Source organism: Giraffa tippelskirchi, chromosome 5 (assembly GCF_054371585.1).
Source record: "Giraffa tippelskirchi isolate mGirTip1 chromosome 5, T2T-mGirTip1v1.2.pri, whole genome shotgun sequence".
Classification (NCBI taxonomy): domain Eukaryota; kingdom Metazoa; phylum Chordata; class Mammalia; order Artiodactyla; family Giraffidae; genus Giraffa; species Giraffa tippelskirchi.
In genome coordinates, this window is record NC_137279.1 from 173660066 (window position 1) to 173803293 (window position 143228).

At 46.0% G+C, this 143228-nt stretch overlaps 3 protein-coding genes and 2 pseudogenes across 16 annotated transcripts; 4 read left to right on the plus strand and 1 right to left on the minus strand.

The window, feature by feature from the left end:
• Positions 1–1114: 1114 nt before the first annotated feature.
• On the plus strand, positions 1115–21051 carry LOC145505297 (taurochenodeoxycholic 6 alpha-hydroxylase-like; annotated as a pseudogene).
• Positions 21052–21824: 773 nt separating this feature from the next.
• On the plus strand, positions 21825–35977 carry LOC145507906 (taurochenodeoxycholic 6 alpha-hydroxylase-like). Of its 3 annotated transcripts, none has more exons than XM_081495401.1 (12): positions 21825–22079; positions 24658–24799; positions 25430–25474; positions 25910–26037; positions 28158–28282; positions 28630–28784; positions 29234–29340; positions 29425–29615; positions 29712–29845; positions 31830–31894; positions 32039–32115; positions 34975–35977. In XM_081495401.1, the coding sequence occupies exons 1-12, from the start codon at positions 21885–21887 to the stop codon at positions 35168–35170; spliced, it is 1560 nt and encodes a 519-aa protein (XP_081351527.1). In that variant the 5' UTR covers positions 21825–21884; the 3' UTR covers positions 35171–35977. The 3 variants fall into 3 exon arrangements, with proteins under 3 accessions (XP_081351527.1, XP_081351528.1, XP_081351530.1); XM_081495402.1 differs by having other exon boundaries at positions 28726–28784; XM_081495404.1 differs by lacking the exons at positions 28630–28784; positions 29425–29615 and having other exon boundaries at positions 29234–29361; positions 29681–29845.
• A 23521-nt stretch (positions 35978–59498) lies between these two features.
• LOC145504544 (taurochenodeoxycholic 6 alpha-hydroxylase-like) lies at positions 59499–77709 on the plus strand. Of its 3 annotated transcripts, none has more exons than XM_081485610.1 (13): positions 59499–59764; positions 62288–62429; positions 63016–63060; positions 63514–63641; positions 64838–64962; positions 65329–65483; positions 65930–66036; positions 66121–66311; positions 66409–66542; positions 73886–73950; positions 74076–74152; positions 76469–76641; positions 77491–77709. In XM_081485610.1, exons 1-13 carry the CDS (start codon positions 59570–59572, stop codon positions 77499–77501), a joined length of 1548 nt encoding a protein of 515 aa, XP_081341736.1. In that variant the 5' UTR covers positions 59499–59569; the 3' UTR covers positions 77502–77709. The 3 variants fall into 3 exon arrangements, with proteins under 3 accessions (XP_081341736.1, XP_081341737.1, XP_081341738.1); XM_081485611.1 differs by having other exon boundaries at positions 59527–59764; positions 65425–65483; XM_081485612.1 differs by lacking the exons at positions 65329–65483; positions 66121–66311; positions 76469–76641; positions 77491–77709 and having other exon boundaries at positions 59527–59764; positions 65930–66057; positions 66378–66542; positions 74076–74156.
• Positions 77710–85248: 7539 nt separating this feature from the next.
• Positions 85249–85849, plus strand: LOC145504746 (nascent polypeptide-associated complex subunit alpha pseudogene; annotated as a pseudogene).
• Positions 85850–87871: 2022 nt separating this feature from the next.
• CYP4B1 (cytochrome P450 family 4 subfamily B member 1) lies at positions 87872–119780 on the minus strand. 10 transcript variants are annotated; one of them, XM_081488488.1, is made up of 13 exons: positions 119229–119780; positions 108986–109252; positions 95591–95732; positions 95361–95405; positions 94665–94792; positions 93711–93835; positions 93279–93430; positions 93018–93124; positions 91569–91759; positions 89684–89817; positions 88840–88904; positions 88657–88739; positions 87872–88260 (listed from the first exon to the last, which is right to left on the minus strand). In XM_081488488.1, exons 2-13 carry the CDS (start codon positions 109058–109060, stop codon positions 88077–88079), a joined length of 1431 nt encoding a protein of 476 aa, XP_081344614.1. In that variant the 5' UTR covers positions 109061–109252; positions 119229–119780; the 3' UTR covers positions 87872–88076. The 10 variants fall into 10 exon arrangements, 9 of the variants coding, with proteins under 9 accessions (XP_081344614.1, XP_081344620.1, XP_081344617.1 ...); XM_081488494.1 differs by lacking the exon at positions 108986–109252 and adding an exon at positions 116363–116498 and having other exon boundaries at positions 119229–119420; XM_081488491.1 differs by lacking the exon at positions 108986–109252 and having other exon boundaries at positions 119229–119769.
• Between the last annotated feature and the right edge of the window lie 23448 nt (positions 119781–143228).

Consider the following 143228-nt stretch of genomic DNA (forward strand, 5'->3'; position numbering starts at 1 on the left):
GGGCTGCATCTGGGACCCCAGAGTCTTCATCTCTGGCTGGAAACCACTGTTCTGGGACAGATGCAGTGATCAAGGAGAGGAAGGCTCACCTGCAGAACGAGGGACAGCTAGAGAAGGAGAAGACCAGGAGGAACTTGGACTTCCTGGACATCCTCCCCTTTGCCAGAGTGAGTGTAGGCAGGAGAGGTCTGAGCTTTTGGGCCGAAGCACACAGGAAGGGCATAGGTGCACTCTGGCCTTGCCTCCACAGATGGAGAATGGGAGCAGCTTGTCTTACGAAAACCCGTGGAAGTTTCAGTTGCCTTGGACAAATGAAAATGGTTCATGTGGTCAAGCAGGATACTTCAAGGCTATTTATACTAGAGAATTAAACGTGATTCTGTACAATATCACACTGTTAAATAAGACACCACAGGGATATGTTATTCAAGGAAGCTTTTTTTTTAATATTTATGTTTGCTAGTTTTTTTTAACCTTTTGTATTTTTAACATCAAAGAAAGGTAGTCGCTCAGTAGTCTCCAACTCTTTGCCATGCTATGGACTGTAACGTGCCAAGGTCCTCTGTCTGTGGATTTCTGCAGGCAAGAATACTGGAATGGGTAGCCATACCTTTCTCCAGGGGACCTTCCTGACCAAGGATCAACCTGGGTCTCCTGCATTACACGCAGATTCTTTACCCTCTGACCCACTAGCCCAATTTTTATTGGAGTACACTCAATAATCAGTGTGTGATAGTTTCAGGTGAACACTGAAGGGACTCAGTCATCAGGAAGCTTTTAAAAATATTTACTTTTCTGTTTTATTTCAAACTGTCTAAAGATTTCAAAAATGTAAGCATGTGATAGTTTCCATTATCCCAAAACAACCCAAACTCCAAGATCAAGTTATAAGTATTATCTTTTCTTTATAATACTTATATTTTGGAACAAAAGAGAGATTGGTTTAAGAAAACAAAAATAAAAAACAGTAGCAAATCAAGGGGCCCAGGTCTGAGTTCTGTGTTCACTTTCACCCTCCCCCAGGTGGGCGGGGAGATCCTCCCAGATCAGTCTGGGTGCTCAGGGGAGGTCAGCCACAGTCAGGGACAGTCAGTGACCCAGAAGCCATTGCACCATGAGTGTCTCTGCACTGAGCCCATCCAGAGCTCTGGACAGTGTCTCTGGGCTCCTACAGGTGATCTCTCTGCTCGGCCTGGTTCTGCTTCTGCTCAAGGCACCACAGCTCTACCTACACAGACAGTGGCTGCTCAAAGCCCTTCATCACTTCCCGTCTCCTCCTTCCCACTGGCTCTATGGACACAAGCGGGAGGTAGGATGGAGCTGGATGGGGGAGTGGGAAGGTCGGGAGGGCTGGAGATCTAGAGCATGGTCACACTCAGCAAGTTCATACCTGGCCCTGTGCTTGCCTGAGAGCACAGATGTGCTCAGTGTGATGGATCAGCCCTGTGGGTTCACTGTGTGTGGAGACAACAGACAGGAATCTAAGAAGGTGTCAAGTCACAGGAAAAGAGGCTTACTGGCTGGGTTGGGTTATGACAGGTGTGGGGACAAACCAGCTTGGTTCATTCAGACTAAGAGATTTTTTAGTCCCGTAAGGTCAGTGCCAGAAACCCACACCAGAGGCCACACAAAGGAGCGAAGATCCCTTGATGGGGCCAGGTGAGGAGAACTGCCTGTTTGGTGTCCTCTCTCTGGACGATGAGCTCTTGGAACTGAGCCTGTAATCCCCCTCACCCTCAGCACCCAAAACGGAGCCTGCACAGAGCGATGTCAGTCCTCTGTGTGAAGGGACAGACAGGAGGGAAGGGAGCAGCTTGCAGGCTGGGAGGGGCAGCACCTGCCCACCCAGCAGGGCACCACTGCCCCGGGGGGGCGCGGGAGCTCAGAGCAAAGTCAGGGCCACATGGAAATGGCTCACCGAGGGTCTGTGGCTTAAACAAGGTTAGGAGGTAATCACAGATTGAACGGATCTGAGGCCTCTCTTTCTCTGCAGCACGATTAGGGCAGAGTGGAGCCAAAGACAAGAACTAGAAGCAGCCCAAGCCCCATGCGGGCTGGCCCAGTACCTCTCTTCTCTCTCCTTCCTACTCTCCTGCACCCCAGGTTACTCAAGGTCCTCCCCCCAGCCTGTGCATTCCAGCCTCTGAGACTCAGCTCCCGTGTGCCCTCTGCCCGGAATGATCTCATCCCTCATATGAGTGTCTCACAAGCTCCAGGCCCAAATCATTTTCATCGTGGGTCTCCCAGGAGAGGAGAGGACACTCTTTTTCCCTTGGATGTCCTTCCCACATGTCAGTGCTAACTAGATACAGCTATTTCTCTCTGCAAGATCATATCTATGAGCTTCTTCTGGGAAATCTTGCCTCTGGTTTACCTTTCTATCCTGAAAGCATCTTGGTAAATTATGAGTCAAAGAAAGAGCAAGTGCAAGAAGGCTTTTCTAACATCCAGCTCTGGGTTGGGCCCCCTTCCCTAAAGCTTCCCCATAGCCTACGGCTTCTGTCCATCACACTTTCATGATGCCCTTCTCTTATGGCCACTTGATCTCTCAGTCTATTTCACTAACCTGCAGGCTCCAAACAGACAAGCATCTAGAGCCGCATCCTAGTTTAGTGCCTTCCACCTGTGTCTGGCACAGAGTTACTGCTCAGTACACACAAGCTCAGTGAAGGAACATGACGCAGGGTAGACAAATTGCCTCAGAGCTGGTGAGTCTTGATACTAGAAGGATGCAGGCAGAGATGAGATACCAAAGAGCAGAGGGTTGCTCTGAGTTACACAGAAGCCATTGAAGTAAAGACGATGTGACTAAATGCAACATGCCTGGGATCAACTGGTGAGAAGAAATCCAGAGGTAACAAAGCAAACTGAGTCTCCAATGTTGAGGAGAGGCAGTTGCTCTGTGGTAAAGATGACGGGCCACCTGGTAGAGGGAAGAACATGAGCAAAGACCTGGAAGATGAGCAGGTAGATCCAGGGCAAGGAGTGCTGGCAGCAGCATCTTGGAGGCAGAGCAATGGGTCCTGTGGAATCGCCAGCCTGTCAGGGCAAGAAGAGAGAGGGTAAAGTCAGAAAGGAAAGGCCTTTGTGGTCCACACGTAGGAGTTTGCAAAGATTCCACTACAAGACGGGAAGTGCACAAACATTTCTGACAATTAGTCAATGAAACTGAGATTAAAAATCCACATATCAAAATCTTATTTCAATACCATTCTCATATGTGTACTTGCAGAATCTGTCCTAAAACTATGCACACACTCAACATGGAAAATAATATTACACACACAATGTAATATTTAATTTTTTTCACTTAGACATACACACTGCAAACGTTCTTTCATTCTAAGATACATTAACATGTATTCTGAGATAGCATCAAACATATATATGATTAGGATGGCAAAATGAAATTAATATATAAGTTCAACTCTTAAAATATCTATCTCTTCTCTAAATAAGCCAAATAATATGAAAAAACTGCTTACTTTCTCCAGGGGATCTTCCCAACCAGGCATCAACCCAGGTCTCCATTTTGTAGGCATGTTCCTTAACACCTAAGCCACATGGGAAGCCCAACAAGTGATACAAATGTTCATAAATTGCTCAAGGAATTATGTCACTGTGTGCAAATTATTTCCAAATGTTTCACAAGCTATGTAGTTATCTTTGATGTAAGATTCTGTAGGCAGTTTGTAGTGTTGACCCATAACTCTACTTGACATGGGACAGAATCTGATCTTAGGACAATGGTGGACAGCCTGCAAAGTTGGATGAGATTCCAGGTCAGAAGAAATAGTTCTAAACTCTTAGTTCTGCTGATGGATCCAGAGTGATCACCTGACACCCTTCCAGGCCTTCACCTCCACTCCTGCTCCGGAACTAAAAGAAAGAAGTCGTTGACTTGTCTTTCCCCTGGTGACAGTTCCAAGAGGAGTGTGAGCTGCCACACCTACTGAAAAGGGTAGAGAAATACCCGAGAGCCTGTGTTCGCTGGCTGTGGGGCACAAGGGCCCTTGTTGTGGTCTACGACTCTGACTGCATGAAGGTGATCCTGGGGAGATCAGATGAGAGGGCAACCCTCAGCTGGAGGCAATCTTCCATTTGAGTACATGCCCCTGGGTGTAAAATTTCATAAGACACTGGGACGTCAGACGCCAAGGCCTGAATTCCTCCAAACACCCCCCAATTCCAAGCCAGATAAGGACAACATTATTTATTACTAATAAATGCTTTACTCCTGGTGGGGCTGGTTTCTCTTTTACGTCTTTTTTCTTCTTACAAACAAATTGAGATGATCCCACACCTGGAGCCAGTTCCCTGTCCACACTGGCCTAGGTTGGGCACCTTTCACTGTTGCCTGCCCTGGGTCATGAGATAGCCAGACCACCACCGATTGTAGAAAAACCACAGATTCTGTCTCATTCTATGGCACTGAACAGAGTTTATGTTTCAGGGCAATTCACCACCTTAGTCCTGTGTGTGTTCTGCTCTGCAACACTGAGTCTACTTTCCTGGGACCATGGTGACAACCAGGACAGAGACAGTCAGGGAAGGGAGGCAAGTGTTGGTGGTTTCAGACTGACTGCCATCTGACAAGCACCAGGAAGGGAAGGGAGCCCACGGTCTAGACCTCAGCTGCTCTAGAGGCTGTCTGCAGAGTTGGGTCCCATCCATCTTCCCTCCTTACTTTTCAGACCCAAAGGCTCACGTTAACTACAGATACCTGAAGCCGTGGATTGGTAAGTACATTTAAATACAAGTGCCGACCACCCACCCGTTAGGTTCACCAAGAGCGGTCTCTTTGGGTAAATGGAGAACAACAGGAGCCAGGCACCCTCATCTCTGAATCAAACCTCATTTTTCTAATAATACCATCAGCCTTTGGAAAGTATAAGCATTCTGTAAACATTGAAGAGACAGCTTTTTTTTAAATCTTTTTTTAAAAATTTATTTATTTATCTATTTTTTTACTTTACAATATTGTATTGGTTTTGCCATACTTTGACATGAAGCCACCATGGGTGTACATGTGTTCCCCTTCCAGTACCTGCTTCCCACCTCCCTCCCCATCCCATCCCTCTGGGTCATCCTGGTGAACCAACCCCTAGCACCCGGTATCATGCATCGAACCTGGGCTGGCGATTCGTTTCACATATGATAATTTACGTGCTTCAATGCTATTCTCCCATATCATCCCGCCTTCGCCTTTCCCACAGAGTCCAAAATACTGTTCTATACATCTGTGTCTCTTTTGTTGTCTCGCATACAGGGTTATCTTTACTGATTTACTAAATTCCATATATATGCGTTAGTGTACTGTATTGGTGTTTTCTTTCTGGCTTACTTCACTATGTATAATAGGCTCCAGTTTCATCCATCTCATTAGAACTGATTCGAGTTTTCTTTTTAATGGCTGAGTAATATCCATTGTGTATATGTACCACAGCTTCCTTATCCATCCGTCTGCTGATGGACATCTAGGTTGCTTCCATGTCCTGGCTATTATAAACAGTGCTGTGATGAACATTGGGGTACACATGGCAGAGACAGCTTTAAAACCTTTACCACTTTTACTGCCAGCATTGTGCAGAGTACAGAAAAGGCCACTGTGCTTTCTCACTATCACTTCTGTATCTAATTGCAGGCAGAAAGAGGTGATATAGATTTGTTCTTGTTCAATCCCTCAGTCGTGTCCGACTCTTCGTCACCCTATGGACTGTAGCACGCCAGGCTTCCTTATCCTTCACCATCTCGTGGAGCTTGTTCAAACTCATGTCCAATGAGTCAGTAATACCATCCAACCATCTGGTCCTCTGTCTAGCCCTTCTCATCCTGCCTTCAATCTTTCCCAGCATCAAGGTCTTTGTTAATGAATCAGCACTTCCCATCAGGAACCCAAAGTATTGGAGCTTCAGCTTTAGCATCAATCCTTCCAATGAATATTCAGGACTGATTTTCTTCAGGATTCACTTCCTTTAGTATTCACTAGTTTGAACTCTTTGCAGTCCAAGGGACTCTCAAGACTCTACTCCAACACAACAGTTCAAAAGCATCAATTCTTCAACGCTCAGCTGTCTTCATGGTCCAGCTCTCACGTCCATACATGACTACTAGAAACACCATAGCTTTTGTGGTACATATACACAATGGAATATTACTCAGCCATTAAAAAGAATACATTTGAATCAGTTCTAATGAGATGGATCAAACTGGAGCCCATTATACAGAGTGAAGTAAGCCAGAAAGAAAAAACCAATACAGTATGCTGCTGCTGCTGCTGCTAAGTCGCTTCAGTCGTGTCCGACTCTGTGCGACCCCATAGACAGCAGCCCACCAGGCTCCGCCGTCCCTGGGATTCTCCAGGCAACAATACTGGAGTGGGTTGCCATTTCCTTCTCCAGTGCACGAAAGGGAAAAGTGAAAGTGAAGTCACTCAGTCGTGTCTGACTCTTAGCGACCGCATGGACTGTAGCCTACCAGGCTCCTCCATCCATGGGATTTTCCAGGCAAGAGTACTGGAGTGGGGTGTCATTGCCTTCTCCGCCAATACAGTATACTAATGCATATATATGGAATTTGAAAGATGGTAACAATAACCCTATATGTGAGACAGAATAAGAGACACAGATGCATAGAACCGTCTTATGGACTCTGAGGGAGAAGGTGAGGGTGGAACGTTCTGAGAGAATAGCATTCAAGCATGTATATTATCGTATGTGAAACAGAACACCATTCCAGGTTCGATGCATGAAACAAATGCTCAGGGCTGGGGCAGTGGGATGACCCAGAGGGATGGGATAGGGAGGGAGGTGGGAGGGGGGATCAGGATGGGGAACACATGTCAACCCATGGCTGATTCATGTCAATGTATGCAAAAACCACTACAATATTGTAATGTAATTAGCCCCCAACTAAAATAAATATATTTATTTAAAAAAAAGAAGAAGAAAAACCATAGCTTTAACTTTACATACCCTTGTTGGTAAAGTAATGTCTTTACTTTTTCACATGTTGTCTAGGCTTCTCATGGGTTTTCTTCCCAGGAGTAAGCATCTTTTAATTTCATGGCTGCACTCAGCATCTTCACTGATTTTGGAGCCCAAAAAATAAAGTTTGTCCCTGTTTCTGTTGTTTCTTTACATAATTGCCATGAAGTAATGGGACCGGATGCCATGATCTTAGTTTTTTGAATGTTGAGTTTTAAGCCAGCTTCAACAGGGGTGATACATATTGTCCCAGGTAAAATAAACAGAATTGTTCTGTGCCTTCCAGTGCATGGGGAAAGCAAGCAAATATTTAGGCTTGAAAGACTTTTCCTGGAACTTGCCGTCTTCATATGAGTGTAGAAGTAAACAAGATATGATAACTTGCATCAGCATCAAACCCAGCTTTCTCAAATACAGAGAACAAGAAGTGCCTGTGACCTCCCCACAGCAGCAATCACTTCAAGCTGCTGACTTGAGGATTGACTACATTCCCTCTTCCACCTTTCTGTTGCCTATAACCTGAACCAGGAAGCATCCTGAAATTAAAATATTAACTTCCTTCTTAAAATATGGCACTAAAAACTGACCCTAGTCTCTTGAAGATTATGATTTGACTAGTCCAAAGTTACACTTCCTCCCTCTTTCATTCATTTATCAAATCAGTAAGTATTACTTGAGGATCATCAGTAGGTACTGTCTTCTGGTCCAGGTTATGGAGATTATAAGGACATAGAATGCTAGTGACAACTTTCAAGGAGTCCTTGGTTGGGTTAGGTGGGTACCAAATGAATGGAAAAAATGTTTACTGGTTATGAAATATTAACTACAGCTGACATAATTTTTTTAAAGAATTTAACTCATGCTCTACAGTTGAATAACCTCACTTTGTAACAAGCTCATTGAAAATTCTCAATAAACATCATTTTCAGTGATTGCTACATCTAACCACAGGTTTGCCCAACACTTTCTCACAAAGGCAGCCCTGAGTAGTGAGGCTGCATTTATACCAGTACTTGGAGTTGATAACCTGAAAGACTCTCCTGCTACTTGGATCACTGGAAAACACATCAAACATGAAACACCCTTGGAAAATTAGGCTGCATTCATGTATGGACAGTGGCTCAACCCACTCATTATCTTTTTATGCTCATGGTTAACAGCAAAGTGTCTGGAGCCAGACTGCCTGGGTTTGAATCCTGGTTCTACCTCTTAGCAACAGAGTGACCCTGGGGGGAAACTAGCCTCTTAGTGCATTCATTTTCTTGCCTTGACTATGGGGATTATTTTAATCTGTCTTGTAGGATCCTTGTGGGATAAAACATATAGTGTTCTTTGCTTAGTTCCTTTAATGTAGGAGGTGATCACTAATGTTAGCTATTACCAAGCATTTTGAGCCCAGCTATATAGAAGAAGCCAAGGACTGAGGGAGGGAAAGGGTAACAACCAGAATTCAAATCCAGCTTCTCCCACTTCAAAGTCTTTCCCTCACTGCCCCTATGCTGTGGGAGAAAAGCTAGTGCTGAGCCAAGTGAGGGAAAGAGTCAGGGTCCAAGAGTCCTTGTGTGGGGGCACAGAGGGGGATGGAAGGCAGCCCAAGAACAAGGTGAAAGTGGAGAGGAATGAGTGTAAGCGGTTACATGCCCTGGAGTTTGGACAGAGCTCAGGATTTAGGGGACAAAGAAAAGAACTCTGGCCTCACGGGTTGTGTATTAAATCCTCTGTCATGAGGATGGGTAAAGGAGGAGGGTCTTGGGAGTAAGGGGTTAAATAGTTCAAAGGGCACGTCTGTAGGAAATGGGGCCCCTTTGGGAAAGCTTCCAAAAATCCTTCCTGAAATGAATGGTGTTTTACTTTCCGTGTTACGGGCCTTGAATATGACCTTGAAGGAGATATTCATGGGAAAAGTGAGAGGCGTTGCTGAGTTGAAGATGATGTCCTCACCTCTCGCTTTTTCATGTATGACATCCATGGATTTGCCAATACTTGGAAAATTTTCCTAGTGTTTGCCAACTGATGTTCTCCCATCCATCCTCCAGACCTCTTTATTTTTTAATTTTCTCCTTCCCTAGGTGGCCCAAGCCTACTCTTCATGCCTTCAGTACATCCTTTACCATATATTATTGAACTAATTCATTTTTTCTGTCCAAGGCACTAAACCGTGAACTCAAAAGATATTAATTTTTGAGTGAATGAATGACTATGAATGAATGAATACCTGTGTGAGGTATTCAGAGAAAGAATTACCATCCTACCTTTATTAGTTTCACAGGAGAACTGTAGCAATTTACCAGAAACTTGGTGACTTAAAACAATATAAATTTATTGTGCTATAATTCTTGGGGTCATAGTATGAAATCAATATCACTGGACCAAAATCAAGATATTGGCAGGTCCATGCACTCCTTGAAATCTCTAGCGTGAATTCAGTCCCTTCACTGCCCCACCAGCTGCTCCTAATGTACCAATTGTAGGCATATTTTGAATTTGAAGCTCATCCTGACCTTAGGATGGAGTACAGAGCTAACTTGTTTTTGGTAGAATAAACCATATCCTTAATTTTATATTAATTACTGGATGTGGTATGTGTAGAGGAATTCCATGTGTTAATATTAAGGCAAGCAATAGAACTGAGTAATGATAAATATTAATACAGAGGAAGCTCATGAGTATAATGATTCTTTAATAATGTTACAACTTTGGCAATTAGTATAGGTATTCCATCGAAGACAATAAACTCGATTTTTTCTGGAGGTATGTAACCCTAAAACTTTTTGCACCATTAATATTAGGACTGCTACGGCTCATTAAATAGGAATAGCTAGTCACAGGGCTTCCCAGGTGGTACAGTGGTAAAGAATCCGACCAGCAGTGTAGGAGACCGCAGGAGACAGGTTTGATCCGTGCGTCAGGAAGATCCCTGGAGGAGGAAATGGCAACCCACTCCAGAATTCTTGCCTGGAAAATCCCATGGACAGAGGAACCTGGAGGGCTATAGTCCACGGGGGGTCGCAAAGAGTTGGTCACGACCGAGCGACAGGCATCCTTGAGCATGCAGGCAACTAATAATAAGTCATTACTAATGAACATATTGTTAAGAATTGCCCATCGGAAGAGAAAGGTTTAAGTGTTATACAATTATCAGGCTTTCCTACCTTAACACACCCATTTTGGAGTAGAGGTAATGTTTATTGTTTTGATTAAGATTACCTCCCCTATTTAATATAAAATCTTTCAGAAGATTGGCCTTATTTCTGTTGTCCTTTTTAAAATACAGAAGCCTGTCAGGAATGGTATGTCTGTTAGTGCTATATTTCCAATATTTAGCAAAGAACACTTCATGGGAAATGGATGGGGAAACAGTGGAAACAAGTGTCAGACTTTATTTTGGGGGGCTCCAAAATCACTTCAGATGGTGACTGCAGCCATGAAATTAAAAGACGCTTACTCCTTGAAAGTAAAGTGATGACCAACCTAGTGAAAGTGAACGTGAAGTCGCTCAGTCGTGTCCGACTCTTAGCGACCCCATGGAATGCAGCCTACCAGGCCCGTCCGTCCATGGGATTTTCCAGGCAAGAGTACTGGAGTGGGTTGTCATTGATAGCATGTTAAAAAGCAGAGACATTACTTTGCCAACAAAGGTCCGTCTAGTCCAGTCTATGGTTTTTCCAGTAGTCATGTATGGATGTGAGAGTTGGACTATGAAAAAAGCTGAGCCCCGAAGAATTGATGCTTTTCAGCTGTGGTGTTGGAGAAGAGTCTTGAGAGTCCCTTGAACTGCAAGGAGATCCAACCAGTCCATCCTAAAGGAGATCAGTCCTGGGTGTTCATTGGAAGTACTGATGTTGAAACTGAAACTCCAATACTTTGGCCACCTGATGTGAAGAGTTGACTCACTGGAAAAGACCCTGATGCTGGGAAGGATTGGCGGCAGGAGGAGAAGGGGATGACAGAGGATGAGATGGCTGGATAACATCACTGACTCGATGGACATGGGTTTGGGTAAACTCGGGGAGTTGGTGATGGACAGGGAGTCCTGGCGTGCTGCAATTCATGGGGTCGCAGAGATTCGGACATGACTGAGCGACTGAACTGAACTGAACTGAACTGATAGGCACAGTTTTAAATGATTGTCCTATCTTTTGCAGATCTTGCTCATCATTTAAATTACGAATAATGAATACAAAGCATAAGTCTAACCCACTGGAGTGGGTCTCCATTTCCTCTTCAGGGGATCTTCTCGACCCATGCATCGAGCCAGAATCTCCTGCATCTCCTACACCTCAGGAATTATTTATTTTATAACTGACAGTTGGAACGTTTTGACTCAACCCATTTTGTCTAAGCCCCATCTCCCATCTCTGGCAACCTCCAATTTTTTCTGTGTAAGTCCAGTAGTTTTATTGCATTTTGGATTAGACATTTAAGTGAGATGATATCTTTCTTGGTCTGACTTATTTTAGTTAGCATAATGCCCTCAAGTTTCATTCATGTTGTCACAAATAGCCAGATATCCTTCCTCTTTTATGTCTGAATTACATCCCATATATACATATATGCTCGGTCACTTCAGTCATGTTTTACTCCTTGAGGCCCAACAGACCACAGATATGCAGATGACACCACCCTTATGGCACAAAGTGAAGAGGAACTAAAAAGCTTCTTGATGAAAGTGAGAGAGGAGAGTGAAAAAGTTGGCTTAAAGCTCAACATTCAGAAAACTAAGATCACTTCATCTGGTCCCATCACTTCATGGCAAATAGATGGGGAAACAGTGGAAACAGTGTCAGACTTTATTTTGGGGGGCTCTAAAATCACTTCAGATGGTGATTGCAGCCATGAAATTAAAAGACACTTACTCATTGGAAGGAAAGTTTTGATCAACCTACATAGCCTGTTAAAAAGCAGAGACATTATTTTGGCAAAAAATGTCCGACTAGTCAAGGCTATGGTTTTTCCAGTAGTCATGTATGGATGTGAGAATTGGACTGTGAAGAAAGCTGAGCGCTGAAGAATTGATGCTTTTGAGCTGTGGTGTTGGAGAAGACTCTTGAGAGTCCCTTGGACTACAAGGAAATCCAACCAGTCCATCCGAAAGGAGATTAGCCTTGGGTGTTCATTGGAAGGACTGATGTTGGAGCTGAAACTCCAATACTTTGGCCACCTCTTGCGAAGAGTTGACTCATTGAAAAAGACCCTAATGCTGGGAAGGATTGGGAGCAGGAGGAGAAGGGGACGACAGAGGATGAGATGGCTGGATGGCATCACTGACTCAATGGACATGAGTTGGGGTAATCTCCGGAGTTGGTGATGGACAGGTAGGCCTTGCATGCTGCGATTCATGGGGTTGCAAAGAGTCGGACACGACTGATTGACTGAACTGAACTGACCCTGTAGACTGTAGCCTACCAGGCTCCTCTGTCCATGGGGATTCTCCAGGCAAGAATACTGGAGTGGATTGCTATGCCCTCCTCCAGGGGATCATCCCAACTCAGGGGTTGAACGCATGTCTTCTGTGGCCTCTGCATTGCAAGCAGATTTTTTACTGCTGAAACACTGGGGAAGCCTCTCTCTCTCTCTCTGTGTATATATATATATATATATATATATACATGTTTTATCCATTTATAAATATTTTGTTTATTCATTCCTCCATCAATTAACACTTAGATTGTTTCTGGTTTTTTTGGCTGGTATAAATATACTATTTTCCACAGTGGTTTCACCAAGTTACATTGCCACACATAGTGCACTAGTGTTCCCTTTTCTCAATATCCTTGCTAACACATTTCTTGTCTTTTTGGTAATAAGCATTTTAACAGTTGTGAGGTGATCGTTCACTGCGGTTTAACTTGCATTTCCCTGATGATTATTGATACTGCGCACCTTTTCATGTGTCTGTTGGCCATCTATATGTTTTCTTTTAGAACATGCCTATCCAGATCCTTACCCATTTCTAATCAGATATATAATTCTGCTATTAATTTTATGAATTCTTTATCCATTTTGTAGACCAACCCTTTATCAGTTATATGAATTGCAAATATTTTCTCCCATGTGGAAGGTTGACTCTTCATTTTGTGGATCACTTTCTTTGTTGTGCAGAATCTTTTCAGTACGACTTACATGTTATATCCAACTTGGCTATATTGCTTTTGTTGTCAAATCCAAAAAATCATTGCCAAGGCTGATGTCAAGGAGGTTATCACCTATGTTTTCTTCTAAGGAGTTTTAGCATCTTTTGAGCTTATATTCAAGACTCTAATCTATTTTCAATTAAGTGTAAGATAGTGGTTCAGCATCACTGTTTTGCATTGTACTATCCAGTTATCCCAACATCACTTATTAAAGAGATTGTCTTTTCCCCACCGTATATTCTTGACTCCTTTGTCATGAATTAACCAACCACATATGTGTGGGATTATTTCTCGGATCTCTGTTCTATGTCAATGATCTATGTGTCCGTTTTTATGACAATACTGTATTGTTTTGATCACTACAGCTTTGTAGTATAGGCTGAAGTCCGGGAGCATGATTCCTCCAGATTTGTTCGTTTTCTCAAGATTGCTTTGGGTATGTGGGGACTTTCATGCTTCCAACTTTTAAATTATTGTTGAATTCAGTTTGTTAATATTTTTTTGAAGATGCTTGTATCTATGTCCATCAGATATTGGCCTGAAAGTTTCTTTTCTTGAGATATCGTTATTTGGTTTTGTTGCCAGGGTAATACTGACCTCATATAAAGGGTTTGGAGGTGTTCTCACCTAGTCTATTTTGAGAAGAGTTTGAAAAGGATTGGTATGAATTATTTTCAAAGGTTTGGTAAAACTCACAGGTGAAGCTGTCTGGTCCTAGACAAATTTTTATTGAAGGTTTATTGAAGGTTTTTGATTACTGAGTCAGTCTCCTTAGTAGTAATCAGTAAGTTTAGATTTTCTCTTTTCTTCATGTTTCAGACTTGGTAGGTTGAATGATTTTAGAAATTTATCTATTTCTTCTAGGTCATCAAATTTGGTGGCATGTAATTGTTCATTGTATTCTCTTATGTACCTTGTATTTCTGTGATATCACTTGTAACTTCTTTTTTCTTTTTTCCTTGGTAAGTCTAGCTAAAGCTTTCTCAGAAGAAAGCAACAAGTTTTAAAATATCATTTTTTTGTTTAAGAACAGATTGCAACAAACAGTGTATTAAAGGCTCTCAAGCAGAGTGTAAAATCGTTAATTAAATAATGATTTTCTATCATAGTATAAAAGGGAATTCCTAAAACTACTCCTGTTACAAGTGTAATACTTCAGTGAAGTAGGACTGAAACTGGTGTTGGATCCTCTATGGATGATGGAAAGTGAGCGGTGTAGTCCAAGTTGAGCACATTTTCTGGTTGCAGCTCAAAGTATGCCTATTAGTAGGAAAACACCATAATTAAGATCAAGGATACAACTTCATTGAAATTCTCAAGTATTTGAATGGAGAGGTAATTATATATTGATGTTGCAAAACCAATCATTCCAAGGCGATTATAGGTCATGCTTCCCTGATGGCTCAGACAATGAAGAAGGTACCTGCAGTGCAGGAGACCCAGGTTGGAGCCATGGGTCAGGAAGATCATCTGGTGGAGGGCATAGAAACCCACTCCAGTATTCTTGGCTGGAAAATTCTATGGACAGAGAGGCCTAGTGGACTACAGTCCGTGGGGTCACGAAGACCCAGAAAAGCCTTGAGTGACTAACCAGTCATTGCAATGTGATTATAAAAATGTGCTTAATGGGTTGTTAATTAACCTCAGTCACAACCAGGAGGTAGTTAGGAGGGGGAAAGACAGGGGACTGGGAGGGCAGGAATGGCTCAGGTTCTTAGAGCATGGTTATGGTCAGCAAGCCCACAGGACAAAGTCTTGTGTAACAGTCACATGGTTCCCAGGGGAAAGCCAGCTAACCTCTCAGGTCTTGGCCCCTCACCCTGTCTGTGGAGCTCACTCCTCACAGGCCCTGGGCTAGTGTCCTCGGGTCTGTCAGACACCCCTTCCTCAGGGAGATCTCCGACTGTCCTGGCAGCCTGGCCCTTTGAGGACAACAGCTCTTCCTTCCTGAGTCTCCCCGCTCCCCAGGGTGAGCACCTTCAGCTGTTCTCACAGGCTTCCAGATGCTTCCTTGCCCTTCCTCTGTTGGGAGCCGTTCTGGAACTACTGCCGGGTGACAAAGTCACGGCACCAATCAAGAAGAAACTGCAAAGCGTTTCTCTCCAGGATCGGAACCTTTGCTCCTTCCTGTTTCTATGCTTCTCTTGTAGCTAGCTGTGTTTCTTTCTCTCTGTTGGGAGCCGTTCTGGATCTATTGCCAGATGACAAAGTCACGGCACCAATCAAGAAGAAACTGCAAAGCGGTTTCTCTCCAGGATCGGAACCTTCCCTCCTTCCTGTTTCTATGCTTTTGTTGTGGCTAACTCTATTTCATTCTTTGATGGCTGGAGTTGTAGGGGCTTCCATGATAAGATCATGAGAGTTCAATAAAAAGAAATATGATCCCTTGCCCCAGAGAAATATTCCAAAAATGATTAAACCCACTGAGGCCCCTGACTGGTGGGTCCCTAACATTCAGCCAGGGAATAAGGTCATGATCATTTGGAAAACAAGCCCTAAGCCTATTGTGACCTGGCCTCATGAGGAAATTGTTATTGGTGACTGGAAAACTTGGGTCATGTATCAGGGAAAGCTACAGAAACTAAGCCAATTGCCTTTTCCCCTCAAAATCTAAGCACAAACAGAAAAGATATATATAAATTGTATTGTAAATAGTATCTAGGTAAACTTCAAAAGATTTCCCCTTGCCAGAAATAGTCTTGTGGTATGTGGGTAGATGGTAAACAAGCCACCACTGACAATGGCTGTACTATGAAAAACTTTGCCCTTAGCCATCACTATAGTTTTTAGTCATTGAAGCAAGACGCTGTACTCACTGTAGTAGCAGGCTGTACAAAATAAGCAGATGGAATAATATGATTTATAGATTATGTTTCAGTAATATAAAAATAGGTTTTGGGGGAAACATGTAACCAAAATGTGACAATAGACTAAGAAAAAACTTTTAACACATGTTAGAATCAGGGGATGTTGATCTAAATGGAAAAATATTGTAACAGTCATTACATAGAAGATCTAATGCTATATAAATAGAGACTAAAGCAATAAAGAGTGTGGTCTTTAGGCCATCAAAAAAAAAAAACTCTGTCTCTTTTCCTTTCGCCAACGCCGTTCATCCCTTGGGGACCCCTGGACCAGCTGGAGCGGGACTCCGGCATTCCTCACTCCCACCCTCCATGCTTGGACCTGAGTTTGCCTGAGAGGACAGACATTAGTCTGATGGATGAGCCCTGTGGGTCCACTGAGTGTGGAGTCAACAGACAGGAATCTAAGATGGCGTCATGTCACAGGAAAAGAGGCTCACCTGCTGCGTGGGGAGTTAGGTCAGGTAGAGCGGGCCAACTGGCTTGATTTTGTGGAATGCAGGACTTTGCTTAAAACTGACATTCCCAGACAGACTGATCAGCTTCAAGCATGGCCTCTAAGCAAAGGGTGCTGATATTTGACTCGTGCTCCTTAAATTGGGTCTGGTTTTCTCTGGGCATTCTTCCCTCATACACTGTGCTGTGAGTTTCCTGGGGCAGAGGCGTCATTCCCTTCCTGTACCCCTGTGCTCTGCACAGAAACTGACCTGGAGGGATGCTCAGTCCAGGTGTGTGGAGAGAGAGAGGAAGAGAGAAATGAGGTGCTTGCAGGCTGGGGAAGCACAGCATCTACCCACTGAATGAGCCAGCACTCAGCCCCGTGGCAGGGCGGGGCTGGGGGGTAAAGGACGTGTGGGCACACTCTGGGGCCAGTCTTTTTGCAAGAGGAGGAGTCTCAGTCATTATCAGCAGAGTGGACCTAAGATGGGGACTGTTAGAATCTGCCACAGAGAGACAGCCAAAGCCCAGTTTGTTCACGGAAGTTGTTGTAGTAGATTTCCAGATTACTTAGATTTTAAGAAACTGTGGGGGTTTCTGGGTTGCAAATAGCACTTTTCTGAGCTAAGCGTTGACACATGGAACCATTAAAACACTTGCACTGATCTTCCCATTTCACTGATGGCTGTTACATAATATATAGACTCTGTAAGTAGATTTTTTTTTTCTCATGCCAATTGTATTACTCATGGTGCTTCCATAATGGCTTGGGTGGTAAAGAATCTACCTGCAATGCAGGAGACCTGGGTCTGATCCGGGAAACGGGAAGATCCCCTGGAGAAGGGTACAGCTACCACTCCATTATACTTGGGAGTATATTGGAGAATTGCAATACTTAGGAGTATTCCAGGGACAGAGGAGCTTGGCAAGTTGCAGTCCACGAAATCAGACAAAGTGTAGGACATGACTGAACAACTAACGCACAAACACACACGGTGCCAATCCTCTCCCAATTTCTGCTGGTCTAATATAACAACTCCAACCAAATATTTCTAGCTGTTACAATGCAGAATTTTTTTCAATACCTGTGTTACTGGCACAGTTAGGAATTAGAATGCCAACTTAATTGGGTAGAACAAAGGACATGCCCAGGAAGAAGGATTTGCAGGCATCTGGCTTTCTTAGGCACCAAGCAATCAGAAAAGACATCCAGGTCCTCTGGGCCAACCAGAGGAGATCCAAGAAAGCTAGGTAACATAGCTAGAGTGGTTAAGAGGCTCCTAAAGGTCAGTCCCTACACTGGGTCAGAAGAACAAGCAGACCAAATGGCGGTCATGACTCTGGAGCACAGAGCAGCCCTCATAATGCATTCAAGCAGAACATCGTTCAGTTCAGGGCAGGATTGTCAGCCCTCCCTAGAATAGAGCTCCATGATGGCAGGGATTCTGTTGCTCACTGCAGAATATCTTGCTCCTAGGATGGCAATTGATCCAAAGTCCTCAACATATAGATATCAAATAAATGAATAACTGAGCTCATCTACCCACCTACTCTTTCATGTACTTGACATCCACCGTGGTGGAATCATTACAGGATATCTGCTCAGCTCACTTGCTCCGAGATCTCTTCCCTCACAGAGGGTGGGCCTTTGGAAGGCCTATTCACCCCAGCCACAGTTGATTGTAACAGGTGGACACCTTGGCCATGATATTAGAATCAGTGTCTTGGAATAGGACTCAACAGGGCCCCTCAGGCTTCAGTGTGGCAGAATGGAGAAACCTTCTCCACCACCCAGACCCAGCTGTGCAAGGACAGGGACTGTGTCTGTTGATTCATGACTGTATTACCAACTCCTACCAACTCCTCTGTTCAAGGTAGAGCCTCCTTAGACACTTGCAGAGGGATGACAGCATGAATGTACAAAGAGAAAGAATGGGAGATGCAGTCGTGGCAGCCCTCCAGTCCCTGGTTCTCCCCTATCACACCCTGGCTGTCCCTGCCCTTGGGCTCTGTGAGATGGCCCTGAGCCCCAGCTTTATTTTTGTGCTTCCTTCTTTCTTACATTAGGTCTGATTCTATCTGATACTTTTAAACAGAATTTTGTTAAAATGTTTAATATTTGTTTAAATTAAAATGCACTCATCACTCCTACATGTACTCACCTTCTTAATGAACTTATTGCTTCTTTGAAAAGTGAGGCTTAATCCCCATGAATATGCTCTACACTCGTTCTAAAAACAGGGATGATATTTATGAAAGGCAAGCCTGTCAACATGATGCCGAGCATTTAGAACATTGAATGGAAATGTGATAAGAGAGGCATCCAGGGAGTCTTGGGAATCCTGGGAAGGGACACCTTGGGGTCAGCAGGTTTGGGTTGAAATGCAGTTCACCTGGGTATATATCCTTTCCATGGGTTTCCTCATTCTTCAATGAAACAAGATCAAGTAATAATCCCCCCCCATACAGGATTGCCTTAAGCGTTCCATAAGTCTATGAAGATGTTTTGTACTCCATGGAGTGAATCCCTGAACATTTGTCAGGCTTTCACTGTGTACAAAGTTCTAATGGTAGTTCTGAGTGAGAAACAAACATGGAAACTAAATCAGATCTTAGGCCAAGTTCTGGAGAGATATTAGAAACTGGATCAGAGTCTGGCTCAGCAGTTCTAGTCTGTGACCTCTGTGGATACAGTCCAAACCATCTCGCCATGCCTGTGCAAACATTCAGGCTTGCCTCAAGCACTTGACCTTAAAACAGAGTTGCTTCCATTTTTGATTTTTTGCTCTTGTTATAGTTCCAAAGGAACAGAAACAGCTACAACTGCTGAAAAGGATTCTGGGAGAGCAAGGTTAGCCCAGTGATCTCTGATCCTGAAAACATGAAGGTGGTCCTGAGAAGGACAGGTGAAATGAAACCCACAAGACAGCAGGAGCAAATCTTCCCTCTTGGGTACATGTGCCTGGGTCTGGGAAATTCTGACAGAGACTGGCCCTTAAGCATCAGTACGTGACTCTCTACCAGCCATCCTTGAAGCCTGAGAGAGTTAGGGATGGGAGGCAAGTTCACGGGGGGTGAGACAGATTGATAGTGGAGAGTCATCAGGAAGGGAAGGCAGCTCCTAGTATTATTATTATTAAAAGTAATCATGATAGTAGCAACAACCCTCGGAAGTATTTTCTTAGATCTAAAGAATAAGAGATAACAAGCACTCCTAATAACATAAACTCTTCTTGTTAAGTGCCACATGTCTCCCCCAATCGCCACAAATAGACAAAGCCTGCATGTAGCAACGAAGACCCAGCACAACCAAACATACTGAAATAAATAAATAGGTTTTTAATTAAAAAATAGCCCTATAAGCTGCCCAATATTATTCTTCATATAGTAGAAAGGAGGAGATTGTTTCATGACCTATCACTATGGATAAAACTTGTGAGATGTTTTGCTTTTCTTACTTTTTTCTGAACAATGAATAATTAATAACAACTATCATAGGATAGAGATTATTAAATGTTTTCCGAGTGTGATTATATCTCAAATATAAATGAATTTCTATAACTGATTTTAAAAAACTTTTATTGCCCTGTCGTTGATTTCCCCTGGACCGCACTGTTAGGTGTACAGCACAGGGATTCAGATTCCGTTCCCTTATAGCTTACTACAAAATACTGAGCATAGTTGCTCATTTTCTGCCATGAATAATTTTTCCTCCCACTCTTTTTCAACCTTTATCTCTAATTGTCACATCTCAAAGGCATAGCCATTTTGGAAATTCACATTTTGGAAATATAATGGCCTTCTTGCATTTTCCTGTCACATACTTCCTTCTGACAATCTTGGTTCCTCTTATGTAGTCCTCAGTCACCCCTCTGATCCAGTCTCCCTGACCCCCCTACACACCCGTCTGTGGTCCAGGGAATGCTTTTCTCCTGTTGGAGGGGCAGATGTGGTTCCAGTACGGGTGAATCCTGACCCCAGCCTTCCTCCATGACATCTTGAAGCCCTGTGTCAGGCACATGACCAACTCTGTCCAACTGATGGTGGTGAGTCCACCTCTCTCTCATCTGCACATACTCACACCAAGCTCAATCCACAGTTCACTCTCAAGTAGATATATCCGTCAAACACCCATCAGACACAGCCCCCTAGAACAATGCGCTCAATCCCAGAGACACGCACATTACGCACTAGAGTGCACAAACACATTGTCACGTGCTGAAACTCCCTTCTACAGCCAACCCTGTTCCCTCTTGCAGACACATGGACACATTATTACCCATCTTATGGGACACACACCTCAACACACATGTGCTACTGCCATATAGAGATAAGAATTGGGAGCTATGGTGGGGCTGCATCTGGGACCCCAGAGTCTTCATCTCTGGCTTGGAACCACTGTTCCGGGACAGATGCAGTGATCAAGGAGAGGAAGGCTCACCTGCAGAACGAGGGACAGCTAGAGAAAGAGAAGACCAGGAGGAACTAGGACTTCCTGGATATCTTCCTCTTTGCCAGAGTGAGTGTGGGATGGAGAGGCCTGAGCCTTTGGGCCGAAGCACACAGGAAGGGCATAGCTGCACTCTGGCCTTGCCTCCACAGCTGGAGAATGGGAGCAGCTTATCTTAGGAGAACCCGTGAAAGTTTCAGTTGCCTTGGACAAATGAAAATGTTTCATGTGGTCAAGCAGGGTACTTCAAGGCTATTTATACTAGAGAATTAAACCTGATTCTGTACAATATCACACTGTTAGATAAGATACCACAGGGATGTTATTCAAGGAAGCTTTTTGTAATATGTATGTTTGCTAGTTTTTTTAACCTTTTGTATTTTTTTACTGAAAAGAAAGTTAGTCGCTCAGTAGGCTCCAACTGTTTGCCATGCTATGGACTGTAATGTGCCAAGGTCCTCTGTCTGTGGATTTCTGCAGGTAAGAATACTGGAATGGGTAGCCGTTCCTTTCTCCAGGGGATCTTCCTGACCAAGGATCAACCTGGGTCTCCTGCATTGCACGCAGATTCTTTACCCTTGAGCCACCAGCCCAATTTTTATTGGAGTACACTCAGTAATCAATGTGTGATAGTTTCAGGTGAACACTGAAGGGACTCAGTCATCAGGAAACTTTTAAAAATATTTACTTTTCTGTTTTATTTCAAACTGTTAAAAGTTTCAAAAAATGTAAGCATGTAATAGTTTGCAGTATCCTAGAACAACCCAGATTCCCAGATCAATTTATAAATAGTATCTTCTCTTCATAATACTTACATTCTGTAACAAGAGAGAGATTGGTTTAAGAAAAGCAAAAACAAAAAAGAACAGCAAGTCTGGTGCCCCAGATCTGAGCTCTACGTTCACCTTCACCCTCCCCCAGGTGGGCGGGGAGATCCTCCCAGATCAGGCTGGGAGCTCAGGGAAAGTCAGCCACAGTCAGGGACAGTCAGTGCTCCAGAAGCCACTGCACCATGAGTGTCTCTGCACTGAGCCCGTCCAGAGTCCTGGGCAGTGTCTCTGGGCTCCTGCAGGTGGTCTCCCTGCTCGGCCTGGTTCTGCTTCTGCTCAAAGTGGCACAGCTCTACCTGCACAGACAGTGGCTGCTCAAAGCCCTTCATCACTTCCCGTCTCCTCCTTCCCACTGGCTCTATGGACACAAGCGGGAGGTAGGATGGAGCTGGATGGGGGAGTGGGAAGGTCGGGAGGGCTGGAGATCTAGAGCATGGTCACACTCAGCAAGTTCATACCTGGCCCTGTACTTGCCTAAGAGCACTGATGTCCAGTCTGATGGATCAGCCCTGTAGGTTCACTGTGTGTGGAGACAACAGAATGGAATCTAAGAAGGTGTCAAGTCACAGGTAAAGAGGCTTACTTGCTGGGTTGGGTTATGTCAGGTGTGGAGACAAACCAGCTTGGTTCATTCAGACTAAGGAATTCTCTAGTCCCGTAAGGTCAGTGCCGGAAACCCACACCAGAGGCCACAGACTGGAGCGAAGATTCCATGATGGGGCCAGGTGAGGAGAACTGCCTGTTTGGTGTCCTCTCTCTGGACTATGAGCTCTTGGAACTGAGCCTGTAATCCTCCTCACCCTCAGCACGCAAAACAGAGCGGTGTCAGTCCTCTGTGTGGAGGGACAGGCGGGAGGGAAGGGAGCTGCTTGTAGGCTGGGAGGGGCAGCACCTGCCCACCCAGCAGGGCACCACTGCCCCGGGGGCGCGGGAGCTCACAGCAAAGTCAGGGCCACATGGAAATGGCTCACTAAGGGTCTGCGGCTTAAAGAAGTTTGGGAGACAATCGCAGGTTGCAGAGAGCTGAGGTCTCCGTTTCTCAGCAGTGCAATTAGAGCAGAGTGGAGACAAGGACAAGAACTAGAAGCAGCCCAAGCCCCATGCGGGCTGGCCCAGTACCTCTCTCCCCTCTCCTTCCTAATCTCCTGCACCCCAGGTTACTCAAGGTCGTCCCCCCCTGCCTGTGCATTCCAGCCTCTGGGACTCAGCTCCCATGTGCCCTCTCCCCGGAATGATCTCATCCCTCATATGAGTGTCTCACAAGCCCCAGGCCCACGTCATTTTCATCGTGGGTCTCCCAGGAGAGGAGAGGGCACTCTTTTTTCCTTAGATGTCCTTCCCACATGTCAGTGCTAACTAGATGCAGCTATTTCTCTCTGCAAGATCATAGCTATGAGCTTCTTCTGGGAAATCTTGTCTTTGGTTCTTCTTTCTATCCTGAAAGCATCTTGGTAAATTATGAGTCAAAGAAAGAGCAAGTACAGGAAGACTTTCTTAACAACCACGTCTGAGTTAGGCCCCCTTCCCCATAGCTTCCCCATAGACTTTGTCTTCTGTCCATCACACTTTCATGACGCCCTTCTATTATGGCCACTTGATCTCTCAGTCTATTTCCCTAGCCCTCAAGCTCCAAACAGCAAGCATCTAGAGCCACAACCTAATTTAGTGCCTTCAATCTGTGTCTGGCACAGAGTTACTGTTCAGTAAACACAAGCTCAGTGAAGGAACGTGACCCAGAGTAGCCAAATTCCCTCAGAACTGGGGAGTCTTGATGGTAGAAAGATGCAGGCAGAGATGAGATACCAAAGTACACAGGGTTGCTCTGAGTTACACAGAAGCCATTGAAGTAAAGATGATGTGAATAAATGCAACATGCCTGGGATCAACTGCTGACAAGAAATCCAGAGATAACAAAACAAACTGAGTCTCCAAAGTTGAGGAGAGGCAGTTGCTCTGTGGTAAAGATGATGGGCAACCAGGGAAGAACATGAGCAAAGACCTGGAAGATGAGCAGGTGGACCTAGTGCAAGGAACGCTGGCAGCCGCATCCTGGGTGCAGACTAATGGGTCCTGTGAATCAATAGCCTGTCAGGGTAAGAAGAAAGAGGGTAAAGTCAGAAAGGAAAGGCCTTTGTGGTCCACACTCAGGAGTGTGCAAAGATTCCACTACAAGACGGGAAGTGCCCCAAATTTCTGATAATTAGTCAATGAAACTGAGATTAAAAATCCACATATCAAAATCTTCTTTCAATATCATTCTCATATGTGTACATGCAGAATCTGCCCTGCAACTGTGCACACACTCATTATGGAAATAATATTACACACACAGTGCAATATTTAATTTTTTTCACTTAGCCATACATATTCCAAACATTCTTTCATACTCAGATACATTAACATCTATGATGGGGTAGCATCAAACATATATATGATCAGGATGGCAAATGAAACTAATATATAAATTCAATTCTTAAAATATCTATCTCTTCTCTAAATAAGCCAAATAATATGAAAAAACTGCTTACTTTCTCCAGGGGATATTCCCAACCAGGCATTGACTCAGTCTCCCACTTTGTAGGCATGTTCCTTAACACCTGAGCCACCAGGGAAGCCCACCAAGTGATACAAATGATCATAAATTGCTCAAGCAATTATGTTACTGTGTGCAAATTATTAACAAAAGTTTCATAAGCCATGTAGTTATCTTTGATGTAAGATTCTGTAGGCAGTTTGTAGTGTTGGCCCATAACCCTACTTGAGAGGGGACAGAATCGGATCTTAGAACATCCTGCAAGGTTAGATGAGATTCCAGGTCAGAAGAAATAGTTCTAAACTCTTAGTTCTGCTGATGGATCCAGAGTGATCACCTGACACCCTTCCAGGCCTTCACCTCCACTCCTGCTCCGAAACTAAAAGAAAGAAGTCATTGACTTGTGTTTCCCTTGGTGACAGTTCCAAGAGGAGGGTGAGCTGCCACACCTACTGAAAAGGGTAGAGAAATACCCGAGAGCCTGTGTTCGCTGGCTGTGGGGCACAAGGGCCCTTGTTCTGGTCTACGACCCTGACTACATGAAGGTGATCCTGGGGAGATCAGGTGAGAGGGAAACCCTCACCCAGAGACAATGTTCCATTTGAGTACATGCCCCTGGGTGTGAAATTTCATAAGACACTGGGACATCAGACGCCAAGGCCTGAATTCCTCCAAACACCCCCCAACTCCAAGCAAGATAAGGACAACATTATTTATTACTAATAAATGCTTTACTCCTGGTGGGGCTGGTTTCTCTTTTACGTCTTTTTTCTTCTTACAAACAAAGTGAGATGATCCCAGACCTGGAGCCAGTTCCCTGTCCACACTGGCCTAGGTTGGGCACCTTTCACTGTTGCCTGCCCTGGGTCATGAGATGGCCAGACCACCACCGATTGTAGAAAAATCACAGATTCTGTCTCATTCTATGGCACTGAACAGAGTTTATGTTTCAGGGCAATTCACCACCTTAGTCCCGTGGGTGTTCTGCTCTGCAACACTGAGTCTACTTTCCTGGGACCATGGTGACAACCAGGACAGAGACAGTCAGGGACGGGAGGCAAGTGTTGGTGGCTTCAGACTGACTGCCATCTGACAAGCACCAGGAAGGGAAGGGAGCCCACGGTCTAGACCTCAGCTGCTCTAGAGGCTGTCTGCAGAGTTGGGTCCCATCCATCTTCCCTCCTTACTTTTCAGACCCAAAGGCTCAAATTATCTACAGATACCTGAAGCCCTGGATTGGTAAGTACATTTAAATACAAGTGCCAACCACCCACCCGTTAGGTTCACCAAGAGCAGTCTCTTTGGGTAAATGGAGAACAACAGGAGCCAGGCACCCTCGTCTCTGAATCAAACTTCATTTTTCTAATAATACCATCAGCCTTTTTCATGGTGTTGTAGCCCTCTGAAGCCTAGCTGCTTCTTCATCACTTCTCAGTCTTTTCTTATGTTCCCTGACCTTTCGATAAGTTCTTTTATCACCTGCCCTCCTACACTTTTTCGACCTCATTGCTATCATAATCACATGCTATGGACAAACGTATTGGAAATTCACATCCCTGAAGTGTACTGGCCTCGCCGACCCTGGCCCATGATGAGACTTCTCCTGACACCCTTGGTTCCTCCCAAGATGGCCCTGGTCTCTGCGATGCCCACATATAGCCATCTGTGGTTCAGGGACAGGTTTGCTGCTATTGGAGGGGCAGACGTGGTTTGAGCACCGGCGGATGCTAACCCCAGCCTTCCACTACGACATCCTGAAGCCCTACGTGGGAATCATGGCCGACTCTGTCCGAGTGATGCTTGTGAGTCCATCCCTTGTCACCATATTCACTAGAATCCAGCACAGTTGACATGGCCCACTATCAGACACTCATGTCTCTCAGACATCCATTGAACAGAGCCACCCAGAATGATGCACTCTAGACTTAGTACAAGACAGTACTCATTAAAACTAGGTGGGACAGAGGAACATCTAGGCACCAGCTTGGATCCATAATTTTCTCCTCACCAAGAGAAATCAGGGCCATGGTGTATTCAGGGTCGACTTTTCTCCCGTCTCCATGTTTGAACGCAGGGGAATAGAGCAAGGAGGTCAGCTCAAAGTGGCCCTGGCCGGCCTGGACAATGGCAGCTTCAGTGGCAGAGAGGACATCCCAGGATGTCAGGCAGGTGCGCTCTGGCCTAGGTTTCATGGCTTCTGCATGTCACTGAGCCATACATAGGAGGAAATGAGGCCAGGTCTACACTCACAGAGCTGGGCCTTCACAAACATCACCTCTGATCCAGACCAGGTAGCACCTGTTCTTAGCTAACATTAGATGAATGAGAGCAATTGAGTAGCTCATGCCCCTTCTAGGAGCCCCATTAGAGAACTTTAGCTTTTCCTTGCCTTGAAATATTTGCTTCCAGGTGCTGGATACCATCTGTCCAGATCTGACCTCAGGACACAAAAGTTCTCCCTTTGTCTCTTGAGAAACTATGCTTTCTGCTCTGCCAAAGGTGGTTATTATCATAGTTCAGTTCAGTTCAGTTCAGTCGCTCAGTTGTGTCTGACTCTTTGCGACCCCACGAACCGCAGCACGCCAGGCCTTCCTGTCCATCACAAACTCCCAGAGTTTGCCCAACCTCATGTCCATAGAGTCGGTGATGTCATCTACCCGTCTCATCCTAGTTGTCTCCTTCTCATCCTGCCTTCAATCTTTCCCAACATCAGGGTCTTTTCAAATGAGTCAGCTCTTCTCATCAGGTAGCCAAAATATTGGAATTTCAGCTTCAACATCAGTCCTTCCAATGAACACCCAGGACTGATCTCCTTTAGGATAGACTGGTTGGATCTCCTTGCAGTCCAAGGGACTCTCAAGAGTCTTCTCCAACACCACAGTTGAAAAGCATCAATTCTTCGGCACTCAGCTTTCATTATAGTCCAACTCTCTCATCGATACATAATTATTGGAAAAGCCATAGCCTTAGCCAGACGGAACTTTGTTGACAAAGTAATGTCTCTGCTTTTTAATATGCTGTCTAGGTTGGTCATAACTTTCCTTCCAAAGAGTAAGCGTCTTTTAATTTCATGGTTGCAGTCACCATCTGCAGTGATTTTGGAGCCCAGAAAAATACAGTCAGCCACTGTTTCCACTGTTTCTCTATTTGCCATGAAGTGATAGGACCAGATGCCATCATCTTAGTTTTCTGAATGTTGAGCTTTAAGCCAACTTTTCACTTTCCTCTTTCACTTTCATCAAGAGGCTCTTTAGTTCTTCATTTTCTGCCATAAGGGTGGTGTCATCTGCATATCTGAATTTATTGATATTTTCCCGGCAATCTTGATTTCAGCTTGTGCTTCATCCAGCCCAGCGTTTCTCATGATGTACTCTGCATATAAGCTAAATAAGCAGGGTGACAATATACAGCCTTGACATACCTCTTTTCCTATTTGGAACCAGTGTGTTGTTCCATGTCCATTTCTAGCTGTTGCTTCCTGTCCTGCATACAGGTTTCTCAAGAGGCAGGTCAGGTGGTCTGGTATTCCCATCTCTTTCAGAATTTTCTACAGTTTATTGTGATCCACACAGTCAAAGGCTTCAGCATAGTCAATAAAGCAGAAATAGATGTTTTTCTGCAACTCTCTTGCTTTTTCGATGATGCAGCAAATGTTGGGTTATCATAACTTATTATCATAAGTTATCCAAATATTCAGGACTAATTAGGATATTAGAAGAGAATGTAACTGCATATATAAGGAAGATTCAGAAAAACAGGCATCACATTACCATGTAGGTTACAGCCATAAGTTGCTAAAATATGTCTACTTAGATCATGAGGAAATCTCATATGAAGATGTAGAGACAGAGAGAAAGCCTGGCCTTGGCAGCACAGGTCTTCTAGGGGAGCAGAGCAGGGTCAGTGCCTCCTCCCTCCACAGGACAAGTGGGAGAAGCTCGTCAGCCAGGACTCACATCTGGAGATCTTTGGACATGTCTCCTTGATGACCCTGGACACCATCATGAAGTGTGCCTTCAGCCACCAGGGCAGCATCCAGATGGACAGGTCAGTGACAGCTTTCAAGGGCAGGGACCTGTTTTCATCAGCTGGGAAGGACTTACCTGAGAGGCAGTAAGGGCAGTGTGGATGCTTATCAGCACAAAAAGTAACATTCTACAGAGAGACATGGATCACGGTAAATTCCACCCAGACCACCCTTGACTCTGTCAGAAGTCCCTGACTCCTGCACAGGGAGAAGCTTGGCCTCTCAGGACACTTGTAAAGGACTCCAGGGGGAGGCCTCCAGGAAATGCAGCAGAAATGAGAATCCCTCAGTGTTACCTAAGGAATCTGACCTTTTCCAGATCAGGACCTCTCTCAACTCCAGTCTCTTCTGCATCTTCTACCTTCAGGAATGCCCAGTCCTACATCCAGGCTATCAGGGACCTCAGTCATCTGATATTTTCCCGACTGCGGAATGTTTTCCACCAGAACGACCTCTTTTACAGGTTGACCCCTGAAGGCCGCTGGAGCCACTGGGCCTGCCACATTGCCCATCAACACACAGGTTCTCCTCCCCCTCCTGGGCTGCTCCCCCACCTTCGTCAGGCTCATGTTGGCCTAACCTTGACCCCTTAGGCAGAGCCCAGACTTCTGCTTCCTCTTCAGGACCTGGCACACACCTGCTTGCTGCAGGGACTGGGAACCCAGAGGTCGGGGTGTCAGGGGTTGAACAGGAGTTGCAAGAGTCACCACGTTGGTGATGACTGAGTGAGACCCACTCCCCCTCCCAGCAGCATTCAGACAGAGCCCCCATGGGCTGTGTTACTGTGGGGATTCCCATCTAGAGTAGATGATACTGGAGCTCTCAGTCCTGACATGCTCACCAAGTCCCACCCTCACCCTCATCCACCTGGCAGCCAGATTGGGCCTGAGGGGCAGATGGGGCTATGGTGGGTGCTGCATCTGAACCCTCAGAGTCCTCAGCTCTGTCTGGGAACCACTGTTCTGGGACAGATGCAGTGATCAAGGAGAGGAAGGCTCACCTGCAGAAGGAGGGAGAGCTGGAGACGGTGAGGAGCAGGAGGCACTTGGACTTCCTGGACATCCTCCTCTTTGCCAGAGTGAGTGTGGGATGGAGAGGCCTAAGCCTTTGGGCAGAAGCACACAGGAAGGGCAGACCCTGCACTCTGGCCCTGCCTCCACAGATGGAGAATGGAAGCAGCTTGTCTGACGAGGACCTCCGTGCTGAAGTGGACACGTTCATGTTCGAGGGTCACGACACCACAGCCAGTGGCATCTCCTGGATCCTCTATGCTCTAGCCTCCCATCCAGAGCATCAGCAGAGGTGTCGGGAAGAGATCCAGAGCCTCCTGGGGGATGGTGCTTCCATCACTTGGTGAGTTTCCTGGAGGTGAAGGACCCTGTCCCACCTGAGCTAGAGAGAATCAGTGGTTGTCCAGTCCTGCCTGTCCTCAGGTGAGCTTCCTTTCAGGGACCATCTGGACCAGATGCCCTACACCACCATGTGCATCAAGGAGGCCATGAGACTCTACACGCCAGTGCCAACTGTTTCCAGAAATCTTAGCAAGCCCATCACCTTCCCTGATGGATGCTCCTTACCTGCAGGTATGAACCTCACCTCACCATTCAGCTAAGCACACTGTAGAACCACGTGGTAGACCAGAAATCCACCTGTGCACTTCCAGTTCCAGAATACTCTGGCTCTTGTCTGCCTAAAGATAATACTTATTTTGTAGTTTGAATGAGTTTTAAAAAATGCTTTTCCATAAAACCTACAATTAATACTACCACACATTCAACAAACCTACCACTGGGAATATACCCTGGGAAAACCAGAATCCAAAAAGCACATGTGCCGCAGTGTTCATTGCAGCATTGTTTACAACAGCCAGGACGTTGAAGCAACCTCGATGTCCACTGACAGATGAATGGATAATGAAGATGTGGTCCGTATACACAATGGAATATTAGTCAGTATAAAATGGAACGAATCTGAGTCCGTTGCAGTGAGGTGGAAGAATCTACAGCTTGTTATACAGAGTGAAGCACTCAGAAAGAGAAAAATAAATACTATATATTAACACACACACATGTATATATAGGATCTAAGAAAATAGTTTTGATGAACCTATTTGCAGAGAAGGAATGTAGATGCAGACACAGGGAATGGACTCGTGGACGCAGGAGGGGAAGGAGAGGATAAGATGAATTGGGAAAGTACCATCAACATAGATAATCATGCGTAAAATATTAACATGTATTGGAGAAGGCAATGGCACCCCACTCTAGTACTCTTGCCTGGAAAATCCCATGGACTGAGGAGCCTGGTAGGCTGCAGTCCATGGGGTTGCAAACAGTCGGACACAACTGAGTGACTTCACTTTCACTTTTCACTTTCGTGCATTGGAGGAGGAAATGGCAACCCACTCCAGTATTCTTGCCTGGAGAATCCCAGGGACAGGGGAGCCTGGTGGGCTGCCATCTATGGAGTCGCACAGAGTCGGACATGACTGAAGTGACTTAGTAGCAGCAGCAGCAGTGGAAAGCTGCTATATAAAAGGAAGCCCAGCCTGATTCTCTGAGGTGACCTAGAGGGGTGGAACGGGAAGGGGGAGAGAGATGCAAGATGGAGGGGATATAGCTGTTGTTTAGTTGCTAAGTTGTGTCTGGCTCTTTTGCGACCCCATAGACTGTGACCCACCAGGCTCCACTGTCCATGACATTTCTCAGGCAAGAATATGGGAGTGAGTTGCCATTTCCTTCTCCATATATATATACGTACATAACTGTACCTTATTTGCAGTGTAGTATGGCAGAAATCAGCACACCATTGTAAAGTAATTAACCTCTACTGAAAGAAAAAATATTTGACACAAAATTTGAATGCAACAAAGCTCAACAAATAAATGTTGACCCTTCTGTGCGGTCTTATGATGGAGCCTAAAATTCTATTTCCTTGAATCATGAGGGCTTAAAAGAAAAGCAGAAGCAGGGGGAGGCATGGTTCTTCCATATGGGGTGTAAGTAAAGGAGGGAGCTCAAGAGACTCCACTGTCATACGTCAGAGGGTCTAGTCTCTGAGGTGTTCTCTGGTGGATGGCAAAGAGTAGGTGATGATGAGGTCTGAGAGCCCTGCCATGGCTGGAGGCCACTCACTGATTCAGCACCCAGTGGGTCTGAATCCCAGCCCGGTTACCTCCAAAATGTGAGACCATAGACCCAACCCATAACCTCTCTGAGCCTCAGGTGCTTCATGGGCTCGTGGGGACAGGAGTGCTTTTGTAAGGATTAAATGATTATTGCACAGTCCCCAGGTTGATGATGGCACTTGATAAATGTGAGTTGTCACCTGAGCTGCTCCTAAGCATAAGCTTGCAGTTCTTTTAATTCTCAATCCTGGGCTGTGGTCACCTACCCCTAATCTGTGATGGTGTGCTTTGTCATGCCCCGCCCACCTGTCTTGCAAGAGCATCATTTCATTCAGAGTGACAGAGGGTGCTCCCATGGTGGCTCCCAGGACTTTTGTGAAGACACACATCCCCTGCACCATGGGATCATCAGGCTTCTCTCTCTCCTCTCTGCCACACAGGAATCTTAGTCTTCCTCTCTTTTTATGGGCTTCATCACAACCCGAAGGTGTGGCCGAACCCAGAGGTATGATGAACGGAGGAGGAGGAGATGGGATGCTCTCTTGACATCAAACCCATCCCCTGCTCCCTCTCTGAGATTCTTATCCCCTGGTGGATTCACGTGAGGGGTTTGACCCCAAATGTCCTAGCCCCGGTGCTCTCTCTGCAGGTGTTTGACCCAACCCGCTTTGCACCAGGTTCTAGTCGACACAGCCATGCCTTCCTGCCCTTCTCAGGAGGCTCCAGGTGAGGCCTCTGTACCTGGGGAAGCAAGTGTCACTGGTTGCTACCCGATGTGTGTGACTGTCTACCTTCACATGTGGAGCATGAAGTTCTGTCCTTGTATGTTGATGTGCTGAGAATGAGGTGTGGTTCTCCATATACAAGAAGGACTTCAGGGCCCACCACAATGACACTGACCTCCTGATGTCCACAAGGACTGACCTCATTTCCATGATAGTAGCCAATCCAAAGTATCCTGGGTTTTCCTCACTTTAGGAGTTTGATGTTTTAGCATTAGAAGTCTTCCTGAAACTTAAACTACACATGTTTGGGTAGCACAATTTCAGTCACCTAAAAAGATGATTTTCTCTGTTCCCACCTTCCTAGTCAGCCCACTGGCTTTTTGCTTAATTCACCAGTCTGCCCCTCACTGTATTCATCGTGCTTGCCTGGATTTGGAATTCCAAATGCCTTCCATGTCCTGAGGCTTCAAGTCATGTATGTGATCACTTATAGCTGTAGTTTGAAGAAATTTTCACAGTCATGAGTGTGTTCTCTATTTCTGCAGTACATCCAACATAGTTTTCACTGTGTATTAGTATAACCATGACATAGTTTTCTGTTGCCAAAATTCTTCATTTAAAAGCAGAGTTTAGACATCATAGTCCCAGATAGTACAGGGTAACGTTAGTAAGAAAAACATTAAAGTGGAGGACAATCAAGTCTGCTTTGGGGACTCTATTGCTGATTCTGCTCATGATGCCAGTTGCCCCACTGTTCACACGGTGCACACTGTTTGCTGAACCCAGGATAAGCAAAGGGTCAGCTAAGAGACTGAAAGAGGACTAGAAGAGCCATAGGAACTGCAGACACGTTTATTCTCTCCTGGCTGGAATGGCCGCCATAACACAGCCTCTGTCCTGCCTGACGCAGCCACCGTAGCAGCAGCCATAAACACCATAGCCTAGCTAGAACATAACCTCATATAATATAGCCATGATGTTGCTCCAACGTAGCCCCAGTGCAGCAGTAACCAGGGCTTTCATGGTGAAACTCATAAAGGTGTACCACACACGTCCCCCAGAGCTTTTCCAGGTGGAACTTATATAACAAAAGTAGCCAGAGTCCAAGCGAGTACCATGTGACACACGCATGCAGTGGTATGCATGATCTCAGCTGTTACACAATCATTATTTACAAACCGTAAGGCAACAGTGAGAGACCGCAGGGCGAGAAAGCCTGACCATGAAATCTTGGTTAATTTGCTCCTTCCCTACAGGAGGAAGACTATTTTGTGTTTGACAAGTGCATTTGAAAAATCCATTGCATGTAAAACATAAAGCACATCGAAATAGCTCTTCTCCTGGATGATACACTCCTAAACAATTGATCTGAAGATCTTAAAGGCTAGAGAACCTCCTCTGAAACAGTAACTTCAGTGACTTTGTAACTTGGTAAAAACAAGTTTTTTCTCACTCTACAGCTCTAGTAATCTCTCAGTTGGTAAATCAACCTTTACAGAACAGTGTTGAAGCAAACTGTCTTCCTGAATTGATTCTAGGATTTGGTTTACACCAGGGTCCAGTCCTTCCTTGTAGATATGACTGCCTGTCGTGCAGCTGCCACTAGAGGACAGAAGGGCCTACACAGCTTGATTCCTAGGTCAGACTGAATATTTCTTATATTCTCATTCCACTTGACTTGTTTTCAATTCAATTAATATTGTTTAAATATGGAAGTATGTATTAAGCGTGTCTTCGTGTACCAGGACCTGTGCTAGGAGATGGGAACACAGGGATGATAATGCTGTCCTCACTCAGGGCTGACTGTCAACATGTCAACACGTCTACTCAAGACAGACATCATTCACACACCCACTCTTTCACTCATTCATTCATTGAGCAGACTGTGGGAGGATCCATGATCTGGCACTGTGCTGGGCACTGGATGTGATGTGTCCTTGAGTTAACACCCATGATGCCTTGAGGGTCCAGAGTGGGAAGAGGTGCAGCCAGCAGAGGGGGTGAGGGTGGTGGTCACTGGGTTGAGCCTTGAGCATGAAGATGGCAGAGGCAAGGGGAGGGAACCTCAACAGTGCCTGAGTCAGGAAGAGGAGAGGGACAGACCCCAGATGAGTTTGGAAGAACCCAGAGAGGGCTGTGATGCAGCTGAGGCACTGGGACGTGTCCCCCCTGTGATGTGGAATATAGCAGTCCTGGAGCTACTGTGGTTGTAGAGGGAGGGGAGGAATGGAGGCTGAAAAAGTCAGATGAGGAGCCCAAGGGATGGTTAGGAGGGTCATTTCTGGATTGGATTGGGAAGGTTCCAAATGTCAATTGACTGAGGAGCTGAGGGAGCCAGGAAGCCAGATCATTAACTGGGAGGGAATTTGTCCAGTAGGTTCAGGGTGGTTAACCCTTGTCCTCTCCAGGAAGCCTCCCTGTTAGCATTCTGATTCCTTGCACAACCCTGTCTTGTCATCTCTGGGGACTAGACAGCCTGTTTGTCCACCGTAGGTGATAAGGTCTTGAGAGAGTGTCCACCCTGCCCGATACAGTGCACTGGGCTGACCAGAAACCAGGAATTGGCAGTGGACGAGTGAATAAAGTACTGGTTCACAGTTCTTGATTCACTTGGGTTGACTCTGTGGCTTGGAGCACCGATGCTCCCCAGGTTTTCCTGCTGAGAGCAGGACTAGGAGTTAGGAGCTAGACCTTAGAGAGGTGGCCTTTGTCATCTGTCAGGGGGAGAGCTTTGCTGGCAACTTCAGTGTGATGAGTAAGGAAGGGATCAGGGCTGGGCCACCTGGAGGACAGCCCTGAATCCCTGTGCTCAGCAGGGATTAGAAGTCTCTGCTCACTTCCTTTTCCCCTCCTTACCCAGGAACTGCATCGGGAAGCGGTTTGCCATGAATGAGTTGAAGGTGGCCGTGGCCCTGACCTTGCTTCGCTTTGAGCTGTCACCGGATCCCTCCAGGGTCCCTGTGCCCATGCCACTCATTGTGCTGAGATCCAAAAATGGGATCCACTTGCATCTCAGGAAGCTATCTGATCCACATGGGGACAAGGACAAGCTCTGAGGGCCTCTGCTTGCCATTCTGTCTTGCTGTCACTCTCTCCTGTCCTTGCCTCTTTGCCCACTTAGTGCTTCTGTCTGCCCCCTACCAGCTTGCCTCATCTCCTGCCTCCTGCCCAGCAGCAGACTTTCTGCCCTTCTCCTCTCACCTTTCTCCAGGCTCCCTATCTGCTTATCTCTCCATCTGTCTCTGACAGCCTGCGTCTCTCAAGATCCACCTGAATCTTGATCACCCGACATTCTCCAGTCTGTCAATTCTCCTCTGTGTTTCTCCCCTCTGCCTGCCTGTCTGTTCCTGTATCCACTTCCGTTTTGATGCTAAAATAATTTGCCTCTGCCTTAGGGACTTAAAACCAGACAAAGTTATCCTCTGATGGCTCTGGAGTGAGAAGTCAGAAATGGGTTTCCCTGGACACAACCAAGATGTTGACAGGCCCCTCATCCAGGGACCTGGGACAGGATCCTACTTTTTGCCATTTTTGCATCTAGAGCTGCAATGCTTTCATTCCTTGGATCCTGGGCCCTCTTCCACATTCAAATCCAGCAGTATCTTCAAATGTCCTTCTGCTTCTGTCTTCACATAACCTTGTCTTTCATCAAGACTTTGTGCTTACCTTGGCAATTCAGATCAAACAGGCTTATTCGGGGGTTCCGGGAAATAGGACAGGAACACGTGGGAAGTCATCACTGTTAAACCCTATGTGACTTCCTTCACCCTGGGCCACTGCTCTCTCCTGTGTGAGATCAGTCCACCCCATTTCACTCACATGGTTTTCTCTTTGCCCGGCCATGAATAAAGTTTACAATATCATATGGAATGTGTGTGTCTTCTCTGAAAGGAGTTGGATGAAGCAGAAGAGAGAGAAGGGGAGGGAATAACAGCAGGGAGGAGGAGGGGAGATAACACCTGCTCTGTGGGGCCAAGACCCTAGAGGGAGAGCGTGTTCAGACCCCCTGCAGCTTCAAACTCTGGAGTCACTCAAGCCCCACAACCTGCCCGGCACCTGAGGCTCCCATGACAGCTGAGTCAGGAGAAAGGCCTCGTCGCCTAAGGCTCAGAGGGAAGACGCTCACACCAACACCTGTCAGGGAAGGAGCCTCCCTGTTCTTCTGTGGCAGCTTTCTCACCACATCTGTAGAGGGGCCCAGCCAGTGCCCACCCTGTGCTGAGCAGGGAAGTCTTACACACTCGGTCAGACACAAGGGTTTCCTTCACCCCAGAAGAGTTTTGAGAAGGGCCCATCCCGGTCACGTCACCAGCCCCCTGGCAGCCCTTCCTCACAGGCAGGGCCTGAAGGCTCCTCAGAGACCACAAGGGGTAGAGGCGTGTGTGTGCAGGAGGGCCTGGTTGGGACCAGCTGGGCACAAGTCTTGGCTGCCACACCAGGAGAAGCTGGGCCCCTCAGGAAACTTGTAAATATGGAGCTTCTCCAGAGGCTAAGGCAGAAATGACAATGCCTCACTTGGGAATGCAAACTTGTATAGTCACTATGGAGAACAGTGTGGAGATTCCTTTAAAAATTGGAAATAGAACAGCCATATGACCCAGATTTCCCACTGCATGGCATACACACTGAGGAAACCAGAAATTAAGGGAATGTGTACCCCAGTGTTCATCGTAGCACTGTTTACAAAAGCCAGGACATGGAAGCAACCTAGATGTCCATCAGGAGATGAATGGGTAAGGAAGTTGTGGTACATATACACAATGGAATATTACTCAGTATTAAAAAGAATGTATTTGAGTCAGTTCTAATGAGGTGGACGAACTGGAGTCTAATATACAGAATGAAGTAAGTCAGTTGGAGAAAGACCAATACAGAATATTAATGCATATAGATGGAATTTAGAAAGATGGTAATGATGACCCTATATGGAAGAGAGTAAAAGAGACAAGGATGTAAAGAACAGGCTTTTGGACTATGTGGGAATAGGCGGGTATTTGGTGATATGATAGAATAGCACTGAAACATGTATATTCAGTTCAGGTCAGTTCAGTCGTTCAGTCGTGTCCAATTTTGTGCGACCCCGTGAACCGCAGCATGCCAGTCCTCCCTGTGCATCACCAACTCCAGGAGTCTACCCAAACTCATGTCCATCAAGTCAGTGATGCCATCCAGCCATCTCATCCTCTGTCGTCCCCTTCTCCTCCTGCCCCCAATCCTGCCCAGCATTAGCGTCCTTTCCAATGAGTCAACTCTTCGCATGAGGTGGCCAAAGTACTGGGGTTTCAACTTAAACATCAGTCCTTCCAATGGACACCCAGGACTGATTTCCCTTAGGATGGACCGGCTAGATCTCCTTGCAGTTCAAGGAACTCTCAAGAGTCCTCTCCAACACACTTCAAAAGCATCCATTCTTCGGCACTCAGCTTTCTACACCATCCAACTCTCACATCCATACATGGCTACTGGAAAAACCATAGCCTTGACTAAACGGACCATTGCTGGCAAAGTAATGTCTCTGCTTTTAAATATGCTATCTAGGTTGGTCATAACTTTCCTTCCAAGGAGTAAGCGTCTTTTAATTTCATGGCTGCAGTCACCATCAGCAGTGATTTTCGAGCTCCAAAAAAATAAAGTCTGACACTGTTTCCACTGTTTCTCCATCTATTTCCCATGAAGTGATGGGAGCAGATGCCATGATCTTAGTTTTCTGAACGTTGAGCTTTAAGCCAACTTTTTCAGTCTCCTCTTTCACTTTCATTAAGAGGCTCTTTAGTTCTTCTTCGCTTTCTGCCATAAGGGTGGTGTCATCTGCATATCTGAGGTTATTGATATTTCTTCCGGCCATCTTCATTCCATCTTGTGTTTCTTCCAGCCCAGAGTTTCTCATGATGTACTCTGCATATAAGTTAAATAAGCAGGGTGACAGTATACAGCCTTGACGTACTCCTTTTCCTATTTGGAACCAGTCTGTTGTTCCATGTCCAGTTCGAACTGTTGCTTCCTGACCTGCATACAGGTTTCTCAAGAGGCAGGTCATATGGTCTGGTATTCCCATCTCTTTCAGAATTTTCCACAGTTTATTGTCATCCACACAGTCAAAGGCTTTGGCATAGTCAATAAAGCAGAAATAGATGTTTTTCTAGAACTCTCTTGCTTTTTCGATGATCCAGCGGATGTTGGCAATTTGATCTCTGGTTCCTCTGCCTTTTCTAAAACCAGCTTGAACATCTGGAAGTTCACGGTTCACATATTGCTGAAGCCTGGCTTGGAGAATTTTGAGTATTACTTTACCAGCATGTGAGATGAGTGCAATTGTGCTGTAGCTTGAGCATTCTTTGGCATTGCCTTTGTTTGGGATTGCGATGAAAACTGACCTTTTCCAGTCCTGTGGCCACTGCTGAGTTTTCCATATTTGCTGGCATATTGAGTGCAGAATTTTCACACATTTTAGATTTCTTCTAAATCATCTTTTAGATTTGAAATAACTCAACTGGAATTCCATCACCTCCACTAGCTTTTTTCATAGTGATGCTTCCTAAGGCCCACTTGACTTCCCATTCCAGAATGTCTGGCTCTAGGTGAGTGATCATACCATCGTGATTATCTGTGTCGTGAAGATCTTTTTTGTACAGTTCTTCTGTGTATTCTTGCCACCTCTTCTTAATATCTTCTGCTTCTCTTAGGTCCATACCACTTCTGTCTTCTATCAAGCCCATGGTTGCATCAAATGTTCCCTTGATATCTCTAATTTTCTTGAAGAGATCTCTAGTCTTTCCCAATCTGTTGTTTTCCTCTATTTCTTTGCATTGTTCGCTGAGGAAGGCGTTCTTATCTCTCCTTGCTATTCTTTGGAACTCTGCATTCAGATGGGAATATCTTTCCATTTCTCCTTTGCTTTTCGCTTCTCTTCTTTTCACAGCTATTTGTAAGCCCTCCTCAGACAGCCAGTTTGTTTTTTTGCATTTCTTTTCCATGGGGATGGTCTTGATCGCTGTCTCCTGTATAATGTCATGAACTTCCGTCCATAGTTCATCGGGCACTCTGTCTATCAGATCTAGTCCCTTAAATCTATTTCTCACTTCCACTGTATAAGCATAAGGGATTTGATTTAGGTCATACCTGAATGGTCTAGTGGTTTTCCCTACTTTCTTCAATTTAAGCCTGAATTTGGCAATAAGGAGTTCATGATCTGAGCCACAGTCCGCTCCCGGTCTTGTTTTTGCTGACTGTATAGAGCTTCTCCATCTTTGGCCGCAAAGAATATAATCATTCTGATATCAATGTATTACCATATGTAAAACAGATGACCAGTGCAAGTTCAATACATGAAGCAGGGCACTCAAAGCTGGTGCTCTGGGACAACCCAGAGAGATGGGGTGAAAGGGGGTTCAGGATGTGGGGACTCATGTACACCCGTGCTGCATTGAAGTACGGCATAAATCGCCACAATATTGTAAAGTAATTAGCTTCCAATTAAAATAAATAAATAAAAGGAATAGAGGTAGTGGGGAAAAATTATAAAATAATACGAATGATCTTGTTTACAAAACAGAAATGGACTCACAGGCATAGAAACATGCATTAGCTTACCAAGGAGAAAGGGAAAAAGGAATAAATGAGGAGTATGGGATTGATCTATAAACACTACTGTATATAAAGTAGACTAATCTCAAGAATTTACTGTATAGCACAGGGAATCTTTTTCAATATATTTTGTGAAGAAGAACTAAAAATCCTCTTGATGAAACTGAGAGAGGAGAGTGAAAATGTTGGCTTAAAGCTCAACATTCAGAAAACTAAGATCATAGCAAATAGATGGGGAAACAGTGGAAACAGTGTCAGAATTATTTTGGGGGGCTCCAAAATCACTGCAGATGGTGATTTTAGCCCTGAAATTAAACGACCCTTACTCCTTGGAAGCAAAGTTATGACCATCCTAGATAGCATATTAAAAAGCAGAAACATTACTTTGCCCACAAAGGTCCGTCCAGTCAAGGCTATGGTTTGTCCAGTAGTCACGTATGGATGTGAGAGTTGGACTGTGAAGAAAGCTGAGCGCTGAAGAACTGATGCTTTTGAACTGTGGTGTTGAAGAAGACTCTTGAGAGTCCCTTGGACAGCAAGGAGATACAACCAGTCCATCCTAAAGGAGATCTGTCCTGAGTGTTCATTGGAAGGACTGATGTTGAAGCTGTAACTCCAATTTTTTCGCCACCTGATGTGAAGAGTTGACTCATTGGAAAAGACCCTGATGCTGGGAAGGATTGAGGGCAGGAGGAGAAGGGGGTGACAGAGGATGGGATGGCTGGATGGCGTCACCGACTCGATGGACTTGAGTTTGGGTAAACTCGGGGAGTTGGTGATGGACAGGGAGGCCTGGCGTGCTGCAATTCATGGGGTCGCAAAAAGTCGGACATGACTGAGTGACTGAACTGAACTGAATAGAGAAGCATCTAAAAAAGAATATGTATGCATATAATGCATATATCTGAATCACTTTGCTGTACACCTGAAAATAGTATAGTATTTCAAATCAAGTCAAAGTCAATAAAGTAAAAAAAAACAACAAATAGCACCATACATTGGCCTTTAATTTAGAGCATTTACACCCTCCTGGAGAACCCTACCTCAGACATGCAAGTTATTGCCACCTAGCTCTTGCTGTATATCCACCCCTCCTAAAGTTATTTTTCTGGTTCTGGAATGCATAACTGGGACACATATATTCATCAATTGGTAAAGAAGAAGTAGCAAAAGTTACGGGTTTAATATTTCCAGCTTCACTGGGATCTTCCCATATGTCCCCATTCCAATTTCAGGTTCCCATTACTTCTAAATAAATGCTCACACGTTGGCAGAAGATTGGGAAATCAATTTGCATGTAATTCAGACATTGACAGGATGAGACTCTGGATTTAGTTTTCACAAATCTCAGCCTTGGCTGAGGCCCTGTGGCTACAGGAAACAAAGGTTTCTTTCAGATCAGACATAGAAGATTTCTGGTCAATTATGTGTAGTTTGGCCTGGGAGTTTGAATCCCCAATCTCAGCCATTTCCTTCAGTGCTTTCACCAGTACAGCTAGGAACAGCCAGTCAATCTTACTAAACTCTTTAATTTGACTGAAAAGTTCTAAGATATTGAATAGATGGTCATCAGAACCTTGCTTTTATAAAAATTTGGTTAGTAACATCCAATAATGATGTTTTGTGTATCTATATTGAAAATCCTCAAAGATGATGCTCTTAAAGGACTGCACTCAATTTGTCAGCAAATTTGGAAAACTCAGCAATGGCCACAGGACTGGCAAAGGTCCATTTTCATTCCAATCCCAAAGAAGGGCAATGCTAAAGAATGTTAAACTACATACCATTGTGCTCACTTTAAATGCTAGCAAGATTATGCTCAAAATCCTTCAAGCTAGGATTCGGCAGTATCTGAATCAAGAATTTCCAGATGTACAAGCTGGGCTTAAAAACACAGAAGAACCAGAGATCAAATTATCAACACTCGGTGGATCATTGAGAAGGGGAGGGATTTCCAGAAAAACACCTACTTCTGCTTCAATAACTATGCTAAAGCCTTTGATTGTGTGGATCACAACAAACTTGGAAAATTCTTCAAGAGATGGGAGTATCAGACCACCTTACCTGCCTCCTGAGAAACCTGAATGATGCCGGTTAAGAAGCAACAGTTAGAATTGGACATGAAACAGAAGGTTGGTTCCAAATTGGGAAAGGAGTACGTCAAGGCTGTATATTGTCACCCTGTTTATTCAGTTTATATGCAGAGTATATCATGCACATGTTTGGCTGGATGACTCACAAACTGGAATCAAGATTGCCGGGAGAAATACCAACAACTTCAGATATGCAGATGATACTACTCTAATGGCAGAAAGTGAAGAGGAACTAAAAAACTCTTAACAAGAGTGATAGAAGAGAGTGAAAAAGCTGGCTTGAAACTCAGCGTTTAAAATATAAGATCATGGCATCTGATTGCAACATTTCATGGCAAACAGAAGCCGAAAAAGTGGAAACAGTGATAGAGATAGCAGTCTCACTTTCTTTGGCTTCAAAATCACTGTGGATGGTGACTGCAGCCATGTATTTGGAGACACTTGCTCCTTGGAAGGAAAACGATGATAAACCTAAATAGCATGTTAGAAAGCAGAGACATTATTTTGCTGACAAAGATCTGTATAGTCAAAGCTATGGTTTTTTCAGTGGTCATGTACGAATGTGAGAGTTGGACCATAAACAAGGTTGAGCACTGAAGAATTGTTGCTTACGAATTGTGGTACCGGAGAAGACTCCTGAGAGTCCCTTGGACGGCAAGGAGATCAAACCAGTCAATCCTAAAGGAAATCAACCTTGAATATTCATTGCAAGGACTGATGCTGAAGTTGAGGCTACTGTACTTTGGCTACCTGATATGGAAAACAGACGCATGGGAAAAGACTCTGATGCTGGGAAATATTGAGGGCAGGAAGAGAAGGGGAGGCAGAGGATGAAATGGTTGGATAGCATCACCAATTCAATGGACATGAATTTGAACAAACTCCAGGAGAAACTGAAGGACAGAGAAGCCTGGCGTGCTGCAGTCCATGGGGTCACAAAGTGTCAGACTCAACTTAGCAATGGAACAACAACATTGCTACCTCATGCCCTAGACTACCTGTGTCCTGTTTACCATTGACCACACAGTCGTTAGTGTCTTTCCAACTACTTCTTTTAGAGAAACAGTACCATCCAGAAACCAATTCAGGGAATTCATCCCTAAAATTTTGCTCCTCTTCGACATTATGGGTAGCAAAATCTGAGTTAGTCTGAGTTCTAACAGAGAAACAGAACCAGCAGAATAGACGTCCACACAGGGAAAAAGACAAACGCAGCAGGAGAAGGTGCCTGAGTGCTGCTTCTCTGCCCAGCCACGAGTTCTCCTGCCTCCTTCTCTGTCATCCCACTAGGAGGCTGAGCAGCTGAGCTTAAGAAGGGAACATGGGGATGAGGTAGTCTGGTGGATCAGATAACTGACTGAGTGGGAACAGGGTAGGGAGAGACAGCCAGGCAAAGATCCTTCTCACACAGCACCAAAGGGGAGTGGGAAGGGCAGGGAAGGCAGGTGCTCACTCACCAACCCACTGGAAGAAGTCATGTATACCTGGGCCTTAGGATCTTCCGGAGACAGAGAAGACTGAGTCAGGCAGGGAGCGAGGGATTCCCAGAGGAAGTCAGGTGATAAACAGGGTGGGTCCCCACCTGGCCAGACTTTGGGTGCAGGCCCAGGACCCCTCTCCACATGGCACCCTGAGCCCTTTGCTCTCAGGAAGCTTCAACTTCTCCCAGGAACCCTCGCCTCCTCGAGTGTACACAACTTTGCCATAGTCAGGATCATCGATGTTTAGGGAGCCAAGAAACTGTCCAAATCAGCCTGGGTGGCCCAAGGGAACTGGTGGATCCAGATACCCCCTTGTTCAGACACCCGGTCTACTGGATCTGAAATAGCAACAGAAGGCCTGGCCCCTCAGGGACCCAGCGTCACCGGCCAGGCCAGCAGGGAAAAGAGAAGGCTGCCCTGGAAGATGTAGGGAGCACCCCTCCCTTCATAATAAGCAAGTAAACTGTAAAGTAAAATGACTGCAGGCAGTACTAAGAACCAAGAAGGAAATAAGCCCAGTGCTGAGAGAGAAACTGACAGGGAAGCCCTGCTTAGATAGAGTGACCCAGGGTGGACTCTTGGTGGAGACGACATTCAAGGTCAAACCAAAGGATGATAATGGAGCTGACCTGTGAAGAGTAAGCAGAAAAGCTTTCCAGGTAACCAAAGCAGCAAGCGGTGTCAGGAGGAGGAAAAAATATGGTTATTTCCCAGGAGCTGCCACTAGATGGGGAAGTGGCCTGAGATAAGGTTGGATAGACTGTCTAGCAAGTGGTGTATATTCTAGGACAGAGAGTATAGAAAGGATGATATAGAGAAAGCAGCTGGCACCATGCCAGCACATAGCAAGTTATATACAATAAGTGAGAATCAGGTATTAGCAAAGTTGGAGTTAATAAATTTAAGGTGATGGTCTTAATTCTGACAGACTTGTTTTGTGTCTTGAAAAGTCCACTATCCCTACATTCTTGTCTGTAAAACAAGCTTAATAACACATGGTAAATTGAGGAGTAGATGGGATTGTGCTTTGGAAAGTATAAGCACTCTGTAAACATTGAAGAGACAGCTTTTGTTTAAAATCTTTTTGTTTAAATTTATCTATTTTTTTACTTTACAATATTGTATTGGTTTTGCCATACTTTGACATGAATCCGCCATGGGTGTTCATGTGTTCCCCTTCTAGAACCCGCTTCCCACCTCCCTCCCCATCCCATCCCTCTGGGTCATCCCGGTGAATCAGCCCCTAGCACCCTGTATCATGCATCGAACCTGGCCTGGCGATTCGTTTCACATATGATAATTTACGTGCTTCAATGCCGTTCTCCAATATCATCCCGCCCTCGCCTTTCCCATAGAGTTCAAAGTACTGTTCTATACATCTGTGTCTCTTTGGCTGTCTCGCATACATGGTTATCTTTACTGATTTACTAAATTCCATATATATGCGTTAGTATACTGTATTGGTGTTTTCTTTCTGGCTTACTTCACTATGTATAATAGGCTCCAGTGTCATCCATCTGATTAGAACTGATTCGAGTTTTCTTTTTAAAGGCTGAGAAATATTCCATTGTGTATATGTACCACAGCGTCCTTATCCATTCGTCTGCTGATGGACATCTAGGTTGCTTCCATGTCCTGGCTATTATAAATAGTGCTGTGATGAACATTGGGGTACACATGGCAGAGACAGCTTTAAAACCTTTACCACTTTTACTGCCAGCATTGTGCAGAGTACAGAAAAGGCCACTGTGCTTTCTCACTATCACTTCTGTATCTAATTCCAGGCAGAAAGAGGTGATATAGATTTGTTCTTGTTCAATCCCTCAGTCGTGTCCGACGCTTTGTCACCCCATGGACTGTAGCACGCCAGGCTTCCTTATCCTTCACCATCTCGTGGAGCTTGTTCAAACTCATGTCCATTGAGTCGGTGATACCATCCAACCATCTCGTCCTCTGTCTAGCCCTTCTCATCCTGCCTTCAATCTTTCCCAGCATCAAGGTGTTTGTTAGTTAGTCAGCACTTCCCATCAAATGCCCAAAGTATTCGAGCTTCAGCTTTAGCATCAATCCTTCCAATGAATATTCAGGATTGATATTCTTTAGGATTCATTTCCTTTAGTATTCACTAGTTTGAATTCTTTGCATTCCAAGGGATTCTCAAGAGTCTACTCCAACACCACAGTTCAAAAGCATCAATTCTTCGACGCTCAGCTGTCTTCATGGTCCAGCTCTCACGTCCATACATGACTACTAGAAACACGATAGCTTTAACTTTACATACCCTTGTCGGTAAAGCAATGTCTCCACTTTTTCATATCTTGTCTAGGCTTCTCATGGTTTTTCTTCCCAGGAGTAAGCATCTTTTAATTTCATGGCTACAGTCAGAAACTTCAGTGAATTTGGAGCCCAGAAAATAAAGTTTGTCTCTCTTTCCGTTGTTTCTCTATATAATTGCCATGAAGTAATTGGACTGGATGCCATGATCATAGTTGTTTGAATGTTGAGTTTTAAGCCAGCTTCAACGAGGTGATACATATTGCCCCACATAAAATAAACAGAATTATTCTGTGCCTTCCAGTGCATGGGGAAAGCAAGCAAATATTTAGGCTTGAAAGACTTTTCCTGGAACTTGCCGTCTTTATATGAGTGTAAAACTAAACAAGATATGATAACTTACATCAACATCAAACCCAGCTTTCTCAAATACAGAGAACAAGAAGTGCCTGTGACCTCCCCACAGCAGCAATCACTTCAAGCTGCTGACTTGGGGACTGACTACATTCCCTCTTCCACCTTTCTGTTGCCTATAACCTGAACCAGGAAGCATCCTGAAATTAAAATATTAACTTCCTTCTTAAAATATGGCACTAAAAACTGACCCTAGTCTCTTGAAGATTATGATTTAACTAGTCCAAAGTTACACTTCCTCCCTCTTTCATTCATTTATCAAATCAGTAAGTATTACTTGAGAATCATCAGTAGGTACTGTCTTCTGGTCCAGGTTATGGAAATTATAAGGACATAGAATGATAGTGACAACTTTCAAGGAGTCCTTGGTTGGGTTAGGTGGGTACCAAATGAATGGAAAAAATGTTTGCTGGTTATGAAATATTAACTACAGCTGACATAATTTTTTAAAGAATTTAACTCATGCTCTACAGTTGAATAACCTCACTTTGTAACAAGCTCATTGAAAATTCTCAATAAACATCATTTTCAGTGATTGCTACATCTAACCACAGAGTTTGCCCAACATTTTCTCACAAAGGCAGCCCTGAGTAGTGAGGCTGCACTTATACCAGTACTTGGAGTTGATAACCTGAAAGACTCTCCTGCTACTTGGATCACTGGAAAACATATCAAACATGAAACACCCTTGGAAAATTAGGCTGCATTCATGTATGGACAGTGACTCAACCCACTCATTATCTTTTTATGCTCATGGTTAACAGCAAAGTGTCTGGAGCCAGACTGCCTGGGTTTGAATCCTGGTTCTACCTCTTAGCAACAGAGTGACCCTGGGGGGAAACTAGCCTCTTAGTGCATTCGTTTTCTTGCCTTGACTATGGGGATTATTTTAATCTGTCTTGTAGGATCCTTGTGGGATAAAACATATAGTGTTCTTTGCTTAGTTCCTTTAATGTAGGAGGTGATCACTAATGTTAGCTATTACCAAGCATTTTGAGCCCAGCTATATAGAAGAAGCCAAGGACTGAGGGAGGGAAAGGGTAACAACCAGAATTCAAATCCAGCTTCTCCCACTTCAAAGTCTTTCCCTCACTGCCCCTATGCTGTGGGAGAAAAGCTAGTGCTGAGCCAAGTGAGGGAAAGAGTCAGGGTCCAAGAGTCCTTGTGTGGGGGCACAGAGGGGGATGGAAGGCAGCCCAAGAACAAGGTGAAAGTGGAGAGGAATGAGTGTAAGCGGTTACATGCCCTGGAGTTTGGACAGAGCTCAGGATTTAGGGGACAAAGAAAAGAACTCTGGCCTCACGGGTTGTGTAATAAATCCTCTGTCATGAGGATGGGTAAAGGAGGAGAGTCTTGGGAGTAAGGGGTTAAATAGTTCAAAGGGCACGTCTGTAGGAAATGGGGCCCCTTTGGGAAAGCTTCCAAAGAATCCTTCCTGAAATGAATGGTGTTTTACTTTCCGTGTTATGAGCCTTGAATATGACCTTGAAGGAGATATTCATGGGAAAAGTGAGAGGCGTTGCTGAGTTGAAGATGATGTCCTCACCTCTCGCTTTTTCATGTATGACATCCATGGATTTGCCAATACTTGGAAAATTTTCCTAGTGTTTGCCAACTGGTGTTCTCCCATCCATCCTCCAGACCTCTTTATTTTTTAATTTTCTCCTTCCCTAGGTGGCCCAAGCCGACTCTTCATGGCTTCAGTACATCCTTTATCATATATTGTTGAACTAATTCATTTCTCTGTCTAAGGCACTAAACCGTGAACTCAAAAGTTATTAATTTTTGAGTGAATGAATGACTATGAATGAATGAATACCTGTGTCAGGTATTCAGAGAAAGAATTACCATCCTACCTGTATTAGTTTCACAGGAGAACTGTAGCAATTTACCAGAAACATTGTGACTTAAAACAATATAAATTTATTGTGCTATAATTCTTGGGGTCAGAGTGTGAAATCAATATCACTGGGCCAAAATCAAGATATTGGCAGGGCCATACTCTCCCTGGAATCTCTAGGGTGAATTCAGTCTGTTCCCTGCCCCAACAGCTGCTCGTAATGTACCAGTTACAGGCATATTTTGAATTTGAAGCTCATCCTGACCTTAGGATGGAGTACAGAGCTAACTTGTTTTTGGCAGAATAAACCATATCCTTAACTTTATATTAATTACTGGATGTGGTATGGGTAGAGGAATTCAATATGTTAATATTAAGGCAAGCAGTAGAACTGAGTAATGATAAATATTAATACAGAGGAAGCTCATGAGTATAATGATTCTTTAATAATCTTACAACTTCGGCAATTAGTATAGGTATTCCATCGAAGACAATAAACTCGATTTTTTCTGGAGGTATGTAACCCTGAAACTTTTTGCACCATTAATATTAGGACTGCTATGGCTCATTAAATAGGAATAGCTAGTCACAGGGCTTCCCAGGTGGTGCAGTGGTAAAGAATCCGACCAGCAGTGTAGGAGACCGCAGGAGACAGGTTTGATCCGTGCGTCAGGAAGATCCCTGGAGGAGGAAATGGCAACCCACTCCAGAATTCTTGCCTGGAAAATCCCATGGACAGAGGAACCTGGAGGGCTATAGTCCACGGGGGGTCGCAAAGAGTTGGTCATGACCGAGCGACAGGCATGCTTGAGCGTGCAGGCAACCAATAATAAGTCATTACTAATGAACATATTGTTAAGAATTGCCCCTCAGAAGACAAAGGTTTAAGTGTTATACAATTATCAGGCTTTCCTACCTTAACACACCCATTTTGGAGTAGAGATAATGTTTAATGTTTTGATTAAGATTACCTCCCCTATTTAATATAAAATCTTTAAAAAGATTGGCTTTACGTCTGTTGCCCTTTTCAAAATATAGAAGCCTGTCAGGAATGGTATGTCTGTTAGTGCTGCTGCTGCTAAGTTGCTTCAGTCGTGTCCGACTCTGTGCGACCCCATATAGGGCAGCCCACCAGGCTCCGCCATCCCTGGGATTCTCCAGGCAAGAATACTGGAGTGGGTTGCCATTTCCTTCTCCAGTGCATGAAAGGGAAAAGTGAAAGTGAAGTCGCTCAGTCGTCCGACTCTTAGCGACCCCGTGGACTGTAGCCTAACAGGCTCCTCCGTCCACGGGATTTTCCAGGCAAGAGTACTTGAGTGGGGTGCCATTCATTGCCTTCTCCGCTGTTAGTGCTAGATTTCCAACATTTAGCAAAGATCGTTTCATGGGAATGGGTGGGGAAACAGTGGAAATAGTGTCAGACTTTATTTTGGGGGGTCCAAAATCACTTCAGATGGTGATTGCAGCCATGAAACTAGAAGACGCTTACTCCTTGGAAGTAAAGTGATGACCAACCTAGTGAACGCGAACGTGAAGTCGCTCAGTCATGTCCGACTCTTAGCGACCCCATGGAATGAAGCCTACCAGGCTCCTCCGTCCACGGGATTTTCCAGGCAAGAGTACTGGAGTGGGTTGCCATTGATAGCATGTTAAAAAGCAGAGACATTACTTTGCCCACAAAGGTCCGTCTAGTCAAGTCTATGGCTTTTCCAGCAGTCATGTATGGATGTGAGAGTTGGACTACGAAAAAAGATGAGCGCCGAAGAATTGATGCTTTTGAGCTGTGGTGTTGGAGAAGAGTCTTGAGAGTCCCTTGGACTGCACAGAGATCCAACCAGTCCCTCCTAAAGGAGATCAGTCCTGAGTGTTCATTGGAAGTACTGATGTTGAAGCTGAAACTCCAATACTTTGGCCACCTGATGTGAAGAGTTGACTCACTGGAAAAGACCCTGATGCTGGGAAGGATTGGCGGTAGGAGGAGAAGGGGACGACAGAGGATGAGATGGCTGGATGGCATCACCAACTCGATGCACATGAGTTGGTGTAAACTCGGGGTGTTGGTGATGGACAGGGAGTCCTGGCATGCTGTGATTCATGGGGTCGCAGAGAGTCGGACATGACTGAGCGACTGAACTGAACTGAACTGATAGGCACAGTATTAAATGATTGTCCTATCTTTTGCAAATCTTGCTCATCATTTAAATTACGAATAATGAATACAAAGCATAAGTCTAACCCACTGGAGTGGGTCGCCATTTCCTCTTCAGGGGATCTTCTCGTCCCATGCATCGAGCCAGAATCTCCTGCATCTCCTACACCCCAGGAGTTGTTTATTTTATAACTGGCAGTTGGAACCTTTTGATTCAACCCATTTTTCCTAAGCCCCATCCCCCACCTCTGGCAACCTCCAATGTTTTCTGTGTAAGTCCAGTTGTTTTATTTTCTTTTGGATTAGACATTTAAGTGAGATGATGTCCTTCTTGATCTGATTTATTTTAGTTAGCATAATGCCCTCAAGTTTCATTCATGTTGACACAAATAGCCAGATATCCTTCCTCTTTTATGTCTGAATTACATCCCATGTATACATATATGCTCAGTCACTTCAGTCGTGTTTTACTCCTTGTGGCCCTATAGACCTCAGATATGCAGATGACACCACCCTTATGGCACAAAGTGAAGAGGAACTAAAAAGCCTCTTGATGAAAGTGAGAGGAGAGTGAAAAAGTTGGCTTAAAGCTCAACATTCAGAAAACTAAGATCACGGCATCTGGTCCCATCACTTCTTGGAAAATAGATGGGGAAACAGTGGAAACAGTGTCAGACTTTATTTTGGGGGGCTCTAAAATCACTTCAGATGGTGATTGCAGCCATGAAATTAAAAGACACTTACTCCTTGGAAGGAAAGCTATGACCAACCTAGATAGCATATTAAAAAGCAGAGACATTACTTTGGCAACACAGGTCCGTCTAGTCAAGGCTATGGTTTTTCCAGTAGTCATGTATGGATGTGAGAGTTGGACTGTGAAGAAAGCTGAGCGCTGAAGAATTGATGCTTTTGAGCTGTGGTGTTGGAGAAGACTCCTGAGAGTCCCCTGGACTGCACGGAGATCCAACCAGTCCATCCTAAAGGAGATCAGTCCTGGGTGTTCATTGGAAGGACTGATGTTGAAGCTGAAACTCCAATACTTTGGCCACCTCATGTGAAGAGTTGACTCATTGAAAAAGACCCTAATGCTGGGCAGGATTGGGGGCAGGAGGAGAAGGGGACGACAGAGGATGAAATGGCTGGATGGCATCACTGACTCAATGGACATGAGTTTGGGTAATCTGTGGGAGTTGGTGATGGACAGGGAGGCCTAGCATGCTGCGATTCATGGGGTCGCAGAGTGAGACACGACTGAGTGACTGAACTGACCTGACCCTATAGACTGTAGCCTACCAGGCTCCTCTGTCCATGGGGATCCTCCAGGCAAGAATACTGGAATGGATTGCTATGCCCTCCTCCGGGGGATCTTCCCAACTCAGGGACTGAACCCGTGTCTCCTGTGGCCCCTGCATTGCAAGCAGATTTTTTACCGCTGAGACACTGGGGAAGCCTCTCTCTCTCTCTGTGTATATATATACACACACACACGTTTTATCCGTTTATAAATATTTTGTTTATTCATTCATCCATCAATTAACACTTAGATTGTTTCTGTATTATTTGGCTGTTATAAATATACTATTTTCCACAGTGGTTTCACCAAGTTACATTGCCACACATAGTGCACTAGTGTTCCTTTTTCTCAATATCCTTGCTAACACATTTCTTGTCTTTTTGGTAATAAGCATTTTAACAGTTGTGAGGTGATCATTCATTGTGGTTTGACTTCCATTTCCCTGATGATTGTTGATGCTGAGCACCTTTTCATGTGTCTGTTGGCCACCTATATGTTTTCTTTTAAAAAATGCCTATCCAGATCCTCTACCCATTTCTAATCAGATATATAATTCTGCCATTAATTTTATGAATTCTTTATCCATTTTGTAGACCAACCCTTTATCAGATAGATGAATTGCAAATATTTCTCCCATGTGCTAGGTTGCCTCTTCATTTTGTGGATCACTTTCTTTGCTGTGCACTAGCTTTTAAGTATGACTTATATGCAACTTGGTTATTTTGCTTTTGTTATCAAATCCCAAAAATCATTGCCAAGAGTGATGTTAAGGAGGTTATCACCTATATTTTCTTCTAAGGAGTTTTAGGATCTTTTGAGCTTATATTCAAGTCTCTAATCTATTTTCAGTTAAGTGTAAGATAGTGGTTCAGCATCATTGTTTTGCATGTTACTGCCCAGTTATCCCAACACCACTTATTAAAGAGATTGTCTTTTTCCCATTGTATATTCTTGACTCCTTTGTCATGAATTAACCAACCACATATGTGTGGGGTTGTTTCTGGGATCTCTGTTCTATATCAATGATCTATGTGTCCGTTTTTATGACAATACTGTATTGTTTTGATCACTACAGCTTTGTAGTATAGGCTGAAGTCCGGAAGCATGATACCTGCAGATTTGCTTGTTTTCTCAAGATTGCTTTGGGTATGTGGGGACTTCCATGCTTCCAACTTTTAAATTATTGTTGAATTCAGTTTGTTAATATTTTGTTGAAGATGCTTGTATCTATGACCATCGAATATTGGCCTGAAAGTTTCTTTTCTTGAGATATCGTTATTTGGTTTGGTTGCCAGGGCAATACTGGCCTCATATAAAGGGTTTGGAAGTGTTCTCACCTAGTCTATTTTGAGAAGAGTTTGAAAAGGATTGGTATGAATTCTTCTTCAAAGGTTTGGTGGAACTCACCAATGAAGCTGTCTGGTCCTAGACAAGTTTTTATTGAAGGTTTTTGATTACTGACTCAGTCTCCTTACTAGTAATCAGTAAGTTTAGATTTTCTGTTTTCTTCATGTTTCAGACTTGGTAGGTTGAACGATTTTAGAAATTTATCCATTTCTTCTACGTCATCAAATTTGTTGGCATGTAATTTTTCATAGTATTCCTTTATGTACCTTGTATTTCTGTGATATCACTTGTAACATCTTTTTTCTTTTTTCCTTGGTGAGTCTAGCTAAGGATTTCTCAGAAGAAAGCAACAAGTTTTAAAATATCATTTTTTTGTTTAAGAACAGATTGCAGCAGTGTATTAAAGGCTCTCAAGCACAGTGTAAAATCATTAATTAAATAATGATTTTCTATCATAGTATAAAAGGGAATTCCTAAAACTACTCCTGTTGCAAGTGTAATACTTCAGTGAAGTAGGACTGAAACTGGTGTTGGATCCTCTATGGATGATGGAAAGTGAGCAGTATAGTCCAAGTTGAGCACATTTTCTGGTTGCAGCTCAAAGTAAACCTATTAGTAGGAAAATACCATAGTTAAGATCAAAGATAAAACTTCATTGAAATTCTCAAGTATTTGAAAGGAGAAGTAAATATGTATTGATATTGCAAAACCAATCATTCCAATATGATCATAGGGCTTCCCTGATGGCTCAGAAATGAAGAAGCTACCTGCAGTGCAGGAGACCCAGGTTGGAACCATGGGTCAGGAAGATCATCTGGTGGAGGGCATAGAAACCCACTCCAGTATTCTTGGCTGGAAAATTCTATGGACAGAGAGGCCTAGTGGACTACAGTCCATGGGGTCACAAAGACCCAGAAAAGCCTTGAGTGACTAACCAGTCATTGCAATGTGATTATAAAAATGTGCTTAAAGGGTTGTTAATTAACCTCAGTCACAACCAGGAGGTAGTTAGGAGGGGGTAAGACAGGGGACTGGGAGGGCAGGAATGGCTCAGGTTCTTAGAGCATGGTTATGGTCAGCAAGCCCACAGGACAAAGTCTTGTGTAACAGTCACATGGTTCCCGGGCAAAAGCCAGCTAACCTCTCAGGTGTTGGCCTCTCACCCAGTTCTGGGAGCTCAGTCCTCCCAGGCCCTGGGCTAGTGTCCTCGGGTCTGTCAGACACCCCTTCCTCAGGGAGATCTCCGACTGTCCTGGCAGCCCGGCCCTTTGAGGACAACAGCTCTTCCTTCCTGAGTCTCCCCGCTCCCCAGGCTGAGCACCTTCAGCTGTTCTCACAGGCTTCCAGATGCTTCCTTGCCTTTCCTCAATCCCACCCTCCATGCTTGGACCTGAGTTTGCCTGAGAGGACAGACATCAGTCTGATGGATGAGCCCTGTGGGTCCATTGAGTGTGGAGTCAACAGACAGGAATCTAAGATGGTGTCATGTCACAGGAAAAGAGGCTCACCTGCTGCGTGGGGAGTTATATCAGGTAGAGCGGGCCAAATGGCTTGATTTGTGGAATGCAGGACTTTGCTTAAAAGTGACATTCCCAGACAGACTGATCAGCTTGAAGCATGGCCTCTAAGCAAAGAGTGCTTATATTTGACTTGTGCCCCTTAAATTGGGTCTGGTTTTCTCTGGGCATTCTTCCCTCATACAGTGTGTTGTGAGTTTCCTGGGGCGGAGGTATCATCCCCTTCCTGTACCCCTGTACTCAGCACAGAGACTGACCTGGAGGGATGCTCAGTCCAGGTGTGTGGAGAGAGAGAGGAAGAGAGAAATGAGGTGCTTGCAGTCTGGGGAAGCACAGCATCTACCCACTGAATGAGCCAGCACTCAGCCCCGTGGCAGGGTGGTGCTGGGGGTAAAGGGGGTGAGGGCACACTCTGGGGCCAGTCTTTTTGCAAGAGGAGGAGTCTCAGTCATTATCAGCAGAATGGAACTAAGATGGGGACTGTTAGAATCTGCCACAGAGAGACAGCCAAAGCCCAGTTTGTTCACAGAAGTTGTTGTAGTAGATTTCCAGATTATTTAGATTTTGAGAAACTTTGGGGGTTTTTTGGGTGCAAATATCAGTTTTCTGAGCTAAGGGTTGACACAGGAAACCATTAAAACACTTTCACTGATCTTCCCTTTTCACTGATGGCTATTACATAATATACAGACTCTGTAAGTAGATTTTTTTCTTATGCCAATTGTATTACTCATGGTGCTTCCATAATGGCTTGGGTGGTAAAGAATCTACCTGCAATGCAGGAGACCTGGGTCTGATCCCTGAAACGGGAAGATCCCCTGGAGAAGGGTACAGCTACCACTCCATTATACTTGGGAGTATATTGGAGAATTGCAATACTTAGGAGTATTCCAGGGACAGAGGAGCTTGGCAAGTTGCAGTCCACGAAGTCAGACAAAGTGTAGGACATGACTGAACAACTAACGCACAAACACACACGGTGCCAATCCTCTCCCAATTTCTGCTGGTCTAATATAACAACTCCAACCAAATATTTCTAGCTGTTATAATACAGAATTTTTTTTCAATACCTGTGTTACTGGCACAGTTAGGAATTAGAATGCCAGCTTAATTGAGTAAAACAAAGGACATGCCCAGGAAGAAGGATTTGCAGGCATCTGGCTTTCTTAGGCACCAAGCAATCAGAAAAGACATCCAGGTCCTCTGGGCCAACCAGAGGAGATCCAAGAAATCTAGGTAACATAGCTAGAGTGGTTAAGGGGCTCCTAAAGGTCAGTCCCTACACTGGGTCAGAAGAACAAGAAGACCAAATGGCGTTCATGACTCTGGAGCGCAGAGCAGCCCTCATAATGCATTCAAGCAGAACATCGTTCAGTTCAGGGCAGGATTGTCAGCCCTCCCTAGAATAGAGCTCCATGATGGCAGGGATTCTGTTGCTCACTGCAGAATATCTTGCTCTTAGGATGGCAATTGATCCAAAGTCCTCAACATATAGATATCAAATAAGCGAATAACTGAACTCATCAAGCCAACTACTCTTTCATGTACTTGATATCCACCGTGGTGGAATCATTACAGGATGTCTGCCCAGCTCACTTGCTCCGAGATCTCTTCCCTCACAGAGGGTGGGCCTTTGGAAGGCCTATTCACCCAGCCACAGTTGATTGTAACAGGTGGACACCTTGGCCATGATATTAGAATCAGTGTCTTGGAATAGGACTCAACAGGGCCCCTCGGCTTAAGGGTGGCAGAATGGAGAAACGTTCCAACGCCAGAAGGGTAGACATTCCCTTCTCCACCACCCAGACCCAGCTGTGCAAGGACAGGGACTATGTCTGTTGATTCATGACTGTATTACCAACTCCTACCAACTCCTCTGTTCAAGGTAGAGCCTCCTTAGACACTTGCAGATGGATGACTGCATGGATGTACAGAGAGAAAGAATGGGAGATGAAGTCCCGGCAGCCCTCCAGTCCCTGGTTCTCCCCTACCACACCCTGCCCTTGGGCTCTGTGAGATGCCCCTGAGCCCCAGGTTTATTTTTGTCCTTCCTTCTTTCTTACATTAGATCTGATTCTATCTGATACTTTTAAACAGAATTTTGTATTAAAATGCACTCATTACTCCTACATGTACTCATTCCTTCTTCATGAACTTATTGCTTCTTTGAAAAGTGAGGCTTAATCCCTATGAACATGCTCTACACTCGCTCTAAAAACCGATGATATTTATGAAAGGCAAGCCTGTCCACATGATGCCGAGCAATTAGAACATTGAATGGAAACATGATAAGAGAGGCACCCATGGAGTCTTGGGAACCCTGGGAAGGGACACCTTGGGGTCAGGAGGTTTGGGTTGAAATGCAGTTGACCTGGGTATATGTCCTTTCCATGGGTTTCCTCATTCTTCAGTGGAACAAGATCAAGTAATAATCCCCCCTCATACAGGTTTGCCTTAAGCATTCCATAAGCCTATGAAGATGTTTTGTACTCCATGGAGTGAATCCCTGGACATTTCTCAGGCATTCACTGTGTATAAAGTTCTAATGGCAGTTCTGAGTGAGAAACAAACAAGGAAACTAAGTCAGATCTTAAGCCAAGTTCTGGAGAGATATTAGAACCTGGATCAGAGTCTGGCTCAGCAGTTCTAGTCTGTGACCTCTGTGGATACATTCAGAACCATCTCGCCATGCCTGTACAAACATTCATCCTTGCCTCAAGCACTTGACCTTAAAACAGAGTTGCTGCTGTTTTTGATGTTTTGCTCTTGTTATAGTTCCAAAGGAACAGAAACAGCTACAACTGCTGAAAAGGACAGAGAAATTCCCATGTATTCGTGTTCAATTTCTGTGGGTGAGCAAGGTTAGCCCTGTGATATCTGATCCTGAAAACATGAAGGTGGTCCTGCGAAGGACAGGTGAAATGAAACCCACATGCCAGCAGGAGCAAATCTTCCCTCTTGGGTACATGCCCCTGGGTCTGGGAAATTCTGACAGAGACTGGCCCTTCAGCAACTGTACGTGACTCTCTACCAGCCATCCTAGAAGCCTGAGAGAGTCAGGGATGGGAGGCAAGTTCGCGGTGGGTGAGACAGATTGATAGCGGAGAGTCATCAGGAAGGGAAGGCAGCTCCTAGTATTATTATTATTAAAAACAGTCATGATAGTATCAACAACCCTCGGAAGTATTTTCTCAGATCTAAAGAATAAGAGATAACAAGCACTTTTAGTAACATGAGCTCTGCTTATTAATTGCCAGATGTCTCTCCCACTCGCCACAAATAGAGGGAGCCAGCATGTAGCAACGAAGACCCAGCACAACCAAACATAATAAAATAATTAAATAGTTTTTTAATAAAAAACTAGCCCTATAAGCTGCCCAATATTATTCTTCATATAGCAGAAAGGAGGAGATTGTTTCATGACCTATCACTATGGATAAAACTTGTGAGATGTTTCGCTTTTCTTACTTTTTTCTGAACAATGAATAATTAATAACAACTATCATAGGAAAGAGATTATTACATGTTTTCAGAGTGTGAATATATCTCAAATATAAATGAATTTCTAAAATTCATTTTAAAAAACTTTTATTGCGCTGTTGTTGATTTCCCCTGGTCCGCACTGTTAGGTGTGCAGCACAGGGATTCAGATTCCTTTCCCTTATAGCTTACTACAAAATACTGAGCACAGTTCCTCAGTTTCTACCATGAATAATTCTTCCTCCCACTATTTTTTAACCTTTACCTCTAATTGTCACATCTCAATGGCACAGCCATTTTGGAAATTCACTTTCCAGAAATATACTGGCCTTCTTGCCTTTTCCTGTCACATACCTCCTTCTGACAATCTTGGTTCCTCCTATGTAGTCCCCAGTCACCCCTCTGATCCAGTCTCCCTGACCCCCACACACACCCATCTGTGGTCCAGGGAATGCTTTTCTCCTGTTGGAGGGGCAGATGTGGTTCCAGTATGGGCGAATCTTGACCCCAGCCTTCCACCATGACATCTTAAAGCCCTGTGTCGGGCACATGGCCAACTCTGTCCAACTGATGGTGGTGAGTCCACCTCTCTCTCATCTGCACATACTCACACCAAGCTCAATCCACAGTTCACTCTCAAGCAGATATGTCCGTCAAACATCCATCAGACACAGCCCCCTAGAACAATGCGCTCAATCCCAGAGACACACACATTACACACTAGAGTGCACAAACACATTGTCACGTGCTGAAACTCCCTTCTACAGCCAACCCTGTTCCCTTTTGCAGACACATGGACACATTATTACCCATCTTATGGGACACACACCTCAACACACATGTGCTACTGCCATATAGAGATAAGAATTGGGAGCTATGGTGGGGCTGCATCTGGGACCCCAGAGTCTTCATCTCTGGTTGGAACCACTGTTCTGGGACAGACGCAGTGATCAAGGAGAGGAAGGCTCACCTGCAGAACGAGGGACAGCTAGAGAAAGAGAAGACCAGGAGGAACTAGGACTTCCTGGATATCTTCCTCTTTGCCAGAGTGAGTGTGGGATGGAGAGGCCTGAGCCTTTGGGCCGAAGCACACAGGAAGGGCATAGCTGCACTCTGGCCTTGCCTCCACAGTTGGAGAATGGGAGCAGCTTATCTTAGGAGAACCCGTGGAAGTTTCAGTTGCCTTGGACAAATGAAAATGGTTCATGTGGTCAAGCAGGGTTCTTCAAGGCTATTTATACTAGAGAATTAAACCTGATTCTGTACAATATCACACTGTTAGATAAGACACCACAAGGATGTTATTCAAGAAATCTTTTTTGTAATATGTATGTTTGCTAGTTTTTTTAACCTTTTGTATTTTTTACTGAAAAGAAAGTTAGTCGCTCAGTAGGCTCCAACTCTTTGCCATGCTATGGACTGTAACATGCCAAGGACCTCTGTCTGTGGATTTCTGCAGGCAAGAATACTGGAATGGGTAGCCATTCCTTTCTCCAGGGGATCTTCCTGACCAAGGATCAACCTGGGTCTCCTGCATTGCAAGCAGATTCTTTACCCTCTGAGCCACCAGCCCAATTTTTATTGGAGTACACTCAATAATTAGTGTGTGATAGCTTCAGGTGAACACTGAAGGGACTCAGTCATCAAGAAACTTTTAAAAATATTTACTTTTCTGTTTTATTTCAAACTGTTTAAAGGTTTCAAAAAATGTAAGCATGAGATAGTTTGCAGTATCCTAGAACAACCAAGATTCCCAGATCAATTTATAAATAGTATCTTCTCTTCATAATACTTACATTTTGTAACAAAACAGAGATTGGTTTAAGAAAAAAAAAACAGCAAGTCTGGAGCCCCACGTCTGAGCTCTGCGTTCACCTTCACCCTCCCCCAGGTGGGCGGGGAGATCCTCCCAGATCAGGCTGGGTGCTCAGGGGAGGTCAGCCACAGTCAGGGACAGTCAGTGATCCAGAAGCCACTGCACCATGAGTGTCTCTGCACTGAGCCCGTCCAGAGCCCTGAGCAGTGTCTCTGGGCTCCTACAGGTGGTCTCCCTGCTCGGCCTGGTTCTGCTTCTGCTCAAGGCGGCACAGCTCTACCTGCACAGACAGTGGCTGCTCAAAGCCCTTCATCACTTCCCATCTCCTCCTTCCCACTGGCTCTATGGACACAAGCAGGAGGTAGGATGGAGCTGGATGGGGGAGTGGGAAGGTCGGGAGGGCTGGAGATCTAGAGCATGGTCACACTCAGCAAATTCATACCTGGCCCTGTGCTTGCCTGAGGGCACAGATGTGCTCAGTGTGATGGATCAGCCCTGTGGGTTCACTGTGTGTGGAGACAACAGACAGGAATCTAAGAAGGTGTCAAGTCACAGGAAAGAGGCTTACTGGCTGGGTTGGGTTATGTCAGGTGTGGGGACAAACCAGCTTGGTTCATTCAGACTAAGAGATTTTTTAGTCCCGTAAGGTCAGTGCCAGAAACCCACACCAGAGGCCACACACAGGAGTGAAGATCCCATGATGGGGCCAGGTGAAGAGAACTGCCTGTTTGGTGTCCTCTCTCTGGAGGATGAGCTCTTGGAACTGAGCCTGTAATCCTCCTCAGGCTCAGCACGCCAAACAGAGCCTGCACAGAGGGGTGTCAGTCCTCTGTGTGGAGGGACAGGCAGGAGGGAAGGGAGCAGCTTGCAGGCTGGGAGGGGCAGCACCTGCCCACCCAGCAGGGCACCACTGCCCCGGGGGGGGGGGGGCGCGGGAGCTCAGAGCAATGTCAGGGCCACATGGAAATGGCTCACTAAGGGTCTGCGGCTTAAACAAGGTTAGGAGATAATCACAGGTTGCAGAGAGCTGAGGTCTCCGTTTCTCAGCAGTGCAATTAGAGCAGAGTGGAGACAAGGACAAGAACTAGAAGCAGCCCAAGCCCCATGCGGGCTGGCCCAGTACCTCTCTCCCCTCTCCTTCCTAATCTCCTGCACCCCAGGTTACTCAAGGTCCTCCCCCCAGCCTGTGCATTCCAGCCTCTGGGACTCAGCTCCCATGTGCCCTCTGCCCGGAATGATCTCATCCCTCATATGAGTGTCTCACAAGCCCCAGGTCCAAGTCATTTTCATCCTGGGTCTCCCAGGAGTGGAGAGGACACTCTTTTTCCCTTGGGTGTCCTTCCCACATGTCAGTGCTAACTAGATGCAGCTATCTCTCTCTGCAAGATCATAGCTATGAGCTTCTTCTGGGAAGTCTGTCTCTGGTTCATTTTTCTTTCTTGAAATCGTCTTGGTAAATTATGAATCAAATAATGAGCAAATGCAGGAAGAAGACTTTTCTAACATCCAGGTCTGAGTTAGACCCTCTTCCCCAAAGCTTCCCCATAGGCTTTGTCTTCCCTCCATCACACATTCATGACCCACTCCTGTTTTGGCTGCTTAATTTCTCAGCCTCCTACACTAGCCTACAGGGTCCAAACAGATGAGCATCTAGAGCCGCATCCTAATTTAGTACCTTAAATCCGTGTCTGGCACAAAGTAAATGCTCAGTAAACACCGGCTCAGTGAAGGAACGTGACCCACAGTACAAGTTGCCTCAAAGCTGAGAAGTTCTGACAGCAGAAGAATGTAGGCAGAGATCAGATACCAAAGGGACAGAGGATTGCTCTGAGTTACACAGTCATTGAAATGAAGACGATTTGACTACGTGAAACACACCTGGGACCAACTGTTGATGAGAAATCCAGAGGTGACAAAACAAACTGAGTCTCCAAAGTTGAGGAAAGGCAGTTGCTCTGTGGCACAGAGAACAGGCCACCAGGTAGAGGGAAGAACGTGGGCAAAGACCTGGAAGATGAGCAGGTGGAGCAAGTGCAAGAAGTGCTGGCAGCAGCATCCTGAAGGCAGAGCAATGCATCCTGTGGAATCACCACCTCGTCATGTCAAGAGTAGAGACAGTAGAACCAGAAAGGAAACACCTTGGTGGTCCATAATCAGGAATTTACAAAGATTCCTCTAAGCAGTGGGAAGTGTACAAAAGTTTCTGAGAGTTAGTCAATGAAAATGAGATGAAAAATCCACATATCAAAATCTTATTTCAATACCATTCTCATATGTGTACACTCATAACCAGTCCTACAACTGTGCACACACTCAATATGAAAAATAATAATATATACACACAATGCAGTATTTAATTTTTTCCACTTAGCCATATACATTCCAAACAATCTTTCTTACTAAGAAACATTAACATGTATGCTGGGATAATATTAAATGTGTGTAGTGATTGGTATGGCAAAATGAAATTAATAGATAAATTTAATTATTAAAATATAATCTATTCATTCTTTAAATCTAATCCTATGACAACACTGCTTACCAAGTGATAGAAATTATCGGTTGCTTAAGCAATTATGCCACTGTGTACAAATGATTTCCAAAATTTCCATAAGCCAAGTAATTATCTTTGGTGTAAATTTCTGTAGGCAGTTTGTAGTGTTGGCCCATACCTCTACCCGACATGGGACAAAATCCAATCTTAGGACAGTGATGGACAGCCTGCAAGATTGGATGAGATTCCAGGTCGAAGAAATAATTCTAAACTCTTAGTTCTGCTAATGGATCCAGAATAATTACCTGGTACCCTTCCAGCCCTTCACCTCGACTTCAGCTACAGAACTAAAAGAAAGGCATTATTGACTTGTCTTTCCCTTGGTGACAGTTCCAAGAGGAGGGTGAGCTGCCACTGCTACTGAAAAGGGTAGAGAAATACCCGAGGGCCTGTGTTCGCTGGCTGTGGGGCACAAGGGCCCTTGTATTGGTCTACGACCCTGACTACATGAAGATGGTCCTGGGGAGATCAGGTGAGAGGGAAACCCTCAGCCAGAGACAATCTTTCATTTGAGTACATGCCCCTGGGTGTGAAATTCCACAAGAGATTGACATTTCAGACATCAATGCCTGAACTCCTCCAAACACCTCCCCCATAACCACAAGCCAGACTAGGTTTTCTCTTTTATGTCTTACTTTTTACTTTTTACAAACAAATTGAGATGATCCCAGAACTGGAAGATGATTCCCTGTCCACACTGATTTAGGTTGGGTACCTCTCATTGTTGCCTCTTCTGGGTCATGAGATGGCCAGATGACCACATACTGCAGAAAAATCACAGGTTCTGTCTTATTCTCTGGCAGTGAACTGAGTTTATGTTTCAGGGCAATTCACCATCTTAGTCCTGTGGGTGTTCTGTTCTGGAGCTCCGAGTCTCCCTTCCTGGGACCACAATGACTATCAGGACGGAGAGAGTCAGGGATGGGAGGCAAGAGTGCTGTGGCTTCAGACAGATTGTCAGAACCAAGCAAGAAAGGGAGTCCATGGTCTAGACCTCAGCTGCTCCGGAGGCTCCTTGCAGAGTTTGTTGCCATCCGCATTCCTTCTATACCTTTCAGACCCAAAGCCTCATAGAACCTACAAATACTTGACTCCCTGGATTGGTAAGTACATTTAAATACAACTGCAGACCACCCACCATTTAGGTTAACCAAGAGCGGTCTCTTTGCATAAATGGGGAACAACAGGTGCCAGGCACCCTCATCTCTGAATCAAACCTCATTTCTCTTTTCCTAATAAAACCCTCAGCCTTTGTAATGGTGCTGTAGCCCTTCTTTTAGCTAAGCCTCTTCTTCATAATTTCTCAGTCTTTACTAATGTTCCCAGCCTAACTTTTCGATAAGTCCTTTGATCACCTGCCTACCTACTCTTTTTCAACCTCTATCTCACTGCTCTCATAATCAGATCCTATGGACAGACATATTGTAAATTCACATCCCTGAAATGTACCGGGCTTTCCCACCCCTGCCCATGATGAGCCTTCTCCTGACACCCTTGGTTCCTCCCAAGTTGGCCCCACTCTCCCCAATGCCCATACACACCCATCTGTGGTTCAGGGAAAGGTTTGCTGCTGTTGGAGGGGCAGACCTGGTTCCAGCACCGGCGGATGCTGACCCCAGCCTTCCACTATGATATCCTGAAGCCCTACGTGGGAATCATGGCCGACTCTGTCCGAGTGATGCTTGTAAGTCCATCCCTTGTCACAATATGCACTAGAATCCAGCACAGCTGACAAAGTCCACTATCAGACACTTATGTCCCTCAGACATCCATTGAATAGAGCCCCACGGAATGATGCATTCTTAACTTAGTATGAGACAGCATTCATTAAAGCTAGATGGGACAGAGGAACATCTAGGCACCAGCTTGGATCCATAATTTTCTCCTTACCAAGAGAAATCAGGGCCATGGTGTATTCAGGGTCCACTCTTCTCCCATCTCCATGTTTGAACACAGGGCAGTTGATCAAGGAGGTCAGTGCAAATTGGCCCTGGCTGGCTGGGCAATGGCAGCTTTGGTGGCAGAGTGGACATCCCAGGATGTCACACAGGTGGGCTCTGGCCTGGGTTCCCTGGCTTCTGCACAACACTGAGCCACTCATGGGAGGAAATGAGGCCAGGTCTACACTCACAATGGCACCCCACTCAGGTACTCTTGCCTGGAAAATCCCATGGATGGAGGAGCCTGCTAGGCTGCAGTCCATGGGGTTGCTAAGAGTCGGACACGACTGAGCGACTTCACTTTCACTTTTCACTTTCATGCATTGGAGAAGGAAATGGCAACCCACTCCAGTGTTCTTGCCTGGAGAATCCCAGGGATGGCGGAGCCTGCTGGGCTGCCATCTATGGGGTCGCACAGAGTCGGACACGACTGAGCTGACTTAGCTTAGCTACACTCACAGAGCTGGGTCTTCACAAACATCACCTCTGATCTGGACTGGTATCACCTGGTCTTAGGCAACATTAAATGAATGAAAGGAATTGAGTATTTCATGCCCCTTCTAAGAGCCCCGTTAGAGTCACTTTAGCTTTTCCTTGCCTTGAAATATTTACTTTGTAGTGTTGGATATCACTTGTCCAGTTCTGATCTCAGGACACAAAATATTCTCCCCTGAGAAACTATGCTTTCTGTTCAGCCACAAGCTGGCTAATATCATAAATTATTCCTAAAATTCATAATTAATTAGGATATTAGAAGAGAATACAACTATAGTAATGGTTCAAAGAAATAGGCATCACATTTTACACATGTGTTACAGCCCTAAGTTGCTAAAACATGTCTGTTTAGAAAATGAGGAAATTTCATCTGAAGATGTAGAGAAAGAGAGAAAGCCAGGCCTTCTGGGGAAGCAGAGTAGGGTCAATCCCCATCCCTCCACAGGACAAGTGGGAGGAGCTTGTCAGCCAGGACTCACATCTGGAGATCTTTGGACATGTTTCCTTGATGACCCTGGACACCATTATGAAGTGCGCCTTCAGCCACCACAGCAGTGTCCAGACGGACAGGTCAGTGACAGCTCTTCAACAGCAAGGTCCTTTTCTCACCAGCTGGGAAAGACTGAGAGACAGTAAGGGCAGAGTGGATGCTTCTCAGCACAAAAAGTAAGTTCTATGGAGAGACAATGGACCACAGTCAAATTCTACCCAGACTATTCTTGACTCAATCACTAGTCCCAGTTTCCCACACAGGGAAAAGCCTGGATCCTCAGGCCACTTGTAAATACTGAAGGACTCCTCAGGCTAAGACAGAAATGGCAGTACCTCAGTGCTGCCTGTCCCCACTGACTGAGGAATCCTCCACCCAGAGCCCCAATCCCTCTCTAGGTCAGAGGTTCCCTCATCTCCAGTCTCTTCTGAATCCTCTCCCTTCAGGAACTCCCAGTCCTACATCCAGGCCATCAGGGACCTCAGCCATATGAGCTTTTCCCGACTGAGGAATGTTTTCTACCAGAATGACCTCATCTACAGGCTGACCCCTGAAGGCCGCTGGAACCACCGAGCCTGCCAGCTCGCCCATCAACACACAGGTTCTCCTTCTCATGGGCTGCTCCACACACCTTCATCAGGCACATGTGAAAGGGCCTGGCCTTGGACCCCTCAGGCAGAGCCCAGACTCGTGCTTCCTCTTCAGGAGCTGGCACACACCCGCCTGCTGCAGGGACTGGGAACCCAGAGATAAGGCATCAGGTGTTGTGTAGAGAATTACAGGAGTCACGAGGTTGGTGATGACTGAGTGAGATCCCCTCCCAGCAGCATGCAGACAGAGCCTCCATGGCCTGTGTTACTGCAGGGATTGCCACCTGGAGTAGATGATGCTGGAGCTCTCAGTCCTGACATGCTCACCCAGTCCCACCCTCATCCACACCCACCTGGCAGCCAGATTGGCCCTGAGGGGCAGATGGGGCTATGGTGGGTGCTGCATTTAGGCCCCCAGAGTCCTCAGCTCTGGCTGGGAACCACTGTTCTTGGACAGATGCAGTGATCAAAGAGAGGAAGGCTCACCTGCAGAAGGAAGGAGAGCTGGAGAAGGTGAGGAGCAGGAGGCACTTGGACTTCCTGGACATTCTCCTCTTTGCCAGAGTAAGTGTGGGCAAGAGAGGCCTGAGCCTTTGGGCAGAAGCACACAGGAAGGGCAGGCCCTGCACTCTGGCCCTGCCTCCACAGATGGAGAATGCAAGCAACTTGTCTGACGAGGACCTCCGTGCTGAAGTGGACACGTTCATGTTCGAGGGTCATGACACCACAGCCAGTGGCATCTCCTGGATCCTCTATGCTCTAGCCTCCCACCCCAAGCATCAGCAGAGGTGTCGGGAAGAGATCCAGAGCCTCCTAGGGGATGGTGCCTCCATCACCTGGTGAGTGTCCAGGAGATAGAAGAACCCTGTCCCACCTGAGCTAGAGAGAATCCCTGGTTGTCCAGTCCTGCCTGCTCTCAGATGAGCTTCCTTTCAGGGATCACCTGGACCAGATGCCCTACACCACCATGTGCATCAAGGAGGCCTTGAGACTCTATCCACCAGTACCAGTCATTGGGAGAGAGCTGAGCAAGCCCATCACCTTCCCTGATGGACGCTCCTTACCTGCAGGTATGAACTTCATCTCACCACTCACCTAAGCACTCTGTAGGACCACAAGGTAGACCAGAAATCCACATGTGTTTTCCCAGTTGCAATATGCTCTGACTCTTTTCTGCCAGAAGATAATATTTACTCTGTAGTTTGAATGAGTTTTGCAAAATGTTTTTCTTTAAAAACCTAGGAATAATACTACCATATATCCAACAATCTCACTACTGAGAATATAACCTGAGACCCCGGAAATCAAAAAGAACTTGAACCACAGTGTTCATTGCAGCATTATTTACAATAGCCAGGAGATGGAAGCAAACTAGATGTCCATTGACAAATGAATGGATTATGAAGATGTGGTCCATAAACTCAAGGGAATATTACTCATTCATAAAACAGTATGAAACTGAGTCTGTTGCAGTGAGGTGGATGAACCTGCAGCCTGTTATACAGAGTGAAGTAACTCAGAAACAGAAAAACAAATATCATATATTGACACATATATATATAGAATCTAGAAAAATAGTACTGATGAACCCATTTGCAGAGAAGGAATGGAGATGCAGACATCAGTTCAGTTCAGTCACTCAGTCATGTCTGACTCTTTGCAACTCCATGGACTGCAACATGCCAGGCTTCCCTGTCCATCACCAACTCCCAGAGATTACTCAAACTCATGTCCATAGTGTCGGTGATGCCATCCAACCATCTTTTCCTCTGTCATCCCCTTTTCCTCCTACTGTCTGTCTTTTCCAGCAAAAGGGTCTTTTCCAATGAACCAGGTCTTTGCCTCAGGTGGCCAAAGTACTGGAGCTTCAGCTTCAGCATCAGTCCTTCCAATGAATATTCAGGACTGATTTATTTTAGTATTGACTGGTTGGATCTCCTTGCAGTCCAAGGGACTCCCAAGAGTCTTCTCCAACACTACAGTTCAAAAGCATTAATTCTTTGGTGCTCAGCTTTCTTTATGGTCTAACTCTCACATCCATACATGACTACCGGAAAAACCATAGCTTTGAATATATGGATTTTTGTCTCAAAGTGATTTCTTGGCTTTTTAATATGCTGTCTTGGTTGGTCATAGCTTTTCTTCCAAAGAGCAAGCATCTTTTAATTTCATGGCTGAAGTCACCATCCTCAGTGATTTTGGAGTCCAAGAAAACAAAGTCTGTCACTGTTTCCGTTGTTTCCCCATCTATTTGCCATGAAGTGATGGGACGAGATGCCATGATCTTAGTTTTCTGAATGTTGAGTTTTAAGCCACTTTTTCACTCTCCTCTTTCACTTTCATCAGGAGGCTCTTCAGTTCCTCTTTGTTTTCTGCCATAAGGGTGGTGTCATCTGCATATCTGAAGTTATTGATATTTCTCCTAGCAATCTTGATTCCAGCTTGTTCTCCATCCAGCCTGGCATTTCCCATGATGTACTCTGCATATAACTTAAATAAGCAGGGTGACAATATACAGCCTTGACATACTCCTTTCCCAATTTGGAACCAGTCAGTTGTTTCATGTCCAGTTCTAACTGTTACTTCTTGACCTGCTTACAGGTTTCTCAGGAGGCAGGTAAGGTGGTCTGGTATTCCCGTCTCTTTAAGAATTTTCCAGTTTGTTGTGATCCACACAGTCAAACGCTTTGGCATAGTCAATAAAGCCAAAGTACATGTTTTTCTGGAACTCTCTTGCTTTTCCTATGATCCAACGGATATTAGCAATTTGATCTCTGGTTCCTCTGGCTTTTCTAAATCCAGCTTGAACACCTGGAAGTTCATGGTTCAAATACTGTTGAAGACTTGCTTGCAGAATTTTGAGGATTACTTTGCTAGTGTGTGAGATGAGTGCAATTGTGTGGTAGTTTGAACATTCTTTGGCATTGCATTTCTTTGGGATTAGAGTGAAAACTGACCTTTTCCAGTCCTGTGGCCACTGCTGAGTTTTCCAAATTTGCTGGCATATTAAGTGTAGCATTTTCACAGCATCATCTTCTAGGATTTGAAATAGCTCAACTGGAATTCCATCACCTCCACTAGCTTTATCCACATTGATGCTTCCTAAGGCCCACTTGACTTCACACTCCAAGATGTCTGGCTCTAGGTGAGTGATCACACTATCATGGTTATCTGGGTCATTAAGATCTTTTTTGTATAGTTCTTCTGTGTATTCTTGCCACCTCTTCTTAATATCTTCTGCTTCTCTTAGGTCCACACCATTTCTGTCCTTTATTATGCCTATCTTTGCATGAAATGTTCCCTTGGTATCTCTAATTTTCTTGAAGAGATCTTTAGTCTTTCTCATTCTATTGTTTTCCTCTATTACTTAGCGTTGATCCCTGAGGAAGGCTTTCTTATCTCTCCTTGCTATTCTTTGGACTTCTGCATTCAGATGGGTTTATCTTTTCTTTTCTTCTTTGTCTTTTGCTTCTCTTCTTCTCTCAGCAATTTGTAAGGCTTCCTCAGACAACCATTTTGGCTTTTTGCATTACTTTTTCCTGGGAATGGTCTTGGTCATTGCCTCCTGTACAATTCACAAACCTTTGTCCATACTTCTTCAGGCACTCATCTATCAGATTTAACCTCTTGAATCTATTTGTCACTTCCACTGTATAATATTAAAAAGCTGAGACATTACTTTGCTGACAAAGATCCATCTAGTCAAAGCTATGGTTGTTCCAGGAGTCATGTATGGATGTTAGAGCTGGACCAAAAAGAAGACTGAGAGCTGAAGAATAGATGCTTTTGAACTGTGGTGTTGGAGAAGACTCTTGAGAGTCCCTTGGACTGAAAAGAGATCACACTAGTCATTCCTAAAGGAAATCAATCCTGAATCCTCATTGGAAGGATCAATGCTGAAGCTGAAGCTCCAGTACTTCGGCCACCTGATGCAAAGAGCTGACTCATTAGAAAAGACTCTGATGCTGGGAAAGATTGAAGGCAAGAGGAGAGGGGGACAACAGAGGATAAGATGGTTGGATGGCATCACTGATTCAATGGACATGAATTTGAGCAAGCTCCAGGAGATGGTGTAGGACAGGGAAGCCTGGCGTTCTACAGTTCTAGGGGTGGCAAAGGGTTGAACCTGACTGAGCGACTGGACAACAACACTAAAATAATTACCTAAAATTCAGGGGGTAAGCAGAGTGATGTGGTAAGTGGAAGTGCGTATATGCACATGTTTTCATCCACCCAGACAGTTATGTCTTTTGCTTGGTGCATTTAATCCATTTACATTTAAGGTAGTTATTGATATGTATGATTCTATTACCATTTTCTTAATTGTTTTGGATTTATTTTCTGTAAGTCTTTTCCTTCTCTTGTGTTTCCTACCTAGAGAAGTTCCTTTACCATTTGTTGTAAATCTGGTTTGGTGAATTCTCTTAACTTTTGCTTGTCTGGTCTGGAAAGCTTTTTTTTCTCCATGAAATCTGAAGAAGAGTCTTTTTGGGTAGAGTATTCTTGGTTGTATGTTCTTCCCTTTCATCATGCCATTCCAAACATCATGCCATTCCATTCTGACTTGTAGAGTTTCTGTTGAGAAATCAGCTGATAGCCTGATGGCAGTTCCCTTGTATGTTATTTGTTGTTTTTCCCTTGTTGTTTTTAATATTATATCTCTGTCTTTAATTTTTGTCAGTTTGATTACTATGTGTTTCCATGTGTTCCTCCTTGAGTTTATCCTTTCTGGGATTCTCTATGCTTCCTGGACTTGGTTGACTATTTCCTTTCCCATGTTCTGGAAGATTTCAGCTATTATCTCTTCAAATATTTTCTTTGGTCCTTTCTCTCTCTCTTCTCATTCTGAGACCCCTACACTGCAAATGTTGTTTAGGCTCTCTTCATTTCTTGTCATTCTTTTTTTCTGTAGTCTATTCTACAGCAGTGATTTCCACCATTCTGTCCTCCAGGTTATTTTTTCCATTTTTCTGCCTCAGTTATTCTGCTATTGATTCCTTCCAGTGTATTATTTATCTCTGTCTGTTTATTCTTTAGTTGTTCTAGGTCTTTGGTCAACAGTTCTTGCATCTTCTCAATCTTTGCCTCTATTCTTTTCATGAGATCCTGGATCATCTTCAATTTCATTATTCTGAATTCTTTTTCTGGAAGATTGCCTATCTCCACTTCATTTAGTTGTTTTTCTGGAATTTTATCTGTCCCTTCATCTGGGACATAACTTTCTGCTTTTTCATCGTGACTAACTATCTGTAACATGGTTTTTGTTTTAGTCATTGTGAGACTCTGCTTCTTCTTGCTTTTTCTGTCTGCCTTCTGCTGAATGAGGCTAAGAGACATGTGTAAGCTTCTTGATGGGACTGGTGATGGAAAAAATGGGTCTTGCTCCAGTGGACAGGGCCCTGCTCAGTTACACTTTAATCCAATTATCTGCTGATGAATGGGGTTGCACTCCCTCCCTGGTAGTTATTTGGTCTGAGGCAATGCAACCCTGGGGTCTACAGGCTCTATGGTAGGGTGAATGGTGAATTCCAAGGGGGTTTATGCCAAGGAGGACCTTCCAGTTCCCCTGTCCCTGTGGTAAGCCCCTGCAGACCCATGCCACCACAGGAGGCCCTCCAACACTAGTAGGTAGTTTTGGTTAGTCTCCTGTGGGGTCAATGCTCCTCTCCTTTTGGTCTTGGTGCTTGTAAACTTTTGTTTATGCTCTCCAAGTGTGGAGTCTATTTCCCTCAGTCCTCTGGAAGGCCAATAATCATATCCCATGGGCCATCAAGTTTCTCTCCCCAAAGAGATTCCCAGTCCCTTTGTCAGATGCCCATGCTGAGGAGCCTGACTTGGGGTTCAGAACCTTCACAATAATGCAAGAACTTCTTCAGTATTATTGTTCTCCAGTCTGTGGGTCACCCACCTGGCAGGTATGGGATTTGATTTGATCATGATTGCACCCCTCCTACTGTCTTGCTGCAGCTTCTTCTTTGTCTTTGGTCACGGGTTATCTTTTTTTATTGGGTTCCAGCGTCCTCCTGTCGATGGTTGTTCAACAGCTAGTTCCAATTTTAGTGCTCAAGCAGGAGGAGATGAGCGCACATCCTTCTACTCTGCTGTCTTGAACCAGAAACTATAGTTGTTGTTTAGCCACGAAGTCATGTCCTACTCTTCTGCGACCCTAGCTCTACTGGTAAAGAATCTGCCTGCAATGCAGGAGACCTCAGTTCTATTCCTGGGTTGGGAAGGTCCCCTGGAGGAGGGCATGGCAACCCACTCCAGTATTCTTGCCTGGAGAATCCCCATGCACAGAGGAGCCTGGTGAGCTACAGTCCTTGGTGTTGCAAAGAGTCAGATACAACTGAGCAACTAAGCACAGACTTAGCCCTCCAGCCTCCACTGCCCATGAGATTTCCCAGGCAAGAATATTGGAGTGGGTTGCTATTTCCTTCTCTCTCTCTCTCTCTCTCTCTCTCTCTATATATATATATATATATATATATATATACACACACATATACACCTATATACACACACACACAACATTGTACAGCTAGTAACATCCAATTAAAAAAATGATTGACACAGAACTTGAATGCAACAAAAGCTCAATAAACAAATGTTGACCCTTGAATGTGGTCTTATAATGGAACCTAAAATTCTAATTCCTTGAAACATGAAGACTTAAGAGAAAAGCAGACAGAAGCAGGGGGAAGCATGCTTCTTCCACATGGATCTAAGTAAAGGAGGGAGCTTAGGGACTCCACTGTCATGGGTCAGATAGTCCAGTCTCTGAGGAGTCCTCTGGTGGGCGGCAGAGGGCAGCTGATGATGAAGTCTGAGAGCTCTGCCATGGCTGGAGGCCACCCACTGACTCACCTCCCAGTGGGTCTGAATTCCAGCCCTGCCCCATCTTAGCTGTTCGATCATAGACCCATCCCTTAATCTTTCTGAGGCTCAAGTGCTTCATTGGTTCATGGGGATAGAACTGCCTTCCTTGAGGGCTATATGAGGATAAAATGAGTTATTGCACATTCCCCAGAGTCATGATGGCATGTGATAAATGTGAGTTGTCACCTGAGTTGCTCCTAAATGTAAGCCTCCAATTCTTTTACTTCTCAATCCTGAGTCCTGGTCACCTACTCCTAACTGCCAGAGTCCTGCTCCAGCTGGTCCAGGGGTTCCCTCAGGATGGACGGCGTCGGTGATGCGAATGAGAAGACACAGCGAGTCTCGGTGTTTCCAAGTGTCTTCTGCCTTTATTGTTTTTTAAGACAGCTTCTATATCTTTAGTGGTACACAGAAACAAATGTATAGAGTCATATCAAATCAGCTTAATGGGTCAACAGTGTTGACCTTTACCGACATCGTTTGCATATCTTAGTTCATTTTGTTTACATCATCTTCTGGCCTGGGGGCCTGCCAACATCTTGTGACTCTCCTATTGATAAGGGTTGATCAGTCAGAACACTTTTGTATCAGGCACAGCAGGAAAGAACCCATCAATAGAAAGTTTCAAGGCAAAACCTGTTTTCGGTAATTTACTTTACTCCTTGAGCTTAACAGAAAAGAATGTGGTCCCATAAAGTCATAGAACAGCAAGCTGAAGGTCAGCTCTAAGTAAGAATCTTCAGTTAAATCAACAATTGTCTCACTATTTGTATTACAGCTAAACTTCTATTTATATAAATCTTCAACTATTATGCTTTTATTATATAGGCTAAATACATTAAGAGTAAAAACATAGCGAGTAAATATAGACTAAGCAACAGTTTCACAAAGCAACATTTCCTATATTTCCCAACAAGCCTTTTTTCCTGCGAAGGGTTTTGTGCCCATAGGGGCTTTCCGTGTGGAGGCTCTCAATGCTGTTTTATTATTAAGGAACAGTCATGCACATTAGCTCCAAAGGCACAGGTATATTTATTAAACAAACCAATATGTTAGCAAAAGGAATTTAGATAAGCATATTCTATATCCCAGATAATTTTATTTAGGGTGCTACCGTTCAGGGGCCTTGTTGATTGGGGTTTCAGACTGATCTATTTCAGAAGAGAATCAGGAAAAGCCTTTTGTCCAAGTCACAGAAGACAAGAAGAGGTCTATTATAGCAAGCGTCAGAAAGAGAGATCTAATTTTTAAGGTGAGCGCTGAGGCAGCCTCTCAAGAATCCCCGAGGCCTGAGAAGCCGTGCTCAAATCAGTCCTCTTTCTCATGACTCTGTCATGGGTGGGATCTCGTGAGCTGGCTCCCAGCACCTAACAGAGCTCATGTGCTTTGTCATGCCCCGCCCACCTGTCTTGCAAGAACGTCATTTCATTCAGAGTGACGGAGGGTGCTCCCATGGTGGCTCCCAGGACTTTTGTGAAGACATTCCCCCTGCTCCATGGGGACCATCAGGCTTCTCTCTCTCGTCTCTTCCCCACAGGAATCTTAGTCTCCCTCTCCTTTTATGGACTTCATCACAACCCAAACGTGTGGCTGAACCCGGAGGCAAGTTGGTGGTGTGAGGAGGGGATGGGATGCTCTCTCTCCACACCAGCCGCTCCTGCTGCTGCTCTGTGGATTGATGTGAGGAGTTTGACCCCACTATCCTAGCCCCATTGCTCTCTCTGCAGGTGTTTGACCCATCCCGGTTTGCACCAGGTTCTACTCGACACAGCCATGCCTTTCTGCCCTTCTCAGGAGGATCCAGGTGAGGCCTCTGTTCTTGGGAAAGCAGGTGTCACTGGTTGCTACCTGATATGTGTGACTGTCTACATCCGTACATAGTGCCTGCAGTTCTGTCCTTGTGTGTTGATGTGTTGAGAAGGAGGCATGGGTCTCCATGTACAAGAAGGCCTTTAGGGCCCGCCACAATGACGTTGACCTTCTGATGTCCACAAGGATTGACCTCATTTCCATGTCAGTGGCTGATCCAAAGTATCCAGGGTTTTCCTCACTTTAAGAGTATGACATCTTAACATTAGAAGTCTTCTTGAAAGTTAAACTACACATGTTTCATTTGGACAATTTCAGTCACCTTAAAAGATGGTTTCCTCTGTTCCCATATTATTAGTGAGTCTACTGCCTTTCTGCTTAATTCACCAGTCCACCTCTCACTGTATCTATCGTGTCTGCATGAGTTTGGAATTCCAGTTGCCTTCCATGTCCTGAGGCTTCAAGTCGTGTCTGTGATCAGTCACAGTTGTTATTTGAATAAGTTTCGCAGTCATGAGTGTGTTCTCTGTTTCTACAGTACATCTGACATAATTTTGACTTCATATTAATATAACATGACATATTTTCCTGTTGCCAAAATTCTTTATATAATAGCAGAAGTTATATATCATAGTCTCACAGTCTACAGAGTCTAATGTTAACAAGATAAAGAGTAAAGTGAGGATGATCAAGTCAGCTTTTGGGAGAAAACTGACTATTTTTTATTTGACAAGCATTTGTAAAGTCCCTTGGATGTAAAGTATAAAGCACCCTTGAAATAGCTATTAACTGGGATGATACACTCCTAAATGACTGAAGATCTTAAAGGCTACAGAACCTCCCCTGAAATAGTAACTTCAGTGACTTTGCAACTTAGTAGAAACAAGTTTTTCCTGACTCTACAATTCTAGGAAACTTTCAACTGTGAATCAACATTCACAGAACAAGTTTGAAGCAAATTGTCTTCCTGAATTGCTTCTAGGACTTGGTTTACACCAGGGTCCAATCCTTCCTTGTAGACATGGCTGCATGTCATGCAGCTGCCACTAGAGGACAGGAGGGACTAGGCAGCTTGATTTTATGTCAGACTGAGTATTTCTTGTACTCGCACTCCATTTGAGTTGTTTTCAATTCAATTAATATTGTTTAAGTATGAAAGTATGTATTAAGCATGTCTCCTTGTACCAAGACCTGCGCTAGGAGATGGGAACACAGGGATGATAATGCTGTCTTCACTCAGAACTCACTGTCTACATTTCAACACATCTACCCAAGACAGACATCATTCACACACCCACTCTTTCACTCATTCATTCATTGAGCAGACTGTGGGAAGATCCATGATCTGGCACAGTGCTGGGCACTGGATGTGATGTGTCCTTGAGTTAACACCCGTGATACCATTAGGGTCCAGAGCGGGAAGAGGTGCAGCCAGCAGAGGGGGTGAGGGTGGTGGTCACTGGATTGAGCCTTGAGCATGAGGATGGCAGAGGCGAGGGAAGGGAACCTCAACAGTTGCTGAGTCAGAAAGAGGAGCTGGACAGACCCCAGGTGAGTGAGGAATAATCCAGAGAGGGCTGTGATGCAGCTGGGGCACTGGGACGTGTTCTCCCTGTGATGCGGAACAAGCAGTCCTGGAACTACTGTGGTTTTAGAGGGAGAGAAGGAATGGAGGCTGAAAAGCCCGGATGAGGAGCCCAAGGGATGGTTAGGAGGGTCATTTCTGGATTAGAATGGGAAGGTTCCAAATGTAGATTGACTGAGGAGCTGAGGGAGACAGGAAGCCAGGCCATTAATTGAGAGGCAAATGGTCAGCTAGTTAGGGTCATTAACCCATGTCCCACCAGGAAGCCTCCCTGTTGCCATTCTGACTCCTTACACAGCCTGTCTTGTCATCTCTGGGGACTGGGCAGCCTGTCTGTCTACCGTAGGTGATAAGGTCCTGAGAGAATGTCCACCCTGCCCCCATACATTGCCCTGGCCTGACCTGAAACCAGGAATTGCCTGTAGACAAGTGAATAAAGTACTAGTTCACAGTTCTTGATCCACTTGACTTGACTCTGTGGCTTAGAGCACTGATGCTACCCAACAGGATTTCCTGCTGAAAGTGGTGGAAGGTAGAAGATAGTCCTTAGAGAGGTGGGCTTTGTCATAGGTCAAGGGAAGAGTTTGGCCCAAGACTTGGCTGTCAAATTCAGTGTGATGAGTAAGGAAGGGATCAGGGCTGGGCCACCTGGAGGACAGCCCTGATTCCCTGTGCTCAGCAGGGGTTAGAAGCCTCTGCTTGCTTCCTTTTTATCTCTCAACCCAGGAACTGCATCGGGAAGCAGTTTGCCATGAATGAGTTGAAGGTGGCCGTGGCCCTGACCTTGCTTCGCTTTGAGCTGTCACCAGATCCCTCCAGGATCCCTGTGCCCACTCCAGTCATGGTGCTGAGATCCAAAAATGGGATCCACTTGCAGCTCAGGAAGCTGCCTGATCCAGGTGGGGACAAGGATAAGTTCTTAGGGCCCCGGTCTGCCATCCTGTCTTGCTGTCACTCTCTCCTGTCCTTGCCTCTTTGCCCATTTCCTGCTTCTCTCTGCCCCCCTGCCAGCTTGCCTCATCTCCTGCCTCCTGCCCAGCAGCAGACTTTCTGCCCTTCTCCTCTCACCTTTCTCCAGGCTCCCTATCTGCTTATCTCTCCATCTGTCTCTGACCCCCTGTATCTCTCACTGTCCAGCTGAATCTTGATCACCTGACATCTTCCAGTCTGTCTGTTCTCTCCTGTGTTTCGCCACTTCAGTCTGCCTGTCTGACCCTGAATTCATGTACATTTGCTTCTAAAATAATTTACCATTGGCTTAGGGTCTTGGGGCTTCTCTGATGGCTCACGGGGTAGAGAACCCACGTGGTATGCAGGAGCCACCGGAGACTCAAGTTCAATATCTGGGTCAGGAAGATGCCGTGGAGAAGGAAATGGCAACCCACTCCAGTATTCTTGCCTGGGAAATCCCATGAACAGAGGAGCCTGGTGGATTGCAGTTCATGAGATGGCGAAGAGTTGGACTTGACTGAGCACAGGGCAGAATATCTTAGAGACTTAGAACAATACAAAGTTATTCTCTGAAGGCTCTGGAGTGAGAAATCTGAAGTGGGTTTCTCTGGAAAAAGGAAGATGTTGGCGGGCTCCCCCTCCAAGGATCTAGGACAGGGTCCCACTCTTTGCCTTTTCTGCATCTAGCGCTGCAATTCTTGCATTCCTTGGCTCCTGGGCCCTCCTCCATATATGAATCCAGCACTATCTCAAACGTCCCTCTGCTTCTGTCTTCACATCACTTTCTCTTTCACCAGGACCTTTGTGATTAGATGAACAACTCAGATAAGACAGGCTTGTTCTCCTATCTGGGGATGAGGACGAGGACACCTGGGCAGCCATTGCTGGACCTGTTAAGTCTTATGTGACCACCATTGGCCTGTCTCCAGTTCTCTCCAATGGGTGAAGGGCCTACCCATGTGTCAGTCATGTGGCTTTCCCTCTCTTACCCTCCCTTAATAAAGTTCACAATGTCATATGGAGTGTACTTGTCTTCTCTGAAAGGAGCTGGATGAAACAGAAGAGGGGAAGGGGAGGGAAGACAGCAGAGAGGAGGAGGGGAGATAACACCTGCTCTGTGGGGCTGGAACCCCAGCAGGGAGAGCATGTCCAGCCCCCTTGCAGCCTCACACTCTGGGGTCCTTCATGCCCCACATGCTGCCTGGCGCCTGACGCTCCCATGACAGCTGAGTCAGAAGAAAGGGCTTGTCTCCAAAGGCTCAGAGGGAAGATGCTCACACCAGCACCCGTCGGGGAAGGAGCCTTCTGCTCTTCCATGGTGGCTTCCTCACCACATCTGTAGAGGGGCCCAGCCTGAGCCCACCCTGTGCTGAGCAGGGAAGATGTTACAGACTTGGCCAGGCACAAGGGGTTTCTTCACCCCAGTGAGATTTGAGCAGAGTCCAGGCTGGCATTCTCTCCAGTCCCTTGGCAGCCCTTTCTGACAGGCAGGGCCTCAGGCTCCTTAGAAGCCTAGAGTGGGCTGCTGTGCTGGAGGGTCTAGGAGGAGCCAACTGGGCACAAGGCTTGGCTGCTGGGAGCAGGTGTCAGACCCAAATCCAGGACAGCTGGTGGCACCCCTCCCACAGGACAGCACCTTAGAGTCCCTGGCATGTGTGCCCAGCCACTCTGAGTGAGGACGAGCTTCTTCAGCCTTGCCATTCCTGGAGACCATGTTGGGGCCTGTCCTCCTGACCCTGGGCAGTGACCAGAACCAGGCCCCTTGCACTCCTCCTCCAGCCTCTCTGCACCCAGCCCTGCTCTCTTTGTTTCCCCTGGCTCAAGTTCCTCATAGCTTTCAGGCAAAAGAGAGAAGTCCAAACTGTGTCCCTTTGTAGTCACCATTAAACTGTCAACTTAAAAAAGTGCACAACTTAAAAACTGTGAGTTAAGTTTTACCTGGATCAAAATGAGGACTGCAGCACAGGAGACAGCACCTCAGATGGCTCTGAGAAAGTGCTCCAGGGAAGCATGGCAGGGAGATATATATATATATATATATCAGAAGATTTCTGCTAGTTACAAGGCTTAGTCATCACCCTGAAGGGCTTTAGTGCTTTTCTAAATATGAGGAGACACAACAATTGGACTCATAAAATCAGCTCCTGAAAATATATAACTATCTGATGATCTGTTCTACCAGTTTTTCCCCAAGTACAGAGTTCCTCACTTCTTCTGTCTACCCTGAACTATTTTCAGGGGATATTGAAGATCAGCTGCTGTGGGAGCACATGATTTAACCCCTGTAGAGGAAGATGGCAAGTGCCAATGACACAGGACAATTTGCGGTTGACAATATAAATAACTATATGACACCTTTTCTAGTTGTCATAGTTTTTTTTTAATTAAAAAAAATTTAGGCTGTAATGAGCTGTCTGCAGGATTTTAGTTTCCCACCAGGGATGGATCTGATAGAGTGCCTGAAGAACTATGGATGGAGGTTTGTAACATTGTACAGGAGGTAGTGATCAAAACCATCCTCAAGAAAAGGAAATGCAAAAAGGCAAAATGATTGTCTGAGGAGGCCTTACAAATAGCTGAGAAAAGAAGAGAAGTGAAAGGCAAAGGAGAAAAGGAAGGATATACCCATCTGAATGCAGAGTTTCAAAGAATATCAAGTAGAGATAAAAAAGCCTTTTTAAGTGATCAGTGTGAAGAAATAGAGGAAAACAATAGCATGGGAAAGACTAGAGATCTCTTCAAGAAAATTAAAGATAACATGTACACCCATGGTGGATTCATGTCAATGTATGGCAAAACAAATACAATATTGTAAAGTTAGAAAATAAACTAATTACAAAAAAATATACCAAGACAACATTTCATGCAAAGATAGGCATAATAAAGGACAGAAATGGTATGGACCTAAGAGAAGCAGAAGATATTAAGAAAAGGTGGCAAGAATACACAGAAGAATTAAACAAAAGAGATTTTCATGACCCAAATAACCATAATGGTGTGATCACTCACCTAGAGCCAGACATCCTGGAGTACGAAGTCAAGTGGGCCTTAGGAAGCATCACTACAAACAAAGCTAGCGGAGGTGATGGAATTCCAGCTGAGCTATTTCAAGTCCTGAAAGATGATGCTGTTAAAGTGCTACACTCAATATGCTAGCAAATTTGGAAAACTCAGCAGTGGCCACAGGACTGGAAAAGGTCAGTTTTCATTCCAATCCCAAAGAAATGCATGCCAAAGAATGTTCAAACCACTGCACAATTGCACTCATTTCACATGCTAACAAAGTAATGCCCAAAATTCTCCAAGCAAGGCTTCAATAGTATGTGAACTGAGAACATCCAGATGTTCAAGTTGGATATAGAAAAGGCAAAGGAACCAGAGATCAAATTGCCAACATCCACTGGATCATAGAAAAAGCAAGAGAATTCCAGAAAAACTTCTATTTCTGCTTCATTGACTACGCTAAAGCTTTTGACTGCGTGGATCACAACAAACTGGAAAATTCTTCAAGAGATGGGAATACCAGATCACCTTACCAGCCTCCTGAGAAACCTGTATGCAGATCAAGAAGCAACAGTTAGAACTGGGCACGGAACAACTGACTGGTTGCAAATTGGGAAAGGAGTACATCAAGGCTGTATATTGTCACCCTGCTTATTTAACTTATATGCAGAGTACATCATGAGAAATGCTGGGCTGGATGAAGCACAACCTGAATTAAGATTGCCAAGAGAAATATCAATAAACTCAGATACACAGAGGACACCACCCTTATGTCAGGAAGTGAAGAGGAACTAAAGAGCCTCTTGATGAAAGTGAAAGAGAAGAGTGAAAAAGCTGGCTTAAAATTCACTATTCAAAAAACAAAGATCATGGTTTCCGGTCCCATCACTTCGATGGCAAATAGATGGGGCAACAATGGAAACAGTGACAGACTTTATTTTGGGGAGCTCCAAAATCACTGCTGGAGAAGGAAATGGCAACTCACTCCAGTATTCTTGCTTGAAGAATCCCAGGGACAGGGGAGCCTGGTGGACTGCCATCTATGAGGTCACATAGAGTCGGACACAACTGAAGCGATTTAGCAGCAGCAGCAGTAGCAAAATCACTGCAGATGGTAACTGCAGCCACAAAATTAAAAGACACTTGATCCTTGAATGAAAAGCTATGATCAACCTAGACAGCATATTAAAAAGCAGAGACATTACTTTGCCAACAAAGATCTGTCTAGTCAAAGCTATGGTTTTTCCAGTAGTCATGTATAGATGTGAGAGTTGGACCATAAACAAGGCTGAGTGTCAAAGAATTGATGCTTTTGAACTGTGCTGTTTAAGAGTCCCTTGAACTGCAAGGAGATCAAACCAGTCAATCCTAAAGGAAACCAGTCCTGCATATTCACTGGAAGGACTGATGCTGAAGCTGAGGCTCCAATCCTTTGGCCACCTGATGTGAAGAACTAACTCACTGGAAAAGACCCTGATGCTGGGAAGACAGAAGGCGAAGGGGACGACAGAGGATGAGATGGTTGCATGGCATCACTGACTCAATGGACATAAGTTTGAGCAAGTTCCAGGGGATGGTGAAGGACAGGGAAGTCTGGCATGCTGCAGTCCACAGGGTCACAAAGAGTGGGAGACAACTGAGCAACTGAACAACAGCAACAAGAGTTCGAACCTGTGCCCCTTGCATTGGGAGCACAGACTCTTAACCACTGAGCAACCTGGGAAGTCCCATGTCATAATCCCAGGATCTAGAGTCTAATCTTGGCAGAAAAAGAATAAAATGGAGGGATACCAAGAGCTTTAGAGAGACTATTTTGTATTTGACACATGTATTTGAAAAGTTAGTGGCATGTAAAATATAAAGCACACTTTAAATAACTGTTGTGCAGGGTGATACACTCCAAAATTACTGCTGTGAAAATCTTCAAGGGCTATAGATACTCCCCTGAAACAGTCACTTCCATAACTTTGTAACTACTTAGTAAAACAAGCTTTTTCTGAGTCTATAATTCTGTGAAATTTTCCATTGTTAAATCAACCTTCACAGAACAGGCTTAAAGCAGTTTCCCAGAATTTGCTCTAGGATTTGGTTTCTGCCAAGGTTGTGTTCTTCCTTGAAGACACTGGCTGCAAATCAGGCAGCTGCCACTTGAGGACAGGGGGTATTACACAACTCAGTTCCTAGGGAACAACTAATATTTAATTTTTTTTCAATTCATTTTGTTCAAATATAAAGCTATTTATTAAGCCTGTCTCTGTGTGCCAAGTCCTTTTTTAGGAGATGCGGAAAAAAAGAGATGAAAGGCATTTTCCCTGCTTTGAAGAGTTCACAGTCAAGAGACAGATACTGCTATCTAAGACAAATAGGCAGCGCTTTTATATTGTAGAGGTTCTGCTTTATAAGACAGAAATCATACATTCATGAATCCTTTACTCTTTCATTCACTAAGCAGATTGTAGAAGGTTCCATGTTTCTGACACTGTCCTGGACACTGCATGGTGATGTGGCCTTGAGTTAACACTAATGGTGTTTGGGGTCCAGGAAGGAAGAGGTGCAGCCAGCAGAGGGGATGGGAGCGGGTGATCACTGGCTTGAGCTTTGTGCATATACGGCTGGCAGAGGTCGGGGGAGGGGACCTTAATAGCAGTTGAGTCAGGAAGAGGAGCTGGACAGACCCCAGGTGAATGAGGAACGATCCAGACGAGGCTGTGATGCAGCTGAGGCACTGGGATGTGTCCTCCCTGTGATGGAGGGCACGGGAGGCCTGGAGCCAACATGGCTTCAGTAGAAGGTAAGGAGGCAAGGAGACTGACAAGGACAGATGAGGAGACCAAGGGATGGTCAGGGGGTCATTTCTAGAATAGAACAGGGAGACTCCAGAGGCAGATTGACCGAGGAGGCCAGACCATTAATTGGGAGGCAAATGGTCCAGCAGGCTCAAGGTCACTAACCTGTGTCCTCTCCAGAAAGCCTGCCTGTTGCCATTCTGATTCCTTACACAGCCCACTCTTGTTCTCTCAGGGGATTGGGAACCCTGTTTGTCTGCCATAGATGGTGACAGCCTGAAAATGTGGCACTCCTTACCCTCTACACAGCCCTGCCTGGCGTGGAACTAGAAACTGCCTGTGGGCCAGTGAACACAGTTCTAATTCACATTTCCTGATTCACTTAACTCTGTGACTTAGTGTGCTGATCATCCCCAACAGGATTCCCTGCTGCTGAGACCAGAAGTAGGAGTTAGGAGTCCTTAGAGACGAAAGTTTTGTCAAAGGTCACAGGTAGAGTGTGCACCAAGGCTTGGGTGGCAAGTTCAGTGCAACCAGTAAGAAAGGGATCAGGGGCTGGGCCACGTGGAGGACAGCCCTGAATGCCCTGTTTCTGGTCAATGGCTAATGCCTACCTAGCTCAGAACAGGGTTTGAGACCACTTCTCATTTCATTTACCCTGCTGGCCCAGGAACTGCATTGGAAAGCAGTTTGCCATGAATGAGATGAAGGCGGCCATGGCCCTGATCTTGCTTCGCTTTGAGCTGTCACCAGATCCTTCCAGGGCCCATGTTCATTCAAAGACTTGTGTTGAAGTCTAAAAATGGGATCAACTTGCAGCTCAGGAAGCTCCTCTAATCCTTGTAGGAACAAGGACAATCTCAGAGGGCCCTGGCCTACCATCTTGTCTTGCTGTCAGTCTCTCCTGTCCTTGTCTCCTTGCCCATTTCCTGCTTTGATCTTGCCCGCCACCAGCATGCCTCATCTTCTGCCTCCTGCCCAGCTGACTTTCTGCCCTTCTCCTCTCACCTTTCAGGAGGCTCCCTATCTGCTTATCTCTCCATCTGTCTCTGACCCTCTGTATCTGACCCACTGTCCACCTGAATCCTGATTGCCTGCTCTCCTCCAGTCTGTCTAGTCTCTCCTGTGTTTCTCCCCTTCTGCCTGCCTGTCTGTCTCTGTATTCACTCCCTTTTGCTGATAAAATAATTTGCCACTGCCTTAGGGACTTAGAACAACACAGCTATTCTCTGATGGCTCTGGAGTGAGAAGTCTGAAAGGGGTTTCCCTGGACAAAGTAAGATGTTGGTGGGGCCCTTCTCCAGGGATCTAGGACAGGATACCGCTCTTTGCCTTTTCTGCATCTAAAGCTACAATCCTTACATTCCTTGGCTCCTGGGCCCTCCTCCCTATATGAATCCAGCAACATCTTCAAACGTCCCTCTGCTTCTGTCTTCACATCACCTTCTCTTTCACGAGGACCTTTGCGATTAGATGAACAACTCAGATAAGACAGGCTTGTTCTCCTGATCTGAGGGTGAGGACAAGGACACCTGGGCAGCCGTTGCTGGACCTGTTAAGTCCTGTGTGACCACCATCGGCCTGTCCCCCACTCTTTCCCATGTGTGATGGGTCTTCCTGTGTGTCAGTCACATGTCTTCCCCTCTCTTGTCCTCCCTGGATATAGACTGTGTGTGTCTTCTCTGAAAGGAGCTGGATGAAACAGAAGAGAGAGGAAGGGAGGAAAGACAGCGGAGAGGAGGAGGGGCGATGATACCTGCTCTGTGGGGCCAGGACCCCAGCAGGGAGAGCATGTCTGGCCCCCTCTGCAGCCTCACACTCTGGGGTCCCTCATGCCCCACACCCTGACTGGTGCCTGAGGCTCCTGTGACTGCTGAGTCAGGAGAAAATTCTCATCTCCAAAGGCTCGGAGGGAAGACGCTCACACCAGCACCTGTCGGGGAAGGAGCCTCCCTGTGGTAGAGCTTCTTCACAGAAGCTCTTCTGTGGTAGCTTCCTCACCATGTCTGTAGAGGGGCCCAGCCAGCACCCACCCTGTGCTGAGCAGGGAAGACTTTGCAGACTTGGCCAGGCACATGGGTCTCCTTCACCCCAGAAGAGATTTGAGCAGAGCCCAGCCTGGCCAGGTCACCAGCCCCCTGGCAGCCCTTCCTCACAGGCAGGGCCTCAGATTCCTCTGAGGACAAGAGTGGGTGGCTGAATTGGAAGGCCTGGGAGGAACCTGCTGGGCACAAGCCTTGGCTGATGGGAGTAGATGTCAGACCCGAATCCAGGACAGCTGGTGGCACCTCCCCCACAGGACAGCATCTTGGAGTCCCTGGCATGTGGACTGGCCACTCTGAGGGAGGACAGGCTTCTTCAACCCTGCCATTCCTGGAGACCATGTTGGGGCCTGTCCTCCTGACCCTGGGCACTGACCAGAACCAGGCCCCTCGCACTCCTCCTCCAGCCTCTCTGCACCCAGCCCTGCTATCTTCTGGTTCTGCACAGGTCCCCTTTCTTCCCACTGCTGCCCTTCCTAGACCAGTGTCCTGGTGCCAGAGGAGACCTCCCAGCGGCCCTGTGCTGTGCTGTGATATTGCCATGTGCCTCCTGATGGGGCTTCTCCCCAGCCAGTGCCTGCGGCCGGGACCTTCAGACCAGTAATCCTCTCCCCATGTCCAGGTTCCTAGGTCACCAACCTAGTTCATTCTGCTTCTAGAAGTAACCAGGGGAAGGCTTTCTTCTGCAACAGGGGTGGGTCACACTCTCACTTGCTCTCTTTCTATGGCCATCTTGGTTCTACACTCCCCATACAAAACACCCGGGGAAGCCACAGAAAACGTCCCTGCCCTAGAGAAGGAGTTGCCACAGTCCCAGGCTGAGACAAGGTCTGGAACAGAAACCAGAGCTTGAGGAACAGGATTCTATGCAAGCAACCACACAAGCCCAGCTGGCGGCAGCAGCTGAAACTGATGAAGAACCAGTCAGGAAAGCAAAACAGAGCAGGAGTGAAAAGAAGGCACGAAAGGCTATGTCCAAACTAGGTCTTCACCAGGTTACAGGGGTTGCTAGAGTGACTATCCAGACATCTAAGAATATCCTTTTTGTCATCAAGAAACCAGATGTGTACAAGAGCCCAGCTTCAAATACCTAGATAGTTTTGAGGGAAGCCAAGATCCAGGATTTATCTCAGCAAGCACAATTAGGAGCTGCTGAAAAATTCAACGTTCAAAGTGAAGCTGTTTCCAAAATTCAGGAAAACACACAGTTTCCAACTGTATAAGAAGAGAGTGAAGAAGAAGAGATTGATGAAACAGGTGTGGAAGTTAAGGACATAGAATTGGTCGTGTCACAAGCAAATGTGTCAAGAACAAAGGCAGTCTGAGCCCTGAAGAACAACAGTAATGATATTATAAGTGCTATTATGAAATTAACAATAACCATTTGAAAAAAGGAACTTTTTTCGTACTTCCAAAGAGTAACTGCAGCTGACTTTGAAGTTTGCACTGTTTCTAACATTAATAAAGTTAAAGCTTCTTGTTGGATGAAAAAAAAAAAGTGGCCAAGTAGACACTCTGTGTTTGACCAGGAATGGAGCAGTAGAGTTAGCTGGTTGTGTCCTAGACAGGAAGTTTGACAGGTCCCCTGGAGTGAAGTAGCACAGAAAGGGTCAGGCTAGTCACTCTCAGAGCATGGGGCGATGGGAACTTTTTCTTCTATGTGGCCAGCCATGAATGTGAGTTGTAATCAGAGGATTTTACAGGAGCTGAAGAGAATGACTAAGAAGAGACCTGGCTTGTTCCAGGCAGTAGGAAAGACCCCAGTTGCATCCATACTCCTACATGCATCTGCCAGGAGTATGGATACAACTGGGGTTGTACATATCACATACACGTATCAACTGGGGTTTTACATAGACAGACATCCCTGTGCAACCTCAAGCTATATGTGCCCCTTACACGCTCCACATTCTGCTCACACACATGGGCACAAACCCTAGATCCTATGAGGCAGCAGGATCTCTTTGGAGAGCTGATAGGATTAAGCGGAATTCAGCTTTGGTGCCCACTGGTCCCCCAGCTCCCCTCTCACAGGGACCTTCCCCATTCCCTCTGACTCCAGAGCTCTCATGGGCATGTGCCCTCAGAGAGAGATGCAATTCCACCCATGGAGTCTTAGTCAAAAGAGGGCAGAGTCAGGTTCCTTCCCTTAATGGTTAAGTGGGATAACAGCCTCTTCCAGTCCTGCCTCACTGGCCTCCTGACAATCCGGGGATCAGAGGAGTAGATGCATCTTAGACTTGAGTTCCACCCATGGGCCAGAGATGGATGGTACACTGAGCTCTGCTCCCCGGGGATGCCTACTGAAACCATTTCTTCACTCGTGCAGAGAAAGTTCTGTCCAGGGCCAGGACAGAAGGGAAAGTGGGTGGCATGGGAGACACTCTGGTGAGGCCTCAGCATCCCAGCCTCAGGTGAGCAAGGAGATCTGAGTCTTGACAAGGCTTTGTAGGAGTGAGCATGAGGCCCATGGCCCGACTCCCAAGGCTGTGACCTTCTTCTCAGAGGGCACACATCAGCAGCAGGAAGGATATGTCTCCAGATGGTCTATCCCTAGGGCAATATAAAGACTTCCCCAAGTCCCAGGGCCAGAATTCCCCCTCTCTTGCCTCTCCCCTAGAGCCCAGTTCCCTTCCTTCCACACCTGTCCAGTTCCTGGGTTGAAGCCCACTAATGGCTTTAGACTTGAGCCCTAGAGATGCATATGCCCCCAGCAACCAGGCAGGGACTACTTTGGGAAGAGCACTAATTCCCCACATGGCCCCAGCCTGAGTCCTTCCCCAAAAGTCGCTCTTTGCTCCCTCATACCTCACCCTGCCTTAAGGCCTGATTCAAGCACCATCTCTTCCAGGAAGCCACCCTTTAATGTCACTCTGTCACCTTCCCCAGCCAAAATTCACATGCCCGGGGTACCAGGTAATGGTAATACAGATGCTGACAATGACACGAGTGCCCCACAGACCCATCTCAGGAGGGGCAGAGTTTACACCCATGAAACCATAGTCCATATTCCTCAACCTCAACAGTGGTTACCAGGGAGTTTTTCTCTAAAAATTCATTCTTATGTATTGATGGTTTAAACAGTTTTTCCTTATGTCTGTTATATTCCAGACACATACATACAAAGTTAAAGAAACAGCTCTTGGTGAAGGGGGCGAGCCCCAAAAGCCATCCGTCTGTCGTGTGGAGTGGATGAGTATCTGGTCATAACTACCAGTCCCAAGGCACAGATTCTATGTGAATGCTGTGTAAATTTTAGAAAGATAGACAATTATGGGAGACCAATAAAGAATCTAGAAGCAAGTAGGTATTCAGCATGTTTGTTAAATGAATGAGTGAGCTCTGGAACACATGTGCAGTAAGCATTTATAGACATACAAGTTTACATGGCATTGCCTTTGAGGTGATTGTCTATCAGATGCCTATTCCGCTTCTAGTCCACAAGCCTACAGAAGACAGGGGAAAATAGCTACTCTACAACCCAGCTTGGAGAGGGTAGCATCCAGGAAGAGGCCACAAGTTGGGCTGTCTGGGGCCCTCGTCTCAGCAGAGCTACTTCTCAGAGCCCAGGCCCAGTGGCTTCAGATGGAGGTGGATGCCATTCTTGGAGCGTAGGACCAGTTGGGGCATCTTGATGGGTGGCCTCGAGGGATCCGGGGCAAACTCAAAACGGAGTAAGCAGAGGGCTGTGACCACCTTTATCTCGTTCATAGCAAACTGCTGGCCAATACAGTTCCTGCAATGAGCAGCACAAAATGACATTAGGCTATGAAATGTCCAGAGTGATGAAAACTAGCGCTCTAAGTGTCCAATGGAAATCAATCACTATTTATGGATGAATCATTGACTGATCAATTGATTGGCCTGGGCTTCAGAAACAGATCTTGGGGGCATAGTGAGGGTCCCAGACTAGGTAGGTTCACACTGTGGGTTGTGACTTAGGGGTCTCTCACCCACCCTACCTGCCAAAGACAAGAGTATGCTAATGGCAGGAAGAGGATCCCTCGAACTTCCATCACATCAGGGTCACCACACACCCAGCATGGCCATCCTCATCCCAGAGTTCCCCCAAAGCATGTTCCATGACATCCTCCATCCTCACCTCTTGACAGGGACATTGGGCTCTCCTTACCTGGGCCCAGCAGAGAAGGGAATGAAGGCAAAGCTGTGGCGTCCGGCCACATTCTCAGGAGAAAAGCGCAAGGGGTCGAAGACCTGAGGGGACAGGGCTTGCTTGAATATCTGCCAGGTCCCAGGGCAGGCTGACCTCACAGAAGCCCATCCCATCTGAACCCCGAGGCCAGGGATGGCGTACCTCAGGGTCAGGCCACACTGAACTATTCCTATGGAGGGCGTAGATGTGCAGAGAAATCAGGCTGCCTGTGGGCAGAGCAGAAGCCTGGTGACCAGACGGTCCTGGGACAGCCAGGCCTACCTCCTCACAGGGTCAGAATCCCCTAACTGATGCCCCCAACTGAGCACCAGTACCTCCCTGAGCACTGCCAGTGACAGAAAGTTCATAACCACCCTCAACACATCAAAGTGTGTTGATCAACAGCACACCTACTTCCCATAGCCCCAGCACCAGTTGTAGCACCTGACACAGACATTTGTAGAATGGAAAAGGAAAAGGGGACTGAACCCACCCCACCACGAGGAAGGACAGGCAAGGATTATTACCCACTTTCTACTTTCCACTAACTGACTCTCAAGGGAAGTAGTTATTCATAATATTATGCCATCAGTAGTAACAACTACCATTCATTGGGTGCTTACTATGTGTCAGATCCAGAGTCAAACGCTCCTTACAAAGCTACCACACACAGTTGTACAGCTTGTACATTGCACAGCATCATAGTCTAAGTGAATGACTCCTCCTGAAGCTGTTCAGGGCACAATCTGCTTGGTGGTACATGACAGCCCTGATGAATACTGTCTCTTTAATCCTGACAACAGCCCTGTATGGCAGGGATCCTTCTCACCCCTAGTTCATAGGAGACAGAGCAGAGGTGTAGATGTTAGTGGATTTACCCACACGTTGTGGAGCTAGGACTTTGATGCTGGCCAAACACAAAGCCTGGTCTCTTCCTCTCTGGTACAGGGGTAGAGAGAGCACCCACAAGGACTCTGGTTCCACCCCAAAATCTACCCCATCCCACCTGCAGGTAGAGAGCGACCATCCACAAAGTTGACAGGCTTGCTGAGCTGGCGGTACACCTGGGGCACAGGCGGGTACAGGCGGAAGCTCTCCTTGATGCACATGGTCAGGTAGGTCATCTCCGCCAGATCGTCCCTGCCAGCAACACAAGCAGGCCTTTGTGGACTGGGGAGCAGCACAGTCCTGCGGGAAGGCAGGCCCAGCCAGAATCCCCACTTCACCGCCATCACACATCAGGGAGTCAGAGGGACACAAGCGCTCCAAGTGTCCAGGCCAGACGTGGAGTGGACACTAGATGCAGGAGCCTGGCTCCACTTTTCTCTATCCCTTCCGCATCTTCACTGCTAGGAAGGGAAAGCACATGATCCTAGGGGTATATGTGCACCTGGCCGTCAAAGGCAAGGTCACTCCTGTATCTTTCAGTGTCCCACAGAAACCCCACGAGGGACAGTTCTTTAGGTTCTGCTTCATTCCCCATGGAGCTGGAATGGCAATGGGTAAGGGCTGACATACATTGGCCAAATGAAGTAATAAATGCCAAACAATGATGAGCTTGGAGGGGGTGAGTAACTACATATCGATAGATAGATGGATAGATAGATAGACAGACAGATGGATAGATATTTCCATTTTGCCACTAGGAAGTTCAGACCTCAAATGTGCTCCAGCTATAACGACTGTGCTACAGAGCCCCAAACTCTAGGGTTTATTCCCCTGGTCCTCATTTTTCATTTGTGTTCTACATTTAGTTGAATGTGTCCTTTAAGTTGCTTCAAGATTGAGATGGAATAAAATGAAAATTAAATAAATGTTTCAATTCCCTGCCTCCAGGCTGTGTTCACACTGTTCCCCAACCCAGAGCACCCAGCTCTCTCCCTTTGCCTTTCTGAGCTTCACACATCTCTTTAGAAAACCAACTTGGGCCCACCCCTTTTGACTCCTCTGTTCTGAACATGGGGCCTCTCAATCTTACCCCCTTCTGTGGTTTTCTCTAGCTTTCTGGTTCTGCAAGTTTGTCCTTCTAAAAACTCCCCCAGGTCAGTAGTGGCCACTCACCCTCATCCCCCACACTCCTAACAGCATCTGGCACCTGGCTGGACACCCTAGGAAGCTTCCAACCTCTGACCAATAAAACCACATCCTTCAAATCCCAGATCCTGGAATTCTAAGTCAGTCTCCCTCAGTGAGTCTAAACTTTCTCCCCTCGACTGAGCATTTTCTGTGGCCCCTGCTGTGTCCTATCCCTGGGCTGGAGGTAACACAGGAGTCTGGACAGAAAAGTGACAGAACTCAAAAGCCCAAGAGGAAGAGGCAGGGAGAGGCGGGGCAGAGGGCACAGGCGGGAGGGGGGTGGGGTGGCCAGTCAAAATTGCCAAAGATCATTCTCCAGAGAGAGGTCAGTGTCAATCAGTCTCATGATAGTGAGCTCAAGCTTGAATGAAGAAACAAAATAGTTGTAGGTTTCTAAGTGATGGAGTTTGGGCAACAGCCTTTTCTCCTTCATCAGAGGAGTCTAGAGGCTGCACATGACCATCTAAAAGCAGGTTGGGAGGGAATCAGCTCTTCCTGTTACCCCAGCTCTGTTCATCCTCAGTTTTCAAATCCTTTCCAATGCTCCCTGATCTATCTGGGAACTCAGAAGCGTAGTCAGGTTCTGCCACCAGAGGGAGCCAACATAAAAGTCAGCCACTTGACCACCTTTGCAAGACACATCTGAAAATGTTCCACGGTGAGAGAAAGGGCTCTGGGCTGTGTCCACGCATAGCTTCCCCCCAAAAGCCACAACTCTGGAGGGCAAAATGACAAGGGCTAACTGCCCTCGCCTGGTTTCCTGTAGGCGCAGCTCTTCCCTGTGACAGACTGGGCTTACAAACAGCCTCACTCACCACGTCAAGGTGTCCCGGTCCCCAAGAATCTCTTGAATCTCTTCTCGACAACGATGCTGGTGCTCGGGGTACAGGGACAGGCAGTAGAGAAACCATGAGATGGCACTGGTGGTGGTGTCATGGCCTTCGAACATGAATGTGTCCACCTCGGCCCGGAGTTCTTCATCTGACAGCTTGATGCCTTCTTCATCCTGGGTCAGAAAAGCACAAACAGACAGCCCAAGGCATGTGAGGTAGGTCCCAACAAGGCCTCAAAGAGTAGCTGTCAAATGAAGGTCTGGGAGAAGGAGGGAAATTCTTTTTCAGACTAGGGGTTCGGACCGTCCCCTTGATTCCTATCTGTTCTCCCAAGGCCAGCTTGGATGACTCTTACTCCAGGAAGCCTTCTTTGATCCCTCTGGCCAAATGACTCGTGACTTTACCCAGTCCTATCAATTTGGCTCACTGGACACACACAATGCCTTCTGGAGGAGAAAGAGGTCTTTGTCAACATCTACCTCCTGTCCCTGCCACCTGACTGTGAGAGTCAGGAGGCCAGGGCTAGGGCTTTCTCGGCGTCTGCATCCTTAGCATGAGAACTAAACCAGAGTAGGGCTCAGTGAGTTTGTGGACTGAAAGGACCAGCTGAACGAGTGAATAAATGAATGCTGCGGCAGGTGCTCAGTCACTTCAGTCATGTCCAACTCTGCACAACCCTATGGACTCCAGCCCCACCCAGGCTCCTCTGTCCATGAGATTCTCCAAGCAAGGATACTGTAGTGAGTTGCCATGACTTCCTCGAATGAATGAATGAGTAATGTATAAAGTCTAAGGTTCCAGGTTGCTAAGATTCTTCAGAGTCTTCGAAGGCTGGAATTGGTCTTCCGTTTCATGTATACCCAGCCTCCCTGCCACTACATCTCTCCCCAGCACCACACCAGTCACCTTCCCACCTCTGAGCCTTTGCTGATATATACCATGGAACAAGGGCTTCCCAGGTAGCTCAGCTGGTAAAGAATCTGCCTGCAATGCAGGAGACTCCAGTTCAATTCCTGGGTGAGGAAGATCCCCTGGAGAAAGGACCCACTCCAGTATTCTTGGGATTCCCTGGTGGCTTAGACAATAGAGAATCCACCTTCAATGCTGGAGATCTGGGTTCAAGCCCTGGGTTGGGAAGATCTCCTGGAGGAGGGCACGGCAACCCACTCTAGTATTGTTGCCTGGAGAATCCCCCATGGACAGAGGAGCCTGGCGGGCTGCAGTCCACTGGGTTGCAAAGAGTTGGACATGGCTGAGCGACAGAGCACAGCACAGCACCACAGGACAAGAAACGGGTTATATTTGCTGGGTAAAGAGGGAAAAGATGCTGAACAGCCCCTGCTGCTGTCCAGGGAACCCTGTCCCAGGAGGACAGTCTGAAGATGTGTCAGGGACACGTTCTTAGGCAAGGGTGGGTGACTGCGCACTCACCTGGGCCCCCAGGAGAATGTCCAGGAAGTCCAGGTGCCTCTTGCTCTGTATCTTCTCCTGCTCTTTCTTGTCCTGGAGGGCTGCTTTCCGTTCCCTGATGACCTGGTCTGGGCCGGGAGCACAGGGTGTCACTGCCTAGGGACCCACCCTTTGCCCAAAAGGGGAACAGAGGTCATGCAATGGGAGAGATCCCCCAGGGGCCGAGAGGAGCTAGACCAGAACCTAGGCCTCCTGTGAGCGGGCGGTGCAGGAAAGGCCCACCTGTGTGATCATGGGCCACCTGGCAGGCCCGCAGGAAGCGGCGGCCATGTGGGGTGAGAAAGTAGATGAAGTCATTGTGATATTGGAAGGAATCGACGCGCTGCTGTGTCAGCAGTGTGAGTTCGCTGATTGTCAGGTAGTAGATATTGTCCCTGCACAGTGGAGGGAGGGAGAAATGGTGAGACCCTGACCCGCAGCAGAGCCCCCAAGCAAGTGGAATCCAGGTCCAAGCACTGGGCTCTCTGCCCATCCTCTCCCTACCATCAAGGCTCCCATGAGAGCCATGGGAAAGGCCTGGCTCCACCTGAGCTGGGTCTCCCTAGAGCAGGACCCCCCTCTCCTCTCAGACCAGGGCCCAGGAGTCCCGTCACCTCAGATGCCCTCTGAGCTGACCTGAGTGGAGACCGTGGTCAGCCCCGAGGGCCCCCTGACCTGTTGTTCAGGCCGGTGGTTCCTTTACCAAAGGTGCACTTCATGAGCGAGTCCAGTGCCGTGTGGCCCACATCGCAGAAGATGTCAAAGCTCTTTTGCTCACGAGCCTTTTTCTCCCACTTGTCCTAGAGCCCAGAGATGGAAGGTGATGTGGGGGAGGGAGCCCGCCAGGCTGGGTGTCCCACCCTGCCTGCAGGACCCACCACTGTCCTCCCCACACACACTCCGGGTCCCTGGCCTGGCCTCCATCCTGCTGTTAGGGGTGGGGAGTGGGGGGTGGTTCAGGCTCAGAGGGCAGAACCCACAGGCAGTCTCACCCAGCACACACAGACAGGGCAGCTGTGTATGAGGGAAGAGGAGGGCCAAGAGGTGGTAAGCTCTCCAGCACAGTCTGTGTACGTCAGGCCTGCAGTGATGCCGGGGCGTGGGGAGGGGGTAGTCTCTTGCAAGGAGAAAGGCTAGCCCAGATAACCTCAGGGATTATCTAGCTATAAGGCTCTGAGCCTAATTCTTGACCCCTGACCCCCAGCATCCATTTTAGAGTTACTCTCAACATTATTTCAGGCAGTTGTGCTAGGCTGAGGTTGAGGAGACACTTTTTAGATATGAAAGGTCTTCCTAATATTATCAGATACAGGCAGCCCTCCAGTCTGCTACAGTAGGAGCTTTCCTGGGATCTCGCACAGGCCCTTTGGCACAGGCCCTTTGATGTGGGAAGAGGGACTGGCGGTCTCCTGGTGGAGACAAAAGCCAGGGCTGCCGGGCAGCTTGGGGCCTCAGCATCTCATCAGCACACAGCCGGCAGTAGCTATCAAGCAGAGCAAGGCTCACAAGGCTGCTGCAGGCAGAACAGGGCCTCGGGCCTCAGCAATTCTCCTCACTGCCCTCTCCCAGGAAAAATGAGGGGGCTAGCCCTGCAGCACAGCCTCCAGGAGCCTGGTACAGGGAGCTCACCAGCATGACACGTGTGGACTCGACGAACACAGCCACGTAGGGCTTCAGCACGTCATAGTGGAAGCCAGGTGTGAGCAGCTTGCGATGCTGGAACCACTTAGGCCCATGGAGAACCAGCAAGCCTTTCCCTGGGGAAGGCATGGGAGAGGGACGGCTGGTCAGTTCACACATTCCTGCCCCACCCCTGGCAACCCGGGATCAAGCACACACCACCTCACCTAACCCCACTCCCATCCTCCTGATCAGCCTGGCATCCAAACCCAGGTCTGCCTCTCAGTCACCCAGCCTCGCAGCCTGTGGTGACACCAGCCTGGGTCCTGTCTTTCCACACTCCTTTCCACAGGCCCTTGCCCCAGCCAGCACCACCAATAAAATCTCCTCAGATCACCTGTAGTGGCACCTCCTCCAGGAAGCTGTTCCTCACACTAAAACATTGCCCAGAGCCTTTGCCCTGCCTGCCCAGGGAAGAGGACACCCCAGCAGGACAAGTTGCCTGAGCTCCACCTCCCAGGCAGCCCAGAGTTCTGCCTCCTCCACTATTTCCTACTGAGAAGCTGAGCTTAGGGTGGCAACTTGGGGCCAGGTGGTCTGGTGGATGGAGTAACCATAAGAGTGGATACTGGGCAAGGAGGGATCAGGCAGGGAAGGCTCCTGGTCACCCAGCACCAAGGACAGGGAGGGCAAGTGCCTACTCACCAATCCACTGGAGGAAGAAGTCATACACATCTGGGGCCTTAGGGTCTATAAGAGAAAGAGAAGCTTGGTCAAATGGGGACTGGGGGATTCCTGGAGGATTTGTGGTGATGAACAGGGTGAGGACCTCACCTGCCCAGACTTAGGGTGCAGGCCCAGGACCCGCCCCCCCCAACATGACATCCTGAGCCCTCTGCTCTCAGGAAGCTCCAACTTCTCCCAGGAGTCCTCACCTCCTCGACTGTATACAGCTTTGACATAGTCAGGATCATAGATGTTCAGGAAGCCAAGAAATTGTCCAACCCAGAGTTGGTGGGCGTAAGGGAACTGGTGAGTCCAGGACACCACCTTGTCCAAACTCCCAGTCTTCTGGATCTGAAATAGCAACAGAAGGCCAGGCCACTCAGGAACACAGCGTCACCAGCCAGGCCAGCAGAGAAGAGAGGAGGCTGCCTGGGAAGATGTAGGGAGCACCCCTTCCTCCTCCTGCAGCCCTTCCCTCCCAGCCAGTCACAGTTCTACACATCTCTGGGCTCAGTCCTCTCTTCAGCCCCAGAGCCGCTGCTCTAAGTCCAAGCCAAGCTTTATTGCCCCTGGGTGAGCACATCAACCCAAAACTGGCCAACTTACTGCCATCTAGTACCTGCCACCAACCTGTCTCCACTGCAGCCAAAAAGAGGTTTAGAGCATCAAAGTTTTCATTAGAAAGAGAATTCCAGCTTGTTCAATACACCTCAAAATCACCTCAATTTCACCCCTAAATCATGGGGCACTTTTTTTTAAATTGAGGACATACTATGTGCAGAGCACTGTCTAGATGTCTCAAGGGAATGAGATAAACATAGTCCTTCCCATTCACTCTAGGGGAGGAAGAGTGATAATAAACAAGTAAACAACAAAGTAAAATGACTGCAGACAGTAGTAAGTACTAACAAGGAAATAAGCACAGCCCTGGGAGAGAGACTTAACAGGGAGATCCTGCTGAGATAGAGTGACCCAGGATGGACTCTTGTTGGAGAGGACATTCAAGGTCAAACTGAAGGATGATATTGGAGCTGACCACTTGAAGAGTAAGGGAATAACGCTCTAAGGCAGAGGGAGCAGCAAGCAGCAAGTTGTGTCCAACTCTTTGTGACCCCATGGACCATATCCCACCAGGCTACTCTGTCCATGGGATTTTCCAGGCAAGAATACTGGAGTGGGTTGCCATTTTCTTCTCCAGGGGATCTTCCTGACCCAGGGATCAAACCCAAGTCTCCCGCATTGTAGGCAGACGCTTTACCGTCTGAGCCACCAGGGAAGTAAGAGGAGCCTAAGTACAGAGATCTGAGGTTGCTTCCCAAGAACTCACAGCAATCTTTGGAGTCTGACAGACCTGGGTTTGAATATTGATTTCCCCTATTTTTCAGATGTGTGAACTCGGGCAAGTCGCTGTGACAATAATGAACACACAAGGCAGGCATGTCATTAGTTGAGGTCTTGTGGATCCTCGGCAAGGGAAGCCCTCGACTGACTAGAAGTTTCTTCTCCTTCAAACCTTCCCTCCCATTCCCAATATCGTCCTCCAAGCCTCATCCCTGCATCTCCTGCACACGTCCTCCTCCGCAATGCCCCTAAATTGCACTAAAGAGTGTGGTCTGAACATGCCTGAGATACTTCAAACTGACAGTAAAGCATTCACCGAACCTTGTCTCCTGTTATAAGGTAAACTGACCCTTGTGTTATACTCTCCAACCCATTCCCCTGGAGACTTGACAACTATAGAACGTCAACTGTGTTGCTAGGCAACATAGCTATGGCCAAATGAACCCTGGGAGGTAAATAACATCTGGACTGGGAAGAACCATGAACACCTGATAACAGCACCATGCTTTGGGCTTCTCTGAGTGTGGTGACTCTTGTAATGTGCATGATTTTGCAGGACCCTTGGGACTGCTAGTGGACACAGGGATTCAGTGGGACTTGGAGATTCAAAAACAAACTTGACCCACATCCAGGATGGGGAGCTTATCTCCCTGACTTTGGCCGGCCCCTGAGGAGCAGACAGTGGCTGATGGGTTGTGAGGAATGCCTGACGCCACCTTGCTGGCTGGCTGCCCATATCCTTGGAGATGGATGCTAACTGTGCCTCTAGTAGCCTTGTGAGTCTGAGTGCTTGAAACTAAGTCGACCTCTTAGGGTGTGGCATCATCTCTGCACATTTGTTATATACCATTCCTCGCTCTTCGTATACCCTCTACCCAAGAAAGCCCGTTGATGTTCTGTCTGTACCTTGGCATCCAGCCTGAATGACCTCTCCAGGCACCTCCCTAACCTTCCACCAGCTGACATCTCTGCCTCCTCTGGACCTCTCCAGCCCTACCAGAGCCTTACCCATATTCTGCCTTGTGCTATAATTGCTTTTATCTAAGACCCCCCAAAATTAATAAAACTAACATTTGACATTCATTGAGCATTTGATGTGTTCAGATACTGAGCTAATACTGCATGTAAATTCTTTTATTTAACTCTCAGAAAATTCTATAAGATAGGCACCATCATAATCCCTACTTCAGAGTTGAGGACAAGTCAACTATGAGAAGCTTAGTCACACAGCTGGTTAGCGATAGACCTGGGATTCACACCCAGGACCCCTGACCTGATCCCACCTGTGGGCCGTGAGTTTCCCAGGAGCACAGATCATGTGTGGGGCATCCCCAGGTCACTATGGAGCTCAGCAGGGGGCCTGGATACAGAGTGTGTGCCGGATGAACAGAATGAAAAAGGAGGTGACAAAGAAGACTAGAAAGGAGGGAGAAAGGATACAAAGCATCTGGCTAGTCTAAACATTGGCCAGAGATAGGCCGTCTCATGAAGAACCAGTCCAAGTCTCACTCAATCTGGGGAGTCAATGAAGAAAGGCCACCATCAGCACTTCCTGTGTGGAAAACAGCACTGCAGATTTCTTTTTGTTTTCCCAGATGACCCTAGCCTGCCTGCTCTGGCTAAAGTTCAGATTCACTGCTCATTTCCACATTCTTTCTCACGACACAGGGGATGGGAGGGGACAGATATTATTTTGTATCTCCCGTAAGTCAGGTGCTACAGGAGTGAATTCATAGATCACTTCAGGTACCTAATACAGAAAAATTATTCCCATCTTACAGATGAGAAAACTGAGGCTCAGAGGTGTGAACTGACTTGCACTTTGCTTGTAGATTAGTAGTGCTCTAACTCGGGTTAGAGCCCCACGTTCTCTTCCCCATACTGAAACCTGTCAGGATTGCTGTGTTCAGCTGTATAAACAGTACACTGCACAGTCCTAGGGCATGCCGTTCATGACAAGGCCTATGCAAGGATTAGCCCAGCTTTTCCTCCTTGTAAAGTTTCTTTTCGTAGTCCTCACCCACTCAATTAATCCATGTTGTATCTTCCAGGAAACAACCCTGAAGAAGAACACAGGACATTTGAAAATTTAGCCCCAGGAATCCTTGTCTAGACCAAGCCACTTCTCCCAAAGGGGGACTGGGCTTGGCTACTTTGGCCTCCAGCCAATCATCTGTGGTTTTTCTAGGGTTCCTCTCCTTCCAGGCCCTCTGTAGGGTCCAGTGTAATCTCCCCATAGAGCCTTTCCCCCTCTGCCTCTGAACTCATTATTCTGAGTTCAACCCAGGGGTATTGTAAGAATTTCACTGCCCTTGTGAACACAGTGTCCAAAAGGTTACAGGTGAGCAACATAATCTCTGCCGATCAGTAAAAGGGAACCTTCCTTCTGGTGTCCCTGACCTCTTTCTTGTTTCCTTCTTGTGTGGTATCTCTTCCTCCTGTATCCCGCTTATTTTTCCATCTGTGCTCCTGGGTTTTCCTTGCTGACTTTTTGATCACCATGATTGTGCCCTTTCTCTCCATCCCTCTCAAGTTCAATTGACAGGGGACAAGGAGAGGCTTAAATTACAAAGCCAGACTCACAGAATCTCAGGGTTGGAAGGAACCCTTGGCTGATCTGGTTCATCTGTCTCTCGTTTTTCTACTCGTTAGCTGTGAGCGTCCCCCTGGCCCACAGCATCCCCACCCAGGACGGGAGATTTGACCTCATGCTGACACATAGCACATGCACAGCACATACACAGCCTGAGCAAGCCCTGCCTCCCCATGCCCAGATTTTTTCTGCATGCCCCTGATCATCCCAGGAGCCTGGCAGGAGTGAGGATAGCTCTTGGTACCTGGCCCCACTAGTGGAGCGGCAGCCCCATCGAAAGGGCTGGGGCATCCTCTCTCGAGGGGTCATGGCTGCCTGGCTAGCTTCTCTGGGTTACATAACTGCACATCTCAGACCAGTCCTCAGATGACCCAAGCTGGGATGCCTACAGGCCTCCGAGGTCTAGGCCAGCTTATTTTTCTCCAAAAGGAAGGAAGCAGGAAAAGAGCAAGTCGTGGAGATAATTCACTGACCCTGGCTCCAGAGCCACACGCCACTCGTCCTCACATTTGCACCCATTGTAGACACCACCAGGAATAAACAGGAGGGAATGGGAAGAGCAAGCTGGGCACCGCTCTCTTCTCTGCCTCCTCAGAACTGGAGGAAATTTTGCTATGAGGAGTAGATCTGAGAGAGATCTCAACATTGCCAAACCACAGTCCTTCTTTATAGGTGGGAATGGTACAATCCAAAGACAAAGAGAACCATTCCACAGGAGCTGGGTCGACTGGGATTCAGACAGAGGCACTTTCGGCTGCCCCTCCTGTTAATGAGCCTGCCCAAGTCATCAGTCAGTTGAGCCAAATCTCAGAGGGCGAGTGTTCAAGAAACCCACTTAGCCAGTCTGCAGCAGCCACTGCTCTCCCACAGGGAACAAACAAATCTGTTCACAAAATGGGGTAGCAGTTCAGAAAAACAAATTGTTAAGGAGGGGAGGGGATGGGCTTTTCTCTTCCTCAGCCTGCAGGGCTCCCTTGAGGCAGGTCATGCTGATCTCCGGTTCCCAGGACCCAGAGCTGCCTGGCCCAGCTCCTTCACCATGTGGGAACTTCTGCCCCCAGAGCTCAAACATCTCAAGCAACCAAGAACTTATTGCTTTTCAAAATGTAGTAGTCCCAACCATCTTTGGATCATCTTAATTCTTACTACCCTGGCAGTCCAGCACTTAAGACTCCCCGCTCCCAGTGCAGAGGGCACGGGTTCAATTCCTGGCCAGGGATCTAGGATCCCCCATGCCACACAGTATGGCAAAAAAAAAAAGATTAAAAATTTAAATAAAATAAAAATTAAAAATGACTCCTTAGTCACCGAACTAAAAGCTGCCAGATTGTGGCCTTCCCCTTGAGTTTGCAGTCTGCTCTCTGGGGCTACACAGGCTTCTACTGTCCCTTGGGAGTTGGGGGCCAGATCCTCCTGGGTCTGCTGTCCTCCAATATGGACATTCCTAAATGTCCTTGGGTGCTATAGTCTTCCCCACTCCATTGGCCCTGCCCTGCTCCCCACACACACCAGATTGATGAGAACTGGGCATGTTTGTGAGCCCCAGGCAGTGTCAAGGACAGCAAGTCTGTATAGTCAAAGCCAGAGGGGTTGGGAGTGCCTGCCAAGAAGAAGCAACAAAAATTAAGACGAGGCAGCATCCCTGAAAAAAATATGAAAGTCAGTGAGAAAAAAAAGACTCAATTTACATAAACTCTTTGGAGATTCAGCTATGAGGATGAGCAGGGAGCCATGGGGAGCTTGGAGAAAGGGATCTCTGCGTGATGCTCCAAGGAGCAGAGGAATGGTTTCCCCCCAACTCTAGAAATGAGTAAGTGACTTTATTCTCCATCTTCCCTTTCAGAGACAAGTATACTACTGCACATGTATCTGTGAATATATGTGAATGCACAACACATGGAAGCAACCCCTGGCTCAACAGAAGGAGCTTGGGAGGCTTTGGATGAGGTTGACACAGGTCTCCTTGACTCTTCTAGCACCACATATTGGCTGGCAAGTATGGAGAGCCTTGCTCAGTGGCACACAACTCTCAAGTCTAGAGTCCCAAAGCCTGCGTATTCTCTGCCTCCAACACCTGTCCCTGTCTTCAGCACCAAAGATGAACTCTAGCACCAGAAATAACCAGGTTGAAGCAGAGCACAGGATGCAATCCAACACCTAAGAAGACAGAAGGGCAGAGATCCAAGAGGCACCCAAGAGTCCAGGGGAGTGCAAACATTGGTCCTCACCCTATGCGAGTGGCTTTGCTGCCCAGAGTTGGGTCCCCCAGGGATATACTCACATATTCAACAAATGGACATGGAGCACCCACTCTCAACGCCAGGCATGGTGCTAGTTCCTGGGGACACAGTGTGAACAGGACAAAGCCCTGCCCTCCCCAAACTTACTTGCCAAGTGGGGAGAAAGGAAATCAACAAGAATCAAATACATCAGGCATACAATTTCATGTAGTGGCAACTCTTGGAAGAAAAATGAAGCAAAAAAGAGGGCAGAGGTGCTATTGTAGACAGGGGATTAAAGGATCAAGGAAGCCCTCTCTTAGGTGACATTTAAGCAGAGATTGGCAGAAATACCTTCTAGAAAGCCTCATATTATTGGCCACAATCTGTCCCTCAAAAAATTCTTTTTCTTCAACTATCCCTCCACCCCTCTGCTCCTTGCTCCTGGTAATGCAGTCTTGCTCTGCTTCACAGAGAAAAGTAGAAGCTATCATAAAAGAGATCACTTAAAGCCAGCTACCAGTCCTGAAGAACCACTGCCTGCTCCCAGCCTTCCCTCCTATTCCAGTAGAGGAGGTATCCAGGGCTTGTCCAAGGCCACCCCCTTTAGATTTCAACCCTCCCCTCGGGTACCTCACCCATCAGTCTCCCCTCTCTTGCCTAACACAGACCCCACCCTCTCTACCAGCTCCTTGCCATTTGGCATTTAAAACATATTCAAGTCTCTCGCCCTTGAAAAACCAAACAAAGCCGCCTTTGGTTCTGCTTCCTCCTCCAGCTAACATCTCATTGCCCTCCTCCCTTCATAACCCAATTTCTCAAACGAGCTGCCTCCCGGGCTTCCACTTGCTCCTGCCTCGGCCTCCACCTCTCCAGCAGCAATGGGACATGGTCAGCTACCCCCTCTCTCTTGAGCTCTCTCCTGGTTGTCCTCCTACCTCTCCTGATGCCCCATCTCAGCAGCTCCTCACCTATCATTTGTTAATCAAAGACTGAGGCTCCCCCAAATCCAGCCTCTGGTCTGCCCCCATACTTCACCTTCTCCCTAAAGGCTCTCACCTACTCCCATTGCTTCCTTTGCCATCTACCTGGCTGGTTCCTAAATAGACCTCTTATCCCAGCTTACCTTTCTCCTGAGCTCCAGAAACATGACCAGTCACCCCCTGGACGTTTCTGCATAACATCCTCCAGGCCCCTCAAACTCAGCATTTCCAAATGTGAACACAGCATGTTTGCCCCCCAAATCTGCCCTTCCTCCTGTACCTAGGGATGGAAACACCATCCATGCTGATACCAACCAGAAACAAGGGTTAGTTAATACTGAGGGAGACGCCCTGCGGAGGCTGCCCCTCTTCCCTGCAGATCCACCAAGAGACTTTTACATTGGAATCAGCTAACCACAATTCAGAGAACCAAATGTAGCTATTCTGGGGTTGGGGGCTGGTGTGGGGAGAAGGGAGGTCCTGCCATGAAACACCGCAAATCCAGAACCTAAGGTTTCCATACCCAGACACTGACAGATGCTGCCAACCCCTGAGCCCCCGCTTTCTGGGTCTCAGATCCTCACATTTCTACACGTAGACAGACACAGAAATTGATTCCTCCAGGTTACATAACAGTCTTGTGGCTTAGCGGTTCTTTCTCTCTTTAGGCGACTTTGCCAAATTCCGCTCTGAGTCAACTGTGTTGATGCCACAGTCTAACAAAGCTCCCAGAGCAATCCTATGTCCCCCTTCTCCTGGTACATGAAGGGAGTCTCCCTGACACATCTCATATCTGGCCACGGTGAAGGTGCCAATGCCTCCCCTCCCCTCACGCCCACAACACCAAGACAGCCTGCTCTGTCTCTCACTTCCCTCATCCAGCTGGCTCACACCATCAACATTGCCTCAGCCTCCACCTGGCTCTCCCTGCCCCCTATTTAGTCTCTGCCAATCTAGTCTTCATCCTGAAGCTCAAGTTTATCTTTCTACCACACAAATCTGAGCTCTTCACTCCCTTGCATGAATCCACTCCCTGCTTCCCTGTTGTGCTCACAATAAAGCCTTTTGAGCTGGCCTGTGAGGTCCCATGTGATCTGTCTCCAACCCCACTCCAGTTTTATTTTCTCCTCTTTGCCCTCGCTCTCACCCCTCCAGAAGCACAGAACTACCTACACAGGCACATACAAGACCTTGAGAAACAAACATCTGTTGAACAAATTAATTTCTTAAACACACAGTGCTCTTTCTGGCCTCTCCCTTTGGTATCATCATAGGTATCATCTTCCTGTCTTCCTTCCGCACTTTCATGGGCTGCTACGTCCAGATTCTTCTCCGACTCAGCACAGCGACACCTCCCTGGGCCCTAGGATCTGGAACACTGTGCTGTGTTATCTCTCTCTCTCGAAGACCAGGTTCCCCTAGGGCCTGGATCTAGTCTTGTTTCTTCCTCCTCTGGCCTCAACATAGGGCCAGACCCAGAGTAGCTGGTCAGATAATGCTAGCTGCTTGGGAACAAAGGGACCTTATCTGGCTCCCAAAGACTGGGTTGATTTAGGAGGAAGGAAGAGGATGAAGAAAGCAAGTGCTTCCTTGTGTTTTGCAGCAAGAGTCTGCCTACGATGACTGACACATGATGTCTATCTGCCCAGCAGTTTGCAGTGTATCTATACTTTATCTCTGTTGATCCTCTTCCAGCCCAGCAAGATAAAAAGGCTTTTCCCAATGTGGAGAAAAGGGAATGGAAGCATTGAGAGGAAGCATGGTGAAGGCCCACGATCAATGTCTACTGAGTGAAAATAAGCCACATTCCCAGGCCAGCGCTCTTCACTAACCAACACATGGTCAAGGGAACCATCCCAGCAATGAGCAGGACCAGGGAAGAGGGGTTTTACAGTCTCAGGAGATCACCTATCCTGGGCTTGGAGTTGGCATTCTCCTTTCTCTCCTTCCAATACAGATTACAGCCTCAGGCCCCTCCCAGGGGCCCCAACTTCCAGTCAACAATATGGCTGAGCACCTATTATGTGCTGGGTCCTCTCCGGGCCTGAGTGGAATGAGGTAGCCCCTGAAAGAATCCCCCCGCCTCAAGGTGACACATTCTAAGAACTGAGCGGACCAAGAGGGGAGAAGTGAATCCTGATGGACATCCCTTCCCGGCCCCTGGGGTCCTTCCTTTTACCACCAGTCCTCCTCCTTCCTTTCCTACTTCCATCACCACGGGGCCTGAGAATCAAACATGCAGTTACTCTGTACAGACTGATCATGTCCTGTATGAAAAGGTACAAGTCCATACAGCGGAGAGCAGAGGTGTCAAGCCCTGGAGGAATGCAGGGGTGTTGGGCCTGCCATGGTTCCCCAGGGAACATTTGTTGTGTCTGAGAGAAACCACCCCTCCAGGCCTTGCCCACCCTTCCTGGAGCCAAGGCCCTTCAGATACTTGTGTGAGAGCCAAGAAGCCAAAACTAAGCTGTGTTCCAGGTCCTTAATACATTCTCAAGGTGAGGGCAGGAGCATCCAGGAGAAGGAGGGCAGACAGCACTGATATGGGGGTCGTGGAGCAAGGTCTCTGTCCTAGGAAAGCCCACAGGCTGATGGCAAATCCAGCTTTGATGAAGGCAAGGAGAAGAGGAGGAGACATGAGAGGAAAGGGATTGAAGGCTTCCCTAAATGCCTCTTTTTCCCACATTAGGGTCCTACCTCAACCTTCCCAGGAAGAGAACATCTCTGTACTTAATACAGCCCCCCAGATAACTCCTGGCCTCTCCACTTGTCTTCTCCATCATTGTCTCCTCCGTCAATATCCTGCCCTACTCTCCTATGCTCACTGTCTTTCATCCAGTGATACTTACTCTGGGGAGGCTTGTGCTGTACCCTGAGGGGACAGGGAAGAATCAGACCAGATCTCCATGGTCAAATGGGGATGATGAACAAGCAAACAGAAGATGACAACCGTCCAGGACAAGCGCTGAGATACCAAACCCGGGGCTGATGCAAAACACTGGCGAGGCACCCCAGCCCCTAGTAGCCTGGTGGCAGCGAAGGCTCTGGTGTCTGTTTTCTCCCTAGAGAGTAAGCTCTTTGAGAGCAGAGCCTGGGTCTGATTCATCTTCCAGAACTTTCTGTCCTTTTCTGGGTGTGTCTAGGATGCAGTTATGTTACTAGGCCATCCTAAGAAGACAGTTATTTGTAGAGACTTATTCTTGCCTGGGCTTCCCTGCTGGTTCAGCAGTAAAGAAACTGCCTGCCAGTGCAGGAGATGCAGGTTCGATCCCTGGATTGGAAAGGTCCCCTGGAGGAGGGCATGGCAACCCACTCCAGCATTCTTACCTGCAGAATCCCATGGACAGAGGAGCCTGGCAGGCTACAGTCCATAAGGTCACAAAGAGTCAGGCACAACTGAGCGACTGATCACATTCTTGATCCCACCCAGAGGTAAAGCTTATCCTGAGTGTCAATCATGAAGGAAAGGCAATTCCCTGGACTCCTTCTGGGAAAAGTTTACTCAGGACATAGTAGAAGTCTATATTCCTCCCTCAAAACCTTAACCTCTGGCAGCTATACCTCCTTTCCCAAGCCTGGATGCAGATCAAAACACTCGGGGGCGTTTTTTAACTCAGACCCCTAGCTCCAAAATGTTAGAGTCTTCAGGGCTCAGGGGCCAAGGAATCTGCTTCTCCCAGCTGATTCCAATGCAGCTGTCCCTTTCTGTTTGTTCAGAAACCTCTCCTCTAGATCCTCATGGAGGTAGGAACTAAGAGCTCTTCCTGACAATGGGTGCTAAGGGTCCCCACTGCCCTGAGATAACTGGGAGGATGAGTCAGGATCTGAACCCAGGAAGATGCCTAGCCCCTCATCCAGTCCATAGGCAAGGCAAGGAGAACTCCACCTCTGGGGGCACCAATTTTTTAAATGGTTCAGGAGGTCTCTCAGGTGAGAGCACTTGTCCCTGCCTTCACTTCCATTTTCTACCCTAAAAGGAAATATCTACAGTGCACAGAACAAGAGGATACGGGTTAAGCTCCAAATGAGATTGCCTAGTTGGGTCGGACTATCCAGGGAATTTTTTTCCCCAGGTTATCTCCGAGTCCTTAGCAGAGCTCTGTCTGAACCTTGGGCCTCAGAATGATGGGGAGAAGTCTGTGGCCCTTCTGGGTCCCAGCTTTTAAATGCCCCCCCATCCCCCACTCCCACCCGAGGCCAGCATGGAAAGTGAGAGTGAGGGGGAGACCCAGTGTGAAAATGAATGGGAATCATGGCTCACAGAACCCCACTCCTCTGCCCAAGCATAGGGTCTCCTTCCATGGCCCCCAGCAAGTTAGGCTGGACTCCCAGAGGGAAAGGAGGCTGATTTCTTTCTCTATCTTCCACCCAGTCACTTACCTCGAGGGCATGCCCAAAGAGCCAGTGGGTGGGGGGCCCTGAGAATCTGTCCATAGCCCTGGCTAGCATCTGCCTCCGCAGCAGCAGGCGAGTGAGCTTAAGGAAGACTAAGACCGAGACCAATCCAAAAGCCCACAGGCTCAGGTGGGAGAGACTCAGGGAGAGCAAAACAGGCACCATGGCTGGAGTTGCAGTCACCCAGGTTTCTGCCTGCCTCCTACTGCCCTCAAGTTCCCTTATACTATGAGCCCAGGCACCCTGCCAGCTCCCACTCCAGCCACGCCCTGCAGTCAGTGACAGCCCAGGCTGGGCTGAGCTCCACGGGGCAGAGACAACAGTCCCCAAATTCACAGATGACAGAAGAGACAGCCTGGCTGATTTCTACCAAAACTCAAATGAAGAAACTAGATAGTGGGCTTCAAAGAAACAAGGCAATGGGTTCCTTAGAGGAAGAAACAGAAGGCAGTTCTTGGTATGATCACTGGCGTGATAGTGACTACCTTTTCATGTGAGCTACCTTGGATGCTTCAGGTACTTTCCACACATGATCTCATTTAACCCAAACAAGGTCAGAAAAGTTTGTACACACAAGTTTGTATTATGATCTTGGAAGTGGAGTTAGCCTTTCTCTGACCCAGCCTCTCCCTTCTAGGGCTTGAACCTTGCTCCTGGAGATGACTCAATGAAACAAAAAAAAAAAGGACTTAAAGCATCATGAGTCTGGTTTAAATGCAAGCTCTCCCAGCAGTCCATGTTCAAAGGGAACAATGGAAGCTCTCTTGCAAGAAAGCACAGGCAAGCTGAGCCTCAGTTTCATTATCTGGAAAATGAGTTTAAAAAGCAAGTACTGATGACCTTCTTGTCTGAGTTAAATGAGATAGTGTGTAACATTCAAGGTAACTTGTGTGAAAAGGTGGTAATTATTTTACCAATGGCTACACAACTCGTCACACACCCTGCTGTTCACACGGTAGCTGAAATCTGGCAACCATCCTCACTTCTAGCACCAGAGAGAGGTCACCACATTGCCAGAATCAGAGATTCGTCAGCATTCAATTCCTAGGCCCTGATCCTACCAGCTACCCCTTGCACTACCTTGGCAGTGTGATTCTTGAAACCAAAATGTACCTTCCTGGAGCTCTCACTGGCTATACCCTCAAGGACCCAGTAGAAAATGTCAACTGCAAAGAAAAACTTAGAGATAACCTCCAATCCAGTAGTTACCTAGGTTAAGGAGATGGAGACATTGAGCCTCTGCCTTTATCCAAATGCTTTCCAAAAGCTCTTCTCCTCCAGAAAGCCTTCCTCCACACCCTTCCTCCATTTCAGAAACACAAACTAGAGCCAGTCTTCTAACCATCTGCGACTCTTCTTGGATTTGTTCACATTTTGCCTGGCAGCAATTGACTTATCTAGAATGCTTGTCTTGGCCTCAAACCTCCCCATTCTGCTGCGTCAGAGACTGAGCTGGTCTTTTCCTTTGTTTGCATGGCTGAGCCAGGACAGACAGGATACAAGCATTCAGTGAAACCTGTGACCAGGTGGGTGAGTGAAAGAATGGACACCCTGGAGGGTTCTGCAGGCCCTGGGTTTTACTGGAGTTAGGAGAATATTGCAACATGCACCCACTGCACTGCCCCAGCACTCAGCACAGCAGACACTTAATAAATAATTGTTTGTTGAATGGATTTTGAAGGGATTAGCTATTACAGTGGAAGATAGGGGGAAGAGAAAGTGAGAAAAGGTTGATTGACCAATGCAAAATATACTGGAACTGCCGTACTGGTACCTCTCTGGACAGTGAATTTGGCCCCTCTTGTGACTGGGTCCCAGGGATCGCTGCCTAGTGAGGAGCCCACAGCTCATGACTGTCCTCAACCTGACGCTTACTATGCTTGCTTCAATTTCCTAGGGATGTCAGACATATAGAGTGAATGGTAAGTGTGAATTCTTGATAGAAGTGAGGAGGGATTAGATTACATCCAAGGAAAGAAAAGTTGTGTCTAGAACAATAGTCCTCCATCCCGTTTCACACTGGAACCACCTAGAGAGTTTCAGAAGCATCTGATGTCCTCGATGCATCCCCACCTCTGAGCTCACCCACATCTGTCTTCTGCTCACATGGCCTTCTTCATGGGGTTGTGGTGAGGATCCTGAGAGCATGACAATGGCCTGTGCTCATTGCTGGTTTTCTCTGCTACACTCAGAGCCCGAAGTGAGTTGGGGGAGGCAGGGGGGATGGCTCCTCAACCTGGCATCTGGGACTCCCAGATCCGTGTGGTCAGCCCAGCTCCTTCCACTTGTGCTGTGTTTCCTCATGAGCAACCCAACCAGCTCTGGCCAAGTATCTTGGTCCTGAAAGTGTGAGATATAGGGGAGGCAAGTGTGAAGCGTGTGGATAGGGAGGGCAAGAGGAATGTGACTGGGTTGAGCTGGATCAAAGTTGGTTATTCTGCAGGATCTGTCCAGAGGGAGGTGGGGTTCTTCCAAGGTGTTCTGATCCACCCTAAGATGGCTTTATCACAAGGACAGATAAGGATGCAGCATAAGAATCCCTGATCTTCCAAGGATGCCAGACCCCAGGCCTTTCACCTGGAACAGTATGGTAATTTAGGTTCTGGGTAAAACAGAGAGCTGTGTAGTGTTCTGAAACAAATGAGTAAAAGATGCCTCAATCCTGGGAAGGATGGATACAGTCTTGGCAAATAAGAGGAGAAAGAGAGGTGGGGGAGCAGAACAGATAAAACCCAGCAGACCCAAGTTACACACAGCAAATGAACATGTTGGTGCCTGAGAAGATAAACATCAAAGAGATTGGCAAAAAAGAGGAGCCAAGAATGGTGCCAATTTTTTCCAATCAGTCATCAAACTGATTCATATGTTTACTGACAAGTATGTTTTGAGTAACTTCTATGGGCAGATATTTCACTAGGTACTCAAATGATAAACAAGACAGACAAGGAGCTCACATTCTAACATTGTTCTGCCAAAAAAAAAAAAAAAAGACTTTTCTCAGTATTCCCAAGAGCTTGGGTCCAGAACTCAATTCCCCTGTCTACCAGGTGACCCTGTTCCTGGGAAGATGGCTTCTAGGAATCCCAGTAGACTGAAGATTCTTGAGAGAGAGTCAGGAAATATGAGTTCTGGTTTTAATTCTGTCTGTGGGACACTGAGTGACCTCAAATGAAACCCCACTGCGCTTGGTGCCTCCGTTGCCCCTGTCAGTGCATCGATGGTGTCTGGGGGTTCATGGGGCTGTGGTGAAGATCCTGAGATAATGGCAATGCTTGGTGCTCTCCAGAGGACAAGTGATGGTACCTCTGCTCCAGCAGTTTTTATAAGCCATCTCACTGCCTCTCTGCCTGCCTTTATGCTCTGGCCATTTCTACAGCAGCCAGTTGCACACATATGTAACCTGTTGGCACCTCACCTCTTTCTCATATCTCTCATTTTCTGTTCCTGCATCTGCCAAGTGAGACACCTGGTGGGGGTCTGTGCAGTCATGCCATCACAGGTGCACACACCTGTTTGGACCAGACAGTTAACACTACTTCTGATTTTCTGTGTGCCTGTAGCTTAGTTGTTGTTTGTGTTCTTGTGTGTATCATTTTGAGGTGAGCCACTTGTGGTCCATTCTCTTTTGGGAGCCAGGCCACTCTGGAGCCTCCGTCTGGGAATGAAAGTGGAAATTCTGAACTATGCCTCATCTGATCCTCTGTTTTGGGACCTTATGTTTGGTATGTGTGTGTGTTTGTACTTGCACTGACCAGTTGAGACATCTTTGGTGAATAAGGGGCTCGTGAGTGATGAAGCCAGAGTATCTTCTCCATTGCATTGATTTTGCCTTTGGAGAAAGATTGGTTGGGAATTTTTTCCCTTTTGAACTAGCCTTGGTCATTCATTCAGCTTCATCTCCAATGGGGCATTGGTTGGGGTTCTTCTCCTTTGGACTGATGAGGTACTGGTTGGGAATCTTCCTTTGGGGGGCTAGGAAACTGTGACCCCAAGAGACAAATTTGGATTGCCATTTACTTGATATTTGATAACAGTGGCTGTGAATAATTGTGAGTGATCAGAACTCTGTTCCCTCTTATAGTCCCCTGGGGTGTCTTTGCAAAACTAGGAGCTCTTTATGGGCTTCCCAGGTGGTTCAGATGGTAATCTGCCTGCCAATACAGGGAACCGGGGTTTGATCTCTGGGTCAGGAAGATCCTCTGGAGAAGGAAATGGCAGGCAACCCAGTATTCTTGCCTGGAGAATTCCATGGACAGAGGAGCCTGGCGGGATACTGTCCAGGGGGTCACAAAGAGTCGGACACGACTGAGCAACTAACACACACACACAGGAGCTCTTTAGCTCTTTAGCTAAACAAAAGAAAATGTCTCAATACTCCCCAAGATCTGGAGAGCAAAGATCCCTAACAGCTTGATCTTCAATCAAAGTGGGTCTTTTGTAATTGCTTTTATCTTGAGGGGGTGTGTGTCTGTGACTGAGTGTCTAGGTAGCTGAGTCCAAATCCCTTTTTCTCCTCCTGGCAGAAAGGTATGTGAATGTGAGCAGATGATGTGTATTACTGTATATTACTGTTATTTGTTTGTTTGATCTGAATTGAGTATTTGGGAACTGGAAAAAATTGACTTTGAGCATTTATAAATTAAAAATAAAAGAAGCTACACAAAATGAGTTTCAAGTTCACATGAACAGGGATATACTCTAAGGTAATATCTGATATTAAAGTTTGTTGATCTTGTTACAGCAGGCAGTTAGGTAGCTAGGAGGACAGGGCCCAGGTGGCAGGAAATCACCCATCTTGTAAACAAACATGGGGGGTGGAACATGAGCAGACAAAGGAAGGAACCTGCAGACTGACAGGAAACCACATCTTTTGGGTGATAAGTGTCTTGGAAGCAGACAGAGAGAGGTGGGGAAAGGCAGGACTCTCCTGCTTCCCAATGTAACCTGTTGCTCACTAAGCTCTCATTACAGTAAAATTAGCCTTGCAGATAAGAAGTACCCATCAGGCACCAATGCCATGACTCTTCTGATCTAAGCTAAATAAGTACAAAAATCCCTCCTCCCCTCGGAGAAACGGAGTTGGAATGAAAATCAGGGAATACGACCCCCAAGTTCCTCCTTCCCCAGTGAATATTCCACCCCTTCATTTGTATGCCCCTCACAACTGGTTTACAAAGAAACTCAGTGCAGCAGCTCCTCACCTTTCTAACTGCTTTCCCCCTGAGGGAGTATTCTTGCTTGAAGTCACTTTCCTTTCTTTAACCTCCTTGCTTGTCTCCCAATTCTTTTGAGGTGAAGAAAGAACCTTAAATTCACCTGGAACAATCTAATTAATATAGATCTGTTTTTAGAGCCATCAACAGTGAGTATAATACTTTTACTGCACCAAGGTTTTGTTGTTGTTGTTGTTGTTGTTCAGTTGCTCAGTCCAACTCTTTGCGACCCCATTGACTTCAGCACATCTGGCTTCCCTGTGCTTCACTATCTCCTGCAATGTGCTCAAACTCATGCCCATTGAGTCAGTGATGCCATCCAACCATCTCATCCTCTGTCGCCTGCTTCTCCTCCTGCCCTCAATCTTTCCTAGCATCAGGGTCTTTTCCAATGAGAAAAGAGATGGGAATACCAGACCACCTTACCTGCATTCTGAGAAACTTGTATTCAGGTCAACAAGCAACAGTTAGAACCAGACATGAAACAACGGACAGCTTCCAAATTGGGAAAGGAGTATGTCAAGGCTGTATATTGTCACCCTGCTTATTTAACTTATATGCAGAGTACATCATGCGAAATGCTGGGCTGGAGTTTCAGCATCAGTCCCTCCAATGAATATTCAGGGTTGATTTCCTTTAGGGTGGACTGATTTGATCTCCTTGCAGTCCAAGGGACTCTAAAGAGTCTTCTCCAGCACCGCAGTTCAAAGGCATCAATTCTTTGGCACTCAGCCTTCTTTATGGCCCAACTCTCACATCCATACATGACTACTGGAAAAACCATAGCTTTAACTATGCGGATGTTTGTGGACAAAGGGATGTCTCTGCTTTGTAATATGCTATTTGGGTTTGTCACAGCTCTTCTTCCAAGGAGCGTCTTTTAATTTCATGGCTGCAGTCACCGTCTGCAGTGATTTTGGAGCCTAAGAAAATAAAGTCTGTCATTGTTTCCATTTTCTCCCCATCAATTTGCCATGAAGTGATGGGACCAGATGCCATCTTAGTTTTCTGAATGTTGAACTTTAAGCCATCCTTTTCACTCTCTTCTTTCAACTTCATCAAGAGGCTCTTTAATTCCTCTTCACTTTCTCCCATTAGGGTAGTATCATCTGCATATCTGAGGTTATTGATATTTCTCCTGGCAATCTTGATTCCAGCTTGCACTTCGACCAGCCCAGCATTTCGCATGACGTACTCTGCATATAAGTTAAATAAGCAGGGTGACAATATACAGCCCTGACATACTCCTTTCCCAATTTGGAAACTGTCCGTTGTTTCATGTCTGGTTCTAACTGTTGCTTATTGACCTGAATACAAGTTTCTCAGAATGCAGGTAAGGTGGTCTGGTATTCCCATCTCTTTAAGAATTTTCCTGTTTATTGTGATCCACACAGTCAACGGCTTTGGTGTAGTCAATGAAGTAGATGATTTTTTTTTTTAATTCCCTTGCTTTTTTATGATCCAGTGGATGTTGGCAATTTGATCTGTGGTTCCTCTGCCTTTTCTAAATCTAGCTTGTACATCCAGTCACAGGACTGGAACAGTTCAGTTTTCATTCCAATCCCAAAGAAGGACAATGCCAAAGAATATTCAAATTACCACACGATTGAGGTTATTTCACATGCTAGCAAGGTAATGCTCAAAATCCTTAAGCTAGGCTTCACTAGTACGTGAACTGAGAACTTCCAGATGTACAAGCACCTAAGTTTAACAGAAGTTAAATGAAATCTTATTATATCTGTTGTAAATTTGCCAGAAAGAAAAATAACTTGGTATGAAACATTTATGAGTGAATTAAATACAAATGACATAAGAGTTTTTCAGTAAACTACAAGAATAGTTGCATTCTGAAAATTCTCTAAAACAGTCTCCCCAAATTTTGGTAACAATTACTTGCCTCTTGGTAAGATGCAAGAAATTATGATGTTTAAGACTCAGGGATTCTAATTTAAATATGCAATGAGTGCTACTAAAAATAATAAAACATTTCAGTATACAGTAGGAAAGTAAGATACATGTTTTGAGTAAAAAAGGATTTTTATGCATGGTTGGGCTGAGATTAGGTTAAACTTATTTGGGTAAATGGATTTTGTTATTAAAAGTAGACTGGTGCGGGACTAGATTTAGTTCCTCTCTGCTAAGAGAACAAGTTTACTTAGAATGCTGCTTTTGATAACAGATTGTATAAACTTGTCTTTAAGTGATCTGTATTTGTTTTTAAACAGTCACAGTGACCTACGACTATCTGACCAAATATTTTCTTAACTTTTTGATATTTTTTATGAACTTCCTATTAAATTCTTATTAAAATTCTTTTGACTTCAGCTAGCTTGAGGATGCTTCAGAGGGTGCCTGAGACAGCGCAGAAAAAATTTAATTTAATTTAAAAATACATATATACATATAAAACTGACTAGAATTGGTTGACATGTTAAATTACACAGAAATCAGTGAATGATCAGCCTCCTTAGATTATACTGTATGAATAAATATTATTAATATATACATTCTAGAAACTACACAACGTTTCTGAAATTTGGACATGCCCTGTTTTAATGTGTCGGGAGCCACATTAGGCATTACTGACAAAATGGAGGCACGGCCCCAACCCCCTCTCCTCATCCCGCAGGCACAGTCCTGGGATGAAGGAGTTAGGTCTTGTGATTCTGACTTGTCCTTTCCTTCCTTTGGTTGAGTTGGCTGAAAAGTATGTTAAGGCGCTTATTGTTCTTGCATGAGAAAGCACAAGGCCTTCTGCAGTTGCCCATGAAATAATGCATAAAGTTACATTTGTTCAAGGATCTTTACAAAGAATGTTCCAGGATGAGCACATAGGCCACAGCCTGAGGCCATGGGAAACATTGTTATCTGAAACCTGCTTGTAAGGGAAATGTTTATGGCAAAACAAATTTGCGGAGTTTAGGGGTTAGGAATAATTAAGAATAGTTAGAAGCTAAAGTTTAAGGTATGTTGTAGTGTTGGCATATTTTACTATAGCTTATAGAAACTAGGAATTTTAGGGATACTAATAGCTAACAGACTTTTTAGAAGATGATGAGCTTGAGTTACTAGGGGATAGCAGGATTTAGAGAGATAAGAAATAAACTGAGGAATGTGGTATACAGCCCAGAGACAAACTTGAGTTACAATGTTATCACAAGGACACTTAAGAGGGAACTCTGAAGTACAACAATGATTTATGGAGACAGTAAATCTGGGTGAGGGGAAACTAAAGATGTCATACCTCTGACCTAGTGCTTTTGTAAAAGTATAAAAGAAAACCTGATGCTTAAAATAAACACGCAGCCCAGTACTTTGAGCGAGAGGCTGCATCATTCTCTTCGCCAACCCCGTTCATCCCTTCAGGTGCTTCCCTGGCTGCCAGAGCTGGACTCCAGCAATAATGTTTTAATTTTAGTTGTTATTGTACAGTGTTGTATGTCACAACAACTTGGATAAGCTTGTCAAGACACATTGTAATTAGATCTTTAACCACACCTTTTTAAGACCTTTATCATTCACAAACAGATAAATTGACAATTTGCAAAACTGCCACATCTTCAAAAAGAGTCATAAAAAGGACATTTTGACAAAAAACAGGTTTCTGATGACTTTTAAATCATACTGCTAAACTAAGTAAGATATTTTAAAAGTCTAATGGAAACTCTGATTGCATAAAACTGTTAGTAAAAAGAATTACTTATTCAGAACTGAGTCAACTGATGAATACGGTTATAATTTTTTGGTTTTGCCTGAAATATTACTGGCTTTTAATCTGTGGTTTTCCAGATGTAAGGAAATCTTTCCCCCTAGTTAGGACATAGTCAGAAAGTTAAAATTAATAGATGAGGATGGGAACTGGAGCTAAAAGCCTAAGTCCAATTACAAATTAGAAAACAACAAGGTTAAAGGAGTTCATCAAATTCAAATAATTGTAGATAAAAAAGAGAACTGTGCTATTTACTAAAGATTCTAATATTCCCTGTCTCAGGCTGATCAACTCTGTTCCACAATCACCCTTCATCTTCCCCATTTGGCAGGAAGTAGACAAGGGTAGCATAGAAGGAAATGGCAACCCACTCCAGTACTCTTGCCTGGAAAATCCCATGGATGGAGGAGCCTGGTAGGCTACAGTCCATGGGGTCGCTAAGAGTTGGACACGTCCGAGTGACTTCACTTTCACTTTTCCCTTTCATGCACTGGAGAAGGCAATGGCAACCCACTCCAGTATTCTTGCCTGGAGAATCCCAGGGATGGCGGACCCTGATGGGCTGCCGTCTATGGGGTCACACAGAGTCGGACACGACTGAAGCGACTTAGCAGCAGCAGCAGCAGCAGCAGCATTTAATTGCTTTTAAAGGAGAAAGAGGCATCTGAAACAAATATGGAAAATATTCACATCTGTTAGATCTGGGAGGTAGATTTATAGGCTTCTGTTACAATATTTTTATATTTTCAGTGTGTCTGGAATCTTGTCTCATAATGTAAAAGTTAAATTTGAAACATCACCTTGGTACAGGCAATGTGTACCCTAGCTCCATGGTGGGAATTAGAGTTGCGTGGGGAGCAGCCTCAGATGGGACCTGATTCTGTGACAGGTGTCAGCAGCAGCCATGGCAGTGCAGTGAGGAGGTGGTAGCTATGATGCTCTGAACTTCTGGTGGTAGCTATGATGTCCTCCTGACTTCAAGGAGACAGATACAAACCAGAAGTAGTCTTTGGACCCCAGCAAACTCCTGGGGATTTCCTGAGATGGTTATAGCAGCAGGAACATCAGGGAGAAGCAAAAGGCATTCTCAGAGACTGGGGAGATGGGCAATCCAGCCATTTCACTGGAATATTAAAAAGGAATAAAAAGAAAGTAGTCCACTTCCATGCTTTTTGAATGGAATGTGATAGAAGATTCCATTCTCTCTTTGGGGCCACAGGCTAAGAAGTACTTTCTCTTACTGAGATGACCCAGAGAGTCCTGGAAGTAGAGCCCAGAGTCCTGGTTCCCAGCTGACCTAGCTTCCAACTGCCAGCTAAGCAAATGCCCAGCATCCCACAGCCCCCAGCATCATAGAAGTTTCCAATTTGGCAGTGAGGTGGGATTGTTGCCTAGAGTTACCAGGTACAGTGTTGAGAAATGAAAACCATTCCCTCTGCCATGAAGCCTCTAAAATTCCTTGAGAATCTGAGATACTTCCCTCAAATTTGTTCTGTCCCCAGGAAAACACAAGTGAACATCCCCATCCTAACTCCCAGCTTGTTGGTCCTTGGTCAATTTATCAGTCTCCTGTCATCAGAAATACAGACTTCAGAGCTGGGAACTTTAGCAATAAGTCTTTCAGTTTCTAGATAAGTTCTGAACAAGAGAGGAACTTGGCCAGCAAGTCACTGAAAGACCTGGGAGGAGAACTTCCATTTGTGTGATCTCCAATACGGAAAGTCTCTGGCAGAGCTGGAGGCCCCAAGGGTCAATGCCCAGGAAAGAGAGGAGAGAAGTTGGAGCCAGTCAGGAATGGAGTCCAGAGTCAGGACACAGTGCATTGGGCTGAGTTCCTGGCAGCTGAGAGTAGCCAAAGGGTCTTGATCTCTGTGGCCCAGAGGGCAAGGGTCCTAGGGACAAACTCCAGGACCTTCTCTAAATCTCTAATCTGCCCAGAAGGTGCAACCTGAGGCCAAAGAGGAAAAGCAAGCATCCAGTTTCTGCAAAGCAATGTGGAGGCAAGAATAGTGGGGGGTGGGGAGGAGGTGGTGCCAGCACAGGGTCTGAACCAAGAAGAGTTCACATGGCCAACTCCACAGGCCGATATGAGGCTGAGTCACAGCAGAGTGTCTAGCAGGGATGGCCACCGTGGCTGGTCACTCCTTGGCTTTATCTTTTTCTGCAGCACTATCTTGTTGCCTTGATGTGATCACAGAGGTGCTGCCTGTATTAATCACGGTTCTCCAGACAGAACTCTTCTATGGTTTCTTTCCATTGCCCTTAAGCTAAAAGATAAAGTCTGGAATGCAGCCCTCATGGAACTGCCAACCCGGCTCCTATACTTGCAACTGAGCGTCATCCTCTGTCCACGCCCTCTTCCCCTGCAACTGTCACCTATCTTCCTCCCGGTCTGCCAGGGCACTCTGTTTCGTCTTGCCTTCAGACATTCCCTCAACCGGGAATCCTCTTTCCCTTCTCTTTGCTAAGATGAATAACAAGGGGGAATTGAGATGGCTAGGAGAAATATCTATAACCTCAGATATGCAGATGATACTGCTCTAATGACAGAAAATGAAGAGGAACTAAAGAGCTTCCTGATGAAGGTGAAAGGGGAGAGTGAAAAATCTGGCTTAAAACTCAACATTCAAAATGCTAATATCATGCCATCTGGTCCCATCACTTCCTGGCAAATAGAAGGGGGGAAAGTGGAAGCAATGACAGATTTTATTTTCTTGGGCTCCAAACTCACTGTGGATGGTGACTGCAGCCATGAAATTAAAAGACGCTTGTTCCTTGGAAGAAAAGCTATAACAAAGCTAGACAGCATATTCAAAAGCAAAGACATCACTTTGCCAACAAAGATTTCTATAGTCAAAGCTATGGTTTTTGCAGTAGTCATGTACAGATGTGAGAGTTGGACCATAAAGACGGCTGAGCACCAAAGAATTGATGCTTTTGAATTGTGGTGGTGGAGAAGACTCTTCAGAGTCCCTTGTACTGCAAGAAAATCAAACCAGTCAATCCTGAAAGAAATCAACCCTGAGGATTCACTGGAAGGACGGATGCTGAAATTGAAGCTCCAATATTTTGGCCACCTGATGCGAAAAGCCAACTCATTTGAAAAGACCCTGATGCTGGGAAATATTGAAGGCAAAAGGAGAAGAAGGGTGAAGATGAGATCATTAGATAGCATCACTGACTCAATGGACATGAGTCTCAGCAAAGTCTAGGAGACAGTGAAGGACAGGGGAGCCTAGAGTGCTGCAGTCCATGAGGTCACAAAGAATCACGACTTAGCAACTGAAAAACAATAACAAATCAGACACAATGGGGCAAAAACTCTTCAACATGTAGCACTGCCTGGAGACAGGAAAAGGGCAAGAGAACAAGAACTCAGTTATAAAACTCTTACCATGCCAGATCCATTACACAATCAGCCTGCCAGGCAGGTACCTCTGAGCCATGAGTGGTGACCTCTTCATCACTGGAAGTGGGCAAGCAAGGCTGAGGTTTAGTGGGTAGGGAAGAGAAAGAAGAATAGTGCCTTCAGAAACTCCTTTCCCTCTAATTCATAAAACAGGGCTCCACTTCACCAAAAGAGGCAGGGTGGTGGACCTATCTCTAGCAAGAACTACCAAGGATCGCTGTGACAGGGCAGTCAAGGGATCAAGTTACCAAATTACCTGGCTTAGGTTTCAGTAATACTGTGGGTCCTGCACCTGCCCTGCAGTAGCTAAGGCAATTACACAATGCTTGGGTTTAGGACAGCTTCCAAAACATGCTAAGTACACTTGTCTCCAGCCCTGCCCTTCAGAACAGCTCCCTTTTCTGAGATCAGTAAACACTGCCTGGCCTTCATCTCTGCTGATATGAACTGAACAGGTTTAAAAAAAGTATGGTGCTCAGAGAAAGGTCCTGTGGATGGAGCAGCGAAGGAAGGGGTGTGGGGTGTTGATGATCCGTCAGGGGATTCATGGTTGTTTACTTGCTAAGTCATGTTCAACTCTTTGTGACCTCATGGACTGTAGCCTGCCAGGCTCCTCTGTCCATGGGATTTCCCAGGAAAGAATACTGGAGTAGATTGCCATTTCTTTCTCCAGGGGATCTTTCCAGCCCGGGGATCAAACCTGAATCTCCTTCATTGACAGGCAGATTCTTTACTGTGAGCCATCAGGGAAGCCCTAAGATAAGATACCTGAGAATTGTTTAATGCTGAAGGGAAGACATGGAGAGAACACAGTTGAGAATGCAGGACAGAGTGGGGGAGTAAGAGGCAGATCCAGGTCCCAAGCAGGCAGGAGACAGAACCATGGGGCAGGAGAGACAGCACCCAGGGGACAAAGGAGCATGAGAACAGCGTGGTGGGGTGAAGGTGGGGTTTTGAGGGAACCTAGAAGGACACGGGATCCTTCACAGCGCCAGAGGAGATGGTTTCAGGCAGAAGGGAGGCTGCCCTGAGTAAGAAGGATGAGTAGGAGATGATGGCCAGCCAGAGAAGCTCGGAAACAGTTACAGAGAAAGGACAGAGGCAGAGCATGAGCTGGGGCCCAGCGAGCTGAGGGGAGCTGAAGGAGAAGAGGCCCTGCCTTGTGCAGAGTGGGCAGAGCCTGTGAGGATGGTGCTCTGACCAGGGAAGGGTGGACACCAAGGACCTGCCCAGCTGGTTCCTTCCCCAGGGCTGCTCTTTACCCTCAGGGCCCAGCCTGGTGAGCTTTCCCAGTGCACCTCCACCCCAAGCAGAGAGAACCCGCCCCCCTGAGAACCCCCACAAGGCCCCTCTGGAGAACTGTCATCTCTGAAATAATGCCTGGAGAGCCAAGATCTTTAGACACGTTGATTTTTTTCTTTTCCATTTAACCCTCATCACCCACCTCCATATGCAGGTGTGATCATCCTCATTTTGCTGAAGAGGCCCTGAGGCTCAGAGGCATAAAGACATTTGCTCAAAATAACTCAGCTAAGTCTTGCCCAGGTCAGTCTGAGCACAAAACCCACCTTTTCCACTTTGCCACTGCATTGGAACCAGCCGAGCATGGGTCTGCCCCGCACTGACAATATGCCCCATGAGGGCAGGAACAGGATCTGCTTCATCCTCTTATCACCAGCAGAGCCCGTGCAGTACTCAAGAATACTTATTGAGAAGACCCCAGAGGCAGATCATTTCGTCTGATCCTTTCATTTTATAGATGAGCAAACTGAGGCTCAGGAGACAGAAAGGATTCAGCAGGGCCACCCAGCAAATTGGCACTAGTGCTGGGTTCACTTCAGTTCAGTCGCTCAGTCATGTCCAATTCTTTGCGACCCCATGGACTGCAGCATGCCAGGCCTCCCTGTCCATCACCAACTCCCAGAGTTTACTCAAACTCATGTTCATTGAGTCGGTGATGCCATCCAACCATCTCATCCTCTCTCGTCCCCTTCTCCTCCCACCTTCAATCTTTCCCAGCATTAGGGTCTTTTCAAATGAGCCAGTTCTTCACATCAGGTAGCCAAAGGATTGGAGTTTCAGCTTCAACATCAGTCCTTCCAATGAATATTCAGGACTGATTTCCTTTAGAATTGACTGGTTTGATCTCTTTGCAGTTCAAGGGACTCTCAAGGGTCTTCTCCAAAACCACAGTTCAAAAGCATCAATTCTTCGGTGCTTAGCTTTCTTTATAGTCCAACTCTCACATTCATACATGACTACTGGAAAAACCATAGCCTTGACTAGATGGACCTTTGTTGGCAAAGTAATTTTGGCACTGGGTAAGGACGCACGTTTTCTGATTCTGAAACTAGAACAAGGCCCATGAAACCCAGCACGAAGTCTGGTTCCTCTCTCTGGGGCCACAGCCTCACTTGTTGCTGCCTAATGGTCTGCCCACTAATCATATTTTATACTATGTGGCCCTGAAGCTTACATCAGAATCAGTGTCCAGGGTCTGGGAACACTGCCAATCCCACCTCCTGGGAACACTGCTGCCAAAGGAAGCCAGGAAGCAACTCAGTTTCACTGCCTAGACGGCTCCAGGCCCAGGGCTGGGGCTGCTGGCCAAGGGGTTAGGCTGGGACCACTTGGGAAAGTAGAGGAGACACAGATCAGAAACACTTGTGGGCAGGGACTTAGATATGATCTGGGGAGACAGCTACAGAACCAAGACCTAAAGGATGAGTTAGAGGGAGGTAGACAGAGATAAGTATGGGAAAGTGGAGAGAACAGAAAGAACAATGGCCTAGGGGTAGAAGAGTAAAGGGGATAGTAACAAGTTGCACGTGACCCTGCACATTCAGGGTCACTGTAATGAAGGTGCCATAAGATGCAGGGTTCAGTAGAGAAAGGAAATAGGGTGCAGGCCAGGCCAGATATCTTTCCCATAAAAGGAAGAGAATGGCACTGGCATTTCAAGTAGGGATAGTGGAATGAGGAAACACCAGGAAAGGGTGCAGAGATGAAACTATTTGAACCATGGCACTTGCTGTCTGTTTCCATTTTGAGGCAGTAACAGACTTTATTTTCTTGGGCTCCAAAATCACTCCAGATGGTGACTGCAGCCATGAAACTAAAAGACACTTGCTCCTTGGAAGAAAAGCTATGACATATCTGACAGCATATTAAAAAGCAGAGACATCACTTTGCTGACAAAGATCCTTCTAGTCAAAGCTATGGTTTTTCCAGCAGTCATGTACAGATGTGAAAGTTGGACCATAAAGAAGGCTGAGCACAGTAGAATTAATGCTTTCGAACTGTGGTGTTAGAGAAGACTCCCAAGAGTACCTTGGACAGCAAGGTGATCAAACCAGTCAATCCTAAAGGAAATCAACTCTAAGTATTCATTGGAAGGACTGATACGGGATCTGAAGCTCCAATACTGTGGCCACCTGATGCAAAGAACCAACAAATTGGAAAAGATTCTGATGCTGGGAAAGATTGAGGGTGGGGGGAGAAGGGAGCAACAGAGAATGAGATGGTTAGATGGCATCACCAACTCAATGGACATGAGTTTGAGCAAGCTCCGGGAGATGGTGAAGGACAGGGATGCCTGGTGTGCTACAGTCCACGGGGTCACAAAGAGTTGGACACTGAACAACAACTACCCTGTCTAGAATCTACTAAAGGGATCACACTTCTTACCCTTGAGATGAAATTCAAACACTTTGCCACCCAGGCCTGGCACAGCTGATTCCTGCAGGTCACTCTGGTGTCCTCTCCCCATCAGCACCCTGCAGTTCCCTCCTCCTCTCCTGCTCCTGGATCCCAGGATAACCTCTGTAGCTCTTCTGCTTTCCTCACTGCCTGAAATGTTCTCCCAGCTCAAATGTCACTTCCTCCAGGAAGTCAACCATACCGACCCCTGCGACTCATCTGTCACTACTTTCTGTCTCAAGGTCCCCAGTGCTGGTCTCCATTATAGCTCTGGTGACAGTTTTATAATTATGTAACAGTAAGGAGAAAGTGTTCTTTTTAAAAGCCGCCTGCCATCTGGGCCAACTGGCTTAGGAAAAAGGTAGAATGCTCTTAGGCAAAGAATGTTCTTTTGGTTTGGAGATAAATTAAATGAAGTGCCTGCTGGCTCAGACGGTAAAGAATCTGCCTGCAGTGCTGGAGACATGGGTTTGATCCCTGGGTTGGGAAGATCCCCTGGAGGAGGATGTGGCAACCCACTCCAGTATTCTTGCCTGGAGAATCCTCATAGACAGAGAAGCCTGGCGGGCTACAGTCGATAGGGTTGCAAAGAGTCAGACATGACTGAGCAACTAAGAACAGCACAGACCCAGGCCACAGGTTAGATGTGAGCTGAATGGACAAAGAGACTTTAAAACACTGTGTGAGATGTTTACTTCCCAGTACTCTGCAATCTCTCTGCATTGCTTTCCCCATTTCCTTCCTAGTACCTTCTAGGTACTAGCTAAGCCTGAAATTCTTTGCAATCAGAGTAACATTCTTGACTTGCAGATTCAAAAGGCAAGATCTGGAGTTGCAAAAACCAGGCTTTCAGACTTCAAAAACCTAAACCCTGAAGGATTTGGAGCATAAGCTCTGTAACATGAACAGCAGATTTAAAGGAATAGTACATGAACAATTGGTACCACCTTCCCATAGCTGAGACCAAATGAATGGGTACTGCAGGTGTTGGGGCCACTGGGAGGAGGGCAAGAGGGCTTCCATCTTGAAGACTGTCAGCCATCTTAAGGCAGAATGTGAACTGGGCCTGAACCCTGTTAACCATCATTAAAGAAAAACCAGGAAACCCCCTCCTCACAGATGGCAAACAAAGATTGGAAGTAAAGGTCAGGTTGTCTCAGTTACATTAACGGTACTGCCTGCACCTGCATGTTGTAATTGTTAATTTTTCAGCACCTGCATGTTGTAAAACTAATCACTAACGTGACCAGTCATGTAGCAGAGGGTCTAAAACCGAGTCCTCCGAAATCATCTGGGTCCTTGTTGTGAACCAATTCCCCTTGGACCCTCTGGCGTAATAAACTGTACTTCACCGTTTTGAGTGTCCTCTGAGGTATGTTTTGTGACTCCAGATTCTACAACATTTCCAGTGCGTTGGCCGGGAAACCCTCAGAGAGACAGGCCCACTGAGCCTCCGCCTGTGGCTTGCTGGGATGAGAGCCTCTGGAAGGGGAAGGCACCTCCTCCCCTGAATCAGCTCTTGTTTAATCGACTCTTCTTTCTAGGTGGATTTCACAGGACTGCAGACGACAGAAGGGAAGCGCACAAAGGTACGTCTCACTGAAATAGTGGAAGAAGGGGCCTGATCAACCCATCAGGGCTGGATGAGTCTGCAGCAGCTGTGTCCTCGTAGGCTCAGTGGGGAATTGTTTACTGAAATAAGTAAAACTCTGTTAACTGAATCTGCGCTGGTTGTTTGTCAATGTATTTTCTGGCTTCCAAGGGACTGTCCCCTTTGCCGCAACACCCTCCAGTTCTCCTTAGGGATTCAGGGACTTCCCAAACGTTGTTTAGGACTGGACTGGAAACTGGGGCTCTGGATGCATGTTTGTCTGCATCAACCCATGACAAGACAGATTTGGATCTCTCCAGGATCAGACTTATGCAAGGAGGAGTATGTGGAAGCCTTAATTGCTTGGATTTTGCTGGCTTCTGAGAGAAAAACATGAGAGGTATTACCCTTAAAACACTTAGTAAGTAAGGCCTTTTCCACTCTGGTCATAGCTGAGGTAAAATGGCAGTTGTGCTTTGAGTAGAGACATCAGCAGTGGCTGGGGTATATGACCCTGGCAAAGGAGCAACGAATAGAAGTTGGACTTTCTGTAAGTGATAGAAGAAACGTCAAAAGTAGGATGGGTAGTGGAAAATCCAAGCCAACCATTCTTGAATACATGATTAAAAACTTCAAAAAGGGCTTTAGAGGAGACCACGGTATAAAGTTAACCCCAGACAAGCTTAGAACTTTTTGTGAGATAGACTGGCCATCCTTTGGGGTAGGATGGCCCTCAGAGGGAACCCTAGAATTGGACAAAGTTCAGGCTGTGTACTCTTGTGGTAACCGGGCAGCCAGGCCACCCAGACCAGTTCCTGTACTCATGGCTACTAATTGCACAGAATACACCCCCTTGGGCCCAGATATGTTATCTTGGAAAAGGAAAAAGCATGATTTTTCTGGTGCAGGCAAAATCCAAGTGAGAAAAATTAAAGGAATTATATTATGATCCGGAGGAGGAGGAACGCCCACCTCCCGCTCCATTCTGGGGAACACGAAGGGGACCCTTAGAACAAGAGGAAGGGACAAGAGAGGAGAAAGACTTTCCTCCTCTGCCTCCCTCAGTGGAGCAGATTTCTCTCCCTCCTACTGCACCACCAAATGCAATGGGAGCTACTGCACCAACATTATACCCACCCCTGCCCAGTTTAGAAGAGGGGAAAAAGGGAGAGTCAAGTGTTTAGAGGCAGCTGAGGTCTACAAAGGAACCTCAGGAGAGAGAGGTTTTGCAAATGTCTCTTGGGGAGGTCCAAGCAGTACTGCAGGGGGGCCAGATGGGCACATCCATCCTGGCCCCACTGCTCTTTACTATCAGCCATCTCTACCATGGATCTCTTGAACTGGCAAAGGCACACCCCCTCCCTATTCTGAGAAGCCACAGAGTATGATTCATCTAATGGAGACTATTTTCAGGACCCACCAACTGATGTGGGATGACATAGTCCAGCTTCTCCTCACCCTCTTCAGTACGGAAGAAAGACACCAGATGCTCACAGAGGCACATAAGTGGCTCTGAGAAAATGCACCAGAGGGCCAACTGGACCCTGAAAGTTGGGCCCGAGAAGCCACTCCAGACACAAGACCAGACTGAGACTTCAATACTGACCAAGGTAAGCAATCCTTGGAACGATATAAGACAGCCATTATTCAAGGCCTCAAGAGGGGGGCTCGCAAGCCTACTAAAATGGCCAAGACTAACACTGTGATCCAAAAGGCAGACGAGACTCCCACAGAGTTTTATGAGACACTGTGTGAGGCCTTTTGACAATACACCCACTTTGATCCAGAGACCCCTGCCGGAGTCCAGCTCCAGCAGGTCCAGGGGTTCCCTCAGGATGGTCGGCGATATGAATGAGAAGACACAGCGAGTCTCGATGTTTCCAAGTGTCTCCTGACTTTATTGTTTTTAAGACAGCTTTTATATTTTTAGTGGTACATAGAAACAAATGTAAAGTATAGAGTCATACCAAATCAGCTTAATGGGTCAACAGTGTTGACCTTTACTGACATCGTTTGCATATCTTAGTTCATTTTGTTTACATCATTTTCTGGCCTGGGGGCCTGCTAACATCTTGTGACTCTCCTATTGATAAGGGTTGATCAGTCAGAACACTTTTGTATCAGGCACAGCAGGAAAGAATTCATCAATAGAAAGTTTCAAGGTAAAACCTGTTTTCGGTAATTTACTCTACACCTTGATCTTAACAGAAAAGAATGTGGTCCCATAAAGTCATAGAACAGCAAGCTGAAGGTCAGCTCTAAGTAAGAATCATCAGTTAAATCAACAATTGTCTTATTATTTGTATTAAAGCTAAACTTTTATTTATATAAGTTTTTAACTATTATGTTTTTATTATATAGGCTAAATACGTTAAGAGTAAAAACATAGTGAGTAAATATAGACTAAGTAACAGTTTCATAAAGCAATATTTCTTCTATTTCCTAACAAGCCTTTTTTCCTGCGAAGGGTTTTGTGCCCATAGGGGCTTTCTGTGCGGAGGCTCTCAATGCTGTTTTATTATTAAGGAACAGTCATGCACATTAGCACCAAAGGCACAGGTACATTTATTAAACAAACCAATATGTTAGCAAAAGGAATTTAGATCAGCATAGTCTATATCCCAGATAATTTTATTTAGGGTGCTACTGTTCAGGGGCCTTGTTGATTGAGTTTTCAGATTGATCTATTTTACAAGAGAATCAGGAAAAGCCTTTTTTCTAAGTCACAGAAAGTAAGAAGAGGTTTATTGTAGCAAACATCAGAAAGACAGATACCATCTTTAAGGTGAGTGTTGAGGCAGCCTTCCGAGAATCCCTGAGGCCTGAGAAGCCGTGCTCAATCATTCCTCTTTCTCATGACTCTGTCATGGGTGGGATCTTGTGAGCTGGCTCCCAGCAGACCCCTGAAAATCAAAGGCTCCTACATGCCGCCTTCATGGCTCAGTCATATCCAGATATTAGAAGGAAACGCCAAAAGATGGAGGGGTTCTCTGCTCTTACCAGCACCCAGAAGATAGAAATCGCTGCTGAAATTGCAGGTGGGAACAGAGACTTTCCTCCTGTCTGTGATGATACCAAGGGAAGATGAATGAAAGCTGTATCAGTAATGGGGGGGGGGGGGAACGGACCCTGGAAGCCCTAACAAAGCTGTTTCCTGAAGTATGGGCTGAAGGTAACCCCCCGGACTTGTGAAAAACCACCATTCGGTGATAATAGAGCTAAAGGTGGGGGCCCAGTCCATAAGGAAAAAACAATATCCTATACTGCTGGCTGTCAGGGAGGGAATCAAGCTCCACATTGATAAGCTGAAGGAGGCAGGCATACTGGTGGAATGCCAATCACCATGGAACACCCCTATCCTCCTGGTGAAGAAGAATGGGGAAAAAGATTATCAGCTAGTTCAGGACTTGAGCTTAGTAAGCCTAATGCTTCCTAATGCCCGGTATTTTACTTGTTTGGCTTTCTTTTGTATAAGAGTGGCTCCAGTTAGCCAAAGAATTTTTGCCTTCAAATGGGAAGACCCCAGGACAGGTCGGATAGACCCAGCTGACTTGGACTCGGCTACCACAAAGGATTCAAAAATTCCCCTATGATATCTGGGGAAGCCCTGGCAACAGATCTCCTTTCCTTCCCATCGGATGCTACTAAGTGTCAGATCCTACAATATGTAGAAGACCTACTCCTGATGGCAGAGACTTGTTCTCAATGCTGAGAAGGAACTAAGACTCTCTTGGGCTTGCTGGACCAGGCTGGATACAAGGTGTCATGGTAAAAGGCCCAAATCTGCCAGACTGAGGTAAAGTACCTGGGATTTATTATAAAGAAGGGGAGGCGTGCCTTGGGCGTAGAACAAAAACAAGTGATCAGTCAGATAAACCAGCCTACTACCAAAAGGCAAGTGAGAGAATCTTTAGGAGCTGTGTGGTTTTGCTGGATCTGGATACCCGGATTTTCACAAATAGCTAAACCCCTGTAGGCTGCCACTACAGGCCCTGGGAATGACTGTCTAACTTGGGAGCCAGAGCAGAATCATGCTTTTGAACAATTAAAGAGAGCTGTGACGGAGGACCCTGCACCAGGCCTCCCTGATTTAACGAAACCTTTCACTCTGTACGTCCATGAGAAAGAGCAAGTAGCACTCGGAGTGCTGACACAAACAATAGGCTCAGGGCAGCGAACTGTGGCTTATTTATCACAGAGGCTGGATCCTGTAGCCTCCGGATGGCCCCCATGTCTGAGAGAAGTGGCAGCTGTTGCCATTTTAATAAGAGAGACTGACAAACTGACTATGGGACAGCTATTAAAATAAAAGTACTGCATGCCATAGTCACTCTCCTAACAGGGGGGTCTGGGGCAAAGTGACTTTCTACCTCTCAGATCAAGGACTTTTATGTGAAAATCCCCAAATAAAGGTGGAACACTGTCAAGCTCTAAACCCAGCAACTTATTTACCAGTGAGCCAAGGGCCTCCCAACCATGACTGTGAGGAGATGCTAGAGGAAGTCTTTTCTAGCCAGCTGGACCTCAGAGATGTCCCCTTAAGTCAACCGGATGAGACTACACAGATGGGACGAGCTATCTGGACGTGGTAACCACAAAGAATACAGTAGTTGAGGCAGGATGACTCCCCACACACTAGTCGGCTCAACTAGCAGAGCTCTGGGCACTTATACAAGCCCTAAAATTGGCTAAAGGTAAATATATACATACTGACTCACGGTATGCCTTTGCTACCTTACACGTACACGGGGCCATATATAACAAAAGAGGGCTATTAACTGCAACTGGCAAGGAGATAAAAAATAGAGGAAATTCTGCTACTGTTGGAAGCAGTGTGGGAACCTGCTGCAGTGGCAGTAATACACTGTCAGTTCAGTTCAGTTGCTCAGTCGTGTCTGACTCTTTGCGACCCCATGGACTGCAGCACACCAGGCATCCCTGTCCGTTACCAACTCCTGGAGCTTGCTCAAATGCATGTCCATTGAGTTGGTGATGCCATCTAACCACCTTATTCTCTGTTGCCCCCTTCTCCTCCTGCCTTCAATCTTTCCTGGCATCAGGGTCTTTTCCAATAAGTCAGTTCTTTGCATCAGCTGGCCAAAGGATTGGAGTTTCAGCTTCAGCAACTGCCCTTCCAATGAATATTCAGGACTGATTTCCTTTAGGATTGACTGGTTGGATCTCCTTGCTGTCCAAGGGACTCTCAAGAGTCTTCTCCAAAACCACAGTTCAAAAGCATCAATTCTTTGGTGCTCAGCTTTCTTTACGGTCCAACACTCACATCCATACGTGACTACTGGAAAAACCATAGCTTTGACGAGACAGACCTATACACAGTAACACACTGTAGGGGCCATGAAAGGGTGGACACACCTCAGGGAAAAGGGAACTGTCTGGCTGATCAAGCGACAAAGCAAGCAGCCACCCAGGACAATATAGCAACCAAACTTAGGATGACGCCTGTGGTGTCTAGCCTACTAACCACCCAAGCGGCCCCAGGATATGACAAAGAAAAAACCACCTGGGCATTACCTGAAGGAACACAGCGGTAGGACGGATGATGGAAACTCTCAGATGGGAGACTTTTCATCCCTCTAGGGGTGGCATTTCACCTGGTTATGGATTTTCATCAATCCATCCATTTACGAAAAACAAAGATTTGTGAGATTTCAGCCATACCACATCTAACAGCCTTGTGTGCCGATGCAAGCCTATGCGTAAACTGTGCTAAAAATAACCCAGCTCCCAAGGAGACAGCGCCTCCCCAAATACAATTAAAGGGGATCGCTCCATTTGAACATCTGGAGGTAGACTTCACTGAGGTAAAACCATGCCAAGGATGCAAATATTTGTTGGTGATGGTACATACTTCTACAGGATGGGTGGAAGCTTACCCCACCAAGACTGAGAAAGCAAAGGAACTGGCCCCATGTGTGGTAGGTTTGGGTTCCCTTTGAGTATAGGATCAGATAATGGGCCCACATTTGTGGTTGAGTTACTCCAATTGGTTTGCAAAGCAGTAAATATTAAATGGAAACAGCATATAGGCCTGTATACATACATATATACATACAAACTACATACATACAATGCTCAGGAATGGTTGAGAGAATGAACCGGACTATCAAGGTGACTTTGGCAAAATGGGTGCAAGAAACCAATGCCCCCTGGATGCCATTAGTGTTAATGAGAATCAGAATGACCCCCCAGTTGCATGGATACTCCTCCTGTGAGATAATGTTTGGGAGGCCTCCCCGCTTATTTGGGAAGTAAAGGGAAATTTATTACAAAGAGGAAGGATGGAGGTGTCGTGGCAACTGAAACAGTTGGGGAAGGTGATCCATGACATCACCCTCTATGTTCAGGAGAGAATTCCATTTTCTCTAGGCACTACTGTACACCCATACTTGCCAGGGTAAAGGATTGGAAGCAGCAGACGTGGCCCCACCTGGAAAGGGCCATACACAATTGTACTAACCACTCCCACTGCAGTTAAAGTTCCAGGTATCACTCCCTGGATTCACCACACTCGGCTCAAGACAGCAGTGGAGGAAAAGGGACACTGGACTGCCCATCCTAACCCGGAAGAACCTGTGACCCAACTCATCTTCCATCAATGACGGGATTCAGGATGGAGCCGTTATGGATGATTCTGCCGTTTCTGATCAGCATGACGACCCTGCCAGGACTGCAAACTCACGATAATGTGTTCCTGTCCTGGGCCCACTCATATGCAAACTTAACTGTTGGGTTTGTGGAGTCATGCCTTTGTCGGTGACAGATGGACTTCCTTGGTGGGTGTCTCCCTTACACAGAGGGGAATTTAGTCCCCTCTGCTCATTCTTGAGACAACAATGAGGAACATTTCTTTCTTTGGTAACTCACAACCTGTCGATTCTTTCTTGGTGTAATCCGGACTCTAACTAAATTGATCAAGGCCATGGGTGACATTTGAGGTAAAAGCTATGTCTAATGATAATCCTCCTTTTTTTGGTCATTGGTATTTTCTTAGATCAAAGGTGTTTGGTTGAAAAATCTTTTTGTAATCGTATTATTTTTAGGCCTTGAATTCTCCATTGTATAACTCAATGTATAACCTCTAGACTGACAGCCTTGCTACAGCTACATAGTCCTGATGTACAATACTTACCCATGACTGATACCCATCATTAGTTAAAGACAAGATGAGCATCAAGAGGAGGGAATGTTGGGGCTACTGGGAGAAGGGCAAAAGGGATTCCATCTTGAAGACTGTCAGCCATCTTAAGGCAGGATGTGAACTGGGCATGAACTGTTAACCATCGTTAAAGAAAAACCAGGGAACCCCCTCCTCACAGACGGAAAACAAAGACTAGAAGTAAAGGTCAGGATGTCTCAGTTAGATTAATGATAGTGCCTGTACCTACATGTTGTAATTGTTAATTTTTCAGCACCTGCATGTTGTAAAACTAATCACTAACGTGACCAGTCATGTAGCAGAGGGTCTAAAACCGAGTCCTCCGAAATCATCGGGGTCCTTGTTGTGAACCAATTCCCCTTGGAATTGGCACTAGTGTACCAATATAAACTGGCATAATAAACCGTACTCCACTGTCTTGAGTGTCCTCCGAGGTGTGTTTTGTGACTCCAGATTCTACAACACAGGGACAGGGAAAGAGCCAGGAGTGAAGGAGAGGTGTGACTCTGGCAAGTCCCTGAGAAAGTCCTGGTGTTACCTGTGTGGGAACTCGGAGAGGGAAAAGGGACACACATCCTCCCAGGGTCAAGCCTAGGAAAGCAGCATGGCCCAGGTGGCTCTGGAAAGGTGCTGAGGAAGGGGCTGCATGGTGCTTCTAGGCTGATGGGTCTTCACAGCCTCACAGCACAGGAGCAGATGTGTGCTCTGTTCTCCCAGGTGGGGTTCAGGGGCAACTGGGAGGGAGTTTGACCTGGAAAGACCTTGTGGTTGGACATGAGGGAAGACACGGTGGCCACCTCTGCTAATTGACAGTCAGAGTGAGGGTGAGGCAGAACCGTGTATACTCAGGAGAGAACAGCACCCCACAGCCCAGCCTCAGCAGTACTGCAGTGACTCCCAGAACTCAACACATACCCGGAAGAAGGAGTGAGGAGGCCTAGAGGTGACTGAGATACATTTCCACCACTGGTAGGACGGGCATTGGGGAAAGAAAATAAGTTTACACGTAGAGAATCTTTCATTTCTTGCAGCCTTACATTTATGGACTAACACTGTGATAGTTGGATGACTGCCTATGAAACCAAAAATTAATGCAACTGAAGAGGGAGGGGAGGACTGAGAATGGAAAGAGAGCCCCACAATGAGGGCAGAAAGCCTTGCTTATAGAACCAGCAAAAATCCCCTGTGGAGTGCCTGTGAATTTTCCCTCATGGGAGTCTAATATACAAATTCAAGATCTCATGTGTCCTGATCTTTGCTGCAGCTCCCCTCTGTGGCCCCAAATCTTTGATGTGATCCACCACATATACTAACCTTGTATGAGTGATGCTTTGTGGGGATGAAGGAGGGGGAGCAATGGTGTATGTGGACCCAAGCAGCACAGAAAGAGGATAGTGCTACTAGGACACGGCGTGGTGGCAGTCAGACCTCCTAGGGCTGGAGTCCTCTCAAAGGCTTCCTCAGTCACATAACACTCACGTTTGTCACCTGGGGCCCCAGTTAAGGCTGTTGGCCAGAATACCTGCACATGGCCTCTTCATGTGGCCTGGGCTTCCTCACAGCGTGGCAGCTGGGTTCCAAAAGCAAGTATGCAGAAAGAGAGCCGGATAGAAGCTCTATCATCTGGTACAATCTAGCCTCAAGAATCAACAGCATCACCTTTGCCTCTTTCCAGCTTTTTGGTTTTTGCTTTTGCTTTTTTGGCCATGCTGCACGGCATGTGGGATCTTAGCTCCCGACCAGGGATCGAACCCATGCCCCCTGTGGTAGAAGTGTGGAGTCCTAACAGCTGGACTGCCAGAGAAGTCCCTCACCTCTTTTTGTTTATGAGAAGTAAATCACTGAAGCCAGTCCATTATCAAGGGGAAGGAATTAGACTACACTTTTCTGATAGGAAGAATTTGTAGACAAGTTTAAGATCACTACAACAATCAGGAAATCACCAAGAGAAACAGAAGCTTCTGAAAATATTGTGAGGGTCATGCTAGTTTTCCACCATGTGTGGAAATGCATCTCAGATGGTTCTATTTGAGTATCAAGGGTAGTGTGACCGCACAGGCTAGAGGACTTTGGTAAACCCAGGGCAATGCTGCTAGTTGCATGACACCCCCCAGAAGGTAGTAAGCTCACTACCCTCTGCCCTGGGCATTGAACTGCATTGGTGTACACCTGGTAGAACTGAAACCATTCAGGGCTTGTTTCCATACCCTGCACCTGTTTGCTTAAAATTTGGCAAATGTGTAAAATCTGTGGTGCTCACTAAAGCACTGCTACAAAAGAGTACAGCAATTTGCAGACTTGGGAATGAGTATCTGGAATTGACTTTGGGACTGACCAGGACTCTGCTGGACACACCCAGAGGTGGGTGATGGTTCTTCCCATGATCAAAACTCACCAACTAAACCAGACAGTTAAAATCAGCATAGATGGCTTGAACCCTGAGCCCCTCCACAGCATGATTAGTGTCTGAAAGTGAAAGTAAAAAAGCAAATCAGACCATAGGTATCACAAACATTTCTGTGAGAAGGAGAGTACAAGGGCAGAAAGTGTGAACCAGGTTCTGCTAAAAGGCAGCAGGCTAGCTCAGATAGCTCTGAGGACCTTCCCTCAGGGGAGATCCTGGGGTTTCTAAATCATTCATCCCATCCCTGAAAAGAGGGCCAAAGAGAAGAAGCTACTTCTGCTGAATCTGCGCTTGCCCTTTCACCAAGATGGAAGCCCTAGAATATCAAGGTATGACTCACCCGCTCTACCTTCACTCCTTCCTATCTCCAACGACACCTGCTCCTTCTCCCTCTCTCCTGACAACTGACAACAGGGGGTGAGTAATGCCAGGAAGCAACAGGGTGTGTCAGTTGCTGCATGGACATTTACTAGGCTCTTGACAGACTTTTGGAGAGGGAAGTGGTGGGGAGAGAAGGAAGGAGGGTATGTGTCTCAGCTTATGCTCCAAAGTAGGGTCTACCTCTGGGCCTGGTGGGATGTGGTGGAGAACGCTCCCTCATGGTGGAAGGATGTCCAGAGGAAGGGAGAGCCTGACCAGCAGGGATACTGAAGCTGGTTCTTTCTTCATACCATTTTGCACAACTTCGGAGGAGATCAGAGCAGCAGTAGCCTGAAGCCACAGGCCTGAGCAGGGAAGCTATCTGAGGCTGAGTTTATGCATTCAACAGATACCCGGTAAGCTACAACTATGCTGAGCTACTAATACTAGTGGTGAGGGCTGGAGACACAGAGCTATCTCAGACATGGAGGAACTCTCAGAGGAGGGGAAGAGAAAAATACAGAACAAATCAGGGCAGTCAAGTGTTTCCTGTTGGGAACCATGCAATGAATTTGTTACAGCTGGGGTAGAAAGAAAGGTCATGGAAGCATTCCCAGAAGAGGAGTCACTAGAACTGCATCTGGAAAGATAAACAAGCATTCTCTAGCAGAGAAAGTGACATGGATAGCCAAGACCAAAGAGGCAAGACACAGTCAGCCAGCTGTCGGATAATTCCAGGGGCAGAGGGCATGAGGATGGTTCAGACTGAGGGGAGAGGCTGGAGAGGCAGGTCAGACCGAGAGCATGCCCGGCCTTGCAGGCCAGGCTGAGGACCTGGACTCTGACCCTAAAGGCCATGGAGAGGACTGACGGCCGTAAAGGGAACAGAGGCATTAGTCACTCTGGTTGACGTGGAGATTATTGTGGGGAGGTGGAAAGACTTGGAGGGTAGGAGAGCGGTGAGGAGGGCTGACAAGAGACGGTGAAGGCTTATACTAGGGCAATGGCTATTGAGGATCACCTGGATGTAAGACTAGCAGCAGAGGTCAGCAGTCAAGTCCTGTCCATTCCAGTGTACCAGATTCTAGCCCCAAGCTTCTGTTTCCTGTCTCAGTTTTGGATGGAAACTAAGTATTGGAGATAGATTCAGAAAGAAAAGAACAGGCCTTCCCTGGTGATACAGTAGATAAGAATCCACCTGTCAGTGCAAGGTTCATAAGTTCAATCGCTGGCCCGGGAATATTCCACGTGCCCCTGAGAAACTAAGCCCATGTGCCTCAACTACTGAGCCTGCCCTCTAGAGCCTGTGTGCTGCAGCTTCTGAGCCTATGCTCCCCAACAAGAGAATACACCACAATAAGAAGCCACGCACTGCAACGAAGAGTAGCCTCTGCTCACGACAACTAGAGAAAGCCTGTACACAGCAACAAAGACCCAGCACAACCAAAAATATAAAATTAAATTAATAAAAGAAGGAAAAAAAGACATTATGAAAGACTTTGGGCAGTGACAGAATTAGGAGAGAGAAGGCAGGGAGCAGAAACATTTCCTTCTCAAGCTCGAGATCTGCTCTCAGCCCTGTGTGGTGTTCACCCCAAGAAGTAGGATGGCTGGGAGGAGTAGAGTGTCTGAGAGGGAGGAGGACCCTGCCTTGACTTCATTCAACAAGTTTGTCCAACAGACATTTGTCCTGGGCTTGCTAACGGAGACACACCAACTTTTTGGGACCAGCACACCTGGTTCACATGCCAGGTATACCATTCACCAGCTCCATGGCCACAGGCAAGTGACTTCATTTCTGAATCAGTTTCCCCATCCAGAAAATGAAGATGGTCATCCCCTCTATGCACAGCTGTTTTAAAGATTAGAAATAATATATATTATAATAATTGTGGCACATAGTAAGTGTTCGGTAAATGGCAGTCACTATTACTTGCCTAGAATTCTGCAGAGGCTCTGACCATGCAAAGGTAGGGTGAACCCAGTCCTGGGCTTCAGAAAGTTCTGTTTCACTGCTTCCCTCTGCTGGCCAAAGGAGGCAGACTCCGCTGGGGAGAGAATCACAGGATGCTGACACCAGACTGAGCTCCCTATCACTCCACCAGGAGAAGATTCCCCATACGCCAAGCGCTCCCTAGTGGGAGGACACCAGCCTCCCTCCAGATATGGATCCCTCCAGAGACAGCACACATGAAGCAGCATACAGACAGACATTTAACAGCCGTTTGAAATTGAATGCATAGCTCACCTCTCTGCACCTCTTGACTATAAAATGCATGATGATCTCTACCATGTTTCACAGAATTGTTGTGACTTTCAGGAGAATAGATTATGCCTGGATGATCTCTGTGAACAGACATGCTCTGAGCTACCACACAAATGTTAATGATCAAGCATTTTCTGATGTCCCTTCCCCACCATGCTAGGTGCTAGGGACCCCAGGAAGATATAAGAATCTGGCCCTGCCCTTGAAGAGTGCCAGTCTGGTGGGAGAGACAGCCATGTTTCAGGAAGGTGCTGATAGAGTGGGGACTATGCCTGCCTGGGGGTATCAAAGAAAGACCTGCTGTCACTAGGACCCAGTTTTTCAGCCCTGAAATGGCAGAGGATAAAGCCAAGCTCAGGAAGACCTACTCCAATTACTGCATCTCTTGGCATAATCCTTTCTGCTCTTCAATCCCCTCTCCCTCAAAGCCATGAACGGAAAATGTGGTAGAAGGTCAACAGAGTCAGCCAGACAAAGCCACAGCTGTCTCTGAGTATAAACCCACCTTGTATTCAGGTAAGATTCTCAAGACCTTGCCTCACTTGGTAATACTTTCTCACTGAAATCACTGGACCAACTCCTAAGGGAGTTGCCTTCGCCTTAAAAGCTTTGTTTTGACTCCACCTCACTAATCTTGCTAAATCTCCACATATGGGTTTCCACCAGACAAGTTTATCTAGGTTCCCACAACCTATAGAAATTCTGAGGACATGGATTTTGACAAAGAATCACAGGGACAGAAAGAAGTTAAGACAACAGAAAGGAACAAACTGGTGGGGAAACATACGTACTTGGCCCTTCCTTAGAATTTCAGAAGAGAAAAAATTTTGTATGACAAGGAAGCACAGGGGCTGAGAGAGTGCAAAGGAGAAACTTCAGCCCTAATAGGTGAAAAAGATATTCAGGTATAACTAATTGGAAAAGGAGAAATATAGTTGTCATTAAGTACAGATAATATGATTGTCCACATAAAATGAAATAAAACAAAAAGCTCACAAATTATTAGAATTATTAACAGAGCAAGGCAATTGGACATAAGGGAAATATACAAACATGATTGCGTTTCTATATACCAGCAGCAAACATTTGCCATAGAGAACAATATTTAAAAGATTCCAACTATAATAGCAACAATATTATAAAGTAGTTAGGCATAATTATAGCTAAAGTTGTGTAAGATTTACATGTAATTAAATATGATATATTACCGAGAGATACTTGCTCAACCAAATGATCAAAATCTAATGTCCACAATAATTACACTACTGACATTTTACCCTCAGGTGTGATACACTGAGATAGACATATCAATGATAAAGTATTCCTCCCACAAACATGTATAACCTGAATCTAATCTTAAGGGAAAAAAACCACATGACAATTACTGGTGGGAGTGTATATTTACATAACCATTTTGAATCTAAATTGAAGGACATTTTTGCAAAAGATTTGGCCTGTACTTTCAAAAAATTTGTCGGGGGACGTTTAACTTTAAGGAATCCAATATGTTGCACTTTTTCCTTTGTGTGCCATTTCCCAAAGATTCTCTGTTCCTTATCAGTTCCTATTCTGGAACAAGTAGAACTGCACACAGCTCTCAGGACTGAGATCATGAGAGAAGGGGTATTTACTTGGATTCCTTTCAGTTACTCCCTTCTGTGATTTCTTTCAGCATCAGCGACCTTCTATGTATTATACCATCCATTTTTTGTTGCAATCAACAACATTTCATCCAGTGTAATCATTTCACCCAAGATATATAAGCCTACATTTCTACTAATAAAATACCCTTGCTCCACTAGAGACCTGGGTCCCCCACGTCCTTCCTTCTTTCTCTCTCTTTCTCTCTTTCTTTTTCTTTTCGTTGACTCCGGTTCACCTAGTCCCGGTCTGATAAGAAGACCACAAATTACATAAAAGACAAAAAAAATCATAGGTCAATGACAGGCTGGAAACTGATCTAGATTAAAGAAGAAAAAAAGACAAAGCAATTAAATATGATGTTAGCTCTTTGATCCCACATTTTAAAATCAGTATGAAGGACATTAAGGGGAAAATTAAAGGATTTTTAATAAGAACTTTATTAGAAAATAATAGTGCAACAATGTCAGATTTCCTGAATATGATCATTACATTGTGCTCATGCAGAAGAACATCTCAGTACTTGGTAGTTATATGCAGAAATATTTGGGAATACGATTTCATAATTTGAGAGTAACTTACTCTCAAATGATTCAGAACAAAAGAACATACTAGTATTTATATGAAAATAGAAACCTATATAAGGTCCAATGCTGTAAAGAGCAATATTGCATAGGAACCTAGAATGTTAGGTCCATGAATCAAGGCAAATTGGAAGTGGTCAAACAGGAGATGGCAAGAGTGAACATTGACATTCTAGGAATCAGCAAACTAAGATGGACTGGAATGGGTGAATTTAACTCAGATGACCATTATATCTACTACTGTGGGCAGGAATCCCTTAAAAGAAATGGAGTAGCCATCATAGTCAACAAAAGAGTCCAAAGTGCAGTACTTGGATGCAATCTCAAAAACGACAGAATGATCTCTGTTCATTTCCAAGGCAAACCATTCAATATCACGGTAATCCAAGTCTGTGCCCCGACCAGTAACGCTAATGAAGCTGAAGTTGAACGGTTCTATGAAGACCTATAAGACCTTTTAGAACTAACACCCAAAAAAGATGTCCTTTTCATTTAGGGGACTGGAATGCAAAAGTAGGAAGTCAAGAAACACCTGGAGTAACAGGCAAGTTTGGCCTTGGAGTACAGAATGAAGCAGGGCAAAGACTAACAGAGTTCTGCCAAGAGAAAGCACTGGTCATAGCAAACACCCTCTTCCAACAAGACAAGAGAAGACTCTACACATGGACATCACCAGATGGGCAACACCGAAATCAGATTGATTATATTCTTTGCACCCAAAGATGGAGAAGCTCTATACAGTCAGCAAAAACAAGACCTGGAGCTGACTGTGGCTCAGATCATGAACTCCTTATTGCCAAATTCAGACTTAAATTGAAGAAAGGGGGGAAAACCACTAGACGATTCAGGTATGACCTAAATCAAATCCCTTATGATTACACTGGAAGTGAGAAATAGATTTGAGGAACTAGATCTGATAGAGGGCCTGATGAACTATGGACGGAGGTTCATGACATTGTACAGGAGACAGGGATCAAGACCATCCCCAAGAAAAAGAAATGCAAAAAAGCAAAATGGCTGTCTGAGGAGGCCTTACAAATAGCTGTGAAAAGAAGAAAAGTGAAAAGCAAAGAAGAAAAGCGAAAAGCAAAGGAGAAAAGGAAAGATATACCCATTTGAATGCAGAGTTCCAAAGAACAGCAAGGAGAGATGAGAAAGCCTTCCTCAGTGATCAATGCAAAGAAATAGGGGAAAATAATAGAACAGGAAAGACTAGAGATCTCTTCAAGAAAATTAGAGACACCAAGGAAGTATTTCATGCAAAGATGGGCTCAATAAAGGACAGAAATGGTATGGACCTAAGAGAAGCAGAAGATATTAAGAAGAGGTGGCAAGAATACACAGAAGAACTATATAGAAAAGATCTTCATGACCCAGATAATCATGATGGTGTGATCACTCACCTAGAGCCAGACATTCTGGAATGTGAAGTCAAGTGGGCCTTAGGAAGCATCACTATGAAAAAAGCTAGTGGAGGTGAAGGAATTCCAGTTGAGCTATTTCAAATCCTAAAAGATGATGCTGTCAAAGTGCTGCACTCAATATGTCAGCAAATTTGGAAAACTCAGCAGTGGCCACAGGACTGGAAAAGGTCAGTTTTCATCCCAATCCCAAAGAAAGGCAATGCCAAAGAATGCTCAAACTACCACACAATTGCACTCCTCTCACACGCTATTAAAGTAATGCTCAAAATTCTCCAAGCCAGGCTTCAGCAATATGTGAACCATGAAATTCCATATGATCAAGCTGGTTTTAGAAAAGGCAGAGGAACCAGAGATCAAATTGCCAACATTCGCAGGATCATCAAAAAAGCAAGAGAGTTCCAGAAAAACATCTATTTCTGCTTTATTGACTATGCCAAAGCCTTTGACTGTGTGGATCACAATAAACTGTGGAAAATTCTGAAAGAGATGGGAATACCAGACCATCTGACTTGCCTCCTGAGAAACTTGTATGCAGGTCAGGAAGCAACAGTTAGAACTGGACATGGAACAACAGACTGGTTCCAAATAGGAAAAGGAGTACATCAAGGCTATATATTGTCACCCTGCTTATTTAACTTATATGCAGAGTACATCATGAGAAACGCTGGGCTGGAAGAAACACAAGCTGGAATGAAGATTGCCGGGAGAAATATCAATAACCTCAGATATGCAGATGACACCACCCTTATGGCAGAAAGTGAAGAAGAACTAAAGAGCCTCTTGATAAAAGTGAGAAAGGAGAGTGAAAAAGTTGGCTTAAAGCTCAATATTCAGAAAACTAAGATCATGGCATCCGGCCCCATCACTTCATCACTGCAAATAGATGGGGAAACAGCAGAAACAGTGGCTGAATTTATGTTGGGGGGCTTCAAAATCACTGCAGATGGTGACTGCAGCCATGAAATTAAAAGACGCTTACTCCTTGGAAGGAAAGTTATGACCAACCTAGACAGCATATTAAAAAGCAGAGACATTACTTTGTCAACAAAGGTCCATCTAGTCAAGGCTATGGTTTTTCCAGTAGTCATGTATGGATGTGAGAGTTGGACTGTGAAGAAAGCTGAGAGCAGAAGAATTGATGCTTTTGAACTGTGGTGTTGGAGAAGACTCTTGAGAGTCCCTTGGACTGCAAGGAGATCCAACCAGTCCATCCTAAAGGAGATCAGTCCTGGGTGTTGGAAGGACTGATGTTGAAGCTGAAACTCCAATATTTTGGCCACCTGACACGAAGAGTTGACTCGTTTGAAAAGACCCTGATGTTGGGAAAGATTGAGGGTAGGAGGAGAAGGGGACGAGAGAGGATGAGATGGTTGGATGGCATCACCGACTCAATGGACATGATTTTGGGTAAACTCCAGGAGCTGGTGATAGACAAGGAGGCCTGGCGTGCTGTGGTTTATGGGGTCGCAAAGAGTCAGACACGACTGAGGGACTGAACTCAACTGAGAGACCTAAAGCAAATGTTGCAAGGGTATGTGGGTGCTGCTTTACTGTTTTTGTGGATATTCTATATAGTCCTGATTACTGTTCCAAAATTAAAAGCTGGGGGAAAATAAGCAGAGACAATATCAGGACTTCCCTGGTGGTCCAGTGGCTGTGACTCCAAGCTCCCAGTGCAAGGGGTCCAGGGTTTGATCCCTGGTCCAGGGAACTAGATCCCACATGCCACAACTAAGTTTACATGCTGAAACTAAAGATCCTACGTGCCACAACTAGGACTCGGCCCAGCCAAATAAACATTTTTTTAATGGAGATAATATCTATCCCAGATCTCCAAAGAGAAATATTTATTATGGTCAATTTTAGATTCAATGCAACCTCGATCAAAATCACCATAGAACTTTTTAAAAATTAAGCCTAATAAACTGATTGTAAATTAATATGGAAGAGGAAAGGCCAAGAATACCCTAAATATTTCTTTTTTTATTGGAGTACAGTTACTTTACATTATTGTGTTAGTTTCTGCTGTACAGCAAAGTGAATCAGCTACATGTATGTGTATATATGTATATATATACACATACATGTGTATACACATATGTGTATACATATACCCATGTGTGTACACACACACACACACACACACACACACACATATTTAGGTCACCACAGAGCACTGAGTAGAGATCCCTGTACTATAGAGTCGGTTCTCATCTGTTATCTATTTTATACACACTAGCGTATATATGTCAATCTCAATCTCTCAATCCATTCCATGTCCCCTTCCCCACTTCCATACATTTATGTCCTATGTCTGTGTCTCTATTTCTGCTTTGCAAATTTATCCTGGGTATTTCTGAAGAAGAAGAGGGAGGAAAGACTAGCTCTACCAGTTTTTAGAATATGTTATGAAATCACTTAGTCACAAAATTAAGACAGTGTGATGGTACAAACCTAGACAGCGTATTAAAAAGCCAGAGACATTACTTTGCCAACAAAGGTCCATCTAGTCAAAGCTATGGTTTTTCCAGTGGTCATGTATGGATGTGAAAGTTGGACCATAAAGAAAGCTGAGCGCCGAAGAATTGATGGTTTTAAACTGTGGTGTTGGAGAAGATTCTTGAGAGTCCCTTGGACTGCAAGGAGATCAAATCAGTCCAGCCTAAAGGAAATCAGTCCTGAATATTCATTGTTAGGACTGATGCTGAAGCTGAAACTCCAATCCTTTGCCCACCTGATGTGAAGAACTGACTCACTGGAAAAGACCCTGATGCTGGGAAAGATTGAAGGCGGGAGGAGAAGGGGACGACAGAAGATGAGATGGTTGGATGGCATCACC

Coding starts and splice junctions, on each gene's coding strand:
- CYP4B1 (XM_081488486.1), bottom strand. CDS start 107,077: ATGGTGCCTGTTTTGCTCTCCCTGAGTCTCTCCCACCTGAGCCTGTGG. Junction 95,733..106,897: donor TCTTTGGGCATGCCCTCGAG/GTAAGTGACTGG, acceptor TTGCTATTTCAG/ATCCAGAAGACTGGGAGTTT. Junction 93,431..93,710: donor ACCACCGGCCTGAACAACAG/GTCAGGGGGCCC, acceptor TCCACTGTGCAG/GGACAATATCTACTACCTGA.
- LOC145507906 (XM_081495401.1), top strand. CDS start 21,885: ATGAGTGTCTCTGCACTGAGCCCGTCCAGAGTCCTGGGCAGTGTCTCT. Junction 28,785..29,233: donor CATTGCCCATCAACACACAG/GTTCTCCTCCCC, acceptor GTTCTGGGACAG/ATGCAGTGATCAAGGAGAGG. Junction 32,116..34,974: donor CCCTTCTCAGGAGGCTCCAG/GTGAGGCCTCTG, acceptor CTCCTTACCCAG/GAACTGCATCGGGAAGCGGT.
- LOC145504544 (XM_081485610.1), top strand. CDS start 59,570: ATGAGTGTCTCTGCACTGAGCCCGTCCAGAGCCCTGAGCAGTGTCTCT. Junction 62,430..63,015: donor GATGGTCCTGGGGAGATCAG/GTGAGAGGGAAA, acceptor TATACCTTTCAG/ACCCAAAGCCTCATAGAACC. Junction 73,951..74,075: donor ACGTGTGGCTGAACCCGGAG/GCAAGTTGGTGG, acceptor CTCTCTCTGCAG/GTGTTTGACCCATCCCGGTT.